This window comes from Mobula hypostoma, chromosome 21 (genome assembly GCF_963921235.1).
Source record: "Mobula hypostoma chromosome 21, sMobHyp1.1, whole genome shotgun sequence".
Taxonomy (NCBI): domain Eukaryota; kingdom Metazoa; phylum Chordata; class Chondrichthyes; order Myliobatiformes; family Myliobatidae; genus Mobula; species Mobula hypostoma.
Genome location: NC_086117.1, coordinates 42,715,128 through 42,859,306, shown reverse-complemented (window position 1 = coordinate 42,859,306; position 144,179 = coordinate 42,715,128). Strand labels below are relative to the sequence as shown.

General features: G+C 43.0%; 2 protein-coding genes across 3 annotated transcripts; both read left to right on the top strand.

Moving 5' to 3' along the window:
- Window positions 1-19,153: 19,153 nt before the first annotated feature.
- LOC134359673 (ganglioside GM2 activator-like) lies at window positions 19,154-30,789 on the top strand. The gene is made up of 5 exons (XM_063073175.1): window positions 19,154-19,301; window positions 19,417-19,520; window positions 23,201-23,356; window positions 24,561-24,743; window positions 30,384-30,789. The coding sequence occupies exons 2-5, from the start codon at window positions 19,428-19,430 to the stop codon at window positions 30,537-30,539; spliced, it is 588 nt and encodes a 195-aa protein (XP_062929245.1). The 5' UTR covers window positions 19,154-19,301; window positions 19,417-19,427; the 3' UTR covers window positions 30,540-30,789.
- A 22,822-nt stretch (window positions 30,790-53,611) lies between these two features.
- wdr31 (WD repeat domain 31) lies at window positions 53,612-114,996 on the top strand. 2 transcript variants are annotated; one of them, XM_063073173.1, is made up of 11 exons: window positions 53,612-53,775; window positions 55,422-55,584; window positions 59,920-60,049; window positions 60,482-60,556; window positions 75,236-75,380; window positions 81,638-81,738; window positions 86,413-86,480; window positions 98,209-98,350; window positions 102,592-102,754; window positions 106,659-106,891; window positions 113,581-113,700. In XM_063073173.1, exons 2-10 carry the CDS (start codon window positions 55,538-55,540, stop codon window positions 106,844-106,846), a joined length of 1,059 nt encoding a protein of 352 aa, XP_062929243.1. In that variant the 5' UTR covers window positions 53,612-53,775; window positions 55,422-55,537; the 3' UTR covers window positions 106,847-106,891; window positions 113,581-113,700. The 2 variants fall into 2 exon arrangements, with proteins under 2 accessions (XP_062929243.1, XP_062929244.1); XM_063073174.1 differs by lacking the exon at window positions 106,659-106,891 and having other exon boundaries at window positions 113,581-114,996.
- Window positions 114,997-144,179: the final 29,183 nt, after the last annotated feature.

Sequence of the window (144,179 nt, the reverse complement as noted above, 5' to 3'; positions counted from 1 at the left end):
TGGAGGCACCTTCACAAATTCCCAGTCCCTGACAACCCTGTGATTTCAGATTCTAAGGCCGACATGAAAGCACCCCTCAGGAGGGTGGGCCCACAGAAAGCATCTGGTTCACATATGTAAATGCGGAGAAGGTTCAAACATCAGAGGTGCAGAGAGACTTAGGAGTCCACGTGCAAGACTCCCAGAAGGTTAATTTACCGGTTGAGTCTCTGGTAATAAAAAAGGCACATGCAAAGTTGGCATTTATTTCAAGGGGAATAGAATATAAAAGCAAGGAGATAATGCTGAGCCTTTATAAGTCAGGTTGTACTTAGAATATTGTCAACAGTCTTGGGCCCCATATCTCAGAAATGATGTGTTGTCATTGGAGACAGTGCAGAGGAGGTTCATGGGAATCAAGGGGTTAATATACAAGGAGTGTTTGACAGCGCCGGGCTTGTACTCGCTGGAATTTAGAAGAATGCATGAGGATCTCACTGAAACCTAACGAATGTTGAAAAGACTAGATAGGGTGGATGTAGAGAGGACGTTTCCTAGAGGGCACAGCCTCAAAATTGAGGGGTGACCCTTTAGAACAGGGGTAAGGAGGAAGTTTTTTTAGCTAGAGAGTAGTAAATCTGTGGAATGCTCTGCCACAGACTGTGGTGGAGGCCAAGTCCATGCGTATATTTAAGACAGAAGTTGATCGTTTCCTGGTCGGTCAGGGCATCAAAGGATATGGCGAGAAGGCAGGTATATGGAGTTGATTGGGATCCAGGATCAGCCATGATCGAATGGCAGAGCAGATTCGATGGGCTGAATGGCCTAATTCTGCTCCTATGTCTTATGGTCTTATGGTTTACCTAGCTGAGTACTGAAGATCTGTGCTAATCACCCGTCTGAAGCGTTCACCGATATCTTTAACCTCTCACTTCGGCAGTCAGAGGTACCACCCTGCTTAAAGATATATCGGTGTCTAAGAAGAACGTGGAAACTTGCTTCAAGGTCTATCATCCAGTAGCATTTACATCCACTGTGATGAAGTGCTTTGAGAGGTTGGTAATGAAGCATATCAATTCCTGCCTGAGGAGTGGCTTGGATCCGTTCTAGTTTGCCTACCATCACAACAGGGCGACAGCAGGTGCCATTTTATTGGCTGTTCACTCAACCCTGGAACTTCTGGACAGTGAAGATGCATTCATCAGGATTGCTCTTCATTCAACACTGTCATCCCCTCAAAGCTAACCAATAAGCTCCTCAATACCTTTGGCTTACCTACTGGCTTTATAATTGCTTTACACTTAAGTCTGTGCAGGCCCAATGCCACATTTGGATTTGGTGATGATGCCTCTGTTGTTGGCCAAACCAAAGGTGGTGACGAATTGGTATATAGGAGGGAGACTGAAAATCTGGCCGAGTGGTGCCGCAACATCAGCGAAACCAGAGGTCCACGAGCCACTCTTTATCAGGGGATGAGAGGTGGAGAGGTACACCAACTTTAAATTCCTTAGCAATGCCATTTCAGAGGACCTACCATGGGTCCAGCACCTAGGTGCCATTACAAAGAAGGCATGGCAGCGTGAACTTTCTTAGAAGTCTGCGAAGATTTGTCATGTCGTCTAAGAGGGGTGATTGATACGTTCGTGGCCTAAGGTAGAAGGAGTCAATTTTAGAAAACCTAGCACATTTATTTTTCAATATAGTCCCCTCCTACATTTACACACTTAGTCCAGCAGTTGTGGAGCATACGGATCTTGGACCTCCAGAAAGTGCCCACAGCAGGGGTGATTGATAAGTTTGTGGCCTAAGGTAGACGGAGATGAGTTATACAGCTCTCATTACATGCACGTGCAGTTCAAATCTTTGAGTGATTATGCAGAAAGTTTGAAGTTAATAACTCAACTCCTTCTACCTTAGGCCACAAACTTATCAATCACCCCTGCTGTGGACCACTTTCTGGAAGTCCAAGATGCTGACTTCTGCAAAGAAGGGATCCGTATGCTCCATGACCGCTGGACTAAGTGTGCAAATGTAAGAGGGGTCTATGCTGAAAAATAAATGTGCTAGGTTTTCTAAAATTGACTCCTTCTACCTTAGGCTGTGAACTTATCAATCACCCCTCGTACTTTGACAAACTTGGTGGAGAAAACCCTGACTGTTTGTGTTACAGCCTGGCATGGAAACACCAATGTCCAAGAACGGGAAAGCTTACAAAAAGTAGTGAATATAGCTCAGCCCATTACAGGTAAAGCCCTCCCCACCATTGAACACATCTACTATGAGCACTGTCACAGGAAGGTAGCATCCATCATCAAGTACCACCACCATCCAGGCCACACTCTCTCCTCACTGTGCCATCAGGAAGGAGGCATGGGAGCCTCAGGTCCCTCACCACCAGGTTCAGAAACTGTGATTACCCCTCAACCATCAGGCTCTTGAACCAGAGTGGATAACTTCACTTTGCCCAACACTGAACAGATTTCACGAAATATGGACTCACTTTCAAAGACTCTACAACTCATGGTCTCAATATTTAGTACATTTTCTTGCATTTGCACAACTTGTTATCTTTTGCACGTTAGTTGTTTGTCCATCTTCACTGTGTGCAGCTTGTTATTGATTCTATTGTGGTTCTTTGTAATTACGGTAAATGCCTGCAAGAAAAAGAATCTCAGGGCAGTATATGGTGACATAAATGTACATGATAATAAAGTTACTTTGAACTTTGAACTTTAGGAGAGGCTCGCCTCCTGATGCCTCCATTTTTCCATTTGCAAGGCACAATTCAGGAATGTGACGGAATATTTTCTGCTTGCCAAGGTTAGTGCAGCCCCAACTGAATTCACGAAAGTGGACACCATCCTGAAAAAAGGCAGTCCACTTGATAGGTAGCCTATCCCCCACCCTAGATGTTCATGCCCTCTGTCTCTGGAACAGAGTAGCTGTGGTGGGTGCCATCTGCTAAGTTCCCTGCAGTTACATGCCCAGGCTACTCCAGATGACACACGTCCTCCACCATGAAATGATCACCTTCTTTAGGTTCATCCAAATTCAGCGGGAGGAGAGAGAAGCAGCGCACCACGTGTGCGCAGTCCTCCGGTGAAAAATGATATTGTATCTGTTAAATAGGGGCCATGGACAATTCTGATTTGATGGAGATGGACGTGAAAGCACAGAGGAACATCTGGAGAAATTTCTGAAACGCTCGTTCGCTGCTGTCGTTACTGCGTGATTGGGAATCTTTCGGAGGGAAGGCCTCAAAATCCCCGGCTTTGCCTGCTGTTGGCGACCAAGATGGAGGTCGAATCGTTCGGATAGAGATGGCGCTCAGTACTCGGTGTCGGAGAGCTGATCAGAGCTCAAAGTTTTCGGATGAGTCAGAGTCGGCCCGTGGTCGGGTATGGCAGGGAGAGTTTTTCTTCCTTCTCCCGTCTGCCTGAGATGTGGGACATTTGTGAGACTTCGAACTTTTACTGTGCTCATGGACTTCTTCATCAAGTTATGGTATTATTGCACTGTTGTAACTATATGTTATAATTATGTGGTTTTGTTAGTTTTTTTTTTAGTCTTGGTCTGTCCTGTGTTTCGTGATATCACACCAGAGGAAATATTGTATCATTTCTTAATGCATGTATTACTAAATGACAACAAATGAGGACTGTGTGTCTTCATAATCTAAAATCCCACATCTTCCTGACTTGCAGAAGTAGCACACTGTCGTCCCCTCTCCCTGAAATCGCTGAGGCATCACTTTCACCAGAAGCACGGCAGCAAGAAGGCAACGTCTTGGGGACAATTAGGGATGGGTAATAGATGCTGATTTCAGTGGCAACACACAGTGTACAAAATATGAATAAGTAAAAAGTTGCGAGAACATAAAAAAATGGAGCCTTGTATTTCCCAGACTTGTCCCAATTAAGGGGTTCTACCAATTCATTTCAGATCAGCAACGGGGAGAGCTTGGGAGTGGTTCAACTCACCTGGTCTCTAATCGATATTCAGTGCTTATCAAGGCAAACCCAGGCTAAAGTAAAAGCAAAGAAGTCTTTGAAAACTAATTTTGTTTAACTACGTTGGGAGTACACAACAATACATTTTGACCTCTTCTAGACCCAGGCATTATCCAGCTATTCTAATACATAGAGACACCTTATGCTGCATCTTTACGGGAATACGTTTGTGCATACATCAATACCAAATGATCCACTCTAAAGTCTGCTTACAAATATATTCAATAAGAATGGGAAGCAACATCACAGTAAAGTTTACCTCAGTTTATTCTGTAGTGGTAAGAGACATAGGCCAATGCTTTTCACTTCATTCTCTAGAGTCTCAGAAGCCTTGGAAAGACAACTTGCATTGCTGGTTTCCTTGGATCCTACATTAAATTACAGCAGATGACTACAAAAACTTTAGTAGAAATTAAATCCATACTCCAAATTTAGGCAGAGATCTAAGTTGATATATTCTTTAGTTCTACGTAAGGATGCTCTGTAACTAGCCTTGGCATCTGACTGATTATAGACTTCAGTCTCTGGCCCTGTATAAAGCTTGTCTCATTTGGAACTGTGTCTGGGTGCTTTCTGGAATATACAACTTAAATAAAATTAACCGTTGCACCCTTTTCAGCATTCTATATCCTAGCAAATATTTCATATTTTCCCTTCGTCACTCCCTAGTATTGCTCTGGAGTGACAGTCTAGACAATGCAATTAATTTTCTAGCGTGAGCTTTCAACATACATTCATGGAGGCTGGAATACTTCCACAGGACCATGGCTGACAAATGAAGCAGACGCAGGTTTTTGCCTATCCAGTTGAGAAGTCATAAAAGCATTTAAAAACAAATGCCAGGGATACTCAACAGATACAATTAAAGACTTATTTACTTTGGGCTTTATCAATGTTTCTAATTATCTTTACCTCATGACACAGAAACTTGTGGCTTGCTCTACTTCATTTTCCTATCAGCTCATTCATCGTCAGGAACCCGTGCGCAAGAGTAAATCACATAGTAATTAATAACTTCAGTTTTCTTTTCTAATATGTTACTGACAGTGATTTTCTACAAGTGTTTATTTCAAAATCTACTGAGTGGAATCAAAGAACAAGTCAGAAACATGCCTGCACCTATATGGGTGGAGCAGTGAACTGCAAACTTGCCCGGAATATTTGCCCTAAGGCTCTCAAGGGAATTACATTAAAATGTCTTTGGGATTGTTCACGCACGATGGAGTCCAGATATTGAACTGAATCCTGCGAAGTAAGTAGTTAAGATATCAAATATTGAATACAAACTTTTAATAGTTATGTCATGAAGTCATCACTCTAGCTCAAGTTCAAGGAAGAAGCACTTCGTTAACTTGTAAAGAACTCACAACACTTGAATGTATAGACTTACTAATGTTGTGAATGTACAGAAAATCATGTTCTCTTTCGTATTTCCTTTTTTTGTTAATTAACTTTATTTTCAAAAAGGTTTTTGCAAGTCCTTTGATCTGTGCGGATCTTTTTGCAAGATTGGGGGAGCCGACGTAGATTGCTACAGTACTAAGTTGTTCGGAAATGATGGTCACAGAGGGCTTCCACTGTGTGGGTCACCAAATTACTCATCATTTGTCTATCTAGAAAACACCAACATTCAGATTGGAACTGACTATGAAACAGGGCCATTGTACCACAGAAACGTTAGCATTACAGGTGGAGATTTGCATACAGTTTTGTTTCGGACTTGCAACCGTAGTAAGGTATTGTATTGGGTGACGTCAGTTCTGCTGCCGTGCTGATGACGTCTGTCTGACCAAAGTGAGACACATCTATTCAGCTAACACACAGTGTAAACCACACAAAGGAAATCAAGTCTGATTAACCATATCCACACCTTCCCACCACCACCCCTGCAAATTTTGGATACTCAAAGGGTTCCTAAATACCCTTTGCTGAGATTAATAGCTGGGGACAACTGTGTTGTACAATCCAAGATACAGGACGCACCTTTCTGGTTTTCGCCCAAATGCCCCCTCAGCATGGCTGAGACCAGGGCCCAAAGACAAAAGCTCTTGCCAGCAAAAGCCAAAGTAGGGCTTATCCAATAAAAGTCTTTTAGGGATTCCGATCACATTTGTACCAGATGGAGAAAATAGGAACAGTATCTGAAAGTTTTTAATCGAGAAGCTAACATCTTCTAAGCACTTGCTCTTTTGGATTTGAATCAGAAACAGGTATATTATCACCAAAATACATCATGAAATTCGTTGTTTTTTTTTGCTAGCAGGGCAGTGCAAGACATAAAACTAGGTTACAAGAAAAATATTTAAATAAATAGTGGAGAACGAGGAAAAGTCAGGTAGGGTTCGTGGGCCATTCAGAAATCTCATTGTGGAGGGGAAAAGCTAACTCTAAGATGTTGAGTGCAAGTCTTCAGGCTCCTGTACTTCAACCTGATGGTAGTAATGAGAAGGGGGCATGACCTGGATGGTGAGGTTCCTTAATAATGGATGCAGCCTTCCTGAGGCACTGCCTTTCAAAGATCTGCCACCTTCTGCAGGTGTAGCTCTCCCCCAGAGTCCATATCTCAACTATTATTCCTCAGGCAGACAACTCCCTTGCTTTTGGTTCATTTCATATTACGATAAAGGTGTTTTCTCAAGGAGAGGGAGCTTCATCTCCTTCCCCTTATCTAGGGAGAATACAGGGTGCAAAATAGCAGGACACTTCCTAGTTTAGGGAGTGACAGACTACAAGCACAGATGATGTATAAGTTCCATACATATAATCAGATTGTTCAGGAACCAGCTGATGTTTTACTCATTGAAAGTATAATAATTTTCAGCTAGCAGCAAAACTTAATGAAGCCCACTGGATGCACCCAGGCATCTTGCCTGAATATTTATCCTCAGACGTCCTTTCAATTGGTAATGTTGACTTACTCAGCAGTTTAGAAGTGATCTAATTGAGGGTGAGTGAATCAAATTCAAATAGCAGCATTCCTTCTGACGCCTACACTAGGAGACAAAAAGATTCTTTAGTGAGGAGGAGATAGTTAGGAAACTGATTGACTACCTGGTAAATGCCAACTTACTTACAGAAGTGTCTTTCACCACATCACGCAATGACCTATTTCATGATGAATATGCTGGATATTTTTATACAGTATGTAACATTTCAACATTTGATTGATTATAAATGAGTGCTAACAATCTAGATTTGCCCTGGAGTCTCTATGAATTAACAGCTTCTTAAAAGACAACAGTTTAAGAAATACAGGAAAAGAATAAGGATATTACTTTCTTGGAATATTTTTGCTTATGAATTAAATGCCTGCTTCGCTGCCGTTGCTACTGTGCAATCGAGAATCTCCGGAGGGGAAAGCCCCAAATCCTTGGCTTTGCCTATTGCCTGTTGCCGGGGCCGGGGTCGAAGTGCTCTGCAGAGATGGTGCTCGGTGCTCGGTGTCGGAGGGCTGGTCGGAGGCTCGAAGTTTTCAGACGGACTCAAGAGGCGGCTGTGGTCGGGTGCTTCCAGAGTGCTGCATCAGCAAGTATGCGGCTCTGGAAGTTCGTGGCAGGAAGAAAGTTTCTCTTCCTTCTACCATCTGCGTGAGATGATGGGACTTTCAAGAGACTTTGAGACTTTTTTTTAACTGTGCCCATGCTCTGTTCTTTATCAAATTACGGTATTGCTTTGCACTGTTGTAACTATATGTTATAATTATGTGGTTTTCGTCTTGGTTTGTCTTGTGTTTCTGTGATATCATTTTGGAGGAACATTGTATCATTTCTTAATGCAAGCATTACTAAATGACAATAAAAGAGGACTGCGTGTCCTCATAATCTAATCTAATCTTGGAGTTTATGCGTATTTATGACAGATGAAGGAATTTGGGTGGCAGGGTGGAGATACATCTCTACCAAAGGGGGTGTAAGGTGCTCCTTCCCTCTGCCAACCTACAGGCCGCCCTTGGGCAAGGTGTAGCATTTGCTCAGCCATCTGATGAGAGTCATGTGAGGCCATGGGAGCCGGTGGTGGATGATAATATGAGCAACTGGTGCGTATCGCAAGTCGTGGTTATGTGGCTACTGATGCCAGGCAATCTCTGGAGAGTATTGAAAATGGCTAGGGTCACCTGTCTTGTAAAGACATTACCCAGAAGAAGGCAATGGCAAATGACTTCTGCAGAGAAAATTGCCCGGAACAATCATGGTCATGGAAAGCCACACACGCAAAATGCTGGAACTCAGCAGGTTAGGCAGCATCTATAGAAAGGAGTAAACTGTTGACGTTTCAGGCTGAGACTGAGAAAGAAGGAAGAAGGTTCTTTCTTCTCCAGCCCTTAAAATTTCCTACCCATCTGTCTTTACCTATTGTCTTCCAGCTAGCCTCTTTCCCCTTCCTCCACCTTGTTATTCTGGCGTCTTTGCAAAGTTGTGCAGCTGGTAAAATATATTGAAAAAGCACCAACAAGAGAAAATCTGCAGATGCTGGAAATCCAAGCAACACACACAAAATCCTGGAGGAACTTGGCCGGCCAGGCGGTATCTATGGAAAAGAGAACAGTCAACGTTTTGGGCCGAGACCCTTCATCAGGACTGCTGATGAAGCACCAAATGTCCCTGTCCCAGTAAACAATTACAGAAGCCAATTTGATTTCAGCTGGAGGGCTAAGGGCTTGATTGACCTCTTGGCTTGAGATGGGAGGCTCTCCAGCTCAAAGGCACCACAAGCTGATTTCCAAAGCCATTAACCTCTGTAGGAAAGCGGGATAATTGATGGCTGTAGTTACCAGAATATAGCCAATAAAATAATAACTTACAGTGAACCTTGAAGAGTCCTAACATTGATTGATTACAAGGTAAATTCTGAAAATTGATCAGAAATTGCTGATCCATTATGTGTAATGGAAGTGGAAAATAAAAGTGACATGTTACTATGCAAAAAGCATAATAATCACTGTAAGAGTTGTACAAACTTTCTGTCTGCATGAACAATTCAGTGAATGAAGGAACTTGAGTTTTGACTGCTTATTGCAGGATTTGAGCTCCTGAAACAGGATGGACTGTCTTAAATAAATGGACTTTCACTAAAGACTGAGATGAGCAGGAATTTCTTTTCTCAAATGTTTGCAACCTTGGGAATCCTCTATTCAGAAAACTAAAGACACTGAATTGTTAAATACCTGCGCCTGAGAGGGAGATAGAGAGAGGGAGATAGATTTTGAGATTCAATGGTTATGGTGATCAGACCACAAGGTGGAGTTGAAGCCAAGATCAGTTAAACCATGAAGACATAAGAGGCTGCAGACGATGGAATCTGGAGCAACAAACAAGATGTAGGAGGAACTCAGCAGGTCAGGCAGCATTTGTGGAAGGAAATGGATGGTCAACATTTCGGGTCAAGACTCTGTAGCTGGACTAAAAGGAGAAGTGAGGAAGAGCCAGTATAAAGTGGCAATGGGGAGGGTTGGAGCAAGGGGAAGGCGATGTGAATCTGGGTAAGGAGGGGAGATAGGTAGATGGAGGAGGGGAAATATGAAAATAGCGACAGAAGCTGGGAGGTGACAGATGACTGCAAGTGATGGACTCTGGTAGGAAAGGAAGGTGGAGCCTGGAATCAAGGGAGGTGGACAGAGAAGATGGGAATCATCATGGGAGGGGAACAAGTGGGAGGCATGTGTGAATCGTGAGTAGATGGAATGGGTGCAGGAGGGAAAAGAAACAGGGTGATGGGGAGTGTGTAAGGGGAACTGGGTTGATCAGGAAGAAAGAGAAAAGGGGCAGAGGGGGAAGAGTTTACCGAACCCACGATCCTACCAAACAGAAAAGTGGGTTTGAGCGTTTGTAGGACCTACTCCATCCTGGGATACAAGTTGGGATTGGAACAGGCAACTTAACAATCAAGAATCACCAATCCTACTTTCTAACTGGTGTTGGAAGATGGGCAAGCAGGATTACCAACAATGAAATTGAAGAACTGCAGGGTGATATAGGTGGGATGTGGTGTACAAAAAAAGCAGGAAAAGCCACCTTATTGAGAAATGATAAATCCAGCATATAAATAGTTAACTCTCTAACGTGCAATGCCAGAGGCCTTCACTAATTATACAAAGAGAAGGTTGGTATGTATAAGCTCAAGCCCACTGGGTAGAATCAGTCCTTGTTAAGCTTGTTGATCCGGTGTCTTCTCACATGTAACAGGGAGGCATGTTGGAGCCAGCCACCCTCACCGTTTATTACAGGAATCCCTTAGACCAGGAGCTCCTGACCTTGTTTATGCCGTGAACCACCACCATTAACTGAGGGGTTCATCAACCCTAAGTTGGGAACCCCTGCCTTAGACAGCCGATGGAACAACTAAGGGCAAAGGATGGGCAAACCAGGAGCGAAGGAACGGAGACATCTAGTGGGTAAAGGAGAGGCACAAAGAAATACAAATTAATCTGACTGTTTGGGTCCCTGGGAGAACATGAAAGGATGGTGTTATCCTTGGCCTCTGCAGAGGACACAAGATTTACAGTGGCAATGAAGGAGTGAGGAGGATAGGAACATAAGAAATTGGAGCAGGAGGAGGCCATTGGGCCCATCGAGCCTGCCCCACCATTCAATAAAATCATGGCTGATCTGTCCGTAAACTCAGCTTCATCTACCTGCCTTTTCCCCATAACCCTTAATTCCCTTACTATGTAAAAATCTATCTAACTGTATCTTAAATATATTTAATGAAGAACTGCTTCCCTGGGCAGAGAATTCCACAGATGCACCACTCTCTGGGAAAAACAGTTTCTCCTCATCTCCATCCTAAATCTTCTCCCCTGAATCTTGAGGCAATGTCCCCTAGTTCTAGTCTCACCTAACAATGGAAACAACTTTTCTACTTCTATCCTATCTATCCCTTTCAAAATTTTGTATGTTTCTATAAGATCCCCTCTCATTCTTATGAATTCCAGAAAGTATAGTCGCAGGCAACTCAATCTCTCCTCATAGGTTAACCCCTTCATCTCTGGAATCAACCTGGTGAACCTCCTCTGCACTGCCTCCAAAGCCAGTATATCCTTCCTCAAGTATGGAGACCAGAACTGCACACAGTACTCCAAGTATGGCCTCACCAGTACCCTGTACAGTTGCAGCATGACCTCCCTGCTCTTGAATTCAATCCCTCTAGCAATGAGGGCCAACATTCCGTTTGCCTTCTTAATAACCTGTTGTACCTGCAAGCCAACTTTTTGCGATTCACAAACAAGCACTCCCAAGTCCCTCTGCACAACAGCATGCTGCAATCTTTCACCATTTAAATAATAATCTGCTCTTCTATTATTCCTTTCAAAGTGGATGATCTCACATCTACCAACGTTGTATTCTATCTGCCAGACTTTGGCCGACTCACTTAACCTATCTATATCCCTCTGCAGACTCTCCACATCCTCTGTACAATTTGTTTTTCCACTCAGTTTAGTGTCATCAGCAAATTTTGCTACACTACACTCAGTCCCCTCTTCCAAATCATCAATGTAAATGGTAAACAGCTGAGGGCCCAGCACCAACCCCTGCGGCACCCCACTCACCACTGACTGCCAACCAAAGAAACACCCATTTATACCAACTCTCTGCCTTCTATTGGTTAACCAATCCACTATCCATGCCAATACACTTCCTCCAACTCCATGCATCCATATCTTATTTATAAATCTCTTTTGCGGCACCTTATCAAACGCCTTCTGGAAATCCAAGTATACAACATCTACCTGTTCTTCTCTATCCACTGCACTCATTATATCCTCAAAGTACTCCAGTAAGTTTGTCAAACAGGACCTGCCCTTTCTGAATCCATGCTGCGTCTGTCTAATGGAACCCCTCCTTTCTAAATGTTTCGCTATTTCTTCCTTAATGACAGCTTCAAGTATTTTCCCGACTACAGATGTTAAGTTAACTGGCCTACAGTTGCCCGTCTTTTGCCTACGTCCTTTTTTAAAAAGGGGCGTGACATTTGCTGTCTTCCAGTCCTCCAGGACCTGCCCAGAGTCGAGACAATTTTGGTAAATGATTACAACGCGTCTACTATAACCTCCGCCAATTCCCTCAGCACCCTGGGATGCATCCCATCAGGACCAGGGGACTTATCTACCTTCAGGCCCTTTAGTTTGCACATAGGAAGAAACTTCAAGGAGATATGGACCAGTGATATACAGAGGGTAAAATGTAATGTTGAGTAATCCCAGGAGTTACGTCTTGGTACGAAGAATGGGGAAAGGCCACTTAAACTAGACAGCCCAATTCTGAAAGATCTACAAGAACATAAACACAAGAAAGTCTAAGGATGCTGGAAATCCAAAGCAACACACACACAATATACTGGGGGAACTCAGCAGGTCAGGAAATGAATAGACAGTCACTGTTTTGGGCCCAGACCCTTCTTCAGGACTGGAAGGGAAAGGGGCAGATGCCTGAATAAAAAGGTGGGGGGAGGGGAAGCAGGTGAGCTGAAAGGCAATGGGGGAAGCCAGGTGAGTAGGAAAGGTCAAGAGCTGGAGAAGAAGGAATCTGATAGGAGAGGGGAGTGGACCACAGGAGAAAGGGAAGGAGGAGGGGCCCCAGGGAGAAGTGATGGGCAGGTAAAATTCCAGAGTTGGAGAACAGAGGAAGAAAGAAGGGGGAGGGATTTGATTTTACCGGAAGGAGAAATTGATGTTCACGCCATCAGGTTGGAGGCTACCCAGACGGAATATAAGGTGTTGCTCCTCCACCCGGAGAGTCCTTCATCTTGGCACAAGAAGGTATGTAGATTATGAAAGTACATCTGATCCTGGGCTTTATACATGGAGGCACAACGTATAACAGCAAGAAAGTCATGTCCAGCCTTTAAAAAAATATTGGTTTGGCCACATGTGGAATATTGTGCCCCCTTTCTGGGGGACCCACTTTAGGAAAGAGCGTATTGCTGAGAAGGGTGCGGAAGAGATTTATCAAGGCCATTCCAGGGACAAGGAGAGCTTGAGTTCTATAGGTAGAATGGAGAAGCTGGCACTGCTGTCCCTGGAGCAGATGGAAGTTTCTAAAATCGCGAAGGATACTGTCTGTTTGGATGAAGATAGTCGGCAATAGAACCAAAAGTGCCTTAAGAAGAGAATCTGGAATTCACTGAATTAATTGTTCAAAGGGGAGCTGGATAACTATCTAAAAGGGCTGCTGGGAGAGGACATGTGGCAGGACGAGGAGGATTACTCCTATATAGACATGGGACAGACTCCTTGAATAGGCTCCTTGCATGCTATAAATATTCCATGATTCTGTGACAATGAAAAGGATACCAACTTTATCTGATATGCACAACACTGTAGGCACTGCAGTCTGAAGTAAAAACAGAAAACGCTATAAATATTGGGCAGTTCAGTGGCACCTCTGGCAAGAGAGAGACATACACACAGCTGGAAAATTGCAGGTGTTACTCTGCTATTTAAGAAGGGTGGGAGGCAGCAGAAGGGAAACTATAGACCTGTTAACCTGCCTTCAGTGGTTGGAAAGTTGTTGGAATTGATTGTTAGGGATGAGATTATGGAATACCTGGAGGCACATGACAAGATAGGCCAAAGCCAGCATGGTTTCCTGAAAGGAAAATCCTGCCTGACTAACTTACTGCAATTTTTTGAGGAAATTACAAGCAGGTAGACAACGGAGATGCAGTAGATGTGGTGTACTTAGATTTTCAAAAGGCCTTTGACAAGGCGCTGCACATGAGGTTGCTTAGCAAGATAAGAGCCCATGGAATTACAGGGGAGTTACTAGCGTGGGTAGAGCATTGGCTGGTCAGCAGAAAACAGACAGTGGGAATTCTGGCTGGCTGCCAGATGCCAGTGGAGTTCCACAGGGGTCGGTGTTGGGACCGCTGTTTTTACCATGTATGTCAATGATTTGGACTATGGGATTAATGGATTTGTGGCTAAATTTGCTGATGATACAAAGATAGTTGGAGGAGCGGGTAGTGTTGAGGAAACAGAGAGCCTGCAGAAAGACTTAGATAGTTTAGGGGAATGGGCAAAGAAGTGGCAAATGAAATACAATGTTGGAAAGTGTATGGTCATGCACTTTGGTGGAAGAAATAAACGGGCAGACTATTATTTAGATTGGGAGAGAATTCAAAATGCAAAGATGCCAAGGGACTTGGGAGTCCTTGTGCAGGATACCCTAAAGGTTAACCTCCAGGTTGAGTTGGTGGTGAAGAAGGTGAATACAATGTTGGCGTTCATTTCTAGAGGTATAGAATATAAGAGCAGGGATGTGATATTGAGGCTCTATAAGGTACTCATGAGACCACACTTGTAGTGTTGTGTGCAGTTTTGGGCTCCTTATTTTAGAAAGGATATACTGACATTGGAGAGGGTTCAGAGAAGATTCATAAGAATGATTCCAGGAATGAAAGGGTTACCGTATGAGGAATGCCTGGCAGCTCTTGGGCTGTATTCCCTGGAGTTCAGGAGAATGAGGGGGATCTCAAAGAAACATTCCAAATGTTAAAAGGCCTGAACAGTTTAGATATGGCAAAGTTACTTCCCATGGTAGGGGAGTATAGGACAAGAGGGCATGACTTCAGGATTGAAGAACGTCCATTTAGAACAGAGATGCAGAGAAATTACTTTAGTCAGAGGGTGGTAAATCTGTGGAATTTGTTGCCACGAGCGGCTGTGGAGGCCAAGTTATTGGGTGCATTTAAGGCAGAGATAGATAGGTTTTTGATTAGCCAGGGCTTCAAAGGGTATGGGGAGAAGGCAGGGAGTAGGGATCGCTGGAAGAATTGAATGGCGAAGCAGACTCGATGGGCCAAATGGCCTACTTCTGCTCCTATAATCTTATGGTCTTATACAATATACATCTTGAAATGCTTTTTCTTTCTTACTTTCAACCTGATTATGGAAGGAAGGCTGTTGCTGATGAGGTTGAAAATAAATGGGCGCAAGATCCACTGAGCAACTCCTACAGTGATGTCCCAAGGCTGGGGCGATTGGCCTCCAGTGTTATTTCTTTGTCTGAGGCATGTCTCCACCACCAAGGTGTTTCTTCCTTTATCCCAAGTGACTTCTGTGAAACTATGCTGCACTCAGTGAAATGCTGACTAAGTGTCAGGAATAAGCATTCTCACCTCACCTGTAGAATTCAGCTCTTTGGATGAAGTCTGGGGTAAAGTGGTCCTTGCTAAACCCAAACTGGGTATTAATGTTCAGGTTAGTTGAGAGAAGTGCCACCTGATGGTATTGTTGATGACGGCTTCCAGCACTTTGTTGATAACTGAGAGTAATCTGATAGGGTAATATTTAGCCAGGTTGGATTACTTCTGGGTTTTTTTGTGAGCAGGATAGATCTGGACAATATTACACATTGTTGAATTGATGCTAGAATTGTAAGGAACTGAGATAGCTTGGCTAGAGGACAGCTAGTTCTGGACTACAAGTTTTCAGTAATGTAGCTGGGATGTTGTCTGGTGTCATTGTCTCTTCTGTATCCAGTGCTCCCAGTGTTTTGCTGATGTCAGATGAAGTGAACTGAACTGGTTAGGGATCTCAGAAGGAAGCTGAGATGGTTTATACACGAAGCACTTCCACCTGAGCATGGTCACAAATGCTACAGCCTTACCTTCCGCGTACACTTGCTGGGCCCTGCCGTTGTTAATGGCGGGATCTTCTCAGCGTGTTCAAAGGTTCATTTATCATCAGAGTACGTATGCAGTGTACAACTCTGAGATTCGTCTTCTCCAGATAGCCACAAAACAAAGGAAAGTTGTCAGTTCAGAGAGGAACAGAAAACCCACCAACACGGCCATCAACCCCCACAAGAACACCCCTCCCCCACACAAAATGCAACAAGAACATCGACCCCCAAATTCCTCTCCCCCACACAAAAACAATGAGAAAGAACAGCAAAAACACAGAATATAAAAATGATAGGACTGAAAGAAGTCTCTAGTCCATGGACCAAAATCCATACGCAGCAACCTCAGCAAGGTTCTCCTCTCAGTACTTATTTAGCTGTCCACCATCATTCATAACTAGATGTGACAGGATTGCAGAGCTCTGAGCTGATCTGCTGACTGTGGAATTAGTTACTCAACCCATTGCACTGCCTTTGATGTTCTGCACGATCGTAGGCCAGGCTGGCATTTCATGCTTAAGCAGGCCTGGTGCATCTTGCTACACTCTTCACTGAAGCAGGATTGATCCCCTGGCTCAACCGAAAGGGATAAGCCAGGCCATAAGATTACGGGGGCCGCTTGTTGGGTTCACTATTTTTCACGTACTAAGTCAATGATTTGGATGGCAGGTTTAATGGCTTTGTGACCAAGTTTGCTGGCCAAACAAAGATAGGTGGAGGGGCAGGCGGTGTTGAGGGAGCAGGGAGTCTGCAGAAAGACCTAGACAGTTTAGGAGAATGGGCAAAGAAGAGGCAGATGGAATATGGTGTAGGGAAATGTATGGTCATGCTCTTTGGAAGGAGGAATAAAGGCATAGAGTATTTTCTAAACAGGCAGTGAATTCAGAAATCGGAGGTGCAACAGGACTTGGGTGTCCTAGTGCAGGATTCCCTAAGGGTTAATTTGCAGGTTAAGTGAGTGATAAGGAAGGCAAATGCAATATTAACATTTATTTTGAGAGGACTAGAATATAAAAGCAAGGATGTAATGCTGAGGTTTTATAAGGCATTGACCAGATGATATTTGGAGTATTGAGAGCAGTTTTGGGCCCCATAGCATAGCATCAGAGGGGGTCCAGATGAGGTTCATGAGAATGATCTTGGGAATGAAAGGGTTAATGTGTGGGGATCATTTGCCAGCCCTGGGCCTGTACTCACTCGAGTTTAGAAGAATGAGGGTGACGTCATTGAAACCGAACAGATATTTAAAGGCCCAGACAACGTGGAAATGGAGGGGATGTTTCCAATTGAGGGAGAATCTAGGACCGGAGGGCACAGCCTCAGAATAGAAAGACATCCCTTTAGAACAGAGATGAGAAGGAAATTCTTCAGCCAGTGAGTGGTGAACTGTGGAATTCATTGTGATAGATGGCAGAGGAGGACAAGCTACTGGGCATATTTAAAGCGGAAGTTGATAAGTTCTTGATTAGTAAGTGTGTCCGTGGTTATGGGGAGACGGCAGGGCAATGGGCTTTAGAGGAAAAATAAATCAATCATGATCAAATGATGCAGCAGACTAGATGGACCGAATGGCCTAATTCTGCTCCTATGTCTTACAGTATTATGGTCTTAACTCTGTCAATGCCCTTACAACTATAAGCATTTCTATTAAGTAAAAGTCAATAAAAGCATCAGATACTTGTAGAGATGAGCAGAAAAAAACAGAGAATGATAGAAACACTCAGCAGGAAGGGCAGCATCCATGGAGATAATGTTTCAAATCCAGGACCCTACATCAGAACTGGAAGGAAGAGAGAACAAGGAGTTTAGGTGAGCAAGAGGGATGGGTGGAGAAGAAGGAGTATTTCTGATAAAGTGAGAATATTACTCAACGTTGAGCCACCAGGGGTCATGCTAACTGATATATTCCTTTTGTTCCACCCATCACCTTTCCCACCTCTAACTAAATGTATTTTAACTTGTTTAACTTGTTTTCTCTCTTTTGCTGTTCAAATGAAGCATTTCTGCTCTGGAATATTAAATGCTCCTCTTTCCATAGATCATAAACACAAGCAAGTCTGTAGGTGACTGTAAGGTATAGGAACAGAATTAGGCCATTTGGCCCGTCAAGTCTGCTCCGCGATTTCATCATGGCCAACCAAATTCTCCTCTCTGTCCCAATCTCCTGCCTTTTCCCCATATCCCTTCATGCCCTGACCAATCAAGCATCTGCCTTAAATATAAATACAGGTGCTGGAAGTCCAAAGCAACACACACAAAATGCTGGAGGAATTCTGGAGGTCAGGCAACATCTATGGAAATGAATGAACAGTTAACGTTTTGGGCCAAGACCCTTCCTCGAGACTGAGAAGGAAGGGGGGACGATGCCAGAATAAAAAGGTGGGGGAGGGGAAGGAGGCTAGCTGGAAGGTGATGGGGGAAGTCAGGTGGGTGGGAAAGGTCAAGAGCTGAAGAAGAAGGAATCAGGTCGGAGAGGAGAGTGGACCATGGGAGAAAGGGAAGGAGGAAGGGACCCAGCGGGGAGTGATAGGTAGGTGAGAAGAGGTGAAAGGTCAGAATGAGGAATAGAGAAATGGGGAGCAGGTGGATTTTTTTTATTGGAAGGGGAAATTGATAGTCATGTCATCAGGTTGGAGGCTACCCAGACAGAATATAAGAAGGTGCTCCCCCATCCTAAGGGTAGTCAAGAGGAGGCCATGGACCGACATGTCAGAATGCGAATGGGAATCGAAATTAAAATGTTTTGCCGGCGGGAAGCTGCCCCACAGATGCTGCCTGAGCTGCTGACTATTTCTTCTTTTACTTCAGCACTTCTGTTAATTCTCACTTCAACTTCCTCTGCCCCCCGCCCTCTCAGCTTTCAACAGTGAATCTCTTCCACACCCGCTTCAAGACTTGGCGCCCATCCCGACGTGCAGTGAGCAGAGCCACACACAATGGGTCACGCCGTGCCTTGATCGAGCCTCCACCCACACTATTTCCCCACCGCCTTACCTTTGCCACCCTGAGGGCACTGGCGCACAGGAGGCCTCCCGGCTTCAGCTTTCACAGTGAAGCTGACAGGCCACAAGAGACGCCTAGGCTGGAGGTCTTGGCCACTCTTCCCGGACTGCCTTGATGGCTTGACTCTCGACTCATTCCTGTCAGATACCTTCGAACTGCTTTTGAGTGTCTCTAATGAGCTGAGAGGTTAAAAATAATTCAAAATGATTTAAACACAGAAAAATTATTGCAAACACCACTCTGGGCTAGAAATTAATTTAAAATAATAATTTAAAAAAACACTTACATGCACTTATTTTTCCATTCTGGGGCACCAACGTCATTTTTTAAAATCATACATGACGGCCATCCTATGCAATAAAATTTAAGGTCAGATGCAATACATATCAGGTCTACATGTGTGCCCAGGCTCAGGTCAGATCCAGCAGCAGAGTGGAAGATCATGTGTAGAGACCCCAGCTCACACCTCCACCCTCACATTCCTCCCTCATACTCAGTGCTAACTCCAGCCAGTGTGACACATGGACATCCAGCCCGCAGAGGGCGAAGAAGCGTTTCTGCTCACGTCCTTGAGAAGAAACTGACCCCTCTTGCATCGCTCCCCATCGGTCCTTGTTTCTGATATCTGGAGCTGCTGCTCCCGTTCGGGTGGTCAGACACTCCGCCTTCAGCAGCCCGAGCAACACCTGCAAGTATCTTTTGTGTTTATAACACGATTGCAAAAGGTCGTTGATGTAGCCGAGCTTGTTTTAACATTTTACTGTTGTAATTCTTTCTTTACTCTCTGCACTTTTCCGACATAGGATTTGGTGCAATGATGATTCCCTTTACGTTCATCATTTGTCTGGGGTTTGTCTCTACGTCTCTGGCGGGTAATGGAGAGCCGAGTGATGGGAAGCAGCCGCTGGTACGTCTTCTACTCTCATTGTGATCCGGGAAGTCGGCACATTATAAACAGCCGCATGTCTTATGTAATGTCTGTCACTTAATAATCCAGCATCATCAAACAAAAATAACTCACATGTTAGGACAGGTGACCAAATGCATAATCGTGTAAGTAGTTTTATGAAACGCTTTAAAAGAGGAAGATGAGCTGGAGAATTGAACTGTTTTGGACCAGATGTATCGGAAGTGAAATGAGGAAATTGCCACTGGTGGAAGATCAAATCCAAAATTGGAATTGAGAGGAGCAACGGAATTTCTAGGAGGGGCGGGCTGAAGAGGAAGAGAGGAGTGAGCCTCGGGGGGCTTTAAATGCAGCGGAACATAATTTTATAACCAACGTCACGCACGAGTATAATGGAGGTACTCTCCAGCTGAGGTATAAGCATACCGTGACACTCCGACAGGACAGAAAAGTAGACTGTTCATTTTCCTCTCTAGACGATGCTGCTGCATTTTGTGTGTCGCTCAACGCCAGCATCTGGTCTGTGTTAATATTAGATATATTGTCACAGGGAGTGAGACACAAGCTAAAGGAGCTATTTTTGTTTCATGGTTTCTAGGTGACACCAGCTTGGTGGGTTGCAGTTAACCAGCGAGACAGTTGTAATGGTGACACCGGGGGGTGGGGGTAAGCAGGGGATAGTAGTGGCGAACAGGAATGCTGCTTTGCCCAAGAGATTGCCGTGTCAGGGCGGCATTTTCCAGATGAGTGTTCAAACATAGAAGAATGCACACGCACTGTAGGACTGATCAGGTTCCGTTATAGCAGCATGGTAGGTTGGAAAAGTAGTTATAAAGGTATATGTAATAACGTGCTTTATTTACAAGCTAAGAGATGTAGAGGCGTAATATGTAAGAGCAACGTCCTCATCCTGTGTATGCCAAAAGTAACATGTAGAATGTGTTGAATAAGTGTCCAGCTTTTTAAAAATTCTTTGTTAATGTGGTTTTGGCTGCACTGCCTCTGTCCTCTCACAAAAGAAAGTGCCGAGTCCAAACAAGGACAGACGTCCCATTAACTCCGGAGGTTTAATTTGGCCACAAAGTGACCCACGCACACTGTGCCGGATGCCAGGCGGTCAGTTACTGCAGTTGTGAAATCAATAGCCGTATTCAGCAATTCAGTTCCATTCTTGCAGTAAAAATAGTCGTATCCGTTCTCTCACTTGTTCTGTTTGATGGTATGAAGGTTCCGTGAGGTACAGACAAAATCGAAGTGTTCACGTTCAAAGTAAATTTATTATCAAAGTACCCATATACTACCTCGAGATTCATTTTCTTGCCGGCATTTACAGGAAAATGAAGAAATACAATAGAATTAATGAAAAACAATACATAGCAAAGACTGACAAACAGCCAATGTGCACAAGAGGGCAAACTATTCAAGTAATAAATTTGAACAAATACATAATACTGAGAGCATGAATTGTTGGGTCCTTGAAAATGAGTCCATATATTGTAGCCCCTCCTTGTCTTTCTTCCCGGACCTCCTGCCCCATGATCCTCTCGTATCCCCTTTTGCCTATCACCTGTCCAGCTCTCGGCTCTATCCCTCCTCCTCCTGTCTTCTCCTATCATTTTGGATCTCCCCCTCCCCCTCCAACTTTCAAATCCCTTACTCACTCTTCCTTCAGTTACTCCTGACGAAGGGTCTCGGCCTGAAACGTCGACTGCACCTCTTCCTATAGATGCTGCTTGGCCTGCTGCCTTCACCAGCAACTTTGATGTATGTTCCATATATTGTAGAGTGAGTTCAGCGTTGAGGTGAGTGGAGTTATCCACAGTGCTTCAGGGGTCTGATAGCTGTAGGGTAGTTCCTGAATCAGGTGGTGTGGGAGCCCCAAGGTCTCCGGTATCTCCTGCCTGATGGTAAAAGAGCACCGCCCGGATGGTGGGGGTCCTTGTTGATAGATGCTGCTTCCTTGTGGCAACACTCCTTGTAAATGTACCTGATGATGGGGAGGGCTTTGTCTGCCATGGACTGGGCTGAATCCACAGCTCCTCTGTTCCTGGACATTGGTGTTTCTAATCAGAGAGTGATGAGCAAAAATTTCCAAATTTGTATTTGGCACAAAGCTAGAAGTGTGGTGAATCCTGAAGCAGGTGATAATAGACCTCAAGAACAGAAAAGTTTGGTACAGTGGGAGGAGGAGTAGTAGGTGATGTGCAATGTTGAAAAGTGACATTTGGATATTTTGTTAATTGTTCTCTTATCTGAGATGCCGTTTCTATTTTATCACTGAATCTTGATGCCATTAAACATAACTGTCAAAAGATTAACTGATACATCTCTGTTGCAAGAAAAGAATCTGAATTTCACAATAGCTGTAACAGTCTTGGCGTCCGGCACAGTGTGTGCAGGTCACTTTTAGTGACAGAAGGTGATGAGGCATTACAAGCCAAAGGACTCCATTCTGAAAGGCCTACATAAACAGAAAGATCTGGTGAAACACAGGTATTTCACTGAAAGCAACAGGGCTGGTTGGGAAAATAGAGTACATGTCTAGTCTGAGCACCACTTTTGAGCACAATGTAAAGGCATCGGAGAGGCTGCAGAAAAGATTTACCTCAATGATTCAGGGTTAACTGGCTTTAGAATGGATTGTGCTTCTTGGAATAGGATTGATTAGATGCAGGGATGTAAAATGTCAAACTGTGTGGATAGAATAGACGTGGTGAAACTGTTATCACTAGCAGAGGGGCCAAGGAACGGGAAGCAGAGGAAAAAAAAAAGTGACTGTCAAAGAGGTAAAAATGACACAAGGAAATGCTTTGTTTTAACACAGTGAGTGGTTAGGGTGTGGAATGCACTGCCAAGATAGTAAAGAGGCAGGTCTCGAAAGAGAGAATTTGCTGGGCTGCAGGGTGAGGGCAACTGGTTGCTCTTGCATAGCTATTTCCAGATTAGATTATGAGGACACATAGTCCTCTTTTATTGTCATTTAGTAATGCATGCATTAAGAAATGAGACAATGTTTTTCCAGAACGATACCACAGAAACACATGACAAACTGACTTAAAAACTAACAAAAACCACATAATTATAACATGTAGTTACAACAGTGCAAAGCAATACCGTAATTTGATAAGAAGAAACCATGGCACGGTAAAAGTCCCAAAGTCTCTCGAAAGTCCCATCATCTCACGCAGACGGTGAACCTCCAGCGCCGCCAACTTGCCAATGCAGCATACTGGAAGCATCCGATCACAGTTCAACTCCGAATCCGTCCGAAAACTCCGAGCCTCCGATCAGCTCTCCAACACCGAGCACCATCTCTGCCGAGCGCTTCGACCCCGGCCCCGGCAACAGGCGATAGGCAAAGCCGAGGATTTGGGGCTTTCCCCTCCATAGATTCTCGATCACACAGTAGTAGCGGCAGTGAAGCAGGCATTTCAGAAGTTACTCCAGGTGTTCCTCCGTGCTTCTCACGGCTGTCTCCATCAAATCAGGATTGTGCACGGCCCCCTAGTTAACACATACGATATTCATTCGGAACGGCCACGCGCGCTGCGTCGCGCCGCCATCTTCTCCTCCAGATTCTTACGATTCTGCAGAATGCACTCTTTAAAGCCTCTCAGGAGGATCAAGATTGTGCTCAGCAGATATTTGTTCACTTTTCGATCATTGCTTTTCTCTTTCAGAGTCATGGCATCTTTTCCTGGGCTAACTGCGGGAGTAAGAAGTACCCTGCTGTCCTCGAGGCTCTTTCAATCCAACCAGATCCAATCAATCTTCCTGGGGACCTTCAAGCCAGTGCAACAGGTTCCTCCAGCGTTACCCTTGAAGCACCTTTAATGGTAAGAATCAATCCATTGCCCTGTGCCCAGCCTGTTCAGTTCCATGATGGACCTTGTCCTGCCCAAGTCAGTGGTGTAGGACCCAATTGCAGTCGTGTTCCTGTTCTCCATTCACTTTCTACTAGACGCAGCTCCTGGGTGTGGGAGCCACTGCCAATAGGTCCTGCTGTAGTAATTCTTCTGATCAGGACACACTAAAGCCAGGGCATGCAGACCCCAGAGGAAATCTGTCGTTGGGGCTAACAATCAAGCCACTTGCTTTGCCCTGGGTTGTGAATGAGCTTCTAGCATTGGGCCTGCACTAATCCAGAGAGAATTCCATTACACTTCTTGATTGCTGCAGAATATCCGGCTTGTGATTGGCTCAAGTGATTATGTTAGTTCCAGTATGTTGTTCCTTATGTGAGGTTGTTATATTCTATCTGTGTAGCAATGATCCAAAAACCAATACATCCTTTATCATTAGTTACCCTTGTTTGTTCCGTTTATTTTGCAGGGTCAGGTTATCTGCTGCTGAAAACCTTTATCTAAGCCTTTATTATTTCCAGCCTATACTATTTCGAATACTTTCCCAACTGGCCTCGCACTTGCTACCCTCCACAATTGTGGCAGTATCAAAACAGCGCTATTCACCCATCACCCAATATAAAGCAATCTACCTTTGCTCCTGACCTGCTTCACACTTCTTCAAATACCTCTAGTACCTGCTCTGCCTTTCCTCACACAACCCACTCTCCAAATCCTTTCAGCCGTAATTCCACTACGGCTTGTATGTCACTCCAATCTTGGCCTTTTGTACATCCCTGATTTTTCTTTCTCTCTCTCTCTCTAATTACTTTGCTGTAGTTGATTGCACTTTCAGCAGCCAAGACCGTAGAGTTGAATTCCTCCCTTGAACTTTGCCACTCTATGAAACTCATTCAAACACTTTTGTCACTTTTGTAATTATCCCTTAGTTGGAGACAAAAGCGATTGCAGATGCTGGAATCTGGAGCGGAAAACAAAAACTGCTGGAAGAGTTCAGTGAGTGGACCACCCCTCTGCCTCACTGTATCCTGCCCGACTCGCTGAATTCCTCCTGCAGTTTGTTTTTTTTAGTTTCTTCCGTGATTTGATGGTGCTTTTTGTCGGGGAAAACAGCTGTGAACCCCTTAGGGTATTGTATGTTGCAATCACTATATAAATTTAAGTTTATGTTTGACAGGTTAATTTAACAGTGTACAAGGAAGAAGTTGGCGTCTGGATTAAAGTTCCATGTTTGCAGTATATTGGAAGCTGCATTTACAAGGATGTCTGTGCACTGCTCGATATGCTGATCCCACCTGGGCAAAACTGCCCAGAACCTCTGTTTACATACGGGCTCCCGTGTCACTGTCCTTTCAAAGCGGTAAGATGCTCTTCAATTTTTCCCATAAGGAAACTGGCAGAGTGCTCTGAAATTTCATATTCCCATCAGAATCAGCGGCGTGATTGCAGGAGAGCTGATCATTTATACAGCTCTAATTGATGCATCTCCTGTCCAATTAGAAAAGAACTTGTGATTCCATTCATCGCCAGCTTCTGAATGTGCATGTTTTGCTTGATCTACAGTTTATATGATCAAAGGTGCATTCACTCCAGATCCTGTTAGTTCACCACAACGCACTCTGGAGCCAATTAGATATTTCGCAAGTGTTGTCACGAAAAAATAGCAAATCGGGCTGTCAGTTTCTACATAAAAAGTTCCCACAATTTACAAATAGGGCTTGCATACTACACAAGTCAGAAGCAAAAAAAAACAGGTATATGTTCGAAGTATATTTATTATCTAGTTATGTGTACATTATAAAACCTTGAGACTCATGACCTTACTGGCAGACACAAAATAAGAAACCCAAGAGAACCCATTTTTAAAAAAATGACTGGCAAATGAAGATCACCTCTTCTTTGTTTGCAGAGATCGTTTACCATAATTCTTTTACATAAAAAGTGTTATTAATAAAGAATTTAGTTGCATTTCTTGTTTTGTTAACTGCCAATAAGTACTTGCTTGCCCTCAGCAGTGGCAGATTAAGCCAGACTGGCGCCTTCTTAAACCACTGTTATTGGTAAAGGTATGGATGTCAGTTCAGACATCAGAGCTATCATCCCGTTTGCTTTTTTAATATAGTGCTTTGGGATGCTAGAACACATAGGGGTTTCAGTTTGATGTCTCTTCTGAAAGAAAGCATTTCTAGGAATAAAACACTATACTACCATGCCAATGTAGATGTTGTGGTCAAGCCTTTGGAATGCAACAAGATGTGAGTTTCACCTCTCTACACAGAAACCATTTGTCCCACACTCTAATTGGTTTATCCACTTTAGAAACAGAGCTAGGAGTTCCACATTTGTAACTCTTGAGTCTTGACTAAGATAGAAAGTTAGCTTACATTGCAATAGGCTGCTTAAGAGATTGATACGAAAAGGTGCAATTTGAACTAAGATGTTGATCTGAACCCTTGTCAGCCTCTTCAGGTAAAGGTATCACCAGAAAAAGGAAATGGCCAGCAAAAGCAGAGGATATCCCAGTTAACTTTCGTCCTTCAATCAGTAACACTCGTAACTAATTTTCTGATCATTTATTCAGAAATAAAATGATATAGCAGTTTGCAGATTAGCTGCCTTTTTTATGCTTTACAACAGAGACCTCACTTCCAAAGTACCTAATTGTAGAAAGAGTGCTGCATTAGTTTATCAGAAGTGGAAAGATACAATTAGCAATTGATAAGGCAAGTGGGAAAAGGATTTAACTACCAAAGTAAGCAAGCCTTCTAAGATTGTTCAGAGGAGTGGTTCGGCCTCAGAGTACAGTTCATTTTCCTCCTGAAGGAAGATATAATTCCTTTGGAGCATGAATTCACTTGATGATAAGGATTTGTCCCATGAAACAAGATTAATCGATCTTCAGTGAAGTTTTTTTTAAAAAAAGAGGTGATTTCATTAAGATATACAAGGTTCTGAGAGAGATTGGCAGAGTAGGTGCTGAGAGGCTGTATCCTTCAGCCAGAGAGTCGAGACTAGAGGCTGTGGTTGCAGAATAAGGGATGAGATATTTTTTCATGAAGCAGCTTCTAGATCGTTGGAACTCCCTACTTGAAAGGCTTTGTGAATGTTTTAGGTATCACGCTTGATAGATTTGGTTCTATATGGCTGTGGGTGAAAGAATGGACATGACCAATGTGACTGTATTGAATGGGGCATCAAGCTGGCATGCTTGTTCCTGCTTCTATTTCTTGCGTTACTGATCTCAAACATGAGCCATGTAGTGCCAGGTGAAATTAACTGTTACTAAGTGTGGTTATAAAACACCAGCGATGCAACATGCTCCCTTTTGCTCTTTGAGACCAGAAGACTATGGAACAGAACCGGGTTATTCGGCCCATCAGCGTCGATTTGCTCCGCCATTCAACGGTGGCCGATTTGTCTCCTTCCCTCTCAGCACTGTTCTCCTGCCCTCTTCCTGTAGCCTTTGATGCTTTTACTCATCTTTGTTGAAAGTACATGGGCAGGGGCTGCCTCCAAAATGGGCAAGCTCTCTAGACTTGGAAAGAGATGATTGTCTTTTCCTAATTGCACTTCATGGGTCCGGAAGTAAACCACTCAACACAATAATGAAATGTACCCTTCTGTTACTCAGTACACTTAGTGTAAAATAAAAGGCAAGAGCACAACCCACACCAACAAATGGGAGCACAGCTTTCTTTTATCCTATTGTTTTGTAGGCAGAGTTCCCTGTTACTCCGGATATTCCAACACCATCTTCTATCCAGTGATGGTTTTCTCTGCACCAGTTCCATCCGCTGGTAGTCTGCCCAAATCACAGGCCTCCAAGGTGCTGGAAGTGACAAACAAGAATTGCTTAAGACCATTATCTTCCATTACCCTCTTCCCCCTCCCCACAGCAGGCCTGTAGTTTATTTTTCAACAGTCGGACTAAGTTCAGTGCTGAGATTAGTGGTCAGTGATCATTTCTGTGGAGCACAGCCCCAATGAATGCAGTGAAGGACACAAGAAGCAAGGTCCAGTTCAATTCCCAAGCCCATAACCATGGAAATACTATTAAACACAGGTGCTTATTTCAAATGGATAGAGCTACCTAATTTGATACTCAGTTGGCCTGGTGGTGGAAAGCAATGGGTGATTGTGAAAGGTTGCTTCTCGGACTGGGTCAATGCCAGGCCTATTGTTATTTGTCTATTCCATCAACAAATTAGATAAGAAGGTACAATAGTAAGTTTGCAAATGAAACAATAATGTGTGGTATAGTGGACAATGAAGAAAGTTATCAAAAATTATGGGGGGGGGGGGTGATTTTGATCAGCTGGGTAAGTTGGCCAAGGAGTGGCAGATGGAGTTTAATTCGGATATGTGCGAGGTGTTGCCTTTTTGAAAGTCAGTTGCAAGTTGGTTTTTCAGTGAACAGCAAGGCCCTGGGGAAGAGTATAGAACATGGGAACTTGGAGTGCAAGTTCTTCATCCATGTTGTCCTTTGTAAGTCAGGGCATTGGGTATAAAGTTGGGGTGTACAGGATGCTGGTGAGACCACACTTGGCATATTGTGTTCACTTGGTTGCCCTGGTATAGGAACGATGTTATTAAACTAGAAAGAGTGCAGAAAAGATTTACAACGCAAACACGATGAATTCTGCAGATGCTGGAAATTCAAGCAACACACATCAAAGTTGCTGGTGAACGCAGCAGGCCAGACAGCATCACTAGGAAGAGGTACAGTTGATGTTTCAGGCTGAGACCCTTCGTCAGGACTAACTGAAGGAAGAGTTAGTAAGAGATTTTTTTTGACTTTCAAAAAAATCTCTTACTAGCTCTTCCTTCAGTTAGTCCTGACGAAGGGTCTTGGCCTGAAACATCGACTGTACCTGTTCATAGAGATGCTGCCTGGCCTGCTGCGTTCACCAGTGACTTTGATGTGTGTTGCGAAAAGATTTACAGGAATGCTTCCAAGACTTGAGGAATGGACAGGCTAGGATTTTATTTGTGTGAAGGAGACTGAGAAGTGGTCTTATGCACATGTATAAAATCATGAGGTGCATAGATATGGTGAATACACTCAGTCTTTTTCTCAGAGTTGGGGAATCAAGGACTGGAGGGCTTGGGTTTAGGGTGAGAGAGGAAAAATTTAAGAGGAACAAGAGGGGCGAATTTTTTTTTTACACCAAGGGTGGTATCTATGTGGAATCAGCTGGCAGAGGAACTGGATGAGGCAGGTACAATAGCAGCTTTTCAGACACAGTTGGACAGAGACCCTGATAGGAAAGGTTTAGAAGCTTATGGGTCAAATGCTGGCAAATGGGGCACCTTGTTTGGCATGACAAGATGGTCCGAAGGACCTGTTTCCATGCTGTCGAACTGACCATTTCCTCATATCATATGATCAACGTCTCAAAACTTGGCTTTGATCAGAGTGTGCAAACACAACAGAGTACATTTACAGTTCATCAGACCAAAATGGAGCTGGCATTGCAAACCAACCATTCCATATAAATGGCCTTGTTTTCATTCCCTCTCTAAATGTTGGAAATAAAGAAATCATTTCCATAAAGTGGTCCTCAGCTGGGACAAGCTGAAAATCTATCACAAAGCGCTTCCAGATAAGTATGGGAACTTGGAGCGAAGGCTCTCAATTTGGAGCAGTTATGAATTGTTCTAGTCACTGCCGCAGCAATGTCTGAAATCCTTTCTTTCTTTTAATATTTAATGTGCCTCAGAGATGGAGAAAACCGTCAAGTGCGACATCAATGAAAATAGCAATTACAGAGTCACATGATCACTGCGTCTCTGTTGGCTCCTTGGGTCCGAATACATCCATTCATTTTTATCTCTGTGTTCATTCAATTCTCATGTATGTCATTATTTTTCAACTCCACCAGAATTTTTTATCTGCTGAGTGTTTTGCGATATCTAAAACTAAGTTGGGTTACAACTTGCCATCCTAGCTTTATAAACTCTTGATGCCTTACTCGGCATTCTCATTAAAAAAATTCAGTTTCCATCACATTCACCTGCTACCACAGCTAGGTTTTTGTCTAATATCTCAGCTTGCATTTCTCCGTTTCATCCTCTCAGTGTCCTGATACTCTTCCTGGCCTCATAACGCACAAAAAAATTGACTCCAGAAAGAGGGACTCAAAGTGTTGACTCTGAAATAATCACTTTTCTGTAGCCCTGACTGCAGAGTGGAATAATGATACCAGCTCCTCTTGGAGATTGATTGTCTCCCAGCTTAGTTATGCTTTAAGTGGGATGAAGTATACGGATTATGAATTGCCCTCCGTCTGTAGATGCACATCTGCATGTTGTGTTAAAACCTTACAATGGAATCAGACTGATTATGGTGAAAGACACCAGAACTAAGTGTTTTATCAGGGATTTGCAGGTGTTGTGTTTTAAGTATGGAAAAGGTAAAGGAAACTGATTAAGAAAGAACACAACAAGAGGTTGTGAAGCAAGCAAACTCCTTTTTGCACAGTTATTCAGTGCTGTTAATGTGACCATCACCCTAATAATGAATGAACAAATTTGTAAGAGGTTGGTAAAGTTACTTGGTGAGCCCATTGATGAATTGGTTACAAATATTGCACTGCCCGACATAAATTGAAATACAATTTTAAAACATGCAGCGGAAAAAAAAACCTTGCTTCATGAAGTCTGAGATGGCCAATATTAGTAGTTCTTGAGGTGTACCGGACTTTGGACTGAGAAAAATATCAGTAAGGGATAGGAATGTTACTTGAGCTTGGTCTAGATTTTCTTGTGAAAAATGGAACTGAAAAGTGAGGAACTGAAGAGTAGCTCTGTGTAAAACCTCAGCAAGGATCCAGTCTGGGGAGGAGGAAAGTGGCAGAAAGGAGAGGAAAAGAAAACATGCAACATTCGAGGGTTGGGTGGTATAAGGAAGATTATCATTAATTACTGCAAGTAAGAACTGGTAGCTTAAGTCACACTTAAGTGTTTCTTGCTTAACACTACTCTCTTTTTTGCTAACCAGGGTAAATACTCTCTGCCAAACACTACCTTCAACATCCCTTATGTTGAATTACCATTTTGGATGACCAGTGGGAACTACAGGGCCATGGCAGTGCTGACCAGGGACCGGGAAGAGCTGGCATGTATCAAAGTCTCCTTTGCTCTAAAGGCCAAATGATCAGATCAATCAAGTGTAATTTCTTCTCGTAAAGTTCTTGAAAACACAAATCAAGAAATCATCCACACTGCTTTCTTATTACTTCTATCTGCCAAATTTTGCAAGAACAATAAGGTGTTTAATTTAACGCAAACAGCAGGAATTCTGCTGATGCTGGAAATTCAAACAACATACATCAAAGTTGCTGGTGAACGCAGCAGGCCAAGCAGCATCTATAGGAAGAGGTGCAGTCGACGTTTCAGGCCGAGACCCTTCGTCAGGACTAACTGAAGGAAGAGTGAGTAAGGGATTTGAAAGTTGGAGGGGGAGGGATAGAGCCGAGAGCTGGACAGGTGATAGGCAAAAGGGGATACGAGAGGATCATGGGACAGGAGGTCCGGGAAGAAAGACGGGGGGGGGTGACCCAGAGGATGGGCAAAAGGTATATTCAGAGGGACAGAGGGAGAAAAAGGAGAGTGAGAGAAAGAATGTGTGCATGATCCTCTCGTATCCCCTTTGGCCTATCACCTGTCCAGCTCTCGGCTCTATCCCTCCCCCTCCTGTCTTCTCCTATCATTTTGGATCTCCCCCTCCCCCTCCAACTTTTAAATCCCTTACTCACTCTTCCTTCAGTTAGTCCTGACGAAGGGTCTCGGCCTGAAACGTCGACTGCACCTCTTCCTATAGATGCTGCTTGGCCTGCTGCGTTCACCAGCAACTTTGATGTAAAATGTGTTTAATTTAGTTTTTTTTCTTTCTTCTGACAGTAACAGTTGTTCTGTAGCAGCGTTATTTCAGTTCTAAATCTGTAGCTTCCATTCTTTTCACCAAAATCGGTTTCATTTAGCACATGTAAAGGGCCAACTGTTAAGAGAACATAATCTGTCCCAGTCCCAGAGTAAAATTGCAAATGATGGAAGTTCTCCATGATCAGGTGCATTTGAAATAAACTGTTGCTATCGGCAGCATCTTGCTCTCCCCTAACACTCACTATTCTTGCCTTGGCGGGGAGGGAAATTTTGGGTTAGGTTCCACAGGAATGAACAGGGTACAGATGAGATGATAGTTTTGTGAACTCACAGCTTCTATCTGATGCTGTGCTTGGCTCTGGTGCTACTTCACATTTAAACAGAGGTGCGGTAGCAAGAACCAGAAAGCTAGTCTCAGTAGAACAGTTTTCCATATAGTAGGATCATCGTAGTTTATTTTACAGACAGGTATCCTCTATTCCCATCAGTACTTTTTTTGTATGTTAAAGGACAACTGTTCAGAAACTAACCCATGACAACATTTACAGCCTGAAAAGAGTGTGCCAATAGAGTTGGTCTCAAATATCACTCTTGACCTTCAGAACAGCAAGTTTTTTTTCACACTAACCCACCAGATAAGCAAAGGCCTTCCTGCCAATTTTGCTTCTGCTTTGAGCAAAACTAAAAGATCCCCACTCTTCCTGTTGGATAAGTGAACAAAACCTCTGAACCACAATGACCACAGCAACCCACCTAGAATTGTCCATTACAGGGGCAGGCCATTTGTCCCATACCCTATGTGCTGGCCCTCTGAATCGGCCTTTCAAGTAACCTCACTTCTCTGTCACCGCTCGTGCAGTATTTTTCTTCCTTTAATTTATGTAACCAAGTCTCCTTTAGAAATTATGACTGGACTTACTTCATCTTTCCAGGTCACGAAGATTTGCAGCATTAAAAACATATCTCCAAATCTTGCTTGTTTATTTGCCAATTACCTCTTTTTGTTTTTGTTTTCCCCATCTGACTACTAACTAATTTGTTAATGAAACCCCTTATTGAACTATTACTTTCTAAATTAAAAATTTTGTTTGCATACTTCAAGTATTTACATGATGGTCAGTTCTGTCTTCATAAAATGTGCTTCAGATTACAACAGAAAAATTGTACAGACAACATGTACTGTTAAGCAAACTTAAACAAGTAATTCATTGGTGAAGATAAGATGGATGTTGAAATAATTACATGTGACCGATTTACTTACCTTTTCAATACATTTCATGGACTACAATCAGCACTCCAGGAGATTAGAAGTCTGATTTTAAAGTGTTTTTTTTTGTATCTATGATAGAATCTGGCAATTTCTATTAGTGGGAAAGATATTAGCTATATTTTTTTTACTGCATTCAGCAGACATTATAAAGCATCTCAAAAATGTAACTTTTCATGTACTGTATGCAAAGAAATAGTTAAAATGATCAATATTGACTGTTTAAGTAGGTACCCAAATCTGGACCTGGAATAGCTTCTGATTCTGAAATTTCATGTTGGATTTGTTGAAATGCATTTATAGGTATTTCCTAATAAAGGTTTGATTTGCCAATGTGAAAAATGTTCTTGGTGTTTTTTTTCTTCAAGGTAGTATCTAATGTGTGTTCCAGACCATTGTTCTAGTACGTGGTTGAGTGAGTTCTGCACAGTCAGATCTGCTGAATCCTGTCAGCCCTCAAAGGTAAACTCAGAGCCCATGGCAATTCTCAAAGAAAGCAGGGAACTTCTTCCCAAGTTCAAGGCCAGACTTTATCCTCCAACAGTACCAAAACAATAAATGAAAATTAAAACTACATTTTGGAAAATTGAAATTAAAACAGAAAATGCTGGAAAAAGAACTCAGCTGGCCTGACTGTATGAATGGAAAGAGAAATGCAGATGATGCCTGACCCGCTAGGCATTTCAAGCTACTTCTGTTTTCAAAATCACTGAAACAGGTCAACCAGCCATTGTTATTTGTGGGACTTTGTTCACTAAATATTTAGCTACCAAACTATAACAGGAACTCTGCTCCAGTCTGAATGTCAAAAGCCTCAAAACAAATGCAAGCGTTTTTTTTTTTATGTTCCATTTTGTGAGAAAAACTTGTGCAAGAATCAAATGGATTAAATATATCTATCGTGCCTCTGCTTTCACAACTTCAGAGGAGAGGCACTGCAATTATATACAATATTTTCAACCTAACGTGCAAAACAGCCAACAATTGCCAATCCCCCAAATCCCAGTGTTAACTTTATCAGAACGTGCGCTTGAGAGACACAATGATTTGTTCAAGCAACATAGTGCTTATGAGGAACAAGACAATAAAGATGGCAAGAAATTATTATCCAGGTGGTCGAAGAGGCGGAGTTTGTGAGAGACCCTCTCTCACTGCTCCCCCTCTGTGACCTTTGACCAGCTGGCACCTACCTGCCTTCTCCTTCCCACCCTCCCCCCACCTTCTTTATAGGGCCCCTGCCCCCTCCCTCTTCAGTCCAGACGAAGGGTCTCGGCCCGAAACGTTGACTGATCGTTTCCACGGATGCTGCCAGACCTGCTGAGTTCCTCCAGTGTGTTAATTACAACAGCATCTCAGAGCCCAAGGAGAATATTATAGCACTGTACAGGCCCCTTGGTCCACAATGTTGCCACTGTGGAAATTCTCCTAGTTTTTTTTTCTTTAAAATCTAATGTGTGCTCCAGGCAGTCATTTCAGTAAGTGGTTGAGTGAGTGCTGCCCTCTCAGATTTGCTGAGATGTTAAACAAAGAGCCTGTTAGTCCTCACGGGTAAAGTCAAAAGTCCATGGCAATCTCAGGGTTTGATGGAACAAACGAAGGGTCTCGGCCTGAAACGTCGACTGCGCCTCTTCCCATAGATGCTGCTTGGCCTGCTGCGTTCACCAGCAACTTTGATGTGTGTTGTTTGATGGAACTCATGCTTTTAAAGGAAGCGAAATACCTCCATTGCCATCTCATGAGTTCAAAGCTACATGAAATGCTTAGTATACATTAACCTGTTGTGCTAAGAGCTTAATAAATACAAGATTACATGTTGGATGATCATGTTTGGTTCAAGGAGGCATAGAGCCACATGATCTTCCCTTTTTGCAACACGGCTATCCAACACCCTTATTTTCCCACAAACCACAAACCATCCACGTCCTGCCCTCCCTCCTCCTTGTGAATGTACCCTATAAATTAGCTTAACTTACAAGAAATGGGGCTTTCCTCTGATCCCATAATGCTTTCAAATAATCAACTCAAAAATCTCATTTACTTTGTAGCTTGGAAGGACTTGCGGCCTTGACAACTTTTCCATCTGCCTTTTGACACCTAAACTTACTATGCACTTCAGTAATCTGCACCAGAAGGATACAACTCTTTGGGAAGTGTACAACAAATACAGGCAGCCCCTGCATTATGGAGGGATTGCGTTCCTAGAATATCATCCATTCTCTTATATCCATATAAGAGAAACCTCATTTCCCATTGAATCCCTTGTTATAAGCAGAGATGCATCCCTATAGAATGTTTTTCTCTCAACAGTAATGAAAGTACCACAGCTGCTGTTTGACAACAGAGGAGCCACTTAAGAGATTGCCTAGTCGGTTTCCAAAGTAAAGTTTTTAAGTGGCCAACAGCTGTGTTTAGAGATACAAATGACTGCTGCAAAACTTTTTATTTCTGAATGGTCCACAAATACCTTTATTCTCCCTAATGTTTGCACTATTTGTTTATCTTTGTTATTTATAATAATTTTATCCTTTTGCATTATACTGCAATTGCAAAATTGGATTTATTTATTTATTTATTTTATCTTAAAGATGCAGCACAGAATAGGCCCTTCTGACCCTTTGAACCAAGCTGCCCAGCAAACCCTGACAACCCCGATTTAATGAGAATAGGTTGAGTGAACTTGGCCTTTTCTCCTTGGAGTGATGGAGGTTAAGAGGTGATCTGATAGAGGTGTATAAGATGAGGAGAGGCATTGATCATTGGGATAGCCAGAGGCTTTTCCCCAGGGCTGAAATGGCTAACACAAGGGGGCATAGTTTTAAGGTGCTTGGAAATAGGTACCCAGGGGATGTTAGGCGTAAGTATTTCACACAGAGATTGGTGGGTGCGTGAAATCCACTGCCAGCGGTGGTGTTCAATCAGATACAATAGGGTCTTTTACGAGCCTCTTAGATAGGTACAAGGAACTTTGGAAAATAGAGGGCTATGCGTTAGGGAAATTCTGGGCAGTTTCTAGAGTAGGTTACATGGTCGACACAACCTTGTGAGCCGAAGGGCCTGAAATATGCTGTAAATTTCTATGTTCAGAAAGGACAGGGAGGGAGAAAAAAGAGGTGGGGGCATGGCACTGTTGATCAGGGATAGTGTTACTACTGCAGAAAAGGAGGAAGTCATGGAGGGGTTGTCTATGGAGTCTCTGTGGGTGGAATTTAGGAATAGGAAGGGGTCAAAAACTCTACTGGATGTTTTTTATAGACCACCCAATAGTAACAGGGACATTGAGGAGCAGATAGGGAGACAGATTCTGGGAAGGAGTAATAATAACGGGGTTGTTGTGGTGGGAGATTTTAATTTCCCGAATATTGATTGGCATCTCCCTAGTGAGGGGTTTAGATGGGATGAAGTTTGTTAGGTGTGTTCAGGAAGGTTTCTTGACACAATATGTAGATAAGCCTACAAGAGGAGAGGCTGTACTTGATCTGGTATTGGGAAATGAACCTGGTCAGGTGTCGGGTGTCAGGTCTCTCAGTGAGAGAGCATTTTGGAGATAGTGATCATAATTCTATCTCCTTTACCATAACTTTGGAGGGTTTTAGGAACAGACAAGTTAGGAAAGCATTTAATTGGAGTAATGGGCAATATGAGGCTATCAGGCAGGAACTTGGAAGCATAAATTGGAAACAGATGTTCTCAGGGAAACGTACGGAAGAAGTGTGGCAAATGTTCAGGGGATATTTGCGTGGGGTTCTGAGTAGGTACGTTCCAATGAGATATGGAAAGGATGGTAGGGTACAAGATCTGTGGTGTACAAAGGCTGTTGTAAATCTAGTCAAGAAGAAAAGAAGAGCGTATGAAAGGTTCAAAAAATTAGGTAATGATATGAATCTAGAAGATTATAAGGCTAGCAGGAAGGAGCTTGAGAATGAAATTGGGAGAGCCAGAAGGAGCCATGAGAAGGCCTTGGCAATGTTTTGGTCTTGCCCTACTTATGTTTTGGTCTTGCCCTACTTTGGAAACTTTTTGGAGAGATTTTTAATATTATTTCTAAGGTATTAAATAGAGATATCTCTCCTCACCCTATTACTGCTATCTTTGGACTACCTAAAATTTCTAGTAATCTTTCCCCTTCAGCCCGTAGAATGATTGCATTTCTTACTTTAATGGCGAAAAGATGTATTTTACAACATTGGAAAGAGCTTAATGCTCCAACTACCTTTTTTTGGTTCTCTCAGACGATTTTATGTTTGAATCTGGAGAAAATTAGAAGTAACCTTTATGATTCTTCATTTAAATTTGAACAGATTTGGGGACCTTTTATTCGATATTTTCATTTAATGTAATATATACCCTTCTTGTTTTTTTTTCACTGTTTTTAATGGAGGTCGGGATTGAGGACGTGATTTTAAGTTTAACTCTGTTTGGTTTCAAGTTAGCCCATTGCTTTGCTTTGCTTTTAGTTAGTTGAACGGTGGGTTTTTTTTGGGGTTTTTTTTTTCTTTTTTCTATTGATATATATAAAATTTAGTATACTATTATGTTATCTTGGTTTCTTTATGTTTAAATTACATTGTTTGTAGTATTTTTTTTGTATTGATACCTTCTGGAATTTTATTATATTTTAACATTGTATTAATGTTTATATGGCTTACCTTTTTGTATACTTATTCAATAAAAAGATTTGAAAAGAAAAGAGAAGGCCTTGGCGGACAGGATTAAGGAAAACCCCAAGGCATTCTACAAGTATGTGAAGAGCAAAAGGATAAGATGAGAGAGAATATGACCAATCAAGTGTGACAATGGAAAAGTGTGTATGGAACCGGAGGAAATAGTGGAGAAATTAAGAAAGAGGACATACCGGAGCTTTTCGAAAGCATCAAGTTGGATAAGTCACCAGGACCAGATGGGACGTACCCAGGCTACTGTGGGAAGTGAGGGAGGAGATTACTGAGCCTCTGGCAATGATCTTTGCATCATTGATGAGGACGGGAGATGTTCCGGAGGATTGGAAAATTGTGGATGTTGTTCCCTTATTCAAGAATGGGAGTAGAGATAGCCCAGGAAATTATAGGCCAGTGAGTCTTACTTTAGTGATTGGCAAGTTGATGGAGAGGATCCTGAGAGGTAGGATTTATGAACATTTGGAGAGGCAAAATATGATTTGGAATAGGCAGCAGGGCTTTTTCAAAGGCAGGTCGTGCCTTATGAGCCTGATTGAATTTTTTGAGGATGTGACTAAGCACATTCATGAAGGTAGAACTGTAGATGTAGTGTATATGGATTTCAGCAAGGCATTTGATAAGGTACCCCATGCAAGGCTTATTGAGAAAGTAAGGAGACATGGGATCCAAGGGGACATTGCTTTGTGGATCCAGAACTGGCTTGCCCACAGAAGGCAATGAGTGGTTGTAGATGAGTCATATTCTGCATGGAGGCCGGTGACCAGTGGTGTGCCTCAGGGATTTGTTCTGGGACCCCTACTCTTTGTGAATTTTGTAAATGACCTGGATGAAGAAGTGGAGGGATGGGTTAGTAAATTTGCTGATGACACAAAGATTGGGGGTGTTGTGGATAGTGTGGAGGGCTGTCAGATGATACAGTGGGACATCGATAGGATGCAAAATTGGGCTGAGAAGAGGTAGATGGAGTTCAACCCAGATAAGTGTGGGGTTGTTCATTTTGGTAGGTCAAATATGATGGCAGAATATAGTATTAATGGTAAGACTCTTGGCAGTATGGAGGATCAGAGGGGTCTTGGGGTCCGAGTCCATAGGACACTCAAAGCTGCTATGCAGGTTGACTCTGTGGTTAAGAAGGCATACGGTGCATTGGCCTTCATCAATCGTGGGACTGCGTTTAAGAGCTGAGAGGTAATGTTGCAGCTATATAGGACCCTGGTCAGACCCCACTTGGAGTACTGTGCTCAATTCTGGTCGCCTCACTACAGGAAGGATGTGGAAACCATAGAAAGGGTGCAGAGGAGATTTACAAGATGTTGCCTGGATTGGGGAGCATACCTTATGAGAATAGGTTGAGTGAACTCAGCCTTTTCTCCTTGGAGCGACAGAGGATGAGAGGTGACTTGATAGAGGTATATAAGATTATGAGAGGCATTGATTGTGTGGCTAGGCAGAGGCTTTTCCCCAGGGCTGAAATGGCTAGCATGAGAGGGCATAGCTTTAAGGTGCTTGGAAGTAGGTACAAAGGAGATGTCAGGGGTAAGTTTTTACCGCAGAGAGGGGTGAGTGCGTGGAATGGGCTGCCGGCAGTGGTGATGGAGGCAGATATGATAGGGTCTTATAACAGACTCCTGGATGGCTACATGGAGCTTAGAAAAATAGAGGGCTATGGGTAAAGCCTAGGTAGTTCTAAGGTAAGGACATGTTCGGCACAGCTTTGTGAGCCGAAGGGCCTGTATTGTGCTGTAGGTTTCTATGTTTCTATGTTCTGTGTTAATCACAGGACAATTTACAGTGACCAGTTAATCTAACCGGTAAGTCCTCGGACTGTGGGAGGAAACTGGATCGCCTGGTGGATACCCACGCATTCCACAGAGAAGCTGTACGGAGAGTCTTTACAGGGACCCCAGGATTGAGCTGCAAACTCCAACTCCCCAAGCTGTAATGGCGCCGTGCTAACCGCTACGCCGCCATGATGCCTAAATTTTATTTAAAGAAGTAATGGTGTCAAAAGTTACAGGAAGAAGGCAGGAGAGGGATAATAGATCAGCCATGAGTGAATGGCAGAGCAAACTTGATGGGCTGAATGGCCTAATTCTGCTCCTACATCTGATGGAAAAACGTAACTGCAGGCTGGAAGATGATGGTGATACGTAGTGACAGATAAGGAGGGGGGAAAAGGGCAGATAGAGCCAGGGAGAGAGGAGAGGTTGAAGGTAGGTGACAGCCTCTTGTGTCTCTACTGACCACTTTCCAGCCTTCATATTCATATGTAGGTAAGATAGTTTAATGGTATGACTCACAACAAAAAAAACTCTTGAAAACAATATGCTGGATGGCAAAATGAAAATGCCAAATAAAATCACATAATCTGTGTCTTCATTAAGAAATACGAGTTGAAAAAAATGTAAATAAGCAGATTTTTTGTGTCACCGACATTTTGTGTTTATTTAGTGGAATAGTAGAGATTCACTGAGACTGCACCAACATTGCCTCATTGACTATTATCTAATAGCACCTACATCAGTGGTGATGAAATGTTCTGAGAGGCTGGTGATGAAGCATATCAACCCCTGGCTGGCCTGAGAAGCAACCTGGTTCCAATCCAATTAGCCCACCGTCACAACAGGTCAATACAGCAGATGCTATTTCATTGGTTCTTCATTCAAACCTGGAACATCTGCGCAGTGAAGATGCTTACATACGGATACTCTTCATTAACTACAGCTCTACATTCAACACTATCATTCTCCTCAAAACTAATCAATAAACTCCAAGACCCAGGCCTCAATGCCTCCCTGTGTAACTGGATCCTTGATTTCCTCATTTGCAGACCCCAGTCCATTTGGATTGGCAACATCTCCTCCACAATCACCATCAGCAAAGGCACTCCACGAGTCTGTGTGCTTAGCCCTTGCTCTGCTTGCATAATACAAACGTTTGTACTTATGACTGTGAAGCTGTACAGCTCCAATGCTACATTTAGGTTTGCTGGTGACAACATTATTGTTGGCCAAATCAAAAGTGGTGACAAATTAGCATATAGGAGGGAGATTGAAAATCTGACTGAATGGTGCCACAATAACAACCTCTCACTCAATGCCAGCAAAATAAAAGAATATTGACTTCAGGAGGAGGAAACCGGGGGTCCATGAACCTGTCCTCATCTGGGGATCAGAGCTGGACGGAGTCAGTAACTTTAAATTCCTTGGCTGTATCATTTCAGCGGATCTGTCCTGGGTCCAGCATATAATTGCCTTTACAAAGAAGGCACAGCAGTGCCTCTACTTTTTTTTTTAGAAGTTTCAGAAGATTTGGCATGTTACCTAAAACTTTTGTCAGGCCTGCACAGGGAGGCACCTGCCAATCCCAAACCAACTAACAGAAATCACTTGCCACTTGTTTCTAACTCGTCACCTGCAGCCTATTTAAACCCAGCTCTCATCCACAGTCCTTGTTCACCCACCCAACTACCCAGCCTCAACCAGTTGTTCCTAGCCGTCAATTCCATCATCCAAATCATTGACGTATAATGTATAAAGAAGGCGGTCCCAACACGGACCCCTCTGGAACACCACTAGTCAAGCAGAAAAGTCTCCCTTTATTCCCATTGTTTGCCTCCTGCCAATCAGCCAATGCTCTATCCATGCTAGTATCTTTCCTGTAATATCATGGGCTCTTATTAAGCAGCCTCATGTGCAGCACCTTAACAATTGATTCCAACAGCTTTCCGACCAGTGAGGTCAGACTAAATGATCTATAATTTCCTTTCTTCTGCTTCCCTCCCTTCTTGAAGAGTGGAGTGACATTTACAATTTTCCAGTCCTCTGGAACCATGCCAGAATCTAGTGAGTCTTGAAAGCTCATTACCAATGCCTCTTCAGCCACTTCTTTCAGAACGCTGGGGTGCAGACTGTCTGGGTCGCTGATTTATGTACCTTCAGACCTTCTGGTTTCCCAAGTATCTTCTCCCTAGAAATGGCAACTTCATTCACTTTTGAATATCCGGCTTACTGCTAGAGTCTTGCACTGTGAAGACTGATGCAAAATACTTATTCAGTTAGTCTGCCATTTCCTTATCCCCCATTAGTATCTCTCCAGCATCATTTTCCAGTGGTCCGATGTCTACCTCTCTGTTACTCTTTATGTATCTTACGAGACTTTTGATATCTTCTTTAATATCATTGGCTTCTTATTCCATCTTTTCCCTCTTTATGAATTTTTAGTTGTGTTCTGTTGGCTTTTAAAAACTTCCCAATCCTCTAACATCCCACTAATTTCTGCTCTATTATACACCCTCTCTTTGGCTTTTATGTTGGCTTTGACTTCTCTTGTCAGCCACGGTTTGTCATCCTGCCTTTAAGAATATTTCTTCCACTTTGGAATGTATCTATCCTGCACTTTCCAAATTGCTACCTGAAATTCCAATCATTGCTGTTCTGTCATCATCCCTGCTAGTGTCCCTTTCCGATTAACCTTGGCCAGTTCCTCTCTCATGCCTCTATAAGTCCTTTTAGTCCTCTGTAATATTGATACATCTGACTTTAGCTTCTCCCTCTTAAATTCCTGAATGAATTCTATCATATTATTAACACTGGGCCTCTCAGAGTCCCTTTACCTTAAGCTCTCTAATCAATTCCAGTTCATTCAACAACACGCAATCCAGAATAGCTGATCCCCTAGTGGTCTCAACCACAGGCTGCTCTAAAAAGCCACTTTGTAGGCATTCCTCAAATTCCCCCTCTTGGGATCCAGCACCAACCTAATTTTCCCAATCTACCAGCATATTGAAATCCCCCATGGCTATCATAATATTGCCCTTTTGACATGCATTTTTTATATCCTGTTGTAATTTTTAGACCACCTCTTTGCTACTGTTTGGAGGCCTGTTTATAACTCCCATCAGAGTCTTTTTACCCTTGCAGTTTTTTAGCTCTACCCACGAGGATTCTATACCTATGTTACCTCCTTCTATGAACTGGATTTCATTTCAACAGAGCTACCCCACCCTTCTGCCTAGCTGCCTGTCCTTTCAACACAAGGTATATCCTTGGATGTTAAGCTCCCAGCTATAATCTTCTTTCTGTCACGACTCAGTGATGCCCACAACATTGTACCTGTCAATCGCTAACTGGGCTACTTCACTTACCTTATTTCATATACTGCGTGCATTCAAACATAGCACCTTCAGTCCTGTATGCATCACCCTTTTTGACGTTATCCCCCTTTTACATTGCATCTCATCCCATTGACTGTAATTTTGCCCTATCATCAGCTTGTACTTGCTAACAGTCTCACTACACACTCCCTCTGTGTGTAAACTAACTGCCCATCCTCAGCCCTAACATCCGGTTCCCATTCCCCTGCCCAATTAGTTTAAACACTCCCGAACAGCTCTAGCAAACCTGTCTGGAAGGATATCGATCCCTCTTGGGTTCAGGTGTATCCCGTCCCTTTTGTCAGGTTGTACCTTTCCCAGAAGAGAGCCCAATGATCCAGAGATCTGAACCCCTGTCCCCTACACCAGTTCCTCAGCCATGCATTGATCTGCCAAATGCTCCTATACCCTCACTGGCGTGCGGCACATGCAGCAATCTACAGATAGATAGCCTGGAGCTCCTGATTTTCACCTTTCTATCTAGAGCCCTAAAATTTCTCTTAGGACCTCTTTGCCTTTTTTTACCTATGTCATTGGTGCCAATGTATACCAAGAATTCTGGCTGCTCACCCTCCCACTTTAGAACCCAACCCAGCCTCCCTGGCATCTGGGAGGCAACACACCATCCAGGTGGACTCTATCATGTCCACAGAATCTCATCTCTATTCCTCTAAGTATAGAATCTCCTATCACTACTGCAGTCCTCTTCACCTCTCTTCTCCTCTGAGTCACAGCGCCAGACTCAGTGCCAGAGACCCCTTCACTGTGGCTCACCCCCCTCAACAGTATCCAAAATAGTAGACTTATTATTGAGGGCAATGGCCACACAGGTACATTGTACTGGCAGCCCATTTCCCTTCCTTCTCCTGACAGTCACCCATCTACCTGCCTCCTGAAACCTCTCTGTAGCATCTATCTGTCACATCCTCATTCTCCCGTGTGAGCCGAATGTCATCGAGCTGCAGCTCCAGTTACTTAACGTGGTTTCTAAGGAACTGCAGCTCGATGCAGATGTGATCACCTGGGAGGCTGTAGCTCTCACAGAATTCCCACATCTTACACAAAGAACATAATGGCCCCTGGCTGTTATGATGCTATTGACTTATAAGTGACTTATATAACCATATAACAATTACAGCACAGAAACAGGCCATCTCGGCCCTTCTAGTCCGTGCTGAACTCTTATTCTCACCTAGTCCCACCGACCTGCACTCAGCCCATAACCCTCCATGCCTTTCCTGTCCATATAGCTATCCAATTTTTCTTTTAATGATAATATCGAACCTGCCTCTACCACTTCTACTGGAAGTTCATTCAACACTTTACTTCAAGCTCCCCTGTCCTCCCCTGTTAATTGACTTCTCACTATATTCATGCGAGGAAAATATGCGCTGTGTGTTTAATATTAAATTCGTTAGATAATCCCTTTTAGAAACAAAATTGAATGTATTAGCCACTTATCACCTATATTCCGGTTGTGATTAATAACCCCCCCTCCCGGACAGAATCGCCAAAAATGACTTGTAGAAAAAAATCGGCATGTACACGCATGCACACTGGTGCCAGCACAAGGCTTTATGGTCATCGTAGTCTTTCTCAGGGTAAACACAATGTATTTGACTGTTACTCTTGTCCGTTGGCAACCCTACCCCCCCCCCCCACCGGTCGGCCGGTCCACAAGAATATTGTCAATAATAAACCGGTCCGCAGTGCAAAAAAAGTTGGGGACCCCGATATAATAGACCCACCAACTCAACCCACGTCAGGCTTGCTGGGCCTTCCTCTTCGAGCAATTCAACTTCACCATCTCCTACAGGCACAGCTCCAAGAACACTAAGTGGACTGCCTTCTCATGATCACTTCCCCCGAGGGTTCTTTTAGCTTAAGCTCTCTGATCAACTCTGGCTCATTGCACAACACCCAATCCAGAATAGCTGATCCCCTAGTGCGCTCAACCACAAGTTGCTCTAAAAAGCCATCTCGTAGGCACTCTAGAAATTCCCCCTCCTGGAATCCAGCACCAACCTGATTTTCGCAATCTACCTGCATATTGGAATTCCCCATGACTGTTGTAACATTGCCCTTTTGGCATTCATTTCCCATCTCCCATTGTAATTTGTAGACCACATCCTTGCTACTCCCTTCCGGTATTTTTACCCTTGCAGTTCTTTAGCTCTATCCACAATGATCTAACACCTTCCGACCCTATGTCACCTCTTTCCAATGATTTGATTACATTTTTTACCAACAGAGCAACGCCAACCCCTCCGCCTTCCTGTCTGTCCTTTCGATACAAACTTGGATATTAAGCTCCCAGCTATAATCTTCTTTCAGCCATGACTCAGTGATGCCGACAGCATCATACCTACCAATGTGCAACTGTGCTACAAGCTTATTCCAGATACAGCGCACATTCACATATAACACCTTCAGTCCTTTATTCACCCTTCCTGATTTTGTCCGCCTTTTACGTTGTAATTTATCATGCTGACTGCAATTTTGCCCAATGAACACCCTCTTCTCACTACACATTGCCTCTGTTTGGTAAACCAGCACTATTTCCTGCCTTTCTTACAATACTTCCTGCATTAAAATATACGCAGCTCAGGACACTAATTGCACCATGCTCAACCTCTTGATTTCTAACTTTGTCTGAGGTGTTACCAACACCTGGCTCCACAACCTCTCCACTGATTGTTCTGGCACTCTGGTTCCCTTCCCCCTGCAACTCCAATTTAAACCCCACTGTGCAGCATTAACAAAGCTTCCAATTAGGATATTAGTCCCCCTCCAGTTCAGGTGCAAACCATCCCTTCTGTACAGGTTCCTCCTTTCCTGGAAGAGAGCCCAATGATCCAAAAATCTTATGACTTCCCTCCTACACCAATTCCTAGGGCACATGTTAAACTGTATAATCTCCCTACTCTTGGCCTCACTAGTAATTGGCACAGGTAGCAATCCAGAGATCACAACCATGGAGGTCCTGCCCCTTAACTTAGCACCTAACTCCCTGAACTCCCTACGCAGAACCTTGTTACTCATTCTACCCATGTCATTGGTACCTACATGGACCATGACTTCTGGCTTAAGAACGCTGAGGACTCAATCTGAAATATCCCGGACCCTGGCACCCAGGAGGCAACATACCATCCGGGAATCTTGTTCTAACCCCGTCTGTTCTCCTAACTAAATAATCCTGTAACACCACAGTGTGCCTCTTCTCCTCCCTTCCCTTCTGAGTCACATAGCCAGACTCAGTGTCAGAGACTCAACCACTGTGACTTTCCTTTGTTAGGTCATCCTCCCCCCACCCCCACCCCAACAGTATCCGAAGTGATTAACCTGTTGTTGAGCTGGATGGCCACTGGGGTACTCTGCACTGGAAGAGGTATCTGCTCTGGGCCTAGTTGTCCCACAATTTACACAACTCCTCTGCCACAGTCAAGTTACTCTTTGAAGTTTGTCATGGCAACAAACCTTCATTAGTCCCCATGGTGCAGCCAACAGTGGAGGCCCAGTTCGTCAGGGCCCTGGTTTGCTGCTGCCAGAATGCTTGGATGCAGGCACAGAGAGTCATCCGAGCTGACAGCCATGCCAGCTGTTGCCAGGCTGACTGCCAGCTGCTCCTCTACATTTCCTGATATCTTTGATGAACTTCTGTAGTTACATGGTGGAGAGCACATTCATACAAAATGCTGGAGCGATACAGCAGGCCAGGCAGCATCTATGGAAAAGAGTACAGTCAACATTTTGGGCCGAGAGCCTGCATCAGCGCAGGAGAAAAAAAAAGATTAGGGGTCAGGGTTAGAAGGTGGGGGGAGGCGAGGGAGAAACACAAGGTGATAGGTGAAACCGGGAGGGGTGAAGTAAAGAGCTGGGAAGTTGATTGGTGAAAGAGATACAGGGCTGGAGAGGGGGAATCTGATAGGAAAGGGCTAAAGGCCATGGAAGAAAGAAAAGGGGGAGGTGCAACAGAGGGAAGCAATAGGCAGGCAAGGAAATAAGGTGAAAGGGGGAAAAGGGGGTGGGGAATGGTGAAGGGGGGGGGCATTACCGGAAGTTTGAGAAATCGATGTTCATGCCATCAGGTTGAAAGCTACCCAAACGGAATACAAGGTGTTGTTCCTCCAACCTGAGTGTGGCCTCATCGTGACAGTAGGGTAGGCCATGGTCTGACATGTCGGAATGGGAATGGAAGTGGAATTAAAATGGGTGGCCACTGGGAGATCCCACTTTCTCCAGCAGATGGAGCGTAGATGCTCGGCGAAGCAGTCTCCCAATCTACGATGGGTCCCACCGATATACAGGAGGCCACACCGAGAGCACCGGATACAGTAGATGGCCCCATCAGACTCACAGGTGAAGTGTCGCCTCACCTAGAAGGAAGGTTTGGGGCCCTGAATGGGAGTGAGGGAGGCGATGTAGGGGCAGGTGTGGCACTTGCTCCACTTGCAGAGTATACTGACTGGCTGTATCACAGCCTGGTACGGAAATACCAATACCTTTGAATGGAAAATCCCACAAAAAGTCATGGATATGGCCCAGTCCATCACGGGTAAAGCCTTCCCTTCCACTGAACGCATCGCCCAGGAGCACTCTCACAGGAAAGCAGCATCAGTCATCAAGGGCCCCACTATCCAGGCCATGCTCTTTTCTTGCTGCTGACATCAGGAAGAAGGTACAGGAGCCTCAGGTCCTACACCGCCAGGTTCAGAAACAGTTACAGGGCCTCATCTATCAGGCCCTTGAACCAGTAAGGAGAACTTAACTCAACTTCACTCACCCCAACACTGAACCTATTCCACAACTTTCAAGGATTCTTCATCTGGTGTTCTTGATATTGATTGATTATTTATTTACTATCATTTTGTTTTTTTTTCTTTTTGTATTTGCACAGTTTGTTGTCTTCTGCATATTAATTGTCCGTCTTAGTTATGTGCAGTTTTTTCTTGATTTTATTATGTTTCCTTGTATTTTCTGTGAACGCCCACATCAAAATGAATCTCAGTATGTCATATACTTTGATAATAAATTTACTTTGAACCTTGATTGTGGAGGTGGTGAACCTCAGTGGTAAAAGCAGAGCCAAAAGAAACCCCCCACTATCTGAGGTACCTGCATGAGGTGCTAACATCAATCATCATGCCAACTTCTCACGGCTACAACGGGGCCAGGAGATAGCCTGAAATCCGACAGCAACAGGTTTAAGAACAGCCACTTCCCTTCAACTAACACACATCAAAGTTGCTGGTGAACGCAGCAGGCCAGGCAGCATCTCTAGGAAGAGGTACAGTCGATGTTTCAGGCCGGGACCTTTCGTCAGGACTAACTGAAGGAAGAGTTAGTAAGAGATTTGAAAGTGGGAGGGGGAGGGGGAGATCCAAAATGATAGGAGAAGACAGGAGGGGGAGGGACGGAGCCAAGAGCTGGACAGGTGATTGGCAAAAGGGGATATGAGAGGATCATGGGACAGGAGGCCCAGGGAGAAGGAAAAGGGGGATGGGCAAGGGGTATAGTGAGAAGGACAGAGGGAGAAAAAGGAGAGAGAGAGAGAGAGAGAAAGAATGTGTATATATAAATAAATAACGGATGGGGTACGAGGGGGAGGTGGGGCATTAGTGGAAGTTAGAGAAGTCAATGTTCATGCCATCAGGTTGGAGGCTACCCAGACAGAATATAAGGTGTTGTTCCTCCAACCTGAGTGTGGCTTCACCTTTACAACAGAGGAGGCCGTGGAGGCCATGTCAGTACGGGAATGGGATGTGGAATTAAAATGTGTGGCCACTGGGAGATCCTGCTTTCTCTGGCAGACAGAGCGTAGGTGTTCAGCAAAATGATCTTCCAGTCTGCGTCAGGTCTCGCCAATATATAGAAGGCCACATCGGGAGCACCGGACGCAGTTTATCAACCCAGCTGACTCACAGGTGAAGTGTCGCCTCACCTGGAAGGACTGTCTGGGGCTCTGAATGGTGGTAAGGGAGGAAGTGTAAGGGCATGTGTAGCACTTGCTCTGCTTACAAGGATAAGTGCCAGGAGGGAGATCAGTGGGGAGGGATGGGGGGGACGAATAGCCAAGGGTGTTGCGTAGGGAGCGATCCCTGCGGAATGCAGAGAGAGAGGGAGAGGGAAAGATGTGCTTAGTGGTGGGGTCCCGTTGGAGGTGGCAGAAGTTACGGAGAATAATATGTTGGACCCGGAGGCTGGTGGGGTGGTAGGTGAGGACCAGGGGAACCCTATTCCTAGTGGGGTGGCGGGAGGATGGAGTGAGTGCAGATGTGCGTGAAATGGGGGAGATGCGTTTGAGAGCAGAGTTGATGGTGGAGGAAGGGAAGCCCCTTTCTTTAAAAAAGGAGGCGACACTTCACCTGTGAGTCGGCGATATACTGCGTCCGGTGCTCCCGATGTGGCCTTCTATATATTGGCGAGACCCGACACAGACTGGAAGATCGTTTTGCTGAACACCTACACTCTGTCCGCCAGAGAAAGCAGGATCTCCCAGTGGCCACATATTTTAATTCCACATCCCATTCCCATTCTGACATGTCTATCCATGGCCTCCTCTACTGTAAAGATGAAGCCACACTCAGGTTGGAGGAACAACACCTTATATTCCATCTGGGTAGCCTCCAACCTGATGGCATGAACATTGACTTCTCTAACTTCCGCTAATGCCCACCTCCCCCTCATACCCCATCCGTTATTTATATACACACATTCTTTTTCTCTCTCTCCTTTTTCTCCCTCTGTCCCTCTGACTATAGCCCTTGCCCATCCTCTGGGTTCCCCCCCCCTTTCCTTCTCCCTGGGCCTCCTGCCCCATGATCCTCTCATACCCCTTTTGCCAATCACCTGTCCAGTTCTTGGCTCCATCCCTTCCCCTCCTGTCTTCTCCTATCATTTTGGATCTCCCCTTCCCCCTCCCACTTTCAAATCTCTTACTAGCTCTTCCTTCTGTTAGTCCCGATGAAGGGTCTCAGCCTGAAACGTCAACTGTACCTCTTCCTAGAGATGCTGCCTGACCTGCTGCGTTCACCAGCAACTTTGATGTGTGTTGCTTGAATCTCCAGCATCTGCAGAATTCCTCGTGTTTGAGTTTTTAACTTCCCTTCAACTAGTCAGTTTGCGAACTAACCTGCGTAACCTCAGTATGGCAACCCTAAGACCACTTTGAAAGTTTGAGCAGGCAAGATATTGACCCTCTGGAGCGACGGAGGATGAGAGGCAACTTGGTGGAGATGTGTAAGACTTTGAGAGGCCTAGACAGAATGGACAGCCAGCGCCTTTTGCTCCTAGGGTGGCAATAGCCAATTCCAGGGCATATTGGGTCAAGGTGAGTAGTTGTTGTTGAGTGGCTCGTTAGCCTGCAGACATTTCATTACCCAGCTGGGCAACATCATCAGTGCAACTTCAAATGAAATGTTGGTGATCTACATTGCTCGTTTTTTATGTGTCCTGTGGCTAGTCCGTCTGTGTGTGTGTGTGTGTGTGTGTGTGTATATGTGTCATTTCTGCTGGTTACCCATTATGTAATCCGTGATTGGTTCCTTAAAATCCGATTAGGAGATAATTGTTGTCTGGGCTGTGTTAGTTGACCGTAATGTAGGATTAACGTCATCCTCATTGATTGGCGCGTGTAATCAGGTGTGAATTGGCTCTTGGCTCTGGACTGACAACTTGATGCTGAAATGGGATGTAAACTGGATTCATTTCAACGTGCAAGGCAAGTAGTGGAAAGTGTAGGGAAGATGTCAAAGGTAGTTTTTTTTTACACAGAGTGAAGAGTGCCTGGAACACACTGCCGGGGCTGGTAGAAGAGGCAGCTACATCCGGGACATTTAAGAGCCTCTTAGATAGGCACATCGACGTAAGAAAAATGGAGAGTTATGCATTAGGCTGTGTAGGAAGGAAGGGTTCGATTGATCGTGGAGTAGGTCTATATATGTAGGCATAATATCATAGGCCAATGGGCCTGCACTGTGCTGTACTGTTCTATATTCTACAATGACTGTGTGGCTAGGCGCAGCTCAAATCCGTAAGTTTGCTGACAACACAGCTATAGTTGACAGAATTTCAGATGGTGACAAGAAGGTGTACAGGATCAAGTTATCAGCTAGTTGAGTGGTGTCGCAGAAACAAACCTGCACTCAGTGTCAGTAAGACCGAAGAACTGATTGTGGACTTCCGAAAGGGTAAGATGAGGGAACACGCACCAGTCCTCATTGGCGGAGCAGAAGTGGAAAAGGTGAGCAGTTTCAAGTTCCTGGGCGTCATCAACTCTCACGATCTATCCTGGGCCCAACATATTGATGCAGTTGCAAAGAAGGCACGACAATGGCTATATTTCACTAAGAGCTTGGGGAGATGTATTTGTCTCCAAAGACACTTGCTAATTTCTAGGGATATACTGTGGGAGAACATTCTCACTAACTGTGTCAGTGTCTGGTATGGGGCGGTGGTCACTGCACAGGATTGAAAGAAGCCACAGAAAGTTGTGAACTCAGTCAGCTCCATCGTGGGCACTAGCCCCCTCAGCATCCAGGACATCTTCAAAGGTTCATTTATTATCAAAGCATGTATCTATATACAACTCTGAAATTTGTCTTCTCCAGATAGCCACGGAACAAAGAAAGAACATGAAAGTTGTTCAGAGAGAAACATCAAACCCAACCCCCCCCACGCACAAAAAAACGGCGTCCTGATCATCATCCCCCAAAACCCCTCCTCCCCTGCACAAAATGGAACAGGAACATCGACCTCCAAACACCCTCCCTTCCCACAACAAAACAGAAAAGGAACGGGCGATAAGAAACACAGAATATAAAAACCATAACTCTGGAAATGTCCACATCCACAGTCCATAAACACAACAGTCCAATCCATAAACGCAGAACCACAACACCATCCCACGATACCACCGACATTCATCGAAAGAGAGGGAAAGCACACGAGATGGAGAGGCCTACCCGCCTGCCACAGCGAGCCACATGGTGATAGGCCACTCACAGATTCCTTCTCCGGCTGCAATCAAAAGGTAGGCAGTCGGCACTGAAACTCTCGTTCGACTTCTGAATTCGCCTCGATGTATCAATCTTCCTCAATGTTTTAATCGGTGATTAATGAACGCTTTAACGGGCGAAATGGAGTCAAACATTAACCCACGCCCCGTCTTGAAGTTTCTTCACATTGAAGCCGTTTGCGTACAAACTTGTTTGCCAGAATCTTCTCAGAGGCAGCAAAGCGCTGGATCACTCAATCAACCTCCAAACTGTAAATCACAGGCTCTAACAGTCCAGAAACACACTTAAGGTGAAAAAACAGATATAAAGGAAGTAAAAAAGACATTTTCGTGAGCTACCTGGAAGATGTCGCCTGAGGGAGCATTGCATGCTGGTGCCCTATCAAGGAGAGATGCCTCAAAAAGGCGGCATCCATCATTAAGGACCCCATATCACCATTCAGGTGATGCCCTCTTCTTACTGTTACTGTCGGTAAAGAGGTACAGGAGCCTGAAGGCACACACTCAATGATTCAGGAACAGCTTCTATCCCTCTGCCATCCGATTTCTGAATGGACATTGAACCCATGAACACCACCTCACTACTTTTTTGATTTAACTGTTATATATATTACTGTAATTCAGTTTTTATTAACAATGTACTGTTGCTGCAAAAATAGCAAATATCATGACATATGCTGGTGACATTAAACCTGATTCTGAATTCTGAATGAACTTTTGTATTTTTATTCTAGTTATCAGACATCCCACATCTCCTGGAAGTTCCAGGAGTCTCCCCCGCATATTGATAGCGGCTCCCTGACGCCCGCAAATTATATAGAATATCCTGGAAATCGATTTTTTTGAGAGCAAGCGAGCAAGAGAGAGAGAGAGAGAGAGAGAGAGAGAGAGAGAGAGAGAGAGAGACAGACAGACAGACAGACGTAGCAAGAGAGTGACAGAGAGACCATCCTGATTGGTCTCTCTTTGTGCTAAGTAGACCTATCAGTTTTCTCTGTGGGCGGGCTTTACAGTCGACCTCTCTCTCTCTCTTTCATTGTCCATCAGTTCAGTTTAGTGTCCTGCAGCGCCATGGCAGAGTGTTCCAAAAAATAAGAAAATATAAAACGTACTTCAACCCAGACTACACTAAAGTGTACCCCTGCCTAATAGGGGTCAAAAATAATGACAGTGTTGCTCACTGCACTGTTTGCAACAGTGACTTTTCTATTGCCCATGGTGGGTTAAATAACTGTAAAAGACATGTTGAGGTGAGTTTAACAAGTGTCATTTGTTCATTAACATAATTAACGTTACTTAAACTAGCTGGCTAGCTGCTAAGGAGCTACTCTAGTGATATCCTACGTGATGAGGCCAAACTCCCTGCTTAAAGTTGTAATAGAATTAAAAAAACGACTCCATGATAATGTAAGTACATATTTTAATGTCACATTTTCTGCATAAGACTTCAGGCAAAATGCTCAAATCTGCCAAGCAAGCCACTAAACAGTACAAGGAAAATTTGCAAAAGAAATAGAAAAGCTATTTGCATTAGCATTTAGCTATTAGCATTGAGACTGCCAACAAAATACTCAAGTAATATATATATATGTGTGTGTGTGTATAAATAGTTTCAATATGTGATCAAATAAATTGTTGTGTTCTTTCATAATCAAATGTCCTGTATACATACACCGTTGGAGGTCGACTGGGAGGGGGATATGGGGTTGCGGGGGGCGGGGGTGGTGGTGCTACCTCCCTGAAATGAGTTTTTGCAGGGTGGGATGTGTCTGAGTTATGTTCTTTCTTAATAACTTATTTTTTTTCGTTTTGTATCTGATACTATGTTCCCGAGTTGCTGCTGCAAGTAAATTTTTCCTAACAGTGGTGCATACCTGTATTTGCGCATATGGCAATGAATAACTCGACTTCGATCCATTAAATTAATCAGTATTGATTTACGTGTTAATTTGATGAAAGTCAGAACCGACTACTATCTATCCCTAATTGATTTTCACATCTTTACGTATAAAAACTGAGAGCATTCTGAATTGGCTGCGTTTCCTTCATTCACCTTTTGGTTTTAGGGCACAAAGCGCAAGCAACCCCAAAAGCCAGCGGCGCCCCGAATCCCACCAAACGACGATGGGAGGAGTTAATTTGACGGACCGGAAGCAGCGGCTTGGGGCTGGTTAGAGGGAGGAACTCCCTTGGATACCGGAGAGGCGTTGCCAGGTGCGAGCAAAAGCAAGCAGGTGGGGCTAAAAAATGCAGAGACGAAAAAAAATAAATGCACATCGAAATGCATAGGTTGGAGGATAATAGGGATTGTAAGGAGGAAGTAGATACATAAATAGGATGCAGCCCATGCTGATAATGAATAGAGTAAACAGCCTTGATTGTTGCTGTGTTAAGGTAAGAGCTTAATGCCGTCCTGTAAATTACTGTTGTTCTGCCAAGTGGCTGTAGATACGAAGAACATTAGCGCAGACAGTAATCCTGACACAACACATTGAAAGCGATGTTGATCTGATCAGTCCGCGGTAAGAGGATTTGTAATGACACACTTTTGTCACAAAGCAAAGAACTTACTGAGATTGGCATTCTCCCATGGTCCATCAGCCTGAAAAATAGTCCGGTATCTAGGTCCACAGTCATTTTCCTCAGCCTAATGAATTTGAACTTATTGAATTTTCAAAATATTCAGTTAAAATTTTCTTTCTTTTTTCTCTTTTTCTCTTTTTTAAAAATTCTTTTTGCAATATTCAGTATATATATAGTTCTTGTTGTAATTTATAGTTTTTATTACGATGTCTTGCAATGTACTGCTGCCCTAAAACAACAAATTTCATGACCTATGCCAGTGATATTAATTCTGACTCTCATTTCTGTAAACACCCTCCCCCTCACTTTTGAGTTTGAAAATGTAGGCACTTGATGTGCCAAGTTCACTCTCCATGTTAGAAGAATGATAAAGATGTTGGTACATGACATCAAGTTTGTAAATATATGTGGTTAGCTTTTACTTTTCCAGATAAATTAAGTAAATAAGGCAACAATGATCTGCCTTAGTATCATGCAACCTTGTCATTGCATTCTGTAACACATTGCCAGCACACAACATTTAATTTGAAGCTCTGCAATTATAGTAAATCTCTAATGATTTGTCAAGGACAGAATTTTGGCAGTGCAGGACTAGTAGGTTTTCCAGAGTTTTAGATATTATTACGCAAATAAATCTTTAATTCATTTTTTTCTAAACACTATATCATGTTTGAGTAAGTTTTCTAATAAGCAGGTAAGTTTCAATGGCATGTGGAAAATTGGAAGCTATTCCAATGGAAGAGGGCCGTGAAAGAAATGTCCCAGTGAGTTCAACAGTAATGTGGGAACATAAGAAACAGGAGCAGGAGTAGGCCATCTGGCCCATTGAGTCTACTCTGCCATTCAATAAGATCATGGCTGATTTGGCCATAAACGCATCCACACCTGTCTGCCTTCTCCCCATAACCCTTAATTCCCCGACTGTGCAAAAATCTATCCAACCTTCTCTCAAATATATTTACTGGAGTAGCCTCCACTGCTTCGTTGAGCAGAGAATTCCACAGATTCACCACCCTCTGGGAAAAGCAGTTCTTCCTTGTCCCCATCTGAAATCTACTCCCCGAATCTTGAGGCTATGTCCCCTAGTTCTAGTGTTCCTCCAAATTGGAAGGAATTTTTCGTGAGTAGGAAGGGAGCAAATATTACCGGGTGAACCAAATATTGTACCATTGGGATTCTGAATGGTCAGATGCAGGATTGTTGGAGTTTTACTGTGTATATAGCTCCTTTTAATGTATTCTGATACCTAATTACAGTATCTTTGTTGGCTACATAACTAATAATAAATACTTTATTGATCTCGAATAGCAAATTCTTTAAATAAACCTGTTGCAAAAAGATATTTATCAAAACATTTTTGGAAGCACTGTAGATGTATATCAAATTAAAGTTTTAAGAAGTCTACTTAACCGGGACTTCAGTTTGATTCTTGTCCAGTTTATCTTCCTTTCTCATAGGGTCGGGACTTCACCATGCATCGAGTTGAAGGGTGCTATTAAATGCAGCTGATGCCATGTCATCAAGTAAGCTCTTCACATGCCGGTTAGCTGATACCAGTTGATGCTTTGCTGGCATGGGGAAACTGCAAAGCAAACAGAAACACAACATATCTCGATACAGGTATTGTGAGAGTACAGAGACCATAAATGACAATGGTAATGATAAACAACAATTAACAAATATATCATCATATTGCAGGCTACTCTCCAGAAATAAGAATGTGCAAAGTAAGAATTTGTTTCTTCTTGGAATATGGTTAAACATAGAACATGCGTCTCTACCAAAGGAACTTGGTACGGGGTAAAGATGCATCTCTACCAAAGGAGGTGTAGGGCACTCCTTCCCTCCACTGGCCTGTAGGTCACCCTTGGGCAAGGTGTAACACCTGCTTAGCTTCCCCCCCCCCCCCAGAATCAGGGTCACGTGAAGCCATGGGAGCAGGTGGTAGATGGTTGTATGAGCAGGTCATATGTATTCGTACGTATCACGGGTCCTGGTTATACGACCACTGATGCCAGACAGACAATCTCTGAAGAGTTGATATTGGCTGGGGTTACCTGTCTTGTAAAGACACTGCTCAGAAGAGGGCAATGGCAAACCACTTCTGTAGAAATATTTGTCCAGAACCATCATGGTCATGGATAAACCATGTTCGCCTACATCATATGACACAGCGCATAATGATGATGATAGAACGTAGAACAGTACAGCACTAGAACAGGCTCTTTGGCCCACAATGTTGTGCTGAACCAATTAAATTAGTAGTCAAATGGCCAACTAAGCCAATCCCTTCTGCCTATACAATATCCATATCCTGCCATTTCCCTCATATTTATGTGCCTATCTAAACATCTCTTAAAAGTCCCTGATGCATCTGCCTCTGCCACCAGCCCAGGCAGTGCACTTCAGGCGCCTACCTCTTGCTGTTTTAAAATAAATAAATACAGTACAATAAAATAAACTTGCCCCTCACATTTCCTTTGAACTTACCCCCCTCACCTTAAATGCATGTCCTCTGATATTAGACATTGTTAACCCTAGGGAAAAGGTACTATCTGTCTGCTCAATGTATGCCCTCATAATCTTATAAACCTCTGTCAGATCTCTTTTCAGCTTCTGCTGCTCCAAAGAAAACAACCAAAGATTGTCCAACCTCTCATTATAGCACATGCCCTCCGATCCATACAGCATCCTAGTAAACTTCTGCAACCTCTCCAAAGCCTCAACATCCTTCATATAACAGGGCGACCAGAACTGTATGTAATACTCCTGATGTGTCTGTATAGTGTTTTGTAAAACTACAACATAACTAGAACAGGCTCTTTGGCCCACAATGTTGAGCAGAACCAATTAAATTAGTAATCAAATGGCTAACGTTTGAACTCACTGTCTCAAACATGCCATTTGCCTTCTTAACCACCCAATCAACCTACGTAGCCACTTTCAGAGAGCTGTAAACTTGAACCCCAAGCTGTGAACTTGCTCATCAACACTCATAAGGGTCTTTCCCTTTTAACAGTGTACTGTGTCTTTACACTTGACGTACCCAGGTGCAACACCAAAGTTAATATGCTGTTTATGCTCGTCCCAAGTTGTTTGAAGCCCACTTAATTCTAACGTGGAGTCAAACACAGGCTGTACATGTTATGTGAGGCAGGACATTTATTTTCATGGCACCAATCCACAATTTTAAAAACATCTATTTGCCACAGAGATATTTGAACTTTTAGACTTGTGGCCTGCTGCAACAATAACAAAATAATCTCTGATCTGACTTTCTTTTAAGTATGTAAGAATTGAGTTTGAATATGAATTATGTTTAACTGGTGTGATCCCAATCCATTGACTGTTCCCCAGAACCTTTAATGTGTTTCTTCTTTTATTGTCTTTTTCTAATTAAAAAATGTTTGTGGACTCATGTAATCTGCTTCTTAAAAATCATGTTTATCTCAAATTTTTACATTCAACTGAAATATTAACTGACTAGCAGCAAGTCTTGTCTTATTCAAGGAGTCTACACTAATGTTGAGATTTTCCCATTCTGTACCAATCCCAAGTTTTGTGCAGGTGTTGTCAATAAGCTGTAGCTTAGCTGTCAATCTTGTGTATGTGGTTCTGACATTCCAACTTGCCAATCAAAGTTCTAGTCGTCTTCTTTTCATCTTATTTTGTCTGCTTCAATGCATATGGTCCACATATTGAGTTTATTTTTCAAGGATACTTTGAAGCAATTGGACAGTGGCAGGTCAATAGCTTAATAGTTGGAGGGTGGGGGGGCAACTTCAGCTGACTTCTGGACTTGATGGCAGCAGCTTTGCTCTTCATTCTCTACACCAGTCAAGTTGGGCTAATCAATTCTGACTGCTGTATGAAGTATCACTGTCTGGTGTGGGGGCAGGGGGGGGGGTGCTACTACATAGAATTGAAGTAAGCTTCAGAGAGTTATAAAATTAGTCAGCCCCATCATGGGTACTTCAAGGACCGGTGCCTAAGAAAAGCAGCTTCCATCATTAAGGACTCTCGCTGCTCAGGACATGCCATCTTCTCATTGTTGCCATTAGTTAGGAGGTACAGAAGCCTGAAGGGACACGCTCAGTGATTTAGGAACAACTTCTTCCCCCCGCCACCCAATTTCTGAATGGACATTGAACCCATGAACACTGCCTCACTATTTTTTTTTACAATTTCTGTTTTTGCACTACTTATCTTAATTTAACTAGTATATACACATACACACCGTAATTAAACTTTTTTATATTTATCATGTATTGCATTGTGCTGCTGCCATAAAGTTAACAAATTTCATAGCATGTGCCGGTGACATTAAATCTGATTCTGATTCTCATACTAAAGTATTCTTTTAATGTTCTACAAATAAAATGTAGTCTTATGTTTATGTCACAAGCCTGGGTAAAATATATGAAAATTCTGGCTACTCATACATTAGAGCCCCATTACCCTTCCTCCACCACTGATATCAGTGGCAGGGTCCAAAGGAATGCAGATTTTGGCACTGTCTTTGTTGCAAGAGTTAATGAAAACACATTCATGGCATTAATCCATGTTTGGATTCTACTTCAGACTTTTTGGGTTTACTGCCTTGGGTTTCCTCCCTGTACCTGTGTGCCTGCTTGTTAACGTAAGACAAGGTAAAAGAGCTTCTTGTCCAATGCTAGGGTTTGGTTCATATGTGCCACAGGACTGATGAAGAGTCTCAGCCTGGAACATTGACTGTACTCGTTTCCATAGATGCTGCCTGGCCTGCTGAGTTCCTCCAGCATTTTCTGTGGATTTTCAGCATCTGCAGATTTTCTCTTGTTTGTGATTGGATGCCTATATGCCCACTGACTTGTGCATTGCACGTCTAGGACCCAAACCTCCTCCGAATTCCTCTATAGCTTTAGCAAAGGCCACAGTAGAACCAATTTCTTTGCTTTGCCATGTTCAGGCATAACAGAAGAGAGATTTACTAAGTTGTCTCCTTATTGGTATTGCTGATGGTAAGGCCCCCACATCTGGCATAGAAGCTGCTGCGAGTGATGTGTTAACTCTTTTCACACGCACACAAGTAGCATCACATCAGTCTGTGAGACATTGTGATCTGACAGCCACTCATGAATAAAATTGCAGCAACCTTGCACTGTAAATAGTCATTTTACTTTTAAAGCAATGAAAGGGGGAAGAGGTTAAGTTCTAATCAATGTGGCTTGCTCTGGCATTGAGAACTGGAAATGCTGAAATAGTCAGTTGGCCAGGCATAATCTCTGGACAGGACATAGATAACAAATAATGTCTGAGACTCCTGGTTTCATTTCAACTTTCTGACTTCATTAGGTTTTTTTTGGTTTTCATTTATTAGAGCATAAAACATTGGAGCAGAATTAGGCCATTCAACCCATTGCGTCTGCTCCACCATTCAAACATGGCTAATTTAATTTCCCTCTCAACCCCATTCTCCTGCCTTCCCCCCCAGAACCTTTAATGTCCTACTAATTAAGTACCTATCAACCTCAGCTTTGAATATACCCAGTGACTTGGCCTCCACAGCCATCTGTGGCAATGAATTTTACAGATTCACTACCATCTGGCTAAAGGAATTTCTCCTCATTGCTGTTTTAAAGGGATGTCCTCTTATTCTGAGGCTGTGCCCTTTAGTCTTAGGCTCTCCCACTATTGGCAACATCCTCTGCATATTCCCCCTTTCAATATTCAGTAGATTTGATTCTTCATTTCCCCCTTCGTTCATCTAATTTACAGCAAGTACAGGTCTGGAGCCGCCAAATGCCCTTCATACATTAACCCTTCCATTCTGGGGATCATTCTCGTAAACCTCGTGGACCCTCTCCAATGCCAGCACACTGCTTCTTAGACTGTAATGTCTGACCAATGCCTTATAAAGCCTCGGCGCTGGCAGGTTGAAGTTTGTTTTGAATTTGAGTTTTCTATTCTTTCCAGGATTGATAGAGGTGAGAACTACTATTCCACCACTCAAACCCTGCAGCAGTACAGTCCTGCACACACTGATGCTGTGACATCTCTAGCCTCCCTCTCAACTGAACGATGTGTGTCCGGTGGAAATGACAAGGTGAAATTTTTATCTTCTGAAATAGTAAAAATGGAAAGAACGTGTTTGAAGAGGACTTTACCCCAATGTGTAGTATCGAAGAGCTTTATGATATTAAATCTAATATATACATCCATGCGTGTGCATGTATATATACACACATATACATACCCATACTATCATAATGCACCTCTTTATCCCATCTCTCCCAGTTTTGTGTCTACTGTAGTATTCTTTCTAATTTATGAAGGGTAGTACAGCTAGTGTACTGTGTGTGTTGTAATGTCAATTCATCCTGAAGTGTAAATTCCACCTTATTCACTATTTGACATGGTTATTCAAAATAGGTTGCTGTTATGACATCTATAGTCTATATGTAAATTCTTGCAAATATTTATGTACCAATTTAACTCAGTACTGGAATCACATAGGTCTCATTTCCTTGCCTTGTAGATTGTAGTCATATATAACTGGAAATCTGGTGGCGTGCAGCAGAAATTTGTTGGCCATGAACATGCTGTCACCAAGGTAAGAACGGTGGCACTATACACACAGTGGTCACTTTATTCGGTACACCTGTACACCTGCTCCTTGATGCAAATATCTAATCAGCCAATCAATGTGGCAGCAACTCAATGCATAAACACACGCAGACATGGTCAAGAGATTAAGTTGTTGTTCAGACCAAACATCAGAACGGGAAAGAAATAAGTGATTTTAACTGTGAAATGATTGTTGGTGCCCAACAGGGTGATTTGAGTATTTCAGAAACTGCTGATCTCCTTGAATTTTCACTCACAAAGGTCTCTAGAATTTACAGAGAAAACAAAAAAAAAAATCCAGTGAGCGACAGTTCTGTGGGCAAAAATGTCTTGTTAATGAGAGAGATCAGGGGAGAATGGCCAGACTGGTTCAATAGTAACTCAAAATAACCATGTGTTACAACAGTGGTGTGCAGAAGAGCATCTCTGAATGCACAACACTTCAAACCTTGAAGTGGATGAGCTACAACAGCAAAGACCACACACATATACTCAGTGGCCACTTCAGGAGGTACCTAATAAAGTGACCAGTGAGTGTATTTACCAATCAAGATGCATAAGAAGAGAACTGGAGGTGTATCATGACTACATTTTCTGAGGTCAAGTTTTAAATCCTAGAGGTTAAGTTACCCATTTGTAATAGAATGACGTAGTCCTTTTGCAATGATTTTTGTTCTGAAGTATGGATCCTAAATAGGTGTGTTAAGTTTAAACTCGAAGCATGGAGGGTCATCCATTTTAATAGTCGGTCGACAACAGTATGAGTGGGAGGTCAAGGGGCTTGAGCAGTTTTAAGAGAAAGCGATTGGGTAAGAAGAGAGCGACAAGGCCTGGTGAGTAGAGAATGGGAGTCTGGGAGAGTAGGAATACACGGGCTGTGTCACAACTTGTTCCTGTTAGTCAGTACTAAAGTGTGATGTTATAGAACAGATTGGTAATTGGTGGGCATTTCTTTCTTGTGTCTTCTGATTTGCCAAAATATTTAAATCGGGGGATGTTAATACAGCTAACAAGTGCAAGTTTAAAATCTTTTTCTTTTTCAATCTTTTTATTAATTTTAGAATATATAAACAAAACATAGCAATGATACAGGTAATAGGAGATAAATTGTTACACTTACAAACAGTAATCATAAAGTCCAATATTGAAATTTGACAAAGCTCCCAATCATATAAAACTAACAACGGATGATACAAATCAAAAAAAAAAACCAAAAAAAATCCCAACCCAAAAGAAAGACAAAATTAATCAACTAAACAAAAAGACTTGGGCAAATCTAAAAGCTTAAAAATGAAAAAGAAGAAAACCTTAGTGCCGACGACTCCATTCCCCTCCAACAACAATACAGAGAAATAAAATAGGTTTGGAAATAAAGATATTACATTAAGTGAAAATGCTGAATGAATGGCCTCCAAGTTTTTTCAAACTTGATGGAAGGGTCATAAACTGCACTTCTAATTTTCTCCAAATTCAAACACAGCATAGTTTGTGAAAACCAACGAAATACCTTAGGAGGGTTAATCTCTTTCCAATTCAACAAAATAGACCTTCTAGCCATTAAAGTAAGAAATGCAATCGTTCTTCGTGATGAAGAGGTTAAATTATTTAAATCTATCATTGGTAGTCCAAAGATAGCAGTAATTGGATGCGGTTGTAAGTCTATATTTAAAACCGTTGAAATAATATCAAAAATATCTTTCCAATATTTCTGCAACAGGGGACGTGACCAAAACATGTGGGTTAGAGAAGCTATCTCGAAATGACATCTGTCACATATTGGATTAATATAAGAGTAATAACGAGATAGTTTATCTTTGGACATATGAGCCCTGTATCAACCTATGTTTAGCACACACAGAGGATGAATTCACCAACTGAAGATTTTTTTCCCATTTTTCAATCGGTATATTAATCTCAAGTTCTCTTTCCCAGTCAGCTTTAATTTTATTAGAAGCATCAGGACATAAATTCAAAATTATATCATATATGATTGCTACAACACTTTTCTGAGAGAGATTTAAATCTAAAATTTTTTCCAAAATATCCGTTGGATATGGATGTGGGAAATTAGGGGAAACAGTAATTAAAAAGTTCCTAATCTGTAAATATCTAAAAAAGTGAGATCTGGGTAAGTTATATTTATTAGAAAGTTGATAAAAAGACATAAAACAATTATCCATAAATAAATCGCGAAAAGATATTATACCTTTAATTTTCCAATCAGAGTAAGCTTGATCCATCGTGGAAGGTTGAAAAAGAAAGTTTGGCAAGATAGGGCTTGCTAGGATAAATTGAACCCAAAAAATCTCTGAAATTGAAACCATATACGTAAAGTATGCTTAACTATTGGGTTATTCATTTGTTTATATAATTTAAAAGAAGTAAAAGGAAGTGAAGTTCCTAAAACCGAACCCAAGGAAAGCCCTTGTAATGAATTAGATTCAAGATTTACCCAATGAGGATTTAAAGATACGTCCAGATCTCGTAACCAAAGTTTTAAATATCGAATATTAATTGCCCAATAATAGAATCTAAAATTCGGGAGGGCAAGCCCCCCCTCCTTTTTAGACTTCTGTAAATACCTTTTACCTAACCTAGGATTTTTATTCTGCCAAATATATGAGGAAATTTTTGAATCTACATTATCAAAAAAAGATTTTGGGATGAAAATTGGAACTGATTGGAATATATACAAAAATTTAGGCAAAATGATCATCTTAATAGCATTAATCCGACCAATCAAAGACAAAGAGATTGGCGATCATTTGGTCAATAACAGTTTAATCTGATCAATTAAAGGTAAAAAATTAGCTTTAAATAAATCTTTATATTTTTTCGTAATTGTTATCCCTAAATATATAAATGAATCATTAACCAGTTTAAATGGTAAAAATCGATAAATAGGTACATGCTTATTTAAAGGGAATAATTCACTTTTATTAAGATTCAATTTGTAACCAGAGAAGTTACTAAATTGAGCTAACAAATCTAAAATAGCAGGAATTGACTTCTCCGGGTTAGAGATGTATAACAGCAAATCATCTGCATATAACGATAACTTATGTATTTCGTTTCCACGGGTAATACCAACAATATTTGGCGAGTTACGAATAGCAATTGCTAAAGGTTCAAGAGCAATATTGAATAGCAAAGGACTAAGAGGGCAACCTTGCCTAGTGCCACGAAAAAGACGAAAAAAGGGTTTGTGCTAACCCTTATAATTATTTTAACCCTTATAAATATAATTATTTGTGCTAACCGAGGCTACCGGGGAGTAATATAACAATTTAATCCAAGATATAAATGTCAAATTAAAATTAAATTTCTCAAGAACATTAAATAAATAAGGCCATTCGACTCTGTCAAAAGCTTTCTCAGCATCTAAAGAGATAATACATTCCGGGGTGGTAAATGAAGGGGTATAAACAATATTCATTAACCTCCTAATATTAAAGGATGAATAGTGATTCTTAATGAATCCGGTTTGATCCATAGAAATAATTTGAGGTAACATCTTCTCCAATCTAGTTGCTAGAATTTTTGAAAAAATTTTAGAGTCTACATTCAAAAGAGATATCGGTCTGTATGATGAACAATCAGTAGGATCTTTATTCTTTTTAAGAATTAAGGAAATAGAGGCTTCATAAAACGATTGTGGTAATTTACCTAAACTGATTGCTTCCTTGAATATTCTAGACAACTTGGGGGAAAGAATGGAGGAAAAAAATTTTTTAAATTCCACTGTAAACCCATCCGGACCGGGTGCTTTACCGGAATTCAAAGATGAGATTGCAGTTATTATTTCTTCCTCTGAAATGGAAGTTTCTAATGATAGGGACTCTTCGAGTGATAATTTCGGAAAACTCAATTTACTTAAAAAGTCATGCATAAAATTAGAATCATGGGGAAAATCGGAGTGATATAAAGAGGTATAGAATTCTTGAAAGGTTTGATTTATCCCAGCATGATCCACTGTGAAAGTATCATCCTGTTTACGAATCTTAGTAATTTGACGTTTAACCGAATCAAATTTCAAATGGTTAGCCAGTAATTTACCCAACTTATCACTATGAATATAAAAATCACTCCTAGTTCTCATTAACTGATTTTCGATGGAGGATGTTAATAATAAGCTATGTTCCAATTGGAGTTCAATATGTTTGTACAGCTCCTTACTGGGAGAAATAGCATTTTTTATCGACTTCTTCAATTTTATCAACCAACAAAAGTATTTCATTGTTAACACGATTTTTCAAACCAGCCGAATAGGAAATGATCTGACCACGGATATAAGCTTTAAAGGCATCCCAAACAGTTCCACTGGAAACTTCGTCCGTAGTATTAGTTGAAAAAAAGAAATCGATCTGCTGCTTTATAAATTTGACAAAATCTTGATTTTGAAGCAAAATAGGGTTAAATCACCATTGTCGGCTAGTACAGGAGGTGTCCATTAACTTGATGGAAAGTTTCAGTGGAGCATGATCTGAAATAACAATACTGTCATAATTACAATCAAGTACATATGGAATCAAACGGGAGTCAATCAAAAAATAATCAATTCGGGAAAAAGAACGATGAACATGTGAAAAAAAGGAGAATTCCTTGTCATTTGGATGTAGAAATCTCCAAATTTTTAAAATCCCAGAATCCAACATAAAAGAATTAATAATAGTAGCTGACTTATTCGGTAAAGCCGGACTAGCTATGGATCTGTCCAACATGGGATTCAGACATAAATTAAAATCACCACCCATTAGCAACATATACTCGTTTAAGTTAGGAAAGGAAGTGAATAGTTGTTTAAAAAATTCAGGGTAATCCACATTCGGATTGATTTCCTTTCGTCAACTGCAAATCTCGAGTTTAGAGAAATGAGTACGAGATCTAGAACCAAAAATAGGAAAGACGCTGATGGGAATGGAGCAAAGAAGAAAAGTGATTCTAAACAAACGGAATTAACTTAGGAAGTTATGGAGGAAATGTTTGAGCAGCAGTGGATAAAGTTATCTGATAGTTTATCTGCTCAATTTGAACAACATCGCCAAAGCCTCACTGAAGATTTAAAATCAATCACGGACCCTTTGAAATCCCTGGATTCTGATGTTCAGAAACACGATGCCAAAATTTCTGAACTGGATACTAAATCTCAGAAGACGGACACAAAAGTCGAGATCTTAGAGAAGAATCTAGCTTCGACTACTAAACAACTCCAACAACTTAAATCCAAAGTTATTGATCTCGAGAATCAATCGAGAAGACAAAACTTACGTTTAATCGGTTTACCAGAGGATGTTGGGGCTGGAGATCCTGCAATATTCTTTGCTCAACTTTTAAAGGATTCGTTCGGTTCAGTTTTTCCCAATGATCCTCCATTACTCGACCGCGCCCATCGTATACCGTGGACAAAGTCGGCAGCGATTGCTTCTAAACCTAGACCAGTTATTCTTCGTTTCCATTATGTCAATGTTAAAGAACAACTTCTCCAGGTTGCTCGTCAACAAGGGATGATCAAGTATCGCCAGCATTCCTCCAGGATAGTTCAAGATTACAGTCCTGAAGTGATGAAGGAACGACTAACTTTTAAACCTCTAATGTCGGAGTGCTATCAAAAAAATCTCAAACCGGCACTATTGTATCCTGCACGTCTCAGAATCTCTCTTCCCGATGGAAATCGTTGTGTTTTCCATTCTACGACTGCTGCCCGAAGCTTTTTGGATGATAAGTTCCCTTCTGATACAGATACCCTCTCTTAATCTGTGTCGGGTGCTTCCAGCACCAATTTTTTTTTCTTCTGGTGTTTTCTTTATAAAATGAACCTCTTATTATCGCGCGATGAAGGTTTATTTTAAGTCTAAGATTTTTGTTCTTTATTTACTACTATAGTTGTTATTCTTTAACTTATATAGATTATTTATCTTCTGTAAATTAACATCAGTTTTTTTTAGTTAACCTTTTGTTTTAACTTTTCCTTTTCCGTTATTATTTATGATATGATTCGACGATCATTTTTAGTTATATGTTTCCTACTTTTGGTTTTTGCATAATCAAAATGGCGACTTGTCTTTCTTTTTGCTTAACCTCCTTTGTTTCTTTTTCAGGACGCCATGTTCCTATGCTTCTTCTTCCCATAATCCTCCTTTCATTTTAGAAGCGATTTTTTAATTTATTTGTTTATAACTAATTATATGTACTGACTGTTTTTTAAATTTATATATTTTACTAATTTTTATTATGTAGATCAATTATTATATTGGTTATTTTTTACATGCATTAGTTTCTGGGAAGTCTTTTATCTAACATATATTTTTGGAGTTGCCCCCTGCAGAAATGGGGTTAGAATTAGTTTTAGTTAGAGCTTCCTTCAGCCATTTCTGGCTTAGTTCGGGGTTCTTGGGGATGGGGGGGTGGGTCAGTCTTTTCCTTTAATTTTTTCTATTGGGCTGTTTCAGAACTACCAAGATGTCCGCAGTGTCGAGATTTCCGGTTCCTCTCTAATCATGTATTCCTCTTCCGGTTTTATGAGCTCACATTGTGGTTAACCCCTTTCTCACCAAAGGGTTAACTCTTAATTATGGCTCATACTATTAATTTTGTTTCTTGGAACACAAATGGTTTAAACCATCCTATAAAACGGAAAAAGGTTTTCCAAATGTTCCAAAGACTGAATGCTCATATTATTTTTGCACAAGAGACTCATGTAAGGAAAGAGGGTAATCAACGCTTCTTTAAGTTTTGGAAAAAGCAACAATACCACTCAAATGCTCAAGCCAAAATTAAAGGCGTTTCAATTTTTATTGATCCTTCAATTACATTTATTCATCAAGACATTATTTCGGATCCTAATGGCAGATTTTTGTTAATTACTGGGGTACTTTTTAATAAAAAGTTTAAAATCTAAAGCAACTTATTAAATAGAACCCAGTTGGCTGGGCAGTTGATGTGTCTTAGGTGCAATGTCAGAACTAGTGAACTCCATATGTGGAATAAATCTCAGCAGGTCAGGCAGCATCTGTTAACCATATAACAATTACAGCACGGAAACAGGCCATCTCGGCCCTTCTAGTCCGTGCTGAACTCTTATTCTCACCTAGTCCCACTGACCTGCACTCAGCCCATAACCCTTCATTCCTTTCCTGTCCATATAGCTGTCCAATTTAACTTTAAACGACAACATCGAACCTACCTCAACCACTTCTGCTGGAAGCTCGTTCCACACAGCTACCACTCTCTGAGTAAAGAAGTTCCCCCTCATGTTACCCCTAATTTTTTGCCCTTTAACTCTCCACTCATGTCCTCTTGTTTGAATCTCCTCCATTCTCAATGGAAAAAGCCTATCCATGTCAACTTTATCTATCCCCCTCATAATTTTAAGTATCTCTATCAAGTCCCCCCTCAACCTTCTCCGTTCCAAAGAATAAAGACCCAACTTGTTCAACCTTTCTCTGTAACTTAGGTGATGAAACCCAGGTAACGTTCTAGTAGATCTTCTCTGTACTCTCTCTATTTTGTTGATACTCTCTCTATTTTGTTGGTACTCTATTTTGTTAGGAGAGAAGAGTTCATGTTTCAGGTCAAAGACCCTTCACCTGAACTGGGAAGGAGACAAAATAGGTTCTTTAAGCTGCAGAAAGAATTGGAGAGGGGGTATGTGTCTGCTGGGTAAACCATGGTAACTGTGCGATTAAGCTAAGCACAAGGTTATTTTGTCAGTTGGGCAGTGGGAGCATTTGATGAGTGAGGGCATAGAGAAAAGATTGTAGAGTTGTAAACTGCAGCACAGGATGACATGCCCAATAGGCAAATAGGGCACGTCCTCCACTTCCAGAGGAAAAAAAACATACTCGCTGAGCCACTGTCACAGATAGACAACTGATACAAACAAAGGAAACAAGTTAAGTGAAGTTGTAGAATTCATTATTAAGTACAGAGGCTGCAGACCTCCCAGACAGGAGATGAGATGTTGTCCCTCAAGACTGGACTTAGTCTCATTGTAACAAAGACCAACAAATCACTTTAATTCTCGTTCCCACTCCCACTCTGACGTACCAATGGTGACAACAAAGCCTACTCCCATTTGGATAAGCAGGGCAGCGCTGTGAGGAACATATTTTTTGATTTCTCAAGTGCCTTCAATACCATACAGCCCTCAATGCTGGGGGAAAAGCTCCGTTCAATGCAGATTGGCACTTCCATTGTATCTTGGATAATGGACTACCTGACTAGCAGACCACAGTTTGTGCAGCTTCAGAGCTGTGTGTCAGACATGGCTACAAGCAGCACTGGGGCCCCACAGGGGACTGTATTGGCTCCCTTCCTGTTTACCTTTTATACCTTGGACTTTAGATACAACACTGAGTTATGTCATCTGCAGAAATTCTCAGCAATAGTTGGGTGTATAAAAGGAGGATGGAAGCCCTGGTGGAGGACTTTGTTAAATAGTGCAAGCTAAATCATCTGCAGCTCAACATTAGTAAGACAAGGGAGATGGTGATGGACTTTAGGAAGGCTAAGCCTGCACTGCTGCCTGATGCTGGGGACGTGGATCTGATGTGAATCTACATGTACCTGGGGTCTGAACCTGGATGACAAACTTAAGTGGAGCACCAACACAGAGACTGTGTGCAAAAAGGGCCAGAGTTGCCTCTACTTCCTGAGGAGACTGAGGTCCTTTAGAGCATGCAGGCCTCTCCTTCACATGTTGTACCAGTCTGTTGTTGCCAGTACAATCTTCTATGCGGTGGTGTGCTGGGGCAATGGCATCAACATGGGTGAGGCCAACAGGCTCAGTACACTGATGAGAAAGGCTGGCTCTGTTGTAGGAGTCAAACTGGACACAGTGGAGGCTGTGGTAGAACAAACAACCCCATGGAAAATCCTGGCAATTCTGGACAATGTTTCTCACCCTCTGTATGCCACCTTGGCTTAACAGAGGAGCACTTTTAGTAATAGACTAAGACAACTGCACTGCTCCAAAGAGCGCTATATGAGGTCATTCTTACCCTCGGCCATTAGGTTCTATAATGAGTCAACCTATAGCCAGGGAAGTGATGACTCCCTCCTGTTAAACTGTTTGGGGCAACTTATTTTTCACTTTCTACTTTTCTTCTAATGTTTATATCTGTGCACTTGTAATGCTACTGTGACATTGTAATTTCCTTTGGGATTAATAACTTGTATATTTATCTACCATTCTATGGTGCAGTCTTAAACTGAAGTACTTGTCACAAAAACACTGCCTATTCTAAAAGTTGTCATAACTAATCTAAAGAGCAGTATTACTATATTTCCAAGGATAGACATCAACTATGGCCTCACTAATCTTCTAGTTTCTTCAAATCAGTTAATATTTATAAACAGTGATATCCATGTTGAAAAAAAGTAATGTTTACAACCCTCTACATTCTTCCTTACTTATCTTATTATGTGTTTTAAATGTGTGTTTTGTTTCTTATATACAAATTTTCAATTGAATAGAATCCATGATTTCGCTCCTGCTTTCTGCTTTAGTGTACCTTTTCCTGACTATGAAATGACATGACAACTTGCACAGGCCTGAGAGCTGGCCTGCAGCTTTCCCCTGCCTTCATGAAAACAAATAATTTTTCTTGTAACCCTTGGGCTCAGCCAGCACATGTTCGTCTAGGAGAAAACAACTTCTGGCCCTGCCAAACTGAGAAATCTTGTTTGTGTGGATGCTGCATGATGTGTTGCCCGGTTACAAATCTGCATCGCAAGATATCAAACAGTACACAATATGCGATTAAACGATTGATCTTTATAATTCTTAATTTGACTATAGGGTTAGTAAAGAAACAAAAAAAAGGGCCTATTCTCATAAAACAGTCTATTGCGCATCGTTGGAGCTCACTGTTCGTTCATTTGTTCCCGTCAACCTCCAAGCGTAGCCGGCCATCGACCCCTCAGTCCACTCTGTCCGGTGGTCTTCCGACTCTCTCCATTCACGTCCTCTCTCTCCATTGCACCCCGACGAAAGACCACGAAAATCTCTCTTCCAGACTCTCAAGAGAGAACAACATTTCTCCCATTGGATAGCCTCTGCATTCCAAAGCCCCATTATCTCTGGTCATAACCCAAACATTGCTGCTACAGAGAAACCATTACCTTAGCAGTGGAACATTACATAGAAGCCATTACATTAGCCTTGGCAGTGAAACCTTACAGCGTGTTACATTCTCTATAACTATGCAGGGAATGTGCACACATCTTTTCTTAACAAATAAAATAGATGGGGGAGGACATAGAGGGTTAGAAACTTTGGTCATGTCCCATAAGTATGCTCAAACTGCTCAAGTCCAGCCACCTTATTAGATTGTCACCAAAACCCCTCATTTGAAGATTAATATTAGTGTTGAGACTAACTTTGATTTGGGGCAATTGCACTTCAGGCGGCCTCTAAACATTTCTCCGTTTTCATTTCTATTTCCTATTTTGAAATCATAAACCACAATGGATTCCCAGTATCATCTTTAATAAGTAACTTGGACTAGATTAAGAAAAATATTTCTTCTGTGCTGTTGTCAGCTGAGGTATTATTGTCAATAGAAACTGCTAAATAGAGATGACTGATAAGACAGAGGTCATGTTACTGTGTCTTGTGATGTCAATTGACACACATTTGTTATTTTCATAAACATCTAATTTTAAGATTTTGAGCAGTTTTATTGAGCTGTATGATGAAGCTGATGTGTGAGAAGGTCATCTGGTCCAATTTAATGCATATGCTCTGTTTTTGCATTTGTTGAATGTGCATATGACATGCGTAAAGCTGCCAAATAGTGCAAGATTTTCTAATTTGTCAGCTGTTATTTCCAACTGTTTACTCGGAGATTAAGGGGTGAAGTAGGTGAGAGTGCAAGATAGTCAGTGGTAGTTTGAAATCCATTCTTACATTGAAATGACGTACGGCAGTGTGTTCGGTCACAGCGCCTTCTACGGAGTCAACAAAAAGTGCTACTGTTTTTTAAAAAGTATTTTTAATGATCGCAAGATCCTACAATACATCAAGAACTTAAAGTACTACAGGTCTACCCCTTCAGCGAGTTCCTCCCTGATGGAGAAAATGCAGACATCCCACCCTGCAAAAACTCATTTCAGGGAGGTAGCACCATCAATTTGCGGGAGACTCCCGGAACTTCCGGGAGAGGTGGGATGTCTGCAATACAGTAGCTCCTTAACAGCTAGTTTAAATAACACACATCAAAGTTGCTGGTGAACGCAGCAGGCCAGGCAGCATCTCTAGGAAGAGGTACAGTCGACGTTTCAGGCCGAGACCCTTCGTCAGGACTAACTGAAGGAAGAGTTAGTAAGAGATTTGAAAGGGGGAGGGGGAGCTCCAAAATGATAGGAGAAGACAGGAGGGGGAGGGATGGAGCCAAGAGCTGGACAGGTGATTGGCAAAAGGGATATGAGAGGATCATGGGACAGGAGGCCCGGGGAGAAAGACGGGGGGGCGGGGGAGGGGAACGCAGAGGATGAGTCAGGGTTATAGTCAGAGGGAGAAAATCTATTTTATTTGTTAAGAAAAGATGTGTGCACATTCCCTGCATAGTTATAGAGAATGTAACACGCTGTAAGGTTTCACTGCCAAGGCTAATGTAATGGTTTCTATGTAATGTTCCACTGCTAAGGTAATAGTTTCTCTGTAGCAGCAATGTTTGGGTTATGACCAGAGATAATGGGGCTTTGGAATGCAGAGGCTCTTGGCTCCATCCCTCCCCCTCCTGTCTTCTCCTATCATTTTGGATCTCCCTCTCCCCCTCCCACTTTCAAATCTCTTACTAACTTTTCCTTCAGTTAGTCCTGACGAAGGGTCTCAGCCTGAAACGTCGACTGTACCTCTTCCTAGAGATGCTGCCTGGCCTGCTGCGTTCACCAGCAACTTTGATGTGTGTTGCTTGAATTTCCAGCATCTGCAGAATTCCTGTTGTAGTTTAAATAACATTAGGTATGCTAATGAACGAATGACACCTGTTAAACTCACCTCAACATGTCTTTTACAGTCTTAACCCACCATGGGCAACAGAAAAGTCACTGTTGCAAACAGTGCAGCGAGCAACACTGTCATTATTTTTTACCCCTCTTAGGCAGGGGTACACTTTAGGGTAGTCTGGGGTGATGTACGTTTTATATTTTCTTTTTTTTGGAACACTGTGCCATGGCACGCGCTCTCTCTCTCTCTCTCTCTCTCGTGGTCTCGGTCGGTCTCTCTCTCTCTCTCTCTCGCGCTCGCTCTCTCGCTCTGTCTTGCTCTCGTGCTCTCTTGCTTGCTCTCTCTCAAAACAATTGATTTCCGGGATATTGTATATAATTTGCGGGCATCAGGGAGCCACTATTAATATGCAGGAGACTCCCGGAACTTCCAGGAGAGGTGGGATGTCTGAAAATGAAGGAGCTGCGCAGGATGCTGCTGTCTGAGTCAAAGGAGGCTCACAGTCTACTAGCGAGTGACCACCTTGTTTGCTTTTCTTGTTATCACCAGGTCCTTTTGGACCTTGTTTACGTGGAATGCTGCAAGTCCAATTTACCGGTTTATTGGCGAGAGCAGGGGTGGATTGCATGGGAGCTGCATGGCCTTGTTCATAGTGAGGACCAGGCCTAAAGCAGACATCCCACCTCTTCCGGAAGTTCCGGGAGTTTCCCGCATATCGGTAGTGGCTCCCTGACGCCCAGAAATTATATACAATATCCCGGAAATAGATTTTTTGGAGAGGGGGAGTGAGCATCCTGATTGGTTTCTCTTTGTGCTAAGAGTGGTCCCCAACCGCGAGGAAACAATACGATTTGGCGATATGAGTCAGCTGCACCTTTCCTCATTCCCTGTCATGCTCTGTTTAATTTTAATGCACGCGAGGTCATCAGTGACCCACGACGTGCAAATGAATGGGTCCATGACCCATTTGTGAATGTCTCCGGTGAATCATCCACGTCAGCGCGGGAAAAAGATCAACTCCTCGAGCTTGCAAATGACAGCTGGCTGAAAAGTATGTTTGACATAACATCTCTGTCGGCATTCTGGATCAAAGTCAATGCTGAATATCCTGAGATAGCCATGGAAGCACTGAAAACGTTGCTTCCATTTCCAACATATTTCTGCGGAGCGGAGTTTTCTGCAATGAATGCAATGAAAACTAAATTGCGGAATAGACCGGACATAAGGAACCCCCTTCGAGTATCGCTGTCTCCCATCACCCCTCAATGCAGGAAAACAAGCCCAGGGCTCCCACTGATTCAGCAATATTGGTGTGTTGCAATGATTTTATATGTTCATACGAGGAAAATATGCGCTGTGTGTTTAATATCCAAATGTTATGATGCTATTGACTTATAAGTGACTTATCAGTGGTCCCCAACCTCCGGGCCGCGAAGAGTACAGTGGTGGCCGGAACGCACCCAGCACATCTATAAGAAAAAAGCCAAAATAAACAAGCTAATTGACTAGGTGCCGCCTGGCACTGAAATGTCGGCCCAGATCAGAGGCGATTGCCGATTGCTTTGTCTCTAATCTGGGCCGACATTTACGTGCCGGGCGGCACCTAATCAATTAGCTTGTTTATTTCGGCTTTTTTCTTAAAGATGTGCTGGGTGCTTTCTGGCTACCACTGTACTGCTGCATTCTTTGCGGCCTGGAGGTTTGGGACCACTGTTATAATTTGACTTATCACTACATTCATGCGAGGAAAATATGCACTGTGTGTTTAATATTAAATTCGTTAGATAAACCCCTTTAGAAGCGAAATTGAGTGTATTAGCCTCTTGCAAGTGACTTATAGTTGACTTACTACCTGTATTCCGGTCGTATTTAACAACCCCCCCCCCCCCCACCGGGTCAGCCGGTGTGCAAGAATATTGTCAATATTAAACTGGTGCGCGGTGCAGAAAGGGTTGGGGACCCCTGATTTAAACTAGCTGGCTAGCTGCCAAGGAGCTACACTATTGCTGTCCTACATGATGAGGCCAAACTCCCTGAAGACTTGCTTAAAGTTGTAATAGAATAAACATAATATAAGTACATATTTTAATGTCACATTTTCTGCATATACCCAACTTGGTTTACAGATTAGACAAAATCACTAAACAAAGTATTACATACACCCTTGGAGGTCGATGGGGGGTGGGGGGGATATGGGGTTGCAGGGGGCGGGGGTGCTACTTCCCTGAAATGAGTTTTTGCGGGTGGGATGTCTGGCCTAAAGCCATGGTGTTGCCTGTTTACATTTGCCAGGGGCGGTGTGGTGCAGCGTCCAGGCTGGAGTCAGTGGCTCTCCCCCACCCCAGTGTTTGCTCAACAGACGACTAGCTCTGCTGTAGTCAACTGCAAACTTCGGCGTCATTAAATGGATTCAAGGCGTCAAGCCACAGTGTTGCCTGTTTATAGCTGCCAGAGAGAGGCTTCAGAGCTAGTGCACTCTACCGGGAGTGGCTTGAGTTTGGACTCTTTTACTGAGTGGCTGTATCGTTCTATCTTTATATGTGCTGTCTATGCTTTGTTCTGTGTGTGACTGTTGGTACTGTTTTGCACCTTGGACCTGGAGTCAAGCTGTCTCGTTTGGCTGTATTTATGATTATTCATGTGTGGTTGAATGACATTAAACTTGAATTGAATTGAATGTGAGTATTTTAAATTATGCCTCTCATTTCATTTCAGGTAACCTGCAACTTTCAGTCAAGTAGAATCTTCAGCGCTTCACGTGATAAAACTGCTCTGATGTGGGATGTGGATTGTAAAACTGGACCGCTGCAGGAGTTTACTGGCCATGCACTGGGGGTATCAGGCCTAGCTGTGAGCCCAGGTTTGGATATTGGAAGCTATTGTTCTCTGTAGCACCTTAGTGTTTTTATTTTGTTGTTGAGTACATTGCCATAGTATATTTGAATAGGGTAGATTGAGGGTCAGGAGAAAATTCAAAATGGGGTTGAATGCCAAGATAAGCGGATTATGCTTGATTATGCTTCAGTTAGATAAGATACAGGTGTCCCCCGCTTTATGAAAGTTGCTTTACGCCACTTCTCTTTTCCGAAAGACCTACATTAGTACCTGTTTTCACTAACCGAAAGAAATCCGAAGAGGATTTTTGCTTTTATGAAAAAAGGCGCCCGCTTTAAACTCGTGTTTACCCCTTGAAAGACTCCCATGACTGTGAAGCCTTGCGCGGGCAGGTGTGTGAGCATGCGTGTACGTGCGCGGGCAGGTGTGTGAGCATGCGTGTACGTGCGCGGGCAGGTGTGTGAGCATGCGTGTACGTGCGCGGGCAGGTGTGTGAGCATGCGTGTACATGCGCGGGCAGGTGTGTGAGCATGCGTGTACGTGAGCATGCGTGTACGTGCGCGGGCAGGTGTGTGAGCATGCGTGTACGTGAGCATGCGTGTACGTGCACGGGCAGGTGTGTGAGCATGCGTGTACGTGCGCGGGCACGTGTGTGAGCATGCGTGTACGTGAGCATGCGTGTACATGCGCATGCGTGTACGTGCGCGGGCAGGTGTGTGAGCATGTGTGTACATGCGCAGGCAGGTGTGTGAGCATGCGTGTACGTGAGCATGCGTGTACGTGAGCATGCGTGTACGTGAGCATGCGTGTACGTGCGCATGCGTGTACATGCGCAGTCAGGTGTGTGAGCATGCGTGTACGTGAGCATGCATGTACGTGCGCATGCGTGTATGTGCGCGGGCAGGTGTGTGAGCATGCGTGTACGTGCGCGGGCAGGTGTGTGAGCATGCGTGTATGTGCCGATATATTTTTTTTCTCTCTACAAATCAATTTTGGCTAAATCTTCCCAATTCTGATCAGTGAAACTACACTGTACATACATTATTTCTACTGTGTATTTATCATATCATTCCTGCTTTTACTATATGTTAGTGTTATTTTAGGTTTTATGTGCTATTTGGTATGATTTGGTACGTTATTTTTTGGGTGTGGGAATGCTCAAAAATTTTTCCCATATAAGTTAATGGTAATTGCTTCTTTGCTTTACGCTATTTCGGCTTAGGAAAGGTTTCATAGGAACTCTCTACTTTGGGATAGCGGGGGAAACCTGTATTGGTGAAAGTGTACCTGGAGCACTATGTTCAGTATTCTACTTATTTAAGGAAAGATGTTAAGGTGTAAGAAATAATTCAAAAAAGATTCACTAGTTTAATGCCTGGGTCAGAATGGATGTGGCAGGGTATTTACTCTGGGGCAAAACTAAAACAAAGGGGAGTCACTGTTTTAAACTAAAGGGTCACCCACATAAAAAGGGAATGGAATTAAATTATTTTTTCTCAGGGGTCATGAGTCTCTGAAACTCTCTTCAGAGGATGGTGAAAAGCAGACTCTTTGAATACTCTTAACACAGGAACTAATTTATACTCGATAAGTAAAGGGATGAAAGGTTATGTGGATGGAGAGAATGCAGAGTTGCGGTTATAATTAGAACAGCCAAGATCTTAATAATTAGCAGAACAAATGTAGTCCAAGTGATCTAGTCCTTCTAAATTATATGTTTTCAGGCAAGTTGAGTAATGATGACAGAAAGTGAGAGGTTCCCCAGGTGAGACAGGTGAAAAATACCTAAAGGATATTTAAAGAAAAAGTGATGTCAATATGTTAATTTTTAAAAATTGATAAGCAGTAAGAAAAGGAGAAACTGAGAGGAAGATTACAGAATGGATATGAAGCAGTGAAAAGGACAAGAAGAGAAGAATGCTGTTTTTTCTGTGAGCTGTAATTAGTATTTGTGTAAGGGGGTTTCGTCTCTTATGTTACTGTGTAGACTAATTAAAATGGCTTCTTTGTTATGTTATACTTGGGAATGCTTCTTTGTTATGTTGAACGCTGAGAAAGCCCTTCCCGCTAGCAGTTTGTTTTGTCTTATCTATTGATATGAGGACGAATGAACCAATTGCGATAGTTGTTATGCTTTTGGTGTGTCTGAAGATATTGTATGCGCGGGGTTTTGGGGGCAGAAGGCGGGAGAGCAAGACAGAGGATGGACCAGGTGCTGTGATGTCCGCTAACGGGGTCGGACCCCGAGGAGGGCGTTCGGCGAGGAGACGGATGGTCTGGTCGACCATCGTTGTTGGTCCCAGGCGGCCGGTCGAGGTGGTCCAAGGGGTTGCAGGGTGAAGAAGAAGGTTCTTGAGCTCTGACTGTTTGGTGCACGAAGAGATTGAACTTTGATAAGTGTGGCGCCTCTTATTTTCCTTTTGTATTTTATTCTGTATTAATTATATAGTTCCGGTAATATCTATAAACTGTAAATCATTTAATCATATCTGGTGTATTGTTTGTTATTTGGGCGGAGTGGGGTACATCACACAGCATTCATACAAACTAATTACCTAGTTTGGCGGGGCTGAGGCTGTTTCCTTAGACAGCAGCAAGCCGAGCGACCCTGTGGTTGGCCGGGGGGCTACATTGTGTGGGCTTTATCCGGGATTGGGTCTACTGGTATGCTGTGTGGGTGCCCCGTTTAAATCTGTAATATGTGTCTCTGTGGGTTATTTGCTGGTTAGTGCTGTATGCATTGTGGGTGAGGTCTTTGTTCGAGTTCAGACTAGCATTGACGAGTTGGGGGTGGAACTCGGGGCTGTCCATGCGGTTGGGAGAGAGAGGAAAGAGTGGTCTGATTTGGAGGTAGTGTCTGCGAATAAATGTTCTAGCTCTGGCAGGCTCCGCCTGGCACTTGGGATAGTGTCCACCCCAAGAGGGGCGGAGGCATGCGAGACACGGGCGGAGCGGATCTCTCAGTTGTTAGATGAGTGGCAGTGCTCGGTTGAGGGAGAGCGACAGGGATTGGTTGAAAGTTTATTAGGTGGGCTGGTGATGGTGTTAGAGCTGTCAGGTTCACTTACACCGTAGTGACAGCTGTCAGTTATTTGAAAGAGGGGGGAAAGTTTTCAGTGTATCTTCTCTGGTTGGGAGGGCGGCTAAATTGCTTGCAGTGCCAAGGGGATCATTTCAGGGGATCAGCCCCTCCTTCAGTTGTTCAGCTGATCAGAGAGGTGTCGGGAAACTTAGTGGAGGCCCAGTGAGGGAACGGATTGGGGTCTCTGGGGAAGCACGTTCCCAGCAATGTACCAATGAATTTCCAGAAGGAAAAGACCCTATTCCCGAAGGCTTAGAGGGACCACGCCCCAGGGTGTCGTTACGGATAGAGGGAAGCGATGCTAAAGCCATCCTCGACCCCGGGGCACAGATCAAGATGTTGTACAGTTCGTCTTACAACCGGTGTCTGAAGCATTTACCCTTGACAACCGCAAGGGCACCGGAGATTCTGGGTACTAGTCTCAGTAGTTATCCAGAAGACGATGATTGGTTAATGACCCTGGAGTTAATGGGGGCATTGTCTGGGCACCCAGCGTGTCGAGTTGCTTCTGAGGACGTGTGTAGCAGCCTTGAGCCGGTACCGAATTTAAATGAGACCCAGCGGTGGTATGGCCTGGGGGTGAGACCCTCTTAGTAGAGGCTCTGAACTACCACGAGGGAGGGGAATTGACCGCTGAAGACACCTCAGTGAGAGAGAGGTCGCAGCAACTGGACCTTGGCGCCATGGAAGATGGAGGCAGCATGTGTGTGGATTATGCGATGTGGTTTAATGTGCTGGATCTGAGGAGTGGATGTCGCCAGATCCTGAGGAGTGCGGCTGTCGAGCCAACGACTGCCGTTATTAGTTCCCTAGGATTCTTCCAATCCGAAAAGATGCCCAAGGGCATATCCGGAGCCCCTGCATCCTTCCCGCGGGGCATGAGGAAGACCATGGGGGAAGTGAAGGTGTGTGAAGTTTTGGCGTATGTAGATGACCGCCTAGAGCTTGGATTCACCTGGGGGGGGGGACGAAACGAGGCGAGTGGCTGAGCCCGGGTGACAGAAGCAAAGTGTCAAATGTGGAGGAGTTTTTGGCCGGAGAAGTTTGGTGCAATGTGAGAAAATCGACCCGACATACCAGTTGATCTTCCTGGTGTTGGAACAGACGGTGGTGGACCTGGGGATGGAAACCCAGGAGTTCAATCTGAATGAGACACAGGGGAGAGAGGGCATTTGCACTGCTGAACTGAGTGCTCAGAAATGCTGGCCAGAGACTGAGTGCCACGCTTGTGGGACGACCATTGCAGACTTGGAATTCACGCTCGTCAACGTGGAGAAGGAGCAACGGAATTCCGAGCCGACACTGCGGTCATGTACTGATGAATTAATCCAGCGAGAAGAAACAATGACCTGCCTTCGAAGGGATCAGCAGAAACTCAAGACATCAATTTAGAAAAGATTGGAAGACTTACAAGTTGGGGAAGATCAAGGAAGTGTTCTGACTAAGGCCAACAGAAAACCGAGAGCCCAGGGAGGGGAGTTTGACTACTCTCCCAAGGAAGTGAAGAAATGGAGGACAGATCTCGGAAAAGGGAGGCGGACGCTTGAAAGGAACCTGAAGATGACTATTGCGAGTTTAAATGAACTGGAAAAACTGAAAGTTGACCTGGAAGACATCATCAGGAAGAAAAAAACTAGAGGCTGAACATTCTTTAACTGCTGCTTTTCAGGTCAGGGTGGAAGAAGCTGGTGGGGTAACTGCGTCCCAGATGGAGATGGCCAAGAACCCTGAGTCAGAGCTGTTGAGGCTGTGGCAAGAGTTGAAGGAGTCCCCGAAGAAGCTGACGTCTCGACTGCAGGAGGCTGAAGGGGTTGCCCCGGCTAAATGTTTCAGTTCGGAGAAACTTAAACAGCAGCTACCGATCGAGGGAATGAGGAAGAATACGGATTCGGAGGATGTTGTGCTGGACACGTGCCACATGCTGCCTTTCGCTAACTTCCCCGTGATTGAGGAAGAGACCTTTGGCCCTTCTCCCACTGAGTCAGCTGTAGTGGGGAGGGCTAGCTATGGGCAGTCTGAGTTACGGCAGGATCGGGAAGGAGGAGAAGCGGGGCCCGGGACATGGGACAGGGGGCTCCGAGCTGTAATGGTGGCCTGAGTGAGAGAGGAGTTGGCAAGCAGGCCCGAGGTATCCCTAGTAGTGTCTGAGCCTTTTGGGTTTAGGTGAGGGGGTACGGAGGTCTCGGAGGGTTAAGAAGCTCCCAGATAGATTGGCCTATGTAGCGCCCGTGGGACGGGTGTAAGGTCCACTGTTTGGGGAGCACTGTCACTGTGTGTATCTGTGTATGTGTGTGTTGTGTTTCTGCAGGACTGGTTGGCGAGTTCTTTAGAAGTCATGAGGGTATGACTTGGTGGGGGGAGAGTGTAAGGGGGTTTCGTCTCTTATGTTACTGTGTAGACTAATTAAAATGGCTTCTCTGTTATGTTATACTTGGGAATGCTTCTTTGTTATGTTAAACACTGAGAAAGTCCTGCCCGCTAGCAGTTTGTTTTGTATTATCTATTGATATGAGGACGAATGAACCAATTGCGATAGTTGTTATGCTTTTGGTGTGTCTGAAGATATTGTATGCGCGGGGTTTTGGGGCAGAAGGCGGGAGAGCGAGACAGAGGATGGACCAGGTGCTGTGATGTCCGCTAACAGGGTCGGACCCCAAGGAGGGCGTTCAATGAGGAGACGGACTCGTGTGGAACGTCTGGTCGACCACCTTTGTTGGTCCCAGGCGGCCGGTCGAGGTGGTCCGAGGGGTCGCAGGGTGAAGAAGAAGGTTCTTGAGCTCCAACTGTTTTGTGCACGAAGAGATTGAACTTTGATAAGTGTGGCGCCTTTTATTTTCCTTTTGTATTTTATTCTGTATTAATTATATAGTTCCAGTAATATCTATAAACTGTAAATCATTTAATCGTATCTGGTGTATTGTCTGTTATTTGGGCGGGATGGGGTACATCACACAGCATCCACACAAACTAATTACCCAGTTTGATGGGGCCGAGGCTGTTTCCCTAGACAACAGCGAGCCAAGCGACCCTGAGGGTGGCCGGGGGGCTACATTTGTATAATTAGTACTTTGTTAACTCTTTTTGGGGACCGTATTCAAGAAGGCATCGCACCCTTTTGGGACTTAACGTTATGAAAATGATTGATTGTGTTGCAAAACTGCCTTTTTTTGCATATCATGTTATTTTCCATCTCTTTCCAGGTGGCTTGCAACTGTGTACAGGATCTCGAGATAACTCCATGTGTATCTGGGATGTGGAAACCGGAATCTGTCTACTGAAATCTGCTATTTCCAGGAATCTGGTAGGGCTGATTAAAAATGATTGCTGTGTTCCACCTCCCACAACCCCACCACCACCCAATACTTATGAATACAATGCAGAAAAACAACCAGTATTTCAGATGACCTGTTAAATTGAATCACCATCTACCCTCTCAGAGGACTGTAAGAGATCCCATGGACTGGTTTAAAAAGCAGGTTAGTTCTACCTCTGACACCACAAGGTCCTTTCTCACACCACCATCTACTAGGCCCAAATTGGGGGCATGATGGAATGAATAGTCTCTGCTTCAGGACAAACCAACCCAAATGACTGGGTATCCCACCACCCTAAATATTCATCCCCTCCACCATCAGTGCACAGTACCTACCTCTTATGGCACCATCTATAAAATGAAATGCATTCCAGCCGCACCTACAAATCTGCACTGTCTACTGTCAAGAAAGACAAAGGCAGTAAATGCTTGGGAGCATGACTACCTGCAAGGTTCCCTCCAAATCAGTCCCCATCCTGATCTGGGAATGTCTTGCTGGTCTGCGTGGAGTTAGTCATTGCTGGCATCTGTATCTTTGAATTTCCCACTAAACAGCTCTGTGAGAACATCTTCACCAGTAAGACAGCAGTGGTTCAAGGAGGTGGCTCACCACCATCTTTTCAAGGCATTTAGGAATCAGCCAGCCTGTATTTGCCATCAATACCCAAATGCAAAAGAGGTAGCTACCGATGTACATGATTCAACTGTACATCTCACTGGTGCTCGTTGTGTGTGTTGGCTGCTACATTTCATGCACTGCAATTGTTAGTGCATTCCAAAATAACAACAAAAGCAGCAAAGTGCAAGAAGTCTAAGGTTATGAAAGATGCCACATTTTCTTTTCTTTACTCTGTTATGACAGTTACTTATTTTGTTCCAACTTGATTTGTTAATATGACTCAAGCCAGAGTCACAGTGCCCCCAGAAGGATGAGTTATATAGATGTTGCACCGAGGTGGCGACAACTGTTTCAGTCATGTAAGTTTTCATTGTCTTGGGATCAGAGGCTTGGAAACATCGCCCTTTTTTAAACCTAAGAAAATCAGCAGCTGACACGAAGGCAAATTCAGGGATTGTGTTGGTCACGGGGCAAAGGCCTAGTATGGCTTGCTGTGCTGAAGAAGGTGGATGGGGGTCGTGTGGGTGCAGAGGAGGAAAAAGGATCGGAAATCTGTCTATCAGCCAGGAAGGAGAAGGGGATCACAGCTATGAAGTGTGACCTGAGTAAGTGGTTATTGGTTGTGAGGATCAAGCACAGGATCTGCCAAGAATCAGAGCTGATCCTGACCCTGAGAGTTAAAGGGCCTAGAGGAGTGTGGATAAGGTTGTTTGTGATCATCATCAGGGGCTTTGCCTAATTGTTGTAGAGGGAGATCATAGATTGGAGACTGAGGCTTAGAGAAATTATATGGTCAGGAGATCATAGGATCCGTTACAATTTTGGATCTGGGATATAAGTTTGACAGTCACCTGGCAAGGTTCAGAGAACAGCTGGGCAAAGGTAAGGCTCTTTTGCCAAATTAATTACCAATCATATTTATTCAGAGACAAGATGGTCTAAATTCTCTCGCAATATGCCCTAGTGTCAAAAGTATCAAGGTGACACATACCCAAAAGTACCAGTCAAATTATGTCTGTAATTCATCATAATTTGGAAACAACATTTACATTTCAATTCTCGCAAAAGATTGATTTTCAATTGCAGCTTGATTTCTTTTCCCTGTACTCTTACATTTTTTTATTGGAAGTGTACTCTGTACTTCCTGATTCAGTAACACACAGAAAACAGAACCGCGGTGTCTGGTAATTTGACTATTAAAGAATACAGTGAGACATAGATCAGTTGAAGATTTTGGCAGGGAAGTGACAAATGGAGTTTAATCTGGGGAAGCGTGAGGTGTTACACTTTAGGAGGTCAAATGGAAGGAGAACGTATATAGTTAATGGCAGGCCTGTAAAAGTATTGATATATAAAGGGAACTTGAGGTCCAGGTCGATAGTTCATTGAAAGTGATTAAACAGAGATAAAATGATAAATTATGGAATGCTTGTCTTCATTGGTAGGGGTTTTGGGTATGAGTAAAGAGGTCCCTTACTGCAGTTACAGTATATATAACTTCAATCAGACCACACTTGGAGTATTGTTTGCAGTTCTGGTTGGCCTGTTATAGGAATGATTTTGAGATTATGGATAAGGTGCAGACATTTACCAGGATGCTGCCTGTGGGGTATAAGATATAAGAACAGGCTGGACAAAATTGGGCTGTTCTCCTTCGAGCATCAGGAGGCTGAGAGAAAACCTGACAGAGGTTTTATAAATGATGAAAGATATAGATAGGGTAGACAGTCAAAATCTGTTTCCTAGGGCAAAACTGTTAAATACTAGAGGGCATGGTTTTAAAATTAGAGTGGGAAATTTAGAGGTGATGTGAGAGGCAGGATTTTTAGGCAGAGTAGTTGGTGCTTGGAATGGTAGTAGTGGAATCAGATAGGTTGATGGAGTTTAAGAGGCTTCTAGATAAATACATGAATATTAGCAGAAAGTTTGAGGATTGGGAAACTTTTAAACACCAGCAGAAGGCAACTCAAAAAGCAGTAAGGAGATAAGAGTTTAAATATGATGGTAAGCTAGCCAATAATATAAAAGAAGATTAAAGAATATTTTTTCAGATATATAAAAAGTAAAAGAGAGGTTGGAGTGGATATTGGATTGTGGGAAAATGGTGTTGGAGAGGTATTAATGGGGGAAAAAGAAATGGCAGATGAACTTAATAGGTATTTTGCATCAGTCTTTACTGTGGAAGACACTCGCAGAAATTCAAGAGTGTCAGGACAGAAGTGAGTGTAGTTACTATTACTAGAAAGAAAGTACTTGGGAAGCTGCAAGGTCTGAAGGTAGATAAGTCACCCAGACCAGATTGGCTACACCCCAGGGTTGATGAAGAGACTGTGGTGGCATTAATAGTGATCTTTCAAGAATCACTATATTCTGGAATGGTTCCAGAGCACTGGAAAATTGCAAATGTCATTCCACTCTTTAAGAAGGAAGGAAGGCCAGTTAGCCAAGGTTGGAAAGATGTTGGAGTCCATTATTAAGATGACTTTTGGAGTGCTTGGAGGCTTCATGATAAAATAGGCAGAAGTCAGCATGATTTCCTTGATGGGGAAATCTTGCCAGACAAATCTGGTGGAATTCTTTGAGGAAGTAACAGTCAGAATCAACAAAAGAGAGTCAGTGGTTGATGTGTACTTGGATTTTCCAAAGGCCTTTGACAAGGTGCCACAAATCAGGCTGCTTATCAAGATAAGAGCCCATGGTATTTCAGGAGAGACACTAGCATGGGTAGAAGATTCTCTGCCTTCTGCTAGTCAGCTAGTGGGAATAAAGGGGGCCTATTCTGATTGGTTACTGATGACTAGTGGTGTTCCACACCAGTCACTATTGGGACAGCTTCTTTTCACATGATATGTCAATGATTTGGAAGATGGAATTGATGGCTTTGTGGCCAGTTCGGGGACAGTACAAGGATGGGTGGAGAGGCAGGTAGCATGGAGGAAGCAGAGCGCCTGCTGAAAGACGTAGACTGATTAGGAGAATGGGCAAAGAAGTGGCAGATAGAATACAGTGAAGAGAAGTGAATGGCCGTGCAATCTGGTAGAATGAATAAAGGTGTAGGCTATTTTCTAAATGGTGAGAAATTTCAATATCAGAATCGCAAAGCAACTTTGGAGTCCTTGTGAAGGATTCCCTAAAGTTTTATTTGCAGTTTTTGTCTTTTGTAAGGAAGGTAAATGCAATGTTAGCATTCATTTTGAGATGACTAGTATATAAAAGCAAGGATGTAATGCTGAGGCTTTATAAGGCATTAGTCAGACCACACAAGTATTGGAAGCAATTCTTGGCCCCTTATCTAAGTAAAGATGTGCTGGCATTGGAAAGGGTACAGAGGAGGTTCCTGAAATTGATTCTGGGATTGAAAGGGTTACCATATGAGGAGCATTTGATGGCTCTGGGCCTGTACTCGCTTGAGTTTAGAAGAATGAGGGTGGATCTATTTGAAACCTATCAAATATTGAAATACAGTGGATGTGGAGAGGATATTTCCTATGGATGGTGAATCTAGGACTAGAGGACACAGTCTCAGAATAGAAGGACATGCATTTAGAACAGAGATGAGGAATTTGTTTAGTCAGAGCTGGTGAATCTGTAGAATTCATTGCCATGGATGGCTGTGGAGTCATTGAGTATATTTAAACCAGAACTTGATAGGTTCTTGATTAGTCAGAACATCATAGGTTACAGAAAGAATGGGGTTGAGAGGAATAATAAATCAGTCATGATGGAATAGCAGAGTAGACTCAATGAGCTGAATGGTCTAATTCTGTTCCTTTGTCTTATGATCTAATATGAAGGAAACGGAGGTATATAAATGATAAACAGGAGGAGATTTAGTATAAATCAGCATCAAGATCAGCACAACTGTCTGTACTGTTCTATGTTAGATGTGACTGTGGAATGGCTTGCTGAAAGAATGAATACACAACCCAACAACTTTTTTAAGTGAAGTTAAATTAGTGATCACATATATTACTGCTTCATTTACTAGTTAACCTATTGCCATTTGGTTATGTGGGAGCACTGACTGACTTTGGCTTTTCTAGGTGACACATATCTGCTGGATTCCTACAGAGTCACTTGTCATTCAGACTTCAGAGGACAAGATGGTCAGGTGGGTGAACCGTGGCCCAATTCAACCAGGAGACAATTCAGTAGGAGTCTTTATTCAGTGTCCAGCACAGATAATCTACCAGCAAAGATATTCATGGCATCATTTGCTTGTGCATATGCATGCAACAAACTCAGATGGAATCAGCTATTGTTTTTATTTATCTATATTTCAGAATGTGGGTTTTGACCGTCCTTAGTCATCCTTAGCAGCTGTTCAAATTAGCTCACCACTGAGTTTAAGATTTAAGATAAACTTTATGATTACCTTTATTTGTCATGTGTACAATATTTCGAGACATGCAGTGAAATATGTCATTCAAGTTAACAACCAACCCAGTCCAAATGTGCGCTGGGGGCAGTTCACAAAAGTCATCATGCATCCTGCGCCAACTTAGCATGCCACAACTTGTAATGTGGGAGGAAACCAGAGCACCTGGAGGAAATCAATGTAGTCACAAGGAAAATGGCAAACATCTTGCAGATGGCAGTGGGGACTGAACTCCAATTGCTGATCATTGCCGCTGTAACTGCATTATGCTAATAGCTACACTACTGTGAAGATACTCCAACAATGCTAATCAAAAAACTGCAGACACTGGAAATCTGAAATAACAACAGAAAATGCTCAGCAGTTCAGGCAGCCATCCTCTCTGCAACTGTCAATTAACCTGTTTGCTATCCTTCCCAGTTCTGACAAAGGATCTTGAAGATGAAAGGTTAATTTTGTTTCTCTTCCCACAGATGCTGCCAAATCTGCTGAGTTTTTCCAGCATTTTCTGTTTTTATCCCTACATGCAGTTGAATAGGTTGGCTCCAGGATTTAGATCCAGTAACATTGAAATAATATTGCTGAATCAACATGTTGTCTTACATGAAAAAGCACTTGGGGGTGATGGCATTCCCATACATGTACCTCTTTCCTTGGTGGTAGAAGTCATAGGTTTGTAATGTTTTGTGGGAGTGCCCTAGAGAAGTAACCACAGTACATTCTGTAGACGGCACATCCTGTAGCCAATTCTGCTGGTGTGGTCCAGTTAGTACACAAGGTGCTAATCAAGCAGGCTGTTTTGCCCTGGATGGTGCTGATGCTTGTTATATACAGTAGGAATTGCATTCATCCAGACAACTTGAGGACAAATCACATCAAAAGCCACAGCCACACAACATGAAAACAGGTCCTTTGCCCATCATACCAGTGTTTATCATCAAGCCCCCATTTACACATCTCATTTTCATTCTCCCCACATTACCAGCAACTGCCCCCATGTTCTACTATTCATCTACGTACTAGGGTCAGTTAACCTGCCAAAACACAGACCTTCAGGATGTCGGAGGAAATCAGAGCACCAGGAAGAAATACACTCAGTCACGGGGGGCGGAGGGGAGATATAGAAATTCCATCACAGACAGCACCAGAGGTTGGCATTGAACTGGGACACTAGTTATTTGGTAGCTGCACCACTGTAAGTCACCCATGATTTGCAAATGGTGGAAAGAATATGGTGTGTCAGAAGGTGAATTAGTTTCTGCATGCTACTCTGTCTCTAATTGTACTCTTGTTGTCACAGAACTTACTTAGCTGATCTAGTTGAATTTTCAATCAATGGTGGGCATTGGGGTTATTTTTAGGATGGGATTTGGTACTGTTAGTGCTCTTGAATGTCAAAGATAGGCAAAACTTCCTTTTGTTGGAAATTATCTTTGCCTGATACATTTAAACATAGAAACAGAAATATACAGCACATTACAGGCCCTTCAGCCCACAGTGTTGTGTGGACCTTGTAACCTACTCTAGAATTACCCTACCACATAGCCCTCCATTTTTCTAAGCTCTGTGTACCTATCTAAGAGTCTCTTAAAAGACCTTATTGTATCCACCTCTACCACCTTCATGGGCAGTGCATTCTACGCACCCACCACTCAATGTGTGGAAAAACTCTGTGATATCCCCCTTGTACCTACTTCCATGCTCCTTAAAACTATGCACCCTTGTGTTAGCCATTTCAGCCCTGGGGAAAAAAGCCTCTGGCTATCCACGTGATCAATACTTCTCATCATCTTATACACCTCTATCAGGCTGTCATCCTCCGTCGCTCTAAGGAGAAAAGGCTGAGTTCACTCAACCTATTCTCATAAGGCATGCTGCCCAATCCAGGCAACATTCTCGTAAATCTCCTCTGCACTCTCTCTATAGTAACCACATCCTTCGTTTGTAGTGTGAATGTTATTTGCTAGTTATCAGCTCATGTCTGGATGTTGCTTGACTCTTACTTCATTTGCTAGGAGTTGCCAATGTGCAGTCATCAGCAAACATTTCTGCTTTTGATACTGCGATGGATGGAAGATCTGCAGTCAAGCAGCTCAAGATGGCTGGGCTAGGATACTGCCCTGAGGAACACCTTCATGGATGTTCTGACTTTGCACAATCACAACCATTTTCCTTTAATCAAAATACGATTCCAACCAATGCAGTGTTTCCTCTTCCATGCCCATTGACTTCAGTTTTACCGGTGCACTTTGATTCAAATACTTCCTTGATGTCAAAGACACTTACTGTTGCCTCCCTGTCTGAATTCAGATCTTTGGTCTATGCTTGAATAAAATTGAATTTGAATTTATTGAAATCTTACGTCGGTGACACAACATGAGGGAGTAAAAATCTTTGCATTATGACTGTCGTAATGTACAGTCATGTGAATTTATAAGTCTAATGGCTTGTAGAAAGCTGTCCTGTAGCCTAGGCTTTAATGCTGCGTACCGTTTGCCAGATGGAAGCAGCTGAAACAGTTTATGGTTGGGGTGAATGGTGTCCCCAATGATCTTCCAGGCCTCCTTTATGCACCTACTGCTGTAAATGTCCTCAATGGAGATGTGCTGGGCTGTCCGTACCACTCTCTGCAGTGCCCAGTGATCAAGGTTGGTGCAGTCCCCGTACCAGGCAGTGACACAGCCAGACAGGATGCTCTCAATGGTGCCCCTGTAGAAGGTCTTGAGGATTTGGGGGCTCATGCTGAACTTCTTCAGTCGCTTTAGATGGGAGAGATGCTGTTGTACTTTTTTTTTGCCACCAATCCAGTGTGTACAGTCCAGGTGAGATCATTGGTGATGTGTATACTAAGGAACTTGAAACTATTTACCCTCTCAACTGCAGTTCCACTGATGTTGATCGGGGCAAGCCTGTCTCTGTTCCTCCTGTAATCCACAATCAGCTCTTCTGTTTTTTGGGCATTGAGGGAGAGGTTGTTATCGTGGCACCACTGTGTCCCCTCTGTAGGCTGTCTCATCATTGCTAGAAATAAGGCCGATCAATGTTGTGTCATCTGCAAATTTGATCAGCAGATTGGAGCTGTGTGTGGGGGACTAAGGTCACAACCCTGGAGGCACCTGTGTTGAGGGTCGGAGGGGCAGAGGTGAGGGAGCCCATCTTTAACACCTGTCAGTGATCTAATAGGAAGTCCAAGATCCAACTGCACAAGGCGGGGTGCAGGCCGAGGCCTCTGAGCTGCCTGTCAAGTCTGGAGGGAATTATGGTGCTGAGTGCTGAATTGTAGACCAGGAACAGCACTCTAATGTATGCACCCGTCTTCTCCAGGTGAGTGAGGACAGTGTGTAGTGCTGTGGCTATGGCAGCATCAGTAGACTGGTTCCTTCGATAGGTGAATTGGAGGGGGTCCAGCGCGGGTGGTAGCATGCTGCAGATGTAGTCTTTAACCAGCATTTGCTTATAATTAAGGTGAGTGCGACAGGACACCAGTTGTTCAGGCATGCTACCTTGGTTTCCTTAGGTAACAGGGACAATGATGGATGATACTACACACTGGGAGAGGAAGAGATTAAAAATGTCCATAAACACACCAGCCAGCTGTTCCACACACACTTTGAGGACCAGCCCTGGGATGCCGTCTGGCCCCACTGCCCTGTGGCTGTTGACACGTTGGAATATTCTATGTACCAGCCTCAGAGATGACCAAAGAGCAGGTCTCGTCGGTGCCTTTCCTTGGGGGTTCAGTCTTATCAACCTTAAATTAAGTGTAAAAAAACTTAGCTCATCTGGAGTGAGGCGGCAATGTTGTCTGTACTGCTGAATTTCCTCTTGAAGTCCACGATGGCATGCAGTCTTTGCCATACGCTGCATGTGTCATTGTCGCAGAGTTGTGCCTGGATGGAGACTGTGATTGGGTACTGGAGCCAAGTGGTCTTGTTCTTGCAAGCTGGTGATTGAGAGAAAGTGCCATGAGACAGCATCACTTGCTAATGACTGAAACTTGATTGATTCAGCAGTAATTAGTCATATTAGATTTGACCTGCATTTTTGTGAATGCATTGCCAAATAGATGTCAGTGTTGTAAATGTGAAACTTAATATACATTACTTTATATACTAAGTTTTAAAGCACTAAAGTGAAAATATTCCATTAAATGATATTACCAATAGCAGGAAATTAATTTGAAATGGTTTATTTAATTTTGGGCTACTACAGGTGCTGCTTATCTTCCGATCCTAGTGAAGCCTGCAGCCTCTGACAGAACCCCCCTGTTAAATTGTGCAGTTGTGTTCATTCACAATGCTATTTGGAGACATCAAAAACCATTTACTACCTCTGTAGCTTGAATTTAAGTACACCAAATTTGTGTCTTGACAGCATAAAGTGGACATTGATATCTGACACATTTAACAATTTTTCTCTCATTCCCCTTCTGAAAGTTGACCTTATTTTCTTCTGACAGTGAAGGAAATGTTAGCCTATTGAATCTATGCTGGCTGTCAAAAAAAACCCAGTCGAGTCCATTCTCTCTGTAATCCATTCTCTCTCACATAAACTTCAACTACACCTTAATTCTTCTACCAATCACCCACACAGCATGAGTCCCAACTATGCCTTCCTGTTTGTTGGCTACGTGGAGCAGTTTATGTACCAAGCCTACACTGGTGACACTTTTCCTGTGCTACATCAACAACTGCATTGGTGCTGCTTCCTGCATCCGTGCTGAACATGTCGACTTCATCCACTTTGCCTCCAACTTCCATCCTGCTCTCAAATTCACCTGGTCCATTTCCAACACCTCCCTTCCCCTTCTCGATCTCGCTGTCTCTATCTCCAGAGACAGTTTATCTACTGATGTCTATTATAAAAACACGGACTCTTACAGCTATCTGGTCTACACCTCGACCCACCGTGCTACTTGTAAAAATGCCACCCCCTTTTCTCACTTCCTCCGACTCCATCGCATCTGCTCTCAGGATGAGGCTTTTCATTCCAGAGTGAAGGAGATGTCCTCCTTTTTCAAAGAAAGGGACTTCCCTTCCTCCACCATCAACGCTGACCTCAACCACATCTCTTCCATTTCACTCATGCCTGCTCTTACCTCATCCTCCTGCCACCCCACCAGGGATAGGGCTCCTCTTGTCCTTCCCTACCTCCCTGCCAGCCTCTGCGTCCAGCACATAATTCTCTGAAACTTCTGCTATCTCCAATGGGATCCCAGCACTAAGCACATCTTTCCCTCCCCCATCCCTCTTTCTGCTTTCCTCAGGAATTGCTCCCTACGCAATTCCTTTGTCCATTTGTCCCATCCCGCTGATTTCCTTATCTCCCTCCTGGCACTTATCATTGCAAGCAGAACAAGTTCTATGCCTGTCCCTACACCACCTCTGTCATTCAGGACCCTAAACAGTCCTTCCAGGTGAGGCGACACTTCCCTGTGAGTCTGTTGGGGTCACATACTGTGTCTGGTGCTCCTGGTGTGGCCTCCTGTATATCAGTGAGACCTGACATAGATTGGGAAACTTCCGCTAAGCACCTACGCTCTGTCCGCCAGAAGAAGCTGGATCTCCCAGTAGCCACCTATCTTAATTCCACTATCCATTCCCATTCCAATATGTCTATCCATGGTCTCCTCTACAATCGTGATGAGGCCACACTTAGATTGAAGCAACAACACTTTGTATTCTGTTTGGGTAGCCTCCAACCTGATGGCATGAGCATCGATTTCTCAAACTTCAGGTTAAGCCCCCCCCCCCTTCACCATCTCCCATCCCCTTTTCACTCTCTCACCTTATCTCCTTGCCTGCCCATCGCCTCCTTCTGGTCCTCCTCCCCCCTTTTCCCTTCTTCCACAGCCTTCTGTCTTTCACCAACTTCCCAGTTCTTTGCTTCATCCCCCCCACCCCCAGTTTTACCTATGGCCCGGTGTTTCTCTACTCCTCAGATTACTTTTTCTCCAGTCCTGCTGAAGGGTTTCGTTCTGAAATGTCGACGGTACTTTTTTTCCATAGATGCTGCCTGGTCCGCTGAGTTCCTCCAGCATTTTGTGTGTGTCACCCACACCAAAGATGTTTTACAGTAGCCCATTAACCTATTTTCCAGCATGCTTTTCTGATGGGGAGGAAACCAGACCACTCTGGGAAGTCAGGTCAGTCACAGGGAGAACATAATCCCTACGCAGACAGTACTAAAGTCCAGACTGAACCTGCATTGCTAGAGTGGTGAAGCAGCGGAACTACCTGCTGCATCACTGCACTGCACCATTTAAGTACAGTTTGCTGTCCACCATGTTGAGGAACTGGATTAGTACACATTTCAGCTCAACAGTACTAAGGAGCTGGATGCACATCAGAAAGGATTGTCATGTTCTGTAGAAATATATACAGTATAAAGGTGTCCTGAAGGGATGGATTGGTGGTCTTTCAGATGTGGAAGGTACACAGGGCTAAATAGCAGAATTATATATATTTTAGGGAGTACAACTACCCCTTTGAGGATGTAGAATACTTTGCTGTGAAAAGAAGGATGGTGAATTAGGTTGGGAGTGTATGAATCTTTTTTTGGAGCCAATAAGAATGCATGAATTTGCAGCGTATCATAGCTCCCCTGAGCATTTCAAAGTATGAAGGCAAAGAATCAGAATCAGGTTTAATATCACAGGCATATGTCATGACATTTCGTTGTTTTGTGGCGGCAGTCATTGCAAAACGTAATTTTTAAAAATCTATAAATTACAATAAGAAATATATTTTAAAAATTGAGAGAAAAAGTGCAAAATTAGAGCAAAAAGAGAAAATTAATAGTGAGGTTGTGCACATGGGTTCATTATCCATTCTGAAATCTGTTGATGGAGGGGAAGAAGCTGTCCTTTTGTGAGTGTGTGTCTTCAGGCTCCTGTACCACCACCTTGATGGTAGCAATGAGAAGAGGGCATGTCCTAGGTGATGAGAATTCTTAATGATGGATACCACCTTTCTGAGGCATTGCCTTTTGAAGATGTCCTCTATGCTGGGAAGGGCTGTGCCCGTGACAGAGCTGGCTGAGTTTGCAACTTCCTGTATTTTTTTTCCAATCCTGTGCATTGGCCCCTCCATACCAGACAGTGATGCAATGAGTTTAGAGTGTTCTCCATGGCACATCTATAGAAATTTGCAAGATCTTTGGTGACATACAATGTCTCCTCAAACTCCTAATGAAATATAGCCACTGTGGTGCTTTCTTTGTAATTATATCAATATGTTGGGCCAAGGATAGATCTTAAGAGATGTTGACACCCAGAAACTTGAAACTACAGCCTCAGTTGTGAGGGTCAAGAAGGTATGGTCAAGGGAGGTGGAGGAGTGCTTACATGACTGCTTCGAGCTGGTGGACTGGTCAGGGATACATCTTCAAATCTGAATGAATAAGCCGTAGTTGTTACTGACATCATCGCAACCTGTGTGGATGAGTGTGTGTTTTCGAGAACATACTGGACATACCCAAACCAAAAGCCATGGATGAACCAGGAGAATCTTAGTTGGCTGAGGGCTAGATCTGTGGCATTCAAGACCAGTGATCCAGAACTATTCAAGAAGTCCAAGTGCGAGCTACGAAAGGCTGTTTTAAAAGCAAAAAAACAAGTCTGATTGAAGTTAGAGACTGAATTGGATGCATGTCAGCTCCAGCAGGGTTTGCAGGCCATCACTTCCTGCAAGGTGAAACCTAACATCATGAATGACTGTGATACTTCACTCCCAGATGAATTCAATGCTTTTGTGCACTCTTTGAAAGGGAGAGTAAAATTAAACCTGTGTGAATCCCTGCAGCATCTGGTGACCCGGTGACCTCTGTCAAAGATTATATATCCTAGTCATACTGTTCTGGAAATGACTGTTAGAAATAGCCCAAAAACTGGACAGTATAGCATCGTCTTTCTCAGCAACTTGTGCTAAATTTCAACCATTAATTGAGATTGCAACATTAGTACACAGCTTGCATTATTTATTAAATTGAGTTGTACAACAGGTTCAAAGTATGTCGAGTTGGAATTTGCGATGTCAGTCCTCATGCGTTGCAAATTTCATGTCAGCCAAGACAAATTAAGCTGTGTAATATGCATCTAAGACCCTCAGAACTGGGGCAAGAAACCGGTGTAAGCATTTTGTAGAAGGGTTCTAATTATGTCTTGGTTTAATCGGGACTGAATCACAGAACACTTTCTAGTGTCTACCATGGATGAAACATCATTGTTTGTCTTTGCAATGAAAGTAGAGTTGTTCTTGGGGCAGATGTTAAGAATACCAGGGGCAAAAAGAGAGGAGTGGCAAAGGCAAATGTTTCTTGCCAAAGGAGGGAAGAGAAGGAAGAGTAGTTCTCTGGCCAGGATGGTTCTAAGACTAACTGTCAAGAGATTTTCAGGAGTAATCTTCTATCTGACTGAGAAGCAATCATCTAGAGACTACAGTTTTCCAAAGAAGCAATGACCCAAGTTTTCAAACTGCTGCAGCCAAGGAGTAATGCCAGGAATTCTGTCCAAAGATTACAAAAGGCTTGAGCCTATCCTACCAACCATTTTAACATTCAGAACGTCTCAGTTTGCAGCTTGTTGCTTTGTTCATGACTTCAAGGTTTTGTTCTCAATTTGCATTTCCTTGAGTAGTTCAAAGTTCAAAGTAAAATTATTACCAAACTACAATCACCATATACAACCCTGAGATTCGTTTTTTTTCAGGCATGCAGAGTAGAATAAAGTTTTTTTTAAAAAATAGAATTAATGAAAAACTGCACAAAGACTGACAAACAGCCAATGTGCAAAGGAAGACAAACTGTAGATACAAAAAAAAATGTAAATAAATAATGCTGAGAACTTGAGTTGTGGAATCAGTTCAGTGTTGAGGTGAGTGAAGTTATCCATGCTGGTGCAGAAGCCTAATTGTTGAAAGGTATTAACTGTTCCTGAACCTGGTGCTGTAGGACCTAAGGCTCCCATACCTCCTTCCCCGTGGCAGCAGTGAGAAGAGAGTATGGCCTTAGTGGTGGAGTCCTTGATGCAGTTTTCCCGTGACAGTGTTCCTTGTAGATGTGCTTAATGGTGGGGAAGGCTTTACTTGTATCCACTACTTTTGGTAGGCTTTTACGTTCTTGGGCATTGGTCTTTCCACACCAGGGCATGATAATCAATATCTATTGAAGTTTGTCAAAGTCTTAGATTACATTCCAAATTTGTGCAAACTTCTAAGAAAGTAAAGGTGCTGCAGTACATTCTTCGTAATGGCACTTACATGCTGCTTCACACTTGATTCCTGACCTATTCAAAAATAGGAATATGCATATGGTATAGAACTGTGTACTATATATAGTATAGAAGGTAAGATCTTTATGGTCAACCGTATGCACCCTAGGTGTTTCCAATACACAGTGCCTTCAACATTACAGCCCTTTAAGCTGGATTGCTGACTGGTTTTTAGGGCTATGAATTCTCATCCAATATGTTACAACTGTTGCCAAGCGGATCTGGATATGAGAGAGAGGGGAAACTGCAAAAATCCTCTGTCAACAATTTAGATAACTGAACTAGTAAAGATATACTGGAGTTCATTCCGGAAAGGGTTTCCTCCCTCATAATGTCCTGCTCCATCTGACCCAATTTTGCCCTTTTTAAGCACAATGATTTTCGACTGGGAGGAAAAGGCATGATGCAACAATAAGAGGCCCTCTCCCAACATCTTATCACAGCATGCTTTGTCACGTTGCAGTTGAGCTGAAGACCACAGTCCACAGAACTGGAGTAATCCAGACAAGATGGCACTAACTTTCAATCTCCATCGAGATTGTGGATTAGACTTAGTTGTTCTTTTAAGTTCATAGGGATGACTTAGGGAACGGAGAGGGGAGTTAGAGGTCAAGTTAGGGTTTAGAAACATTGATGTGGGGAATCTAGAGATCAGACTGGGGTCTATGGATAGGGATGTGGAGGAGTTAAAGGTCAGGCCTCCACTCTGCATTCGAAATTCAGCGACATGGACAGGTGACAAAAGACATCTAAATTCTAGCCATCCATTCTGTGCTCGAAGGCCAGCAGTGTGGACATAGGGCTGAAGGACCTCCTCTCCATGCTTGAAAGCCAGTAACGTAGATCGGTAGCAAAGGAGATCTGTGGACATCGGTCTGTCCGAAGTCAGTCCCAGGAGTGGATGTCCATGCAAGCAAGAGGTACAAGGGGTGGTCAGTAAGCCTGAATTTCAGGTCCTGTCATTGGTTAGTCTGGGAATCAATACCAAAGACCAATCGGAAATTGAAGCCTGATGGCCCAAACCTGGAGACTGAAGGATTTTGTGTGTGTGTGTGTGTGTGTGTGTGTGTGTGTGTAGCAGTTTGGTTGCTTGTTGTCTTCTGCTTTGTTGTGTTCTGTGTTATTCTACTGACCAATGTGGTCATGCTATATTGGTGCCACAATGTGTGGCGACACTTGCAAGCTGCCACTAGCACATCCCCAGATGTGTTGGTTGTAAACATAAACAACACATTTCACTGTACAACAAATCTGGTCTGAGCAGAACAATCTTTTCCACATTCAGCAAGAGCTTCATAAGATCAGCCTGGAGAACGCAAGTAGCAAGTTATATCACTTATGGAAGATTTCTAGTTGATTCTCCTTTTCATTCAACAGCATAAAATGCAAGGACCATGATGAGGTAGATTGAGAGATTATGGTTTCATCTTTAGCATATAAGAGGCCCATTCAAGATTTGCAATAGCATAAACACAAGGAAATCTGCAGATGCTGGAAATGCAAAGCAACACATGAAAAAATGTTGAAGGAACTCAGCAGGTCAGGTAGCATCTATGGAAATAAACAAACAGTCGACATTTTGGTTCGAGGCCCTTCATCAGGACTGAGAAGGAAGGGGGAAGATGCCAGAATGAAAAGGTGAGGGGGGGAGGAGGAGGAAGATAGCTGGAAGGTGATAGGTGAAGCCAGGTGGCTGGGAAAGGTCAAGGTCTGGAGAGGAAGGAGTCTGATAGGAGAGAAGAGTGGCCCATAGGAGAAAGGGAAGGAGGAGGGGACCCAGAGGAAGTAATAGACAGGTGAGAAGAGGTAAAAGGTCAGAATGGGGAATAGTGGAAAGGGGGGAGGTAGAATTGCTATTCTTAGAAGAGCAATGCCCAAGCATTTTTTTAAGTTTAAAATAAATTAACAAACCAAAAGTTGGTTAATTTATCTTAAACTTTTAAAAAAAATGTTTGGGCATGCTATTCTAAGAATAGCAATTCTACAATAAGAAATGCATAACGTACAAGCTAACAGTTGGTTTGTTACACATTTCTTATTGTAGAAAGTACTGTTTGATTTTGAGGTACAGAGTAGGGAATTGGGTTTTTCCTCTAAATGCTAAGGCAACTGAAGTAACCTGAAAATGGGTTTAAAAAAACAAAATATCAACTAAATGTTTCTGAACTCTTGGTATTCGTGTTCTATTTATAGGATCTGGGATATTCGTGAGCTCCAGGTGACCCACACCTTCCCCATGAAGCAGTACATTCAGACACACTGTGACGCCAGTCCTGATGGACGATATTGCATCTCCTGTAGCAACGGTTTTGGAGGCGAGGGCTGTGAGGCCACGGTACGTAATTACCGTATTGTAGCCCAATAAAAGAATACATTTTGTCAGACAGAACATTTAACAATAAGCTGTTGTACTGGGGAAGGCATCTTCTGGGCCACTTAACTTGCATGAGAGGGTTGGTTAGGTTTATCAAACCCGTGTTATAAAAAGATGCTAGTCAGCTCACATCCTTCACCTTCATACTTAAACAAAGTAGTGTTCTTTATTTTTCTTTCTTTCTTGCTTGCCTAATTCTCTCATAAGTGCATCTTTTACTTGCCTCAGCTATGGCTTCTAGGAGCATATTCCATGATCTACCCAGCTTTTTTGAAAGGAGACCCAGCCTGTTCCATCTTTCCTCATAGTTGCTTCTTCTTAGTGAAATGATGTTCTGAAACTTTTTTACATCTCTTCAAATAGCACTACTTCAGTTTTATAATATGGAGAGGAGAAATATATTCCATGAAGTTTTATTAAAAGCTATTATTCCTTCCCATGGCTTAGAAATAAACTCAGGTTCAAGTTACACACATCAAAGTTGCTGGTGAACGCAGCAGGCCAGGCAGCATCTATAGGAAGAGGTACAGTCGACGTTTCAGGCCGAGACCCTTCGTCAGGACTAACTGAAGGAAGAGTGAGTAAGGGATTTGAAAGCTGGAGGGGGAGGGGGAGATGCAAAATGATAGGAGAAGACAGGAGGGGGAGGGATGGAGCCGAGAGCTGGACAGGTGATAGGCAGAAGGGGATACGAGAGGATCATGGGACAGGAGGTCCGGGAAGAAAGACGGGGGGGGGTGACCCAGAGGATGGGCAAGAGGTATATTCAGAGGGACAGAGGGAGAAAAAGGAGAGTGAGAGAAAGAATGTGTGCATAAAAAAGAGTAACAGATGGGGTACGAGGGGGAGGTGGGGCCTAGCGTAAGTTAGAGAAGTCAATGTTCATGCCATCAGGTTGGAGGCTACCCATACGGAATATAAGGTGTTGTTCCTCCAACCTGAGTGTGGCTTCATCTTTACAGTAGAGGAGGCCGTGGATAGACATGTCAGAATGGGAATGGGATGTGGAATTAAAATGTGTGGCCACTGGGAGATCCTGCTTTCTCTGGCGGACAGAGCGTAGATGTTCAGCAAAGCGATCTCCCAGTCTGCGTAGTGTCTCACCAATATATAAAAGGCCACATCGGGAGCACCGGACGCAGTATATTACCCCAGTCGACTCACAGGTGAAGTGATGCCTCACCTGGAAGGACTGTTTGGGGCCCTGAATGGTGGTAAGGGAGGAAGTGTAAGGTTCAAGTTGACTCTTTTATAGCTATTTTATGTGTTGATGCTATTATCAGCTGAAGGAGAGAGAGCATTAAAGTCCTCATGCTCCACTCTCTTATCTAACTGCTTTGCAGAACACCATTCAATCACAATGGTAATCCTGAGTTCCTAGCAATTTATTAATATTTGTAATTCATTGTACTCCATTCTGCGCTTGTTGTGGTCTCTACATTGGAGAAACCATATAGAGATCAAGGATAAATTCAGCCTTCAAAGACATTCTCCTGTGCAGGTTTGGCCTCCAACACTATTCCACTGAGGTAATTTCATCTTCCTTCCAAGCACAATACAGCTCTCAACATTGAGTTCAACAGTTTCAGATATGCAGCCATTTCAGCCTTGTGTCTGACATTTCTGCCATTATTTTCTTCCTCAGTTCCCTTCTGATTAAGGTCAAATTTCATTTGTCTCCTATTTATATATATTTCCTAAACTCACCTTTACTTATTCACTAGTCTTTAACCCCATCTTTTAGCAGGGATCACCATCACATACCTTTCAGTCTATCCTGATCTCAGTCCCATCACAGATCCTTTCCTGTGTTTTCTGTGCACCTGCAACACACCATATCGTTTCCTCTGAAGTTTCAGATATGTTTCACATCTAACTTTTCCCATTTCAAATCAAAGGTCATTGACATAAAACTTCAGCTCTGGTTCTTCCTCTGCTAAAGCTGCATGACCAGCTGAGTGTGCCCAGTACTTTCAGTTCTCTTTTCAGATTTCCAGTATCCGTAATATTTGCTCTTAAACTAAAATAAGGATGGTTTAAGTTTGGTGATGATTGTCAAATTGTGCAAATCGTGATTGCCTTTTTTATATTTTCTGCCACTAATGTTAATCTAGTTAATTTTTCCTTTCACTATTTCTATCTTACTTTCTAAATGTCAAAATCACATTACCTGTTAATTAATCCTCTAGCATTATTGATTTTATTCATCTCTTTGTTCCATTACTTCTTTCAATACATAACCCATCCCAAACAGGAGTTTGATTCTTTCTAAGGATGAGTGGCATTAATTATTTTCTCTCTTTCTTTCATAAATCTTCTTTATAATTGCTGTTATCTTCAAATGTTGACCTATTTTCTAAGTCTTACAGATAAATACTAAGAAAAAGGAATTTCCATATTTCTGCTTTTTAGCCAACTATACTGCTGATTTGTGTAGCTTCTGATAGCTCAATTCAGTTTCAATTGCTGTTTCTTTTCACACTTGAAAAATTTCCGGTTTTATTTCTCAAGGTCGAGGACTCTTTTCTAACAGAAAGGTGAGGAAAAAGGAGGGAGAGCAACTCAGTGCAAGAGTTATACCAGCAGTTCTCCACATAGTCTATTTAGTTCATGGCTTAAAGATAGAAAACTGGATGTAGAGTAAAGAACTGAACTGAAAAAGAGTATGTACATCAACAGGCATTAGTGTTGGACACTAGTGCTGGACTGGTTGGATACTGTTGTTAATAATTTACAATAACAATTTCAGCTCAAGAATCAAAGTTTAATAACAGAAATTTCAGGTGATACACAATTGAGGGTACTGTTAACAAATGAAAAAATTACAAAACATTAAAAAATGCCTTTTTTAGTTCTAGTTTCGCTCATATATAATTCTGCTGCGGTATTTAATTGTGCCAGTTTTCTTGTTTTTTCCCCCTAGAAAACTATATTTCTCCTGAACTTTATCAACGTCCATTTTAAATATTCCACATCTAGTTATCATTTTCCCCACAATTTCCTTCTCTAATGCCATTCTTAAACTCTTGGACTTAGTTTTTGTAAATCAGTTACTTGGGTTTTGTCTTTGCCCTGAAATTCCTGCCATTGTTTCCAACACTACAGATTCCCAGTTCTCATTGCATTGGGCTCTGATTCCACTTGTAAAACCAGAGCATCCGTCCAACAGTGTGAATGTTGTCTAAAAGATTATCCATGCATGTAGTAAAACCTACTGCCCGTTACACCACTGGCATTTAAAGCAGCAATGAAGGTCCTCCATCTCCATCTGTATAGAAGGATTCTTTGTTGCTGCTTCTGTAACTATTTTGTTTTTTGACCAGTCAGGGTTGTTAGCCCTGAGCTGAACCCTAGAACCTGGAGGACCAGTGGACCACTCATAGTCTGGCCTCTACCCTTTGACCTTTTTGGCATGGGTGACCCTACAAAGAGCCAAAGCACAAGACCCTGACTCCAGCCAACATAGCTCTCTGGCTCATTGAGGCATACAAGCCTCCAAACCCTATGACAAGATTGTAGTCCTCTTGGAGGATGCATATGGAAATAACCATTTTCAATGATCCACAGGCAAATGTTAGTCTTGCTTGTTCGATTCATTTTTGTTTCTTTTCTCATTTTGATGTTCTTTCTCTGTCCTGTCCCCCATCCTCTCCACATTTCTACAATTCTATTTAATCACTCTCTGCAAAGAGAGATGATCAATGATTCAAAAAAACAAGAAAATTGCCCAGATCGATGTATAATGCGGAAATCTCTGTCTGTCTGCACTCCATGCTTACTGTTTTGAACATGAGACACACTTCCCTTTTATCTGTCTTGTTGACATTTCAATCATATGAATAAAAGATTGTCCATTCAGCACAGAGTGTCCTAGGTTTTCAGGAATTCACGCCTTGCTTTGCATAACTGGAATTTTGCACCAAAGCATCTGTTCTCATTTCCCCAGCCTCAACAGCAAAATATCTTATTTCTGCCCTCTGCCGGAAAATATTATTTTTATCCACAAGCAGATTGCAACAAAATAATTAATATTATTATATAATAAAAAGATTTTTGAAGGATTGTTTTAAAATCATTAAGTTGCTGTAAGTTTTTTTTTTGCTAAGGAATAAAGTCAGATATCCGGCAAATCAGAGACTTACAAGATCAGCTGCAAAAGAGCCAGCAGAGTTCTAACAAGCCAATTTCCCTTTCTCTTTCAGCTATGGGATTTAAGGCAGGCAAAACATAAAGTATGTGAATATAGGGGACACCTACAGACTACTGCAGCCTGCATCTTTCTTCCAAGTGTGAACTCTTCATTCCCTTTGGTGGCCACCTCTGCACATGACTGTACTGTGAGGATCTGGAACCGTGACAGTGCAGGTACTCTCCCTACTCCTGATTCCAAACTTACCTATTTGAATCTAGTTTCAGTCTGTCCCTTTGCCTGTAGTTGCACTGTAATCTAAAATCTGGAGTCTTTCTTGGATAGTTCAAACTGGGGTTTTCTTAAGGGAAGAAAGTTGAGAGATGACCACTCAAGTTATGAAGAGATTGGTAGGGTAGACACAGAGAAGATGTACTTAAAAGTGGAAAAGTGAAACAAAATTTCAGAGAAAGTTAGTGATCTTGGGATCACTAAGAGATAATCTCAGGATATCTCTGGACAATCTCTTCCTGTACCATGCACTAGTGAGGATAAGAATAGGATGATATAACAGATGAATGTGTGGCTGAAGAATTGGTGTGGATTCAGGGTTTCTGATTTGCGGATCATTGGGATCTGTTCTGGGGAAGGCAAGATATATACAAAAGGGTCGGGTCACACATGAACTTGAGAGAGACTAATGCTATTGTGAGCAGGTTTGCTAGGTTGGAAGGAATATGAGAGTCAGAGTGAAATGTCAGATGGTAGAGTAGTTGTTGTAAAGGTAGAGAGACCGTGAGGCAGGATAGGCAGTGGAGAGGGATAAACACAGTCAGTTGGATAATGTAAGAAGTGTCAGAAACAAAGGTGATGAATTTAGATCATGGATTGGTACTTGGAGCTACAAAGTTGAGGCCATTACCAAGACTTAGCTGTCAGAAGGGTAGGAATGCCTGCTGGATGTTCCAGGGTTTAGATAAGGGAAAGAGAGGGAGGTCACAGAGATGAGGGAGTCACATTGCTAATCAGGGATAGTAACACAACTGTAGAAAGGATGGATGTTGTGGTGGGATTGTCTAGTGAGTCGGTGTGAGCAGAAATCAGAAACAGAAAAGGAGCAATCACTCTATTGGGAACGTTCTATAGACCCACCAATAGCAATGGTGACACTGAAGAGCAGATCAGGAGGCGGATTTTGGAAAGGTGCAAAAATAACATAGTCGTTGCTGTGGCTGACTTCAACTTCCCTAATATTGATTGACGTGTCCATAGTGCAAGAGGTTTAAATGGGGCAGAAGGATTCCTGATACAATATATGGACAAGCTGGCTAGAGGAGAGAGTATACTGAGTCTACTACTAGGCAATAAACATTTCAGAGACAGTGACCACAACTTCCAGACCTTTAGTATAGCTTTGGACGAGCATAAGAGCAGGCGGTATGGGAAAGTATTTCATTGGAGGGCTAATTGTGATGCGATTAGGCAGGAACTTGGGAGCGTAAATTGGGAACATTTCTTCCCAGAGAAATGTACAATGGAAATGTGGAGGTTCTGGTTCATGGGGTTCTGCATAGGTTTTTCCCACTGAGACAGGGAAGATGGAAGGGTGAAGGAACCATGGTTGACAAGCGGGTTGGAACAATTAGTCAAGAGGAAGAAGTAAGTATACTTAGGATTTAGGAAGCAAAGATCAGACAGGGCTCTTGAGATTTATAAGGTAGCCAGAAGGACCAAAATATACTAGTCCTGATGTGTCCCAACTAAATTGTATCTAATATATATATATATATAATATGTATATATGTTATATAATTAAGTAGTGCAAAAAAAGAGTGAGGTAGTGTTAACGGATTCATCGTCCATTCAGAAATCTGATGACGGAAGGGAGGAAGCTGTTCCTGAAACATTGAGAGTGTTTCTTCAGGCTTCTGTACCTCCTCCTTGATGGTAGCAATGAGAAGACGGCATGCCCTAGTCGATGGGGAGGGCGGTCCTTAATGATGGATGCCACCTTTTTGAGGCATCACTCTTTAAAGATGTCCTTGATGCTGGGGAGGCTAGTGCCCGTGATGGAGTTGGCTGAGTTAACAGCTTCCTGCGGTGTTTTCCAATCCTGTGTATTGATCCCTCCAAACTAGATGCTGATGCACCCAGTTAGAATGCTCTCCACAGTACATCTGTAGAAATCTACAAACATCTTTGTGACATACAAAGTCTCCTCAAACTCCTAATGATAAACCCTCGGATGTGCCTTCTTTTTAAATGCATCAATATGTTGGACCCAGGGTAGATCTTCAGAGATCCAGTGGTGAGGACCAAGAAGGTATAGTCAAGGGAGATGGAGGAGTGCTTACAGGATTGCTTTGAGCCGGTGAACTGGACAATATTCAAGGATTCATCTTCAAATCTGAATGAATATGCCATAGTTGTTACTGACTTCGTCAGGAGCTCATCCTTTCTACTGCTGATCCCTCGAAGAGGGTTGGTGTGTGTTCCCTCAACTTTTCCTTCATGAAGTCCACAATCAATTCCTTGGTTTTACTGATGTTAAGTGTAAGGTTGTTGTTGCAAAAGCACTCAAACGGCTGATCTACAGTATACTATCACCATCTGAAATTCTGCCAACAATAGTTGTGTTGTTGGCAAATTTATAGATAGTGTTTGTGCTGTGTTTAGCAACTCAGTTGCACAGACTGTGGTCTCCCAGTGAGGAAGTCAAGGGTTTTGGAGCTTGTTGATTAGAATTAAGGGTATGATTTTGATGAATGCTGAGCTGTAATCAATAAACAGCAGCCTGACATAAGTATTGTCCAGGTGATTCAAGGCTGAGTAGAGAGCCAGTGATATTTCATTCACTGTAGACCTACTGTGGTAGTAGACAAATTGCCGTGTTTGCAGGTCCAGGTCTTTGCTTAGGCAGCAGTTGATTCTAGCCAAGACCAACCTCTCAAAGCACTTCACAGTAAATGTGAATGCCAGTAGTTGTTGAGGCAGCTCCCCCTGCTCTTCATGGGCACTGGTATGATTATCACCCTTTTGAGGTAGGTGGGAACCTCTGACTGCAGCAGTGAGAAATTGAAGATGTCCTTGAACCAGTGGCAGCACCAGAGATTTTTTCTTGCTGGTGCTACAGCGGGGCTGAATTATTCAGTGATGGTGCTGAGGGATGTGATGTATGGTGATAGGTATTTGCAAGGTGTGGCGTTCAAAAGTCAGTTTCAAGCATTATGTGCCTGCTATAAATGCCTCTGTTGATTCACAAGCAACAGCAATTGATAGATCTAATATAGAAGTGAACTGAGACAGTGTCAACAGCATCAGAGACAACCCGGGCTACACAGAGCATAAACAATCAAACCAACAGAGCATCGGACCCACAGCGCACAACGTGAATCACGCATTAATCATGCAATCAGCGTCAAATGCGTGCTTTTCAACTGAAAAACACAACACTAACCCACAATGTCCACTGCTATTTGCATTACATAGACAGATAATGCCAAACGATAACACCGTTATTGAAGTCAAATAAGGCAAACAACAGATACAAGGCTTTACCAGGAGTTGGACAAATCGTACTCTGACCATGCAATACCTCAGTTAATTCGGCTACTGAATTTAAAACAAAAATCAACAGAATCACCGCTTGGAAGTCTAAGCAAAACCAGTAGGCTTAATAGCAGTAAATGTAATATTTCAGGATTTGCAGGAAACATAAGGACTATGGGGTATCCACCACAAAATAATAATAATCAGCATTAGTCTTGGCCCAAATTTTTAAAAAATCAACTGCACTCACCACTGATGTTTTCAGAGAAGCACAATCCGTCTGTTGTTGTAATTGGTGGTGAAAGCATCAATGATTTTCTGGATGTCAAGTGCTTTGGTACTCCGGCTGTTTATGGCCAACAGAGCCAAGTTGCTGTTCCGAGCATCGCCACTGCTATTCCTTAGGTAGTTTTTGGGGCGTCTGAAGCAAGAGAAACTCCGTTTGCATGAGGCAAGTGTCACAGGCAGAGTCAGTGATATGCAGATTAGTTTGTATAAATCTATAAATGTATCGCAGTAGGGTCTCATTAGAGCTAGAAATTCCACTATGTCATTCACTGTCTGTCCTTGCTTTTGTTTTGTTTCCTGCAGGCGCCGAACCTGATGTAGCTCTGCAGTCAGTTTCACTTCAGTCACTCCATAGTATTGGGCTATTGGCCAAAGACAATTCTTGTCTAGGAAGAACTTGTGTTTGGGACTCAATGCTGAGACTCCAGTCAGAACACCCCCAGTCTCAATTGAGAACCGTCTTTTCATTTCAGTCAGAAGTCTGTCTATAACCTGAAAGAAATAGTGGTTGCGAAGGTCATCAGAGGATATGACAGGTGTGTGATCAGTTTGGGCCTCAAAAACAACATCATGTAGGCGGCGGGGTGGCTGGGCCTGTCTCCTTTCATGTGGTCTGCTCTGTATACCGGCCTTGATGCACTGGCCCCTAGCTCTTGCCTGAATTTCACTCCATGATTCCTCTCCCCATTTTGCTGAGTGCATCGATACTAGACTGAGCCAAGTCCACAGCTCCAGACTGGGAAAGCTCCAAACTGGGAAATTGTAGCTGATCTGACATGAACTTAGTGACTCAGAATACATCTTCAAACAGAGTGAGAAGTAAAGCAAACTCCTCGTCAATCAGTCGATTTACAGCTCTGGCCTCCGTTTTCCTCCGTGCATTTGGTTGACCCATAATATCCTGTAGTGTAGCTAGAATGGCAGGGAGTGATTTCCTTATAGCCAACAAAGCTGTATACTGCCATGCCCAGCGTGATTCTGACAATTTCTTCAACTCTATGGGCTGTGCAGTTGATTCCAGTTCTCTCTGTTTCTTCATGTAAAGACCGTGGGCAACAGAGTTTGAAAAGAAGTTGTAAAACAGCTGCACAGTTTCAAAAAACTCACCCGCTTGTTGTACATTGCTCACAAAATCCACTAAAACAAGGTTAAGTCTGTGAGCATGGCAGTGTGTATATATAATGCCTGCGGGACCTCTTTCCTGAACCTCTCATGTACCCCGTTATTGCACCCGGACATCACTGCCACCCTGTCATAACACTGACCTATACACGCGTTCTTATCAATAACACGCTGGGTGAGTGTCTGTTCAATGCTTTTAAGAAGCAACTCTGCATCCAACCCTTCTGCTGCAGTGAAGTGCAAGAATTCTTCAAGCACTGTTTCGTTATTCAAATACCGCACCACCACTGATATTTGCTCCTTTTCACTCAAGTCTTTACTCTCATCCACCATGATGGCAAAATGTCCAGCCTCCTTGATTTCTGCATTTATTTGACGTCTGACCATATCTGCCATAATACCCATAATTTCATTTTGGATATCGTCATGGGTGTTTTTTGCATTTCCAGGATTATCCTCTATTCTTTCAGCTACAGTCTTATCAAACTTCCCAATTACACTGAGCAACTCAACAAAGTTTCCCCTATTGCCAGATCTATCATTCTCCCGGTGTCCTCGCTGGGCAATGCCTCGGCATGCAGTATAGCGTAGAGACTTAACCACTGATCTCATATACTCACGATTTTCTTGGGCAATCTTTGCATGTCCTTTATCAAACATATCTCCCAACCGTCTTGTTTTCTCAATCTGAATTCAGCCCATGCCTCCATAGCAAACTTATGAACTGCACTTATATGGTGGGTTTTGAAAGCTGTTGCAGCTTTCTGCCAGTTGCGGTAACCGGTGACAGTGAAGATAGACTCAGACTCAGAATGGAACCCATGTCCCCCACACAGGAAGTGCCTGCATGCGAAGCAGAATGTAGTATCTTTTGTGATTGAATATTCCAGTCAGTCAAACCAGCCACAAATAAAACTCCTTTGCTGATTGCCAAACTGTTTCGAGCAGCAAAGGGTACTTTTTTAATGCTGGCCGACAGGGTCCTTCCTCAGGCTGCTGGCTAACATCACTAACAGTATTCCCACTAGCACTAAGAGAGGTTTCATCTACGTTCTCTTCTGAATCCCACTCCACTTCTTGTTCCTCTGCTTTGCCCTCACACTCCTTCGATGAACTGCTGTCGTCCTCATCCCCACTTACTCCTTTCTGCATGTCACTTTCAATTAAGACAGGTTCAGGCTGAGGCACCACTGATTCCTCTAGATGAGGTTGTTTTCTAACTAAAAATTGACCCATTTTTCACTCCAGCCAAAATAATGCACGTGCCAGACCCACGCTAGCTTGTAAAAGTATAATGTGTGTGTGTGTGTAGCATCCGTTAGTCTTGCGAGACCATTGATCTGCGGCTAGATGTACACTATCAATCTCTTGCATGAGTGAGAGTGAGTGACATAACCACCTTAACTGATCTGAGGACAGCAACGGCAAGACATTGACAATGAACAAATAAGCAGAAGTGTAGAGTGGATCTGACCTTAGGACCAGCACAGATAACTTTATCGCTGCGGGGGTGCTATGGTAATTGGGGGCGCTGTTTCACTGGATCAACTGGAGAAACAAGCTGTATTCAAAACTATACAGAGAAAGCAAAGCAGCTGCAATTTGTATGTGAAATTTCAGTTAATTTCTTGGTGGTGCTATTGTAATTTCTGCTGGGGCTATAGCACCAGCTAGCACCACCCCTGCCTTGGACACTCCCAACAATTATTTGGCACGGATTTTCAGAGCCCTGACAGGTACACCAACAGGGCCTGATGCCTTGTAAGGGTTCACTCTTTTGAAGATGTTCTGTTGTTGGCCTCTGGGACAGAGATCACAAGTTCACCAGATGCTACAGGGATTCACACAGGTATAGTTTTACTCCCTTTCAAAGTGTGCATAAAGGACATTGAGCTCAAATGAAGCATCACAGCCATTCATGTTAGGTTTTTCTTTGTAGGAAGTAATGGCCTGCAAACCCTGCCAGAGCAGATGTGCATCTGATTCCATTTCTAAACTCACTTTTAAAATAGCCTTTCGTAGAACATACCTGGATTCTAGTATGGTTATGGATCACCAGTCTTGAATACTACAGGTCTAGCCCTCAGCAGACTACAAATCTTTTGGTTCACCTATGGCTTGTGCTTATCGAAGGCACACTCATCCAGATAGTTCTTGATAAAGTTGTTGACAGCTGTGGCATATTCATTCAATTTCGAAAATGCATCCCTGAATATCGTCTAATCCACCGACTCAGAACAGCACTCATCCTCCTCCTTTGACCATATCTTCTTGGTCCTCACCATTGGTGCTGTGGTCTTTAGTTTTTGCCTATATGCTGGGTGTAGAAGTACAGCCAGGTGACTGTACTCTGCAAAGTGTGGGTGTGGGATAGTAAGGCAAGCATTCTTGATGGTGGTATAACAGTGGTCAAGTGTGTTGGTTCCTTTGGTTCTGTCGTCGTGGCTATCCCTCAAGGTCGAAGATGATGGTCTTCGTTCTGAAGAAATGGCCCACAGAGTGAAGACGCCTGTGTGTGTATTTGTTTAACGTGTACATGATGTTGCACTCCAAGAAGCACACGATACTTCACAAATCAACCAACTGATTCCAATGGCATGGAAACCATGACGGTTGGAGCTGATGGATTTGTTTCAGCCTTCATCCGCCTTCACAGCCGTTGAGCTTGAAGTAACTTTGTCCGCCTGTTCCACCGTTGAGGTCTTGGTTGGATTGTTCTTTGTCAGGGACCTCACCCTCGACCTTACCGCCATGGGTGACCCTGACGGCATAGCTCCAGACGGCATTGCTCTCGGGATCACAGGACCACACAAGCTTCTCCACCGCGACAAGGTGACAATCCATGGAGAAGACTGATTCTACAGGTGGTATGTTGGTGGTAGTTGTTTAGAGGCTTGAAGCTGGCCTGGTTGAAATTCCCTGCAGTGATAGCCAAGGAATCAAGGTGTGCTGTTTCATGCCTGCTGATTTCATTGTTCAGCACCTCCTGTGCCTGCCTGTCATTGGCATGAGGTGCATGGCAGAGCATGATTCTTAGCAGTGTGGAGGAACAGAGGTACTTTGGGGTCCAAGTCCATAAAGTTGCCAAGCAAGTTGATAGAGTGATTAAGAAGGCATATGTTGTGTCGGCCATTAATCCAGGGATTGAGTTCAAGAGCTGCAAATTAATGTTGCAGCTCTATAAAATTCTGGTTAGACCACACTAGGAGTATTGTGTTCATTACTGGTGACCTTAATATAGGAAGTATGAGGAAGCTTTAGGGAGAGAGCAGAGGAGATTTACCAGGATACTGCCTGGATTAAAGAAGGTGTCTTACGAGTAAAGGTTGAGCAAAGGAGTATGAGAGGAGACTTGACAGAGTTGTATAAGATGGTAAGAGGTATAGATAGCAAGGACAGCCAGAGAGTTTGTCCCAGGGTGGTAAAGGCTAATATGAGAAGACATCGCTTTAAGGTAATTGCAGGAAAGTATAAGAGAATGTCAGGGGTAGATTTTTTGTACAGAGAATGATGAGTGCATGGAACACACTGCTGGGAGCGCTGGTAAAGGCAGATACTTTAGGGACATTTAAGAGTATCTCAGAAGCAGCCAATTAGAAAACTCTCCCTTTATGCCTACCTTTTGCCTTCTGCCTGTCAGCCAATCTTCTATCATTGCTAGTATTTTTCCTGTAATGCCATGGGCTCCTGCCTTGTTTAACAGCCTTGTGTGCAACACCTTGTCAACGACCACCTGAAAATCCAAGTGAGCAACATCCAATAACTCTCCATTCTCTATCCTGCGCGTTATTTTCTCAAAGAATTCCAAAGACTTAGAAACATATAAAACCTACAGCACAATGCAGGCCCTTCGGCCCACAAAGCTGTGCTGATCATGTCCTTGCCTTAGAAATTACCTAGGGTTACCCATAGCCCTCTATTTTTTCCTAAGTTCCGTGAACCTACCCAGGAGTCTTTTAAAAGACCCTATCATATCCACCTCCACCACCGTCACCGGCACCCCATCCCACGCACTCACCACTCTCTGCGTATTAAAAAAAAACGCACCTTGACATCTCCTCTGTACCCACTTCCAAGCACCTTAAAACTGTGCCATCTCATGCTAGCCATTTCAGCCCTGGGATAAAGCCTCTGACTACCCACACAATCAATGCCTCTCATCATCTTGTACACCTCTATTAGGTCACCTCTCATCCTCTGTCACTCCAAGGAAAAAAGGCCAAGCTCACTCATAAGGCATGCTCTCCAATCCAGGCAACATCCTTGTAAATCTCCTCTGCACCCTTTCTATGATTTCCACATCCTTCCAGTAGTGAGGCGACCAGAAATGAGCATAGTACTCCAAGTGTGATCTGACCAGGGTCCTTTACAGCCGCAACATTACCTCTCGGCTCCTAAACTCAATCCCACGATTGATGGAGGCCAATGCACCGTATGCTTTCTTAACCACAGAGTCAACCTGAGCAGCAGCTTTGAGTGTCCTATGGACTCTGACCCCAAGATCTCTCTGATCCTCCACACTGCCAAGAGTCTTACCATTAATACTATATTCTGCCATCATATTTGACCTACCAAAATGAACCACTTCATACTTATCTGGGTTGAACTCCATCTGCCACTTCTCAGCCCAGTTTTAGCCCCCTTTAAATTGCATAGCTATAGGATAAACAGTTCGAGCAAAATGTCAACAAGAGGAATTCTGCAGATGCTGGAAATTCACACGTCGACTGTACCTCTTCCTCGAGATGCTGCCGGGCCTGCTGCGTTCACCAGCAACTTTGATGTGTGCTGCTAGTAAAATGTCAGCTGTTTAGTCCCTCCATAGATGTGGCCTGACTTGCTGAGTTCCTTCAGCATCTTGTGGGAGCTGCTGAGGATTTCCAGTATCTGCAGAATCTCTAGTACTTGTAAAACTAGAAGGACTGAGATCCTGGACATGGAACCACATGAGTTAGTCAATCCCTAGGTCTTGTAAAAATGTGTTGCATGGAGATCAACTCCTTGACACACATATCATTACGAAAGATGCCAAACCACACCAACACAATTTGTCTGACTGAAATTCCATAATTTTATATTTATTCAGAGATATAGCACAGAACAGGGCCTTCCAGCCCAATGAGCTGTACAGTCCAGCAACCCACCCATTTAATTCTAGCCTAATCACGGGATAATTTACAATGACCAATTAACCTACTGACTAGAACATCTTTAGACTGTGGGAGGAAACCAGAGCACTCATACAAACATACAAACTCCTTGCAGACGGTGTCAAAGTTGAACTCCAAACTCTGACGTTGTAATAGCTTCGCGCTGTCGTGGCACCTCAACCCAAAACACATTTCACTGTGCTGAAAATTAAAATAAGTAACGACTGACTGACTTCCTAGGCCAATCTGTCTTAATGACATTGATAGAGGAATAAATATTGGTCAAGGCATGAGAAATTCCTCCCCTGCTCTTTGAATTAAAATACCATGTGATTTTTTAATTCCCTGAGAGAACAGACGAAGTGTCAGTTTAGTGCCTTGACCAAAAGGTGGCACTGGAAATCAGCAAAAGAGTTCAGAAGATTGCTCACAACTCTTCAAACTTCCTTGACTCTGTACTACCATCACCTGGAACATTTAATTTATTTTGGGATAGTCTGAAGTCCTCATAGATGCTATATCTAAATATAAATCGTTAGCCTTTCTAATTGAGCTTGGATTTATCAATGTCTTTGGACTCTGCTGCTGCTTACCTCCTCCTGCAGACGTACAGCCACGTACAATGCAACGACTGAGGCAGACCCTGTCGATCAGTACTAGAACTCAAAGTTTCTCTTTCTTTATGTGCAACCCAGTGTCTATATCCTTATCTCCCTATGCCATGCTGTCCTGGTTGAGAGCACCAATCTTTCAATAGCTTTTACTATTGACACAGACATTATTATCAATCATCCAGTGAGCTGCGGTAAGCTCAAAACCGGTCAAGGATAAGAGGGGAACCTTTATCTTTAAAATTCTGCTGTGAAAGGTGCAGACATTTGTATGCATTACTCTGATGGGAGAAATCAGAAGCTGTTTTGGAGATGGACTGAATCTTTTTTTCTTTATTATAGTCTGTATAGGGTCCCTTTGCCTGGACGGTGCTGGACCTCTCACATCATTAGTCTCCGGTGATCGTGCCAGTCTCCTGTGTGGCAGCTTTAATACAGGAATTCATCACCTCCAATTGGACCATTCAGACGGCTGCAGCCTGAGTGAGGTGGCTAGATTCTGAACAGGTGAACAAGTGGGAGTTGCAACAGCATTGCAGAGGAGCTGGGCATGGTTTGTGGGAGGTCCCCAACAGTCGATCACATGAGCTGAGCTGCGCAGCAAGCTTAAGGCAGATACTTGTAGAGTGGGAAGCAAACAGTTCAAAGAGTAGTGGCCTCTGTTACCGCCCCTTCCTCTTATGAATTATGTCCATATGCAATGAGATCCACAGAATGTGGATTCTGTCAATGTAGTTCAGATTAATTGACTGCATTGTATTGAATCAGTATGCATTGTTGTAGATTTTTATTATTTAACTGTTGAATAACTGAATTTTAGACATAATAATGTTTTCAACCTCAGACGCGGTAACATTCTATTTATGAAGTTTAGCGATAAGGCTTTAGTACCAGAAGACATTCCAAGGAACAGGAGATGATAAGGTGAAGTTCAAACCTCTCTGAAGCTCATTATTGTTATTTGCAAACTTCCAACTTTCCATGAGGTAATGTCATTTTTGCAGACTCCTGACTCCATTACCACTGTGATGTTATTACTAATGTATCTGACACGTTATATAAAGTTGTATTGTGACACAACCCATTTGATTAGAGCCCTTGCTGAAGGAGAAATGCACTGGGATCTCAAGCAATAGCTTTCACAGTTCTTTTAGTGAGTTCTGTACATTCGTGCTAATAGCAAAGGGGGGTAAGCAGCAAAATTCCAGCTATGCAAAATACCCTGCTGAGAGCTGATTGACTCAGTGGGATAAATGGCTTCCTACTGTGCTTAGCAATCTGATCATTATTCTGTCCTATTCTGGATTTGAATCCTGTACAGCTATGCTGCAATTTAGCTACAAAACGCCACTAAAGCAGGAATCGATAAATATGAAATCAGCACTAAAGTAAATAATTAGTACTAATATCTTTCTATATTACTTGTATGGGACACATCCTCTATGAATTGTAGTGTAGAACGCCTTTATATGATATGTAGGATACTTGTTGGGTTATAGTTCTGGAATATCATTGTGGTACACCTGTTTAATTAGCAGGCACCAAAGTAAATTTTGCTTCCTGTAACACTAGAAAATGCTTATTTGGAAGAAAGATGTAAATAACTGTTTTGAAGAATATAGAAAAAGAGGATATCATCTGTTTAAATATTTAATTTGTGTAAATGCTACTGCTAATGTAGCTTTTGAATGAGTACATATGAACAATCTCATGAAATATGAATCTTGTTTTTTCCTACCTCTGTAATAAAATCAGACCAAGACAAATAGAGACTGTCTTACATGGCTTTGATTGTGTTATTATGGGATAGCCACAGCAAGCCAAAGAAAACCAACCTAAACATTGCTATCAAGCAGTCTAACCCATTCATCAGCAAGATGATGGAATATGCTGGCAAAAGATCTGTCAAATAATACCAATTTATCAGTTAATCTGCTTCAAATGTAGTTCTGTCTCGATTGCTTATCTCAAGACCTCTTGAAAATCTTGGTTGGATTATTGACAAAGACTTGAGTCTGATCTTATATTCAATGCAACACCTAATTGAATGTGTTATCAAGCAGCTCTGCTATTAAAGACAATTGGAATGGAGGGGAAAGGTCTCTACCATATGAAGAACGATAACCGTGGTTGTCAGAGGCTAGTCAAATCTGTCTCAGGATATCATTGTGGTGGTTGTCAGGGAAGCATCCTAGAATCATCCATTCTCAACTGTTACGTATGTGAACTTTCAGCCATCAAAATGTCAACAATGGGGATATTCACATCCATAGTCCTCAGATAATAAAACATTTCATACATGAAGCAAGATAAATGGTCAGACAAGTGTAAACTAATGTCTGTTGTCAAAAAGGGAAATTCTTCAAGACATTTAATGCCATGCCATGCCTCCTTTATCTACATCTGAGAGTCATCATCTGTCAACCAAATAAACGCCATTGCTCAAGCATCAACTTTTGCTTCTCAAAACAGTCAACAGTTGGGTATTCTTTGATGTGCTCTCCCCATAACCATCAAACTTGCTTAGGAGTGTAAGGGAACACTTTGCATTTGTCCAAGTGAATGTGGCAGCAGCACTGCCCAAAAAGTGAGATTCCATCATTACAAAGAATCAATTATATTTGTCACACCATGCACTAGCTTAAGTATTCATTTCCTTCACCTCAGCAGGGCCATCCAGCAAGTGGGTTTACGTGCTGTCACCCACAAATTCCTCACTTAAGTTACACCATCCAATTACTACATTATTATTGGAATTAGGTCAATATCCTGAAACTTTCTATCCATCAGCATTATGGGAGCATTTTCACTACATATTGAGATAGTTAAGGAAAAGCCTTCTATCACCCTGTCATGGACAGATAGGAAAATAAGTGCCATAATGCCATATTCTGAATGGTGAATTCTTATTGAGGATAGGACTATTGTCATATTTCTTCATTATCCGTATCTTTCTCTACTTAACTGATTCGCAAAAGTTCCTTCAAGAGGAGAGCTGTAATAATTTTATGATGAAAACCTCACACCACCATTTACTTGGTGTAACATTGAATCTAAATATAGTCATGTCAATCTCAACCACATTGTGGTTAGCAAAATGGTGTCAGGATTCAAACAATGGACAATAGATACAGTTTTGCAGGGTTGAAGAAATATGTTCATGGTGAGAGACTCAAACTCAAGAATAACCTGACAGAGATTTTAAGAAGGGTTAATAACAATAGTGTTTACAGAATTTAGTAACATAACTGAAACGGTTCAAACTTAATTATATAATGAGGAAAGTAGTAAAGTTAAAAGTAAATTTATTATCAAAGTAAATATATATCACCATCAGATACATTTTCTTGAAGGCATTCACTGTAAATACAAAGAACCAAAAAAGCCAAACATCATCATCATCATCATAATAATAAATAGCAATAAATGTCAAGAACATGAGATGAAGAGTCTTTGAATAGGTTGTGGGAACGGTTCACTATTGTGTTGAGTGAAGTTATACTCTCTGGTACAATAACTGTTCCTGAAACTGGTGGTGTGAATCCTGAGGTTCCTGTACCTCCTTCCTGATGGCAACAGCGAGAAGCGAGCATAGCCTGAATGGTGGGGTTCTTGATGTTGTTTTCCTGCGGCAGCAGTTCATGTAGATGTGCTCAATGGTGGTGAGGACTTTACCCATGATGGACTAGGCTCCATTTTCTTTTGTAGGCTTTTCAATTCAAGGGCATTGGTGTTTCCATACCAGGCTGTGATGCAAACAGTCAATATATTCTCCACCATACATCTATAGAAGTTCCAGATGACATGCTGAATCTTTGCAAACTTCAATGTATAGTCGAGTAAAAGTATAGAATTCGTATCTACAAGTCCATTCATACAAAGGAAAGTGAAGACTAATTGGTATTGAGAATGAGATTTAACACCTAGTGAAGGTTAGTTAGCACAAATGTTTTATGCTGTAACATTCAATGATTCTAAGGTAAAATCAAGACTTGTAAACTCTGCAGGAACTTTAGAATCTGTGGAGAGAGAAACAGAGCTCATGTTTCAAGTGAAAGAAAAGTCATAGGTCAGAACCGTTAATTGTGTTTCACCCTTCAGAAATGCTGCCCAACCTGCTATTTCCAGAATTTTCTGTTTTCATAACTCTAATGTCTGTTTTTTTTTATTAAATATTCATTGACTCTACTGTTACGTACCCCGTAACTGGGTTGCCAAACCAGCAGAAATGGATCACTCAGTTGGAGTCTGGAGTACTAGAACTAAGAAAGTTTTATTAAAGAAACAAGCAACACAGTAATCGAAAGGATAATAAATGCAACAGTTCAGTGATGATAAACACACATGTGCACAGAATTAAGATAACAGCATCAATCAAGCTCTATCGTTGTCTAGGGGTAAATGACCAATTTCAAAATGACTCAAAGTTCAGTCCAGTTTAGTAGTTCAGTTCGCAGTAATCGTTGCCATGGCGGTGGACAACGTGGGGGAAGAGAGAGATAGAATAGGAACAACTCATCATTCAGAACGGCTTCACTCACAGACCAGCAAGATGGCTCACAGACCAGCGAGATGGCTCACAAACAGCTTTTGGGCAGGTCCTTGGTGATGTCACCTGAGGTCACCGACTGTGACCCCTCCTCCAGATGCGGTCGATCCTCTGCAGTGAACCCGGCACCCAGGCAAGGGCGGACACACACCGGGTTCCCGCTGATCGTACCTTTCCACCCTTGTCGTTGTCTGGGACTTCTCACCCACTCGTGAGAAGCGCACCGCTTCCAGGGTCTCGTTACCTCGGGTGGCGTGTGTGTCTGTCTTAGCGAACCTGTCCCTTTTTATCCCCCTGCTGGGGTATCGCCTGTCCATCACTTCAAACAGTTCAGGGTTCAAAGGGGGGAGCCGCTCCAGACAGCTCTTCCTCCCACATCCCTTCATTACACATCTCCAGACGCTGCTCCATTGTTCCTTATCTCTCCTTCCCCTGAGGGCAGGTGGCAGACCAACTGCTGATGCCACTGATGCTAGCCCAGGCCAGCAAACATCTTAATTTTATGTGTATTCTCGTAACACTACTAAGACAGCTCTACATACTCCACCTTGGTTCATTGGATAAAATCATTGTGGCATCAGAGGGTGTTATGTGTAACTGACAGATCACAAACTAAACAGACCCTAGAGAGCAGATTTAACCCCGTCTAAAGTAAAACCGTAATAATTCAGCACCCAACTTTTTGAAAATCCAAATGGTTCGGCATCTGCTCACTCATTAGTCTAGGTGAGTCAGTTCAGAGCACAAGCACATCTGCAGCCAGGGTTGGGATCCAGGATGCCAGAAGTCAGGAATGTGGGTAGGTTTCCGGCCAGAGCCACAGTATATTCTTGTTCCCACTTAACTCACCGGCTTCACTAGAAAAGTTATTATACTACTTTGTATCCTGCTTTAAAAAAAAAATAGAAGTGTTGTTAGGTAATAATAGCAGTAACATCGAATAGTTTGAATAATCTGCCAGTCCCGTACCACCAAAGTCCTAACAGTGCCAGATTATCAGAATTTAACTGTAATGATTGGGTTCACATCAGGATGAGGTGTTTGGGAATAAAACATTTGAGATACATATTGGATTAACACAGTCACAAATGGCTGCCATTTGATTCCATTCTAAACCATGCCTTGGTTTTAAAAAAAGTGAATACAAATTTGATAAATCTATCTAAGACATTGATATCTGTACATAGAAACATAGAAAATAGGTGCAGGAGTAGGCCATTCGGCCCTTTGAGCCTGCACCGCCATTTATTATGATCATGGCTGATCATCCAACTCAGAACCCCGCCCCAGCCTTCCCTCCATACCCCCTGACCCCCGTAGCCACAAGGGCCATATCTAACTCCCTCTTAAATATAGCCAATGAACTGGCCTCAACAGTTTCCTGTGGCAGAGAATTCCACAGATTCACCACTCTCTGTGTGAAGAAGTTTTTCCTAATCTCGGTCCTAAAAGGCTTCCCCTCTATCCTCAAACTGTGACCCCTCGTTCTGGACTTCCCCAACATCGGGAACAATCTTCCTGCATCTAGCCTGTCCAATCCCTTTAGGATCTTATACGTTTCAATCAGATCCCCCCTCAATCTTCTAAATTCCAACGAGTACAAGCCCAATTCATCCAGTCTTTCTTCATATGAAAGTCCCGCCATCCCAGGAATCAATCTGGTGAACCTTCTTTGTACTCCATCTATGGCAAAGATGTCTTTCCTCAGATTAGGGGACCAAAACTGCACATAATACTCCAGGTGTGGTCTCACCAAGGCCTTGTACAACTGCAGTAGTACCTCCCTGCTCCTGTACTCGAATCCTCTCGCTATAAATGCCAGCATACCATTCGCCTTTTTCACCGCCTGCTGTACCTGCATGCCCACTTTCAATGACTGGTGTATAATGACACCCAGGTCTCGTTGCACCTCCCCTTTTCCTAATCGGCCACCATTCAGATAATAATCTGTTTTCCTATTTTTGCCACCAAAGTGGATAACTTCACATTTATCCACATTAAATTGCATCTGCCATGAATTTGCCCACTCACCCAACCTATCCAAGTCACCCTGCATCCTCTTAGCATCCTCCTCACTGCTAACACTGCCACCCAGCTTCGTGTCATCCGCAAACTTGGAGATGCTGCATTTAATTCCCTCATCCAAGTCATTAATATATATTGTAAACAACTGGGGTCCCAGCACTGAGCCTTGCAGTACCCCACTAGTCACCGCCTGCCATTCTGAAAAGGTCCCGTTTATTCCCACTCTTTGCTTCCTGTCTGCTAACCAATTCTCCACCCACACCAATACCTTACCACCAATACCTTACCCCCAATACCGTGTGCTTTAAGTTTGCACACTAATCTCCTGTGTGGGACCTTGTAAAAAGCCTTTTGAAAATCCAAATATACCACATCCACTGGTTCTCCCCTATCCACTCTACTAGTTACATCCTCAAAAAATTCTATGAGATTCGTCAGACATGATTTTCCTTTCACAAATCCATGCTGACTTTGTCCGATCATTTCACCACTTTCCAAATGTGCTGTTATCAAATCCTTGATAACTGACTCCAGCAGTTTCCCCACCACCGACGTTAGGCTAACCGGTCTATAATTCCCCGGTTTCTCTCTCCCTCCTTTTTTAAAAAGTGGGGTTACATTAGCCACCCTCCAATCCTCAGGAACTAGTCCAGAATATAACGAGTTTTGAAAAATTATTACTAATGCATCCACTATTTCTTGGGCTACTTCTTTAAGCACTCTAGGATGCAGACCATCTGGCCCTGGGGATTTATCTGCCTTCAATCCCTTCAATTTACCTAACACCACTTCCCTACTAACATGTATTTCGCTCAGTTCCTCCATCCTACTGGACCCTCTGTCCCTTACTATTTCTGGAAGATTATTTATGTCCTCCTTAGTGAAGACAGAACCAAAGTAACTATTCAATTGGTCTGCCATGTCCTTGCTCCCCATAATCAATTCACCTGTTTCTGTCTGCAGGGGACCTACATTTGTCTTTACCAGTCTTTTCCTTTTTACATATCTATAAAAGCTTTTACAGTCCGTTTTTATGTTCCCTGCCAGTTTTCTCTCATAATCTTTTTTCCCCTTCCTAATTAAGCCCTTTGTCCTCCTCTGCTGAACTCTGAATTTCTCCCAGTCCTCAGGTGAGCCACTTTCTCTGGCTAATTTGTATGCTTCTTCTTTGGAATTGATACTATCCCTAATTTCTCTTGTCAGCCACGGGTGCACTACCTTCCTTGATTTATTCTTTTGCCAAACTGGGATGAACAATTGTTGTAGTTCATCCATGCAACCTTTAAATGCTTGCCATTGCATATCCACCGTCAATCCTTTAAGTGTCATTTGCCAGTCTATCTTAGCTAATTCACGTCTCATACCTTCAAAGTTACCCCCTTTAAGTTCAGAACCTTTGTTTCTGAATTAACTATGTCACTCTCCATCTTAATGAAGAATTCCACCATATTATGGTCACTCTTACCCAAGGGGCCTCTCACGACAAGATCGCTAATTAACCCTTCCTCATTGCTCAAAACCCAGTCCAGAATAGCCTGCTCTCTAGTTGGTTCCTTGACATGTTGGTTCAAAAAAACCATCCCGCATACATTCCAAGAAATCCTCTTCCTCAGCACCTTTACCAATTTGGTTCACCCAGTCTACATGTAGATTGAAGTCACCCATTATAACTGCTGTTCCTTTATTGCACACATTTCTAATTTCCTGTTTAATACCATCTCCGACCTCACTACTACTGTTAGGTGGCCTGTACACAACTCCCACCAGCGTCTTCTGCCCCTTGGTGTTACGCAGCTCTACCCATATCGATTCCACATCTTCCCGGCTTATGTCCTTCCTTTCTATTGCGTTAATCTCTTCTTTAACCAGCAACGCCACCCCACCTCCCCTTCCTTCATGTCTATCCCTCCTGAATATTGAATATCCCTGAACGTTGAGCTCCCATTCCTGGTCACCCTGGAGCCATGTCTCTGTGATCCCAACTATATCATAATCATTAGTAACAATCTGCACTTTCAATTCATCCACCTTATTACGAATGCTCCTTGCATTGACACATAAAGCCTTCAGGCGCTCTTTTACAACTCTCTTAGCCCTTATACAATTATGTTGTAAAGTGGCCCTTTTTAATGCTTGCCCTGGATTTGTCGGCCTGCCACTTTTACTTTTCTCCTTTGTACTTTTTGCTTCTACCCTCACTTTACACCCCTCTGTCTCTCTGCACTGGTTCCCATCCCTCTGTTGTGTACATCGGAGGAATCAAGGGATACGGGGATAGGGTCAAAAAATCAGCCATGATCTTGTGGAAAAGGCAAACTTTAACTGAGCCAGCATTCCCACTGCATCCTGTCTTTAATCGCTTTCCTACTGGACCCTGATCTCTTCCCCTCCTCTTGTTCTCTTGCCGCTGGTCTGAATCCACTGAACCTGAACTATTCCCCTTTTCTACTGCTCATTGCACCTCGATTGCCCACTCATGCACACTCTGCCTCCAGTCTCTTTCCCACTGGCTCGCTATACTGTAAGCTCCCTCCCTTTGGGCCCTGTTCCCACCTTCTCATCCCAATATTAATCCGATCCTTATAGTTAAAGTGAGATTCTAGCACTGTTGGGACTTGGCTCACTGGTCATCATCTCCCTCCCACTGAACAAAGAAGGTCCCTTTTAATCCAACATGATGTCAGCCCAGGACCAAGCTCCACACCACCTCATCATGGGTCAAGGAATTGTATTGCCCAGCTGACCTGTCACAGTGCAGTCTGTGATGTGTGTATGCTGCTGGGCTTGAAGTGGTGGGTGATGAGTGAGTAGCTGAAAGCCAGGAGGCTGAGCTGGACTAGGGATATCAAATCTTATTCAGAGTATGGGTTCTATGGGCACCTCAGAATCTGAATATGTAATACTATTGTTTACAGATGTTTTTGGTAGCAGTGTGTATGTAAGATAGGGAGCTCTGTACATGGGCAAGAGTGAGCACAAAGGAACTAAGGCTGTGAAGCAGCCTCGAGCTAAGCAAGCATCAACAGGCTGAGCATATTGCCTGCAACAAAGCCCACTAAAAACTGTAAAGTGTCGTAGCCCCAAGTTGGGGAAAGCAGCCCCTCCCTCACACCCCAACTCCTGGTTAGTAGATCATCAGTTCACGCAGCAATGGAGCTTCCCCTGGGTTGATCAGTTCCCTGCCCGGCTCAGGTCCTGTGGATCCATACAAGGAGTGAACCTGGTCCAATATATCTAGTGCTTTTCCTGGATTGAAACAATGGATAAATCTGCTGTAATGAGACCAGTATGGGGTTGGAAGCAATAAGTTCCTTAGTGCAATAAATCCAAGGCAAGCCACACCTTCAGCATCTTGGGAGAATACTTCAAAGGTTCAAAGTAAGTTTATTATCAAAGTACATACTGTATATATCACCATATACAACCCTGAGATATGCTTTCTTGCAGGCATATCTAGTAAATCCAAGAAACACAATAGAATCTGACACAATAGCACCCAATAGGATGGACAAACAACCAAGGTCCAAAAAGTAACGAACTGTCCAAATACAAAAGAAAATAATAAATAAATAAATAAGCAATAAATATTGAAAACATCAGATGAAAAAACAGGAGGACCAGCATTGTGGGGGCTGAGTGGCTGAGACAACTACAACTTGATTGGAGATCCACCCACCATTTGCATACATCACCCCCTGTAATAGAGCCAACTGAAAGCAAATTAAGAAAGGCACTGGATTATGCCACTCAATATTCAAGGATGGCACTGGAAAACTCCAACATATCAAGGGTAAAATAGTGTTGAATTAAAAAAAAACCCAAGTTTTGCAATGCTTATCTAGTTCCTTATACCATCTGAGATAAAGTAGCCAGTGAGCTACATAGCATGGAGGCTGAAGGAATTCTTTCCAATGTTGAGTGGAGTCTATGGGCAATGTCGGTGGTGGTAACCAAGAAGAATGGGTCTGTCAGGATCTATGATGGTTTTAAGGCCACCATTAACCCAGTACTGAAAGTAGTTCAATACCCTCTGCACAGGGTAGAGGATATCTTGCAAACCTTTCTGGAGGAAGACACTTCAGCAAAGTGGACTTAGCTGAGGCCTACCTACAGATGGAGATGGAAGAAAATCCAAAGTGTTTCTTACCATAAACACTCACAAGAGGCTTTATCAATATAATAGCCTTATTTTTAGAGTAGCATCTGCAATCTGGCAGAAAGCTATGGACCAGGTACTGCAAGACTGTTCGGGACTCTGTGATACTTGAATGACATCATTGTTACCAGTAGGGATGACATGGAACAGCTCCAAAATCTCCAGACAGTGTTAAAAAGATTAGAAGATTCTGGGCATGGAGCACAATGCAACTCGTGTGAATTCTTTAATCATGCATCAGCTACTGTGATCACATCATCAATGCATGAGGATTACACAAGTGTGCCGAGAAAATTAAAGCAGTAGTGGATGCACCAAGGCCAAAGCACGTGTCACTTTTGAGGTCCTTTTTAGGATTTGTCAATTACTATATCAGATTCCTGCCAAAGCTGGCTACTGTGCTTCACCATATTGAATTTATTACTACAGATTGGGAAGAAATGACAATGGACAATGTAGTGTGAGGTGTCTTTCCAAAAGGTAAAGCAAATGGCGATGTCAGATGCTGTACTCACACATTATGATCCACATCGTCCAGTGAATCTTACCGTACATTGTTCAGGATGCCAAAACATCCAGAAGAAAGCTGTCAGAACCTCTTCCTGCAGTCCCAGAGTCAACTCCTACAACCACCATGAGGCAGCCCTGGAACCTGAAATTGTTTCACAGACACGAGCAGAGTGATTCCCCTTATCAGGAAAGATGTCATCCCATAAGAGTAAGGAAACCTTCACGGTTAAATTTTTGGGCCTGAATAGGACAATTCAAATTTTACTATGCTGTGGATATCTGTATAGTTGTTGTATTATTTTGTATACTGTATGTACTGTATATATATATTAAAAAAACCCAGCTATGGGTAAATAGCCTCACTGCCTTGTGGGCAGCCTCAGGAGAGACGAATAAACCCAGCTACAGGAATAAACCCAGACTGCAAATCCGGAGTGGAGCCCCTAAGGCATCTGGATATCATTGAGTATCCTTCAGGTAGCTCCTGCAGCCAAGCTGGTACCAAACGTATTGCTTCACTTTCCTTTGAACTACACTGGTGAGGCTGAGAAGGGGATCTTGACGACTGGGCATCCCAGGCTGTTCATACTTGCTGACCAGGCTTGACATCTATTGTCCTTCATATACTGTATATACGTATATAATGTAAATTGAGGTGTATTCTGAGTTTAGAGAGAGGAGTGTTGTGTATTTAATATTTCAGTAATATTTGAGTAATATTGTAAATATATTTTTGATGAAACATTCTTGTTCATTTAAATAATACATCCCGGGTTATATGTAAAAGTATGCGAATGGCATACGTCATCACACCACCACGTCATATGCGTGCATCTCACTAAAATAAAAATGAAACTGAGACACATTTTTCTGGACCCCATCTTTTTCTTGCAATCAATTTTATGTTTTGAGGTTTCAAAACATAACAATGAGAGGGCATCATTTTACGTTGATTGGAGGAAAGCGTACAGAGGATGCCAGGGGTAGGCTTGTTTTTTTTTTACACAAAGGGTGGTGGGTGCATGGAATGTGCTGCCAGGTGGTGATGGTAGACACAGATATATTAGGGACATTTAAAAGATTCTTAAGTGGGCACATGAGTGAAGGAAAAATGGAGGGTTATGTTGGAGGAAAGGATTAGATTGATCTTGGAGTAAGTTAAAAATGTCTGCACAACATCATAGGCTAATGGCCCTTCCTGTTCAATGTTTTATGTTTCTATAGAGAGCTAACAAGAATCGGCCCATGCATGATTTGACCTGAAACAAACCCAGAGCTCAGCCACCATACTTTTAGAGAATCTGGAAACTGAGCACTCAGAGAAAACCTACACATAGAGCAGGACTAGGCACTAGAGCTCCGAGGGGCAGTTTTACCAGCTGTGATGCTGTATGTACTAGTATGTCTTCTTAATTCTTTTTTTTGTTCCTGCTATACTCTTCACTTAAATTTTTTGTGTATTAGGTGATAAAATACAGCTTCCCCCATTTCCATTGGGGAATTGGCTTTGTTTTAGTGTGGTGCGGCAGCACACAGTGGGACGTACACCCTAAACACTGGCATCAACACCAAGGTTGTTATTAACAACATTTTCATTTGCAGAGAACCTAACACTGGCACTGGTGCAAGCATTGTTCTTGGCTCCCAGCCACAGTGACATGTCTTGATTTTGATCAACGCTGGTGAGCATCAGCCACGACCTAGGTAAATAATGTTTATTGGAAAACAATAAAACAATGATCTTTAGAGGTGATGAAAATATTTAAGAGAACTTAATCTGGAAGGAGGTTCAATTTTAATGTCTCTCCTCTTAGAATGGAATGTTAGAGAGAATGAGGATACATTTAAATGCAATTTAAGAGTTAAAATTAAAGATTGTCATCAATATGAAGCTGCTGGATTGTTCTTCAAAGACTGTAGAGTTCGGTCAGTCAGCCAGGAAGGAAAGCCAACATCTTTACCTAGTAACACACACAAAATACTGGAGTAACTCAGCAAGTCAGCTAGCATCTATGGAGAGAAATAAAGATAGAGTCGACATTTCGAGCCAAAACCCTTCATCAGGTCCTACCAGACCAAGCTACACAGTTGACCATGAATATTTCAGTGAGGGGCTGGACACGAAGCTTAAGTTTAAAAGACAGATGGACAGCAAAACTGGGGTGGTCACTAGTTCATCCTGAGACACAGCCTGCAGTCAGTATCCAAACAGCAGATCGTAGTGGAGACAAATAAGACAACTTTGATCTTCCTGAAGGAATCTGTGACTGGTCACAGACTCAGGAGAAAGGGATGGTCACTGGAGGCATGGATAGGTGGGAGCTGTGGGCCTACATGGCTAAGATAGGGAAGGGCCCAGGGGTAGATTCTGGAGGAAGTCCAGGGACAGAGGATGAGAAAAGCCATTGCGGGAGATTGACAAGGTCAGTTTGGATTGGCAGGAAGGGAGCAGGAGGTGGTGACGGAGGACAGGCTTGGGGCAAGCATGGAGAAGTAAACAGTCCTGGAAGATGAAAGGATGAAGGAGGGTGAGATCAGAGACCTCAGCTCATCAAACACAAATATATTTAGAAAGTGCAATGCACACTACAAAGAGATGATAGATTATTTTCCCATCAATCTGCAGCCGTCACCTCCACCAATAAATAACTGACTTCTGCCTGAGGTTTGGCTCCAGTGCTATTTGTACTTTAGTTCATTACCCAGTGCCAGTGGCTGATTTAACTTTGGGAGATCTCCCTATTGTAATATATGAATCTATTTATTTTACAACAATGACACTCCTCCCCCTTGGCACTACAGGGCTGTTGTCTACATTTCCGTCTCTCTCTTCCTCCCCCCATGTGAATGCACCTTTTAAAGCCATCACCCGTGTGCATGCTTTTATTTCATTGATGTGTAGTTCTGCACAAACACATCAAATTGACGACGAGTATGAACCTGAATGTCAGAAAATATGAAATGCACTGTGAGTTACGGGACAAAACAGCGAGAGTTAAATAGCACAAGGAAGCTGAAGTGCCGGTGAGTAACAGTGGAAAAAATGCAGAATCTTAAGTGAAAATAAAGTGGCAATGGCTTCAGTCAGGAAAGCTGATGAACTTGATAGCGCTCATGAAGGCAGGGACAGGGAGCCGTAAATCCTGGGGGTTGAATTGTATTGTTATGTGAACAACATGGAGCTGCAAAAGAAAGCCCTGCACTTCTTAGCTTAATAGGTGCAAGGACGTGCAGTCTCTTATGCAACTTAGTAACCCCTGAAAAGCCAGCAAGCAAGACGTTCGATGAAATTGTTACAGCTTTACAAAATCACTTGAGCCCTAAAATGCAGGTAATAACTGAGAGATTTAGATCTTACGAAAGGAACCAGTCAAAAGATGAAAGCATTTCTGAATACATTGCAGAATTGCGTAAACTTTCCCAGCACTGTGAGTATACAGATGGACTTTCTGATGTACTAAAGGGACAGACTTGTATATTGCATGCATAGTCAAAGCACTCAATAAGTCTGAAAGAGACCTAACCCTAGAACTGGCTTTAAGCAATGCAGATCATTAGAGACTGCAGCAAAGGATGTAGCAGAACTACAGAAAAGGAGGTTAGATTGTGAAATGCACAAAATGTCCCTGAATAGTGCAAAAAGCCAAAAATGTTATTGACGTAGCAAATCCTTCCTGGATGCAAATGACTGTTGGTTCAAAGAAAAAGTCTGCAGAAAAAGTCACAAACAAGGTCACATAGAGAGAATGTGCAAGGCAGATAAAAAGCACAACCGAGTGAAATGTCTCAAACACAAAACTAAGTAACTGCATAAAGTCACCGAATGTAAATCAAAATCAGAGACCATAGAGTTTGACAAAGGTGAACTGTCATGCCTAGAGCTGCATAGTATTACTGAAGCAGATCGCAGTATAATCTGGATCACAATAGATGTGTCTGGTGTAAAACTGAAAATGGAGCTGGATACAGGGCCAGCTTTGTCTGTATGACAACGTACTGTTTTCTAAGATACCACTAGAGAAGGCCTTAATGATACTAAAGATCGACACAGGTGAAAAAGTGTCCCCAGAAAGCAAACTGGAAGTGAAGGTGATTTATGGAGGACAAACACAGCAGTTTATGGAGGGCCAGCACTTTTCAGACGCGAATGGTTGAGAAAAGTCCAACTAGACTGGCAATCAAAGCTCTCAGTGTGGCATCAACAGCCCAAATGGTAGCACTAACCAGAGACTGTTACAGTTGCTTAATGCTAATGAGAAGGTGTTTGAGAAGGGTATTGGTAAACTCGGAGGCATGAAGGCCAGAATTGAACTGTATGAAACAGCAACACCAAGATTCCATGAAGCGTGTCCGGAGCCTTATGCAATATGTCCTAAAGTGAATGCTGAACTGCAGAGCTTGGAGATGTCTGGAATTCTCTCCAAGTTTGAGTGGAGCCATTGGGCCACACCCATTGTCCCAGAGATCAAGAAAGGAAAGGCCAGAATCATTCGCATATGTGGGGATTTCAAAGTGAGCATCGACCCGGTTCTATGTACTGTGCAATATCCCCGCCACGAATAGAAGACATTTTTGCATCTTTAGCAGGCAGGGAGAGGTTTTCAAAGATTGACTTGTCACAAGCCTATCTGCAAATGGAGATTGAGGAGTCAAGCAGGAAGTACCTCACAATCTACACTCACAAGGGACTGTCCCAGTATAATTGTCTCATCTTTGGTGTCGTGTCAGCTTCAGCAATTTGGCAAAGAACAATGGACCAAGTGCTCCAAGGTATCCCCGGAATGCAATGACATCATTCTGCTGGGCAAAAATGATGACGAGCACCTCCAGAACCTTGTCAAAGTGCTTACCAGACTGAGCGAGTATGGTCTGTGTGCAAAGAGAGAGAAATGTGAGTTTTTTAAGAATGAAATCTCGTATTGTGGACATGACATTGAGAAGATTGACTTACATAAGTCACAAGAGAAGATTGAAGCAGTGCTACAGGCACCCAAACCAGAAATTGTGTCACAACTCAGGTCATACTTGGGCTTTGTAAACTACTACCACCAGTTTCTCCCAAACTCTGCTACATCCATTGAATGCACTGTTACAGACAGGAGCAAAGTGGAAATGGTCAGAAAGATGTGAAAAAGCATTCAAGGAAACAGATTAATACATCCAATGAACTGCTCACCCATTATGACCCATCTCTGTCCATCAGACAAGTGTGCGATACGTCTTCTTATGGCATTGGAGCCATTTTGTCACACGTTGTGAAAGATGGATCTGAACACCCAATTGCATTTGCTTCAGGATCACTGATGAGCACAGAACTCAACTACGCACAGATCGACCAAGGGGTCCTTAGTCGATTATGGGGAATAAAGAAGTTCCACCACTTCCTCTACAGGCAAAAGTTTACACTAGTGACAGATCACCAGCCCCTTGTGTCCATCTTCAATCCCAGGAAGGGGATCCCAGTGATGTCTGCTATCCAGTTGTAACCTAGGAGCCCACTCTTAAGACATAGAGTTCAAGGGTACCAAACAACACAGCAATGCTGATGGCTTGTCACATCTCCACTGTTGGCAACTGAAGAAGAAAAGTCTTCATACTGTGACCCAGCAGAAGTGGTCCACACCACATTAGTGGACCAGCTACCGGTAAAAAAATTCTGAAATACAAAAGAAATCAAGGACTGACCCAACATTGTCAAAAGTCTATGAATTCTCCATGCAAGGAGGGCCAGCTCATGGTAACCCTAAGTTTCCAGAGTTCTCAGCAAGATGAGACCAACTGTCAGTATGTCAGAGAACACTGACGTCTGGATCTCATTTTGTGGCTCCCTCTAAACTGCGCACCAGAGTGTTAGAAACCCTTTTGGTTTTGCCCATTACTGGCTGGATTTTAGTCCAAAATATTCGACTGGCACTCAAAGATCCTTCCCCTTGGAAGCTGGTCTCGCCATATTTGGCTGCTCGCCACCTACTATTTGTTTCCCTGCTGCCATACAACAGTCTCTGATGCTGGGGATGATTGCTGCCAAAAGACTTATCTTGAGGGAATGGAAATCACCTTCTCCCCTTTCCTTTCGGAGGTGGATGGCTGATATGATCTCAGTCATACAGACGGAGAAACTTAGGTTCTTGAGAACCAATTCAATTGAAAAATTTTCAGCTATCTGGGATCCATTTCTTGCCTACCTGGACAAGGCCGGGGGCGGGTGAGCAATTTCCCCCCAGCTGAATTCTCACGGCCCTCATTTGAGATTTAATATTTAGTATTTTTGAGCACTTTGTACAACAGACATCCCACTAATGTTATGTCTTCCTTTTTTTTTGGCTTATTTCTTTTTTATACCTGTCTGAGCAGGTATGTTTTTGTTGATATTGTTTTTTTTTGGAAAATTTTGAAAATAAAGTATTTAAATAAATAAATCTGCCTGAAGGACACCTGGGTACAGTCGAGATGGAGAGTCTCACCTGGACCTCTGCATGGTGGCCAGAAATAGATAAACAGATTGAACACTTGGCCAAAAGCTGTTTGGGATGCCAAAAAGTTCAAAATGCACCCCCACAGGCAGTGTTACACCTGTGGGAGTGGCTGTCTTTACAATGGCAAAGTGTACATATTGACTTTGCTGGGCTGTCATGGACTTTATGTTTCTGTTTGCTGTGCATGCTCATTCAAAGTGGCCAGAGGTTATACTAATGAAGTCAACCACCTCAGCAAAGTCTTTCTCCACTCTGAGGACTATTTTAACCAGACGTGGCTCACCAGAACAAATTGTGAGTGACAACGGAGCACAACACACATCAAAAGAATTCCGACTGTTTGTGAAGAAAAATGGCATCAAGTCAGCTCCTCATCACCCGGCAATGAATGGGTTGGCTGAAAGGTTTATCCAAACCTTCAACAAATCCATTAAAGTGATAGCCAAGGAGGACATTTCTCTACAGTACAAGGTGGATAGCTTCCTTTGTGTATCTGAACTCTGTTCACGCAATGACAAATCAGACACCTGCAATGCTGTTCATGAGCAGAAATCTGAGGTTCCACATAAAGTTCCTCAAACCAGACCTGCGGAGGGAAGTGCAGAATTAACAGTTCGGCCAGTTGCCAAGTGAAGCAGCAAGGAGCTTCGAGATTGAACAGGAAGCCCTAGCATGTAATTACCGGGAAGACAAGTGGACACCCAGTAGGACAGCTACAAGAACTGGACCACTGATGTACACAGTAGACGTTGGAGATCAGACATGGAGACGTCATGTGGACCAGATACTGGATGCCCAACTGAAAAACACACCCGAGTCGACCGCATCCAACAAGGTGGACACATTACAATCGCCGGACTTACCTCTCCGTGATGATGTCACTGACAGCAGAGCGACACTGGAAACCGAGAACGTTGTCCGAGACAAGACACCTACCAAACCACTCCACAGGTCCAGAGATGTGGCAAGAATATTATCATTAACCAGATACCTCCCAAGCCTGATGCCACTCCATGGGTCTAGAGGCGCTATCCTGAAAGAAACAGAGTGCCACCCAAAAGATTGAATCTTGAACTGTGACGTTTGTGATAGACTGTTATTGTGAAAGCATGTTTATTTGGAATATGGGTTGTGAAAGGGAAATTGAATGTTTTGTACATATGCAGTTTTATGTTGTGTTAATCTAGAAGGGGAGGAAGTGGAACTATTTCTTTTAGAGCAATCCCACCCCCACCCCAGCACTACATATTGATCTGTTGTCTGCACATGCACTGTTGTCTAAAAGCCATCATGTTTTTACTTAATTGATATGTAGTTGTGCACAAACACAACAGCTGTGAATCTGATCTCCATCTGACAGGTCTTCTGGTTACCGATCACCAGTCTGGTGGCAAACCCGTTGTCCTGTGAATGGACTCTTGATTGCGACTTTAGAGCTGATGCTCCTAGTTCAGCTGAGATCCACTTACGTAGCTCAGAACTGGGTCCCTGTTGTTTTGTCAGACATACCTTCCACTGGATAAACTTAGGAATCCATGGGAAAAATGGACTATTTACAGATTTGCACAAAGTAGCTGTATTGAAAAGGTCAACTCCAAAGCATGACATTAATAACAGGAAGAAGTGAGAGGCAGGGTACACTAGAGCTAGCAATGTATGGAAGAACATTACCTTGCTCGGAAATTAACATAACATGTGTATACACGATAAACACAACACATTCTTTCCTTAACTTTCAGGAGGGCATGGAAATAAAATGAGATTTGACTTGCCAGGTTAAATCAATTATATCACTGACCTTGGGGGAGTCACCTTGAAGTTGATTGTACAGGTGATTACGATGCTCATGCCCACTGCTGCTTTGTTCTTATACACTTCCTCCACTGGGAAATCAGCATTGGAATTGGTGAACTGTTCCCTCAACCAGCCTGCTTTCAAACAAATAGTAAACGTTTTATGTTTTGCCTGTTTCTCCTAATGCTATTGAACTGCTGTATCATATTTTATCATCCCAGTTGGTTTTACTCGCAACCTAGTAATGGTGATCATCTCCTGAATAAACACACAAATCTAGCACACACATACAAACTCGGCATTCATCACAACCACCCCCACTCCCATGGGAACATACTGGTCACGCACTGATACATCACATACACAGGCACAAAATTCCACCACGCACTCCGCACTTCATTTCGCATATCGCTCATATCGGTGCACTCCATTCCATCCTGTACCACATGGAAAATGGTGCCTCGTAAGTCAGGATGCTCTTTATTGGCATCAGCTTTGCGTTTAATATGATCATCCCTCAGAAACTGCCGTCGATGGGTCTCACACCTCTCTCAGTAACTGGATTCCGGACTTCTTGTCAGAAACTCCACAGTCAGTCCCGTGTCGGCAGAAGAATCTCTAGCTCCATCACGCCAAGCACTGGTGCTCCCCAAGGCTGCCTGCTCATGCTGCTGGCACACGACTGCATTGCCAGATCCACCTCAAACCAAGTTCGCTGATGACACAATAGTGGTCGGCTTCATCAACAGCAACGATGAGATGGCGTACAGGGAGGAGGTGGAGCAGCTGGTAGAATGATCCAAGCACAAATTGAGCCTTCCTCCATGGAGAGAGGTATGGGCACCAAGTTTCTGGGAGTGCACAGCACCTTCAGAAAGGAAGGAGGCATGGGATCCAAGGAGACCTTGCGCTATGGATCCAGAATTAGCTTGCCAACAGAAGGCAAAGTGTGGTTGTAGATGGTTCATATTCTGCATGAAGGTCAGTGACCAGTGGTGTTCTGCAGGGATCTGCTCTGGGATCGTCTGCTTTATGATTTTTATAAATGACCTGGACGAAGAAGTAGAAGGGTGGGTGAGTAAGTTTGCCTACGACACAAAGGTTGAGGGTGTTGTGGATAGTCTGGAGGGTTGTCAGATGATACAGCAGGACATCGATAGGATGCAGAACTGGGCTAAGAAGTGGCAGATGGACTTCAACCCAGGTAAGTGTGAAGTGTTTCATTTTGGCAGTTCCAATTTAAAGACGAAATATAATATAAATGGTAAAATTCTTGGCAGTGTGGAGGATCTGAGAGATCTTGGGGTCCATGTAGTTAGGACACTCAAAGCTGCCGTGCAAGTTGACTGTATGTTAAGAAGGCATATGGCGTGTTGGCACTCATCAACCGTGGGATTGAGTTCAAGAGCTGTTAAGTAATGTTACGGCTATATAAGACTTTAGTGTTCCGTTCTGGTCGCCTCAGTACAGGAAGGATGTGGGAGAGATTGCAGAGGAGATTTACAAAGATGTTGCCTGGATTGGAGGGCGTACCTTATGAGAATAGGTTGAGTGTACTTGGCCTTTTCTCCTTGGAGCAACGGAGGATGAGAGGTGACCTGATAGAGGTGTATAAGATGATGAGGGGCATTGATGGTGTGGATAGCCGGAGGCTGAAATGGCTAACACAAGGGGGCATAGTTTTAAGGTACTTGGAAATAGGGTCCCAGGGGATTCACACAGAGCTGTGGGTGCGTGGAATGCACTACTGGCGGCGGTGGTGGAAGTGGATACAATAGGGTTTTTTTAAGAGCCTCTTAGATAGGTACATGGAGGTAAGGAAAATACAGGGTTATGCGCTAGGGAAATTCTAGGCAGTCTCTAGAGTATGGTACACGGTCAGCACAACACTGTGGGCTAAAGAGCCTGTAATGTGCTGTAAATTTCTATGTTCTATAACGGACAATCTCACCTGGTTCCTCCACACCACTTGTTTGGCCAAGAAAGCACAACAGTGTCCCCACTTCTTGTGGGAGGGAAATGTGGGAGGGAAATGTCTCAAGAACAGGAGAAGAGGATCCTGCCCTCAAACCTGACCCTCCATTCAGTGAGACCTTGGCTGTTTCCCCTAGGCTTTGTTGCCCTTTCCTGCGCAAATTTAGCTTCACCCTCTATTCCCTGATCCTTCAAAAGTTGATCGATCACCTCCATAAGTGTGCCCAGTGATCCAACCCCTACAAGCTCCAGCGTACAGAATTCCAGAGATTCAACTCCTCTGCTAGACAAGGTTCACAAGCAGCTCAGATTTACGTGACCACCTCACTATCTTGGGCAGCATGGTAGTGTAGCGGTTAGCGTAACACTGTTTCAACATGCACGACCCAGCTTCAATTCCCACCACTATCTATAAGGAGTTTATACATTCTACATCTCAACCATCTACTCTGTCATGCTTTAATCTTTGAGAGCAGACAAGGCAGACAAGAAAACAATTACTAAGTAGGTCCCCACTGGTAAATTCTCATTTCTACCCACCAAACTGTGGGTAAATTGTCAAGCAAAGGCTACGAAAATAAATCTATATTTGTGCAGAGTGATCAAAATGTTCATAGTGTTGCCAGGCTCTGGTGATCGGAGCTGTGCTGTTTGGTTCAAGAACTGAATGGTTGAAGGGAAATAGCTGTTCCTGAACCTGATGGTGTGAGACTTCAGGCTTCTGTACCTCGTGCCTGGAGATAGCTGCAAGATGACTGGGTGGCCTGGAGGTGGGTAGTTTTTGATGACAGTTGTTTTTTTTTTCTTTTTCGTTCTTGTGTGCTCCATTGTGTCGTAGAACGGGTTAAATGCTATGATAAAGGGCTAAGCTCAGATGGGATCAAAAAGACGGCACAGTTTTAAGGTGCTTGGAAGTAGGTACAGAGGAGATGTCAGGGGTACGTTTTTTTTTACGCAGAGAGTGGTGAGTGCGTGGAATGGGCTGCCAACAGTGGTGGAGGCGGATACAATAGGGTCTTTTAAGAGACTCCTGGACTCCATGGAGCTCAGAAAAATAGAGGGCTATTGGTAATCCCAGGTAATTACTAAGGTAAAGACATGTTTGGCACAGCTTTGTGGGCTGAAAGGCCTGTATTGTGCTGAAGGTTTTCCATGTTTCTACATGCACGGGCGTTGGATCACCCTTTCCCCTTCCCGGCAAGCCCAGACATGTCCACAGACTTGGCAAGGATTGGCAACTTCCCAAGCCAGCAGCCACGGAACTGCCTCCAGCACAATGTCCCTTCATTCGTTCTGATTACCAGTGATTGTGTTGACATTGCAGCTTATTAGGGCATAAAGTATTGTTACTGAAACGAAACTGACCATCCTTCTCTGAGGAAGCCTGCAATGAATAAGCACAAATCTCAGAGTGACATCCGTCCAAACTACAGGCACAAATGCTCTGTGCTCATTCTGTTGACACAACAAACCTTTTTCTTTGTTTGTAATTAATTTGGAAGATATCCTATTGTAATATCATCCCTCTTCCTCTCAATCACCTTGCAAGTCCAACGAGACGCCAAAATCCACTTCTGATGAATACTCATTAAATCATGAGATTAGAATTCAGTTTATTATCACCGTCAAATGTTATGAAATGTGTTGTTTTGTGGCAGCAGTACATTGCAAAACCATAAAAAGTACTATGTTACACCAAAATAAATAACTCGTGCTAAAGAGGAATAGCGAGGTAGCGTCTATGGGTCTGTGGACCGTTCTGAAATCTTATGATGGATGGGAAGAAGCTGTTCAGCTCCATAGTTGACCGTTCCTCCACAACGGCCACCTGACCTCCCCTGACTGGTTCGAGATTTTGATTGTATAAAAGTATCAAAAATTACCATGATCGGAAAGAGCATGGAAGAGAAATAATTTGACAAAAACAAGGTGGTGTTTTGAAAGTGTCCGCTGCTGGGGGAGGGAAATCAAGAAAAGAGAAGCAGGATCCTGCCCTCAAGCCTTCCCTTCCATTCGACGAGATCCTGGCTGTTTGCCCCAGGCTTTGTCACCCTTTTCCGTGTGAATTTACCTTCACTCTCAATTCCCCGATCTTTCAAATGTGATCAACCACCTCCTTAAGTATGCCCAGTGATCCAGCCTCTACAAGCTCCAGCGTACAGAATTCCAGAGGTCCACCTCCCTCGGCTAGACAAAATTCACATCGGGCTCAGTTTTAAGTGACCACCTCATTACCTTGGGGTGGCAGGGTAGCGTAGAAGTTAGCATAACGCCATTATAGCGCTAGTAACCCGGGTTCAATTCCCACCAATATCTGTAAGGGCTTTATACGTTCTCCCCATGACCATGTGGGTTTCCTCTGAGTGCTCCAGTTTCCTTCCACATTCCAAAGTTGTGGACATGCTGTGTTGATCCCCGAACCATGGCAACACTTGTGGGCTGCCTTTAGCACAACCTCGGATTGTGTTGGTCATTAACACAAACAATGCATTTCACAGTATGCTTTGATGTACATGTGAGAAATAAAGCTAATTGTTATCTAATGCCTTGCATCTATATTCTCTTTTCTTGCATTAGTGGAAACATCTCAACATCTACCTTATCATGCTTTAATGCTTGAGGACAGACAAGGCAGATGAGGCAATGTTACCTACTCCTAATAAATACTAGTTAGGTCCCAACTGGGAAATTCTCATTTCTGGACACCAAACTGTAGGTAAATTGTCAAGCAAAGGCTAGTAAAGAATAGCACCAACATTCTGTGGAAAGAATAACGAAGCTGGGATTTTCCCTGGACAGAGAAACTTTGGGAGAGGCATACCTCAGATATTCAGAACATTGATGTGATTATACAGCCAAAACATCAAAGATCTTCCATCCACTGGAGCTCAGAAGTGGGTGAATTAATTCTCTATTCAGTCCAGCAGCTTGTTTGTTGTTTCAGGTTGTAGCATCTACTGTCTGTTGTTTCTCCAGTCTGGGAAATCTGGAGTTCAGTCAGACATCACCAAAGTCTGAGTGTACCAGATTAGAGGAGTTGTGAAAAATAAAAACAAGGATAGCTCACACATAAGCATCAGTTTCTACAAATTCTCCAACAACCCTTTACAATCAGTGAGGAATGTTGAGGTAGGAAGTCCAGCAGTCAATTTGTATAAGGCAATGGCCAACAAGAAACCCTGTAGTGATAGAGATCCCCTGCTTTTAGAGACTCGATTGAGAGATAAATATATACAAGGTCAATGAAAAGAAGGTGACTGTGTAGGATTTTCAGTATGAAGTCTTTTACCCGAGTGGGAAGAAAGGCTTTAATGTGATGCCTCACCTGTGAGTCCTCTACAATTGCAGGATTCCTCCAGGCTGCATTGAAACACAAGGCTGGATTCTGTTTTCAAGTATCCCGAGTGAGTTGTGAACTCACAACTGTTTAACTAGTACCAAGGCATCATGCCAGGATCTGAAATAAGGGAAGTATCAAGACGCCTTGAAACCAATCAAATTATAGAGCAGAGTCAATATATATTTATCTGTAAAACTCCATCATCAGAATGACTTTGGACAATCGGTTTCTGACAAAATGTCTGCATGTGTTCCAGAGGGAATCTTGCTTCTAACCAGTCAGGACAAGCTCTGTGCATATTAAGGACAATGATTATGATTATTACTGGCAGTGAATCATCCCAGCCTCAGGGCACCATTGAGTCAATTCTGCAAAGCTGCAGTGCAGGCCCACTATCTTCGGTTGTTTCGTTAATGATCTTCTTTCAATTGTATGGGCGCAAGTGGAAATGGTTGTTGGTGGTGTGATGGTGAAATTGCCACAAGTGCCAGAAACCCAGTTCAATCCTCAGCTTGGGTGCTTCCTGTGTGGACTTCCTACAGATGCATGAATCTCCTCCCACATCCTGACGATGTGCCAGTTAGTAGGTTAACCGGCCACTGTGAACTGCCCCAAGTGTGTAGGTGAGTTCTAGAATCTGGTGTGAGTTGATGAGATCAGGGGTAATATAAAAAATGAGCTTAATGTATTGTTAGTGTAAGTAGGCAGTCAACAGTCAGCACAGACTTTGAGAGTCGAATGGCCTGTTTCCATTCTTTCTCTCTCTGTGACTCTAAAAATGTCTTATTAATACAACAGACAGTCTGACACCACCATTGTAAGAATTGGTCTTTCTTGTGAATTCTCAATATACGTTGTTTTGGTCTTTTAAGTTCTAACCAAGAACAGCAGGTACACTAAAAAAATGTATGAAAGGACATTTACCCACACTCATCTGTAGAACCCAGGCTAACCCAAAGCAGATGGGAATATGCAGTGGCTGTCTTCTATGCTGACGTTGCTAAACTGCTTTGTCCATGGTCATTCCTTTATGATCTGTAGTAATGAGTCCGAGGGATAGAGCACAGTAGCCAGATTTGGCAGGAAACTATTATAGTAATTTATAAATCCTGAGAAGGACGACAACTGTGACGTGTCCTTTGGCCTTGAAGCATCCACCTCGGGATGAATTTTTTCAGCAAAATTATGTAAAACTTGTGCATCAATGGTGTGACCACAGTAAGTGATGCTTGGTTTAAACAATTCACACTTGTTGAGTCATGCTCTGAGCCCATAGTCTTCTAATCTTTTTAGCGCTGTCCAGAGATTTTGGAGATGTTTCTTGTCATCCTTACAAGTAACACTTCTGTAATCCAGGTAACACTGAGTGCCTGCACAATCTTGCAGTACCTGGTCCATAGCTTTTGGCAAGAGTGTAGGTGCAGGTGCTACTCCAGAAATAAGCCTATTATTGTGTTAAAGCCCTTTATGGTGAGAAACACTCTGGACTCTTCTTCCATCTCCATCTATAGGCAGGCCTCAGTTAAGTCCACTTTGCCCAAGTGCTTCCCTCTAGAAAGGTTTGCAAAGATATCCTCTAACCTGGGCGGAGTGTATTGATCTACTTTAAGTACTGGATTGATGGTGATCTTAAAATCACCACGGATCCTGATAGACCCATTCTTTTTGGCTACTGGACCATAGATATTGTCCATGGGCTCCACTCAACCTCGGAAAGAATTCCTTCAGCCTCATGCTATCTAGCTCACTGGCTACTTTGTCACAGACAGCATAAGGGACCAGATGGGCTTTGAAAAACTCTGGCGTTTTAATGTAACACTATTTTACCCATGATATGTTTGACTGTTCTGATGGCATCCTTGAACTCTGCAGTGGCATTATCCAGGATCTTTCTTAATTCATTTTCAGTTGACTCTGTTGCAGGGGATGTGGCATGCGAATGGTGGATGGATCTCCAATGAAGTTGTCGTTGTCAGACACTCACACCCCCCCAAAGCTGGTCCTCTTGCTTTTACCACATAGAAGCCCAATGTGGCTTGTTGGTTGTTGTATTTCACTGTTATTAATGTCATTCTCACAGGAGTTAACTTTTCTCCAGTACAAGTTCTTGGCTGGATATCAGCAGGCTTCAGTTTAGTATCTTTGAAATGCCGTTCAGACTCATTTTGTGGAATGACTGAAACAACTGAGTGAGTGTCCAATTTCATGTTAATTAATTTGTCATTCACTTCTGGTGTAAGTCATATTGGTTCACCAGAGTAATTTCTGGGATGGCAGGCCTTTCATATGATGAAAGACTGGATCGACTAGGCTTATACTCGCTGGAATTTAGGAGATTGAGAGGGGATCTTATTGAAACGCATACAATTCTAAAGGGATTGGACAGGCTAGATGCAGGAAAATTGTTCCTGATGTTGGGGAAGTCCAGAACGAGGGGTCACAGTTTAAGGATAAGGGGGAAGCCTTTTAGGACCGAGATTAGGAAAAACTTCTTCACACAGAGAGTGGTGAATCTATGGAATTCTCTGCCACAGGAAACAGTTGAGGCCAGTTCATTGGCTATATTTAAGAGGGAGTTAGATATGGCCCTTGTGGCTAAAGGGATCAGGGGGTATTGAGAGAAGGCAGTTTACGTACCCCGTAACTGGGTTGCCAAACCAGCAGAAATGGATCACTCAGTTGGAGTCTGGAGTACTAGAACTAAGAAAGTTTTATTAAAGAAACAAGCAACACAGTAATCGAAAGGATAATAAATGCAACAGTTCAGCAATGTTAACCACACATGTGCACAGAATTAAGATAACAGCATCAATCAAGCTCTATCGTTGTCTAGGGGTAAATGACCAAATTCCAAAGTGATTCAAAGTTCAGTTCGCAGTAATCGTTGCCATGGCGATGGACAACGTGGGGGAAGAGAGAGATAGAACAGGAATAACTGATCATTCAGAACGGCTTCACTCACAGACCGGCGAGATTGCTCACAAGCAACTTTTGGGCGGGTCCTTGGTGATGTCACCTGAGGTCACCGACTGTGACCCCTCCTCCAGATGCGGTCGATCCTCTGCAGTGAACCCGGCACCCAGGCAAGGGCGGACACACACCGGGTTCCCGCTGATCGTACCTTTCCACCCTGGTCGTTGTCTGATACTTCTCACCCACTCGTGAGAGGCGCACCGCTTCCAGCGTCTCGTTACCTCGGGTGGCGTGTGTGTCTTAGCGAACCTGTCCCTTTTTATCCCCCTGCTGGGGTATCGCCTGTCCATCACTTCAAACAGTTCAAGGTTCAAAGAGGGGAGCCGCTCCAGACAGCTCTCTCTCTCCCCCGTTCCTTCATTACACATCTCCAGACGCTGCTCCATTGTTCCTTATCTCTCCTTCCCCTGAGGGCAGGTGGCAGACCAACTGCTGATGCCACTGATGCTAGCCCAGGCCAGCAAACATCTTAATTTTATGTGTATTCTCGTAACAGCAGGTACAGGGTTCTGAGTTGGATGATCAGCCATGATCATACTGAATGGCAGTGCAGACTTGAAGGGCCGAAAGGCCTACTCCTGCACCTATTTTCTATGTTTCTATTCTTGTCTATTGTTAAGTTTTCACCTTGTAAACCTCAAGGCCAAATTCAGGCAAATGAGACTAGTCTGAACTGGCACCTTGAAAAAGATGGGTCAAAAGGCTTATTTCCATGCTGTATGTATAATATCCTGAGGGGTCTTGACTAGGTAGATGTTGGGATGTTTTCACAAGAGGGAGAAACTCGAACAAGGGGACATAACTAAAGGAAAAGGGCCTGGTTATGTAAAACCCAGGTTTGTAGAAAGTTCTTCCTGAAGATTGTAGTAGAACTCAAGGGTGTAGCTGAGTGATAGAATCAGGAGTTGATGAGATTGAATAGAATAAAAAATGGTTTGATGTATTGTTAGTGCAAGTAGTCAGTTGATGGTCAGCACAGACTCTGAGATGAATGGCCTGTTTCCATTCTCTCTCTTTCTGTGACTCTACAAAATGTCATATTAACTCAAGTGGGAGGTGAAAGCTGGATATCAACGTGGAGGTAGATAAATATTTGATAGGTCAGGGAATAGAAGGATGTGGAAAATGGCTCAGAAGAGGGGCTGAGGTCACCATAGATCAGCCATGACCATATTGAACATTGAGGCAGACTTGGTAACTTACTGCTGTTCCTTTCTTCTTGTATATATTCCAAACAATGACAGAAGAATCGCAAAGTTCAACCATACAACACCGGACATACTTTCATTGCTTAATTAAAGAGCAGAACAACTTAACATTCTTGTTTTATGTTCACGCCATGGAATTTTCTGAAGCTGGGCAAAAACCTTTGCTCAGATAATAAAATGGTTACTTAGCAACCGTATAGTAGTTCTGATAAATGATGCCTGGATTTGAGTCCCAAGCTTGCAAGGTCCTGTTGTACTGCTGATATAATGGTATGCACACATCACAATGTTTAACTTACTTCGTCAAGCAAGTTTGGAAAGACTCTCCTTCAGTACTGTTTACATTCCTCACTATGCAACAGGTCTTTCAGTGATACCCCTCTGCTTCAGCTCAACCCCATGTGTAGCTCTGTGCTCCAAACAGAAAAGAGAAGAATTAATATTATAACGATCTCATTGACCACCCACCTCCCTGTCAAACCCCACTTGTGGATCCCACGCAGGACTCATCAGCAGTCGCAGTATCCACCAAATCAGACACAAGGAAGAGAAAGAACCTTGGAAGATAATCACTGGCGTAAAATCAAATATAGCAATGTGCATATAGTTAATAACCAATACATTTCTAGGTTGTGGTTAAGTATGGATCAGGGTATCATAGAACTCCTTACTTGCCCTCAAATAAGTACCATGGGGGCTTTAACTTCCACCTGAGAACGTAGCTTTCCACAGGATTGGTGGTCAAGAAACTGCAGATGATGAAAATCTGAGATAAAAACAAGAAGTATTAGAAACCCTCAACAGGTCAGATAGCATCTGTGGAAGGTGAAATACGTTAATGTTTGAAGTCTAATTTGCAGATGCTGCCTAGTCTGCTGATTGTTTCCAGAATTGTCTTTTCTTTAAAATTCCACAATACTGTACTAAATCACACAGAAATTGGAGGAACTCAGCAGGTCACTAGTATTTATTGATGGAAATAAACAGCTGGTGTTCTAGGCTGAAGCATGTGTGTTGCTCATGATTTCCAGCATCTGGAGAATCTCTTGTGTCAGTGTACTGAATCAGCCTGGATTATATAGCAGCAGCCAAATTAAGTCTCTCTAACTTGTGCTACAGTTGCTACCCTCCAGAAAGCTAAAGACAAATGGATCAGATTCTAGCCTGCTGATGCCAACAGCCCTTCCTGATCCATCACACTCAGGATCAAAACAGCGAGGAGGACAAGTAGCATTTCTCACCTAGGTTTTTATCCAGTTTATACTGTAATGGCAGATACAGCAAGTCTTGGACCTTCCTTGCCATTGTCACCTGGATGGGTTTAAATGTCAGAGGGGATCAGAAAAGAATCTTCCAAAATACTTATTTTTAAATGGATGCAATGTTTTCTGTTCTGTTGTCTCTCCTGGGAGACACCTGACTGTAGAATATTGGTATTAGTTTATTACTGTCACATGTACCAGGACACAGCGAAGATCTTGTCTTGCCTACTGTCACCGATCATTTCATTACACCGTGCATTGAGGTAGTACAAGCCAAAACAATAACAGAATGCAGAATAAAGTGTTAAAGTGAAAGAGTGCAGTGCAGGTTAACAATAAAGTGTAAGATCATAAGGAGGCAGATTGTGAGGACAAGCGGTCCGGTTCAAGAGTCAAGAAGGGTAGAAGCCGTCCTTAACCTGGTGGTATGTGCTTTCAGGGTCTTGTATCTTTTGCCCGATGGAGAGGAGTACAAAAGAGAATAGGGGTAGATGGAGTATTTGATATGTTGGCTGCTTTACTGAGGCAGCAAGAAGTACAGATAGAACTTATTGAGGGGGAGGCTGGATTCTGCGACGTGCTGAGCCCTGTCCACGATTCTCTGCAGTCCTTTCACTGAGAACGTGCTTACTCCTGAAATTCTGGCATTGATAAGCCACCCGGATTGCTCATCA

Coding starts and splice junctions, on each gene's coding strand:
- LOC134359673 (XM_063073175.1), top strand. CDS start 19,428: ATGATGATTCCCTTTACGTTCATCATTTGTCTGGGGTTTGTCTCTACG. Junction 19,521..23,200: donor GTGATGGGAAGCAGCCGCTG/GTACGTCTTCTA, acceptor TTTCTCTTTCAG/AGTCATGGCATCTTTTCCTG. Junction 24,744..30,383: donor GTCACTGTCCTTTCAAAGCG/GTAAGATGCTCT, acceptor TTTGCTAACCAG/GGTAAATACTCTCTGCCAAA.
- wdr31 (XM_063073173.1), top strand. CDS start 55,538: ATGGGGAAACTGCAAAGCAAACAGAAACACAACATATCTCGATACAG. Junction 81,739..86,412: donor CTGCTATTTCCAGGAATCTG/GTAGGGCTGATT, acceptor TGGCTTTTCTAG/GTGACACATATCTGCTGGAT. Junction 86,481..98,208: donor TCAGAGGACAAGATGGTCAG/GTGGGTGAACCG, acceptor TTCTATTTATAG/GATCTGGGATATTCGTGAGC.